The following is a 144,179-nucleotide window of genomic DNA, read 5'->3' on the forward strand; positions in this document are numbered from 1 at the left end:
ATCACACAATTACACAAGCATGCAATTAACATACCTACTCCGCATTAGTGTGTCCATTCTGGCACAACCCCTCAATGCGACTATGTATGCACGCACACACACACACACTAACCGCACACCTTGTAGAGAGAGGTGAAGAGAAGGAAGGCATAGCCCTCACACACCATGGCCAATGGTGTGGATAGAATAGATTAACTCAAAAAAGGGATTAAAAGATCTACCATCACACTAATACAATCTCACTCCACATAATCAAACAAAGAAGACTAATAAGAAAGAAAGTGTAATTGATTATTAGAAATCAAGAGCTACATGGGCATGGAAAGCCCATGAGCCTCATCACCATCCACTCTACAAAGAGGAACTCACCCAAGAATGACTTCTCATTAAGCATAGGGCTCTTTTATAGCTTTGGGTCTCAAACCCTTCAATGAGTGTAATTGATTATTAGAAATCAAGAGCTACATGGACATGGAAATCCCATGAGCCTCATGACCATCCACTCTACAAAGAGAAGAACTCACCCAAGAATGACTTCTCATTAAGCATAGGGCTCTTTTATAGCTTTGGGCCTCAAACCCTTCAACTATGGGATAAATTTGAGCTCTTTAGTCTAGACTTATACAACTTTGGAACTCCTAAATGATCTCAAGGCCCTATACAATGAAAAGGAAATACCTTGCACTATAGCACATCTACAGCTTGGTGCATAATTGGTGTAGCTTGTGTTAGCCGCTGCTAACAGAGGCAAATGCACAACAAGAAGAAAACTTGCCTCGAAAATCAAAGATCAAATCATGTATCAACAACATGGAAGATATAAATCACTCAAGGAAGGGGGGAGCATTATCAATGTCAAAGCACTTCCCAAGCTAACGACCAACCTTGAAGACAAAGCTGAAGACAACCCTATGACAAGATTGCACAAGTTCGTGTCAAGGGATGACACGATTTAGGAAGGGGAGAATGTTAGGAGACAGACCGAACGGATGCCCACCTAACCAGACACGTAGCCAGACACCACATTTGTACTCTATTAGTTTTCCGAGCTAGTGGGTTGATACTCTGTGTAAATCCTGATTCTAGAGTAGCAGGTCGATTGCCTAAGTTGTATTGTTGTAATGATATATGTAAAGGTCCATGTGAATCGGTCACTAGCCATTTAGAATTTCCTGGGTATAAAGGTCAATAACGTGAATGTGAAAAGAAGGCTTATCTTTAGAGAAGAGAGATCTCCGCTATACGTACGCTCAAAAGCTACGAAGCTGCTCCAATTTGTAATCAGCTTTTCTAACAATTGGGTAATCAGATTTCATTTTTTAACTTGCATTGTGTTCCTCTCTCTTTACTCTTTCATTTATGTGTAACCATTGTGAGTTTTGCTATGGTTAACAACTACGTATCTGTGAGCCTTAATTGCAAATTTGAGTGCTTACATCATTGTTTTTAGCCGTTTTGACCATAGGAGAGTGTTCCTAGATCATAGGGAGACCTTTCTGAATAGTTGTGCTGCAGTTTTCAAGACCTTTTTCATGATGGATCGTGATTTTGGTACCTTGTTGGATTGCGACCAAACTTGGTAGGATAGTGTCCCTAGGTGTCCTAAACCTCCTCCTAAAGTTTTGTTGCATTTCAAGTCCGTTCAAGTGTCGAAATGACAGGATGACCTAGAGCTCTGAGAAAGGACATAGGCAGATTTCCCTGATCATTGAGTGTCGATTTTCTTATTGAGTTGGTGTGTTTTCTTGTTAGGTTCATTTCTTGATATTGACAATCTCAAAGAGCCTCCATGCCCCATCCGAGTCACTTCCCTGAGTATTGACATTATGTTAGTACCAAAAAGCTATGCTGCAGACGTCCATTCACGGCGGCCCACTAACACTCTTTTTGACTCACTCTCTGGATTTAAGGTCGATGCAAAACATATGTTCAAATGAACCATCTTCTTTATTATTATGCAGAGTGCATGAAGTGTACAGACGTGAACTCTACTCAAAGGAATATCAAGCACTAGTCGAAAAGATTTATCTTGAAGAAGTCTGTTGAGAGCTCTAGACCACTGCACACTCTCAAGAGATTGTGCATCAGCCGCATGGACTTTCCACAACTGCACCGTCTGTTATGTTGTGCATGCACTTAAGAGTCTTTAGGTCACCCATCGTGAGCCATTCGACTACATAGTCACCAATCCTTCTAGTGAAAGCATGCCTCCGTTTCTTTGTTCACTGTTGATAGAAGGAATCTGGGTTTGACTAAAAACCCAATGGAGGATTTCAAAATCTTCCTTATCAATTTTTATTTAAAAATGGGAACGTAAAATCAAGAACTATACATGAAACATTTTTGTTATTATAAATTGAACTAAGTATACCTAGTGTCAGAATATTATTTTCGAACCTACAGTTAAAGTATCGTGGTCCTCTTTGGTTATTGATGGATCCAAATCTTTGTTGATGAGGGTAATGATGACTCTCTCCAACTTCTTGTTCTTCAAGACCTCGCACTCGTCAAATTTGAGAACCCCATTGCGCTCCTCTCTACTCATATCAAAGAAGTGAACTGCATAAGGCTTTGCAATGCTTCAAGATCAACAAAGAGACTGGTATGCTCATTATATTGTACCTCTCTATCCTCCTTGCCTAGGTATGTTGCTTCAATATGAAATGGTGACCCAACTTTCTTGACCTACCTCTTTATCCAGAGCCTCAATGCATCGTTTACTCGCCGACGTGCAATCTTTACATGTGATGGATTTGGCAGCAATGATCCTCTCTGTAATTTATTTTGAGACTTTTTAGCTAATGCTTTGAAGAGTACGCTATATTCCATCTGCGAGATGCCACTCTCATCAAGTATTGCTTGCACTTCCATTCGTTCCAACTGGTTCTCCTTCATGAAGAAGGTAAGGAGCCTCCCTTTCAATTTATGAAATTTTTTCTGAGTTATCATCTCTTCAACTGTTGGAATTAGGGTTGCAGAGAAACACACACAGCTTGGAGAAGACGAAGGAAGCTCAAGGCACACAATAGAGAGTGTATTACTTAGTGTGCAATGGAAAGATAGATAGCCCTAGAGTGATGGGCGTATATACAATTCATAGGGGAAAAAACCTCCTAAATAGAGAAAAAATGCCCCGACGGTCCTAATGTGTTCACACACATCACTACCACATGTATATGGTAACAAATCCCCCTTGGAGTGATGCGGTGAAGGAGAGCTAGAACATGAGTAAAGGGAAGTGCCATGCCCTGAGGACAGGATCAGTCCACAAAGGGGAGTAAACCCAAAGCTTTGCGGAAAGCTTCAAGCTTCTCACAAGACAATGCCTTTGTGAAAAGATCTGCAAGGTTGTCCTGTGTTGGCACATAAGCCAAGCTGATCTCTCCTGCTGAGAGCCTCTCCCTGACATAGTGGTAATGCACCTCAATGTGCTTTGTGCAAGCATGAAAAACTGGGTTCCTCGCAACTGCCAATGCGCTCTGACTGTCAGTGTAGATAGTGTTGGCAGTGTCCTGTCCAACACCCAAATCAGCCATAAGGCGTATGAGCCATACACACTCAACCGTAGCTATGAAGATTGCCCTGTACTCAGCCTCACAACTCAAAGTGGCCACAGTAGTTTGCTTCTTGCTCAACCATGATATACATGAACTGCCAAGCATGAAACAAAAACCACTTGTGGACACTCGCGTGTCAAAACAACCAACCCAATCTGAGTCCGAAAAAGCATGTAAGTCTGGAGGCAATGATCCCCCCTTGGGATAAAACAAGCCAAGATGTAAAGTGCCACTAAGATAGCAAAAATCCTCTTGACAGCCTGCCAATGCTTAGACCCTGAGCTATGCATAAATCTGCTGACCTGTGAGACTGCAAACTGAATATCCGGCCTCGTGTTGCATACATAAATGAGGCAGCCAACAGCACTTTGGTAAAGAGTGACATCAGCAGGATCACCAGCATCATGTAGACTCAACTTCAAACCTGTTTCCATAGGAGTGGCAATAGGTTTGCAATCCTCAAGTCCAAATTTACATAGCAATGTCTCTATGTAACTTTTTTGACACAAGGAAATACCACCATCACACTGCTTAAACTGTATGCCCAATAATGATGCAACAGCCCCAAATCTTTCATCTTCAAAGTAGCATTCAAATCAGCCTTAAATTCAGCAATATGTCTCTCATTTGGTCCAGTGATCAACAAATCGTCAACATAAAGAACCACAATGAGAATTACATCATCCTCACGCTTTACATAAAATGTGCTTTCTGTTGGACTATTACGAAAGCCTCGTTTAACCAAATGAGTGTCAGCTTTCTCATACCAAGCACGAGGAGATTGCTTCAACCCATACAAAGCCTTCTTACATCTGCACACTTTGTCCTCTTGTCCTTTTATGACAAAACCGCGAGGCTGCATTACATAAACTTCCTCAAATATGTCACCATTCAAGAAAGCAGTAACAATGTCTGATTGATGTACATCCCAGCCAAAATGATCTTCCAATGCACATAGAAAACGTACAGTAGTCATACGACAAGTGGGAGCAAAAGTCTCTTCATAATCTATGCCTTTTTGCTGTGCATAACCTTTTGCAACAAGTTGAGCCTTATGGCGATCGATCTCACCATCCGGCTTGCGTTTCAACTTGTAAACCCACTTCGTACCAATGGCCTCTTTGCCAGGAGGAAAATCACATAAAGTCCATGTGTCATTTTCTATAAGTGCATCATATTCTGATTGCATGGCAGCCATCCAATTTTTTGAATTCTGTGCTTCATCAAAAGACAGAGGCTCCTCAACATCATGTAAGCTAGACACAACCAAAGCATAACAATCTGATGCATAAGATGCATGGCAAGAGTCTGAACGAGTACGACTAGACAAAGGTGCATCCAATTTACTGTCATGCAAAGTGTGCACCAGCCATTTTGGCATACCTCTAGCCTGCTCATTTTCATCCCTTTCCTCATCAAGTACATCATGTACATCTGCATCAGTAATAGACTGATCTAAAACATTTTCAGAAACCCCCATAGTGTGTACATTTGCCTCATTGGAACTTACATTCGTATTTCCACCACTGAAAAGAGGCAACAAAGTGTCATAAATGTCCTGTGAGCTTACATTACTGTCTCTAGTACATGACAGCAAGGGCTGAACAGAATCTTCCACAAACACTACATCCAGAGAAACCAGAATACGTTTTTTTTGCGGATGATACAACCTGTAACCTTTGCTTTCAACACTATAACCAACAAAAATACATTTGACAGCCTTATCATCCAATTTTCTGCGCTGCACTTGTGGCACCAGAGCATATGCCAAACAGCCAAAAACACCCATGTGCTCAATAGAAGGCTTTATATCGTGTCATGCTTCATATGGAGTAATAGACTGCAAAGCTTTCGTAGGACACCTGTTAAGTACATAAGTGGCACACATGATGGCCTCAAGCCAAAAACAATGCGGCAAAGCTTGACTTTTGACCATACATCGTGCCATTTTTTACAGTGACCTGTTTTTCCTCTCAGCAACACCATTTTGCTGAGGTGTATAAGGCACTGTACATTGGTGTTTTATCCCACGACTAGCCAGAAATGCATTAAATTCATGAGACATATACTCCCCCCCTCGATCGGTACGGAGGGTGTCCATAGTACATTTCGAGACATTTTCAGCCATAGCCAGAAATTGTTTGAAGCACATAAAAACTTTGGACTTCGCTTTAAGCGAAAATACCCATGCATGCCTGGAGTAATCATCAATGAAAGTCACGAAGTACAGGTAATTGCCCAAGGACGGAGTTTGCATGGGCCCACAAACATCACTATGCACAAGCTGCAACCTGCATGTGGCCCTGATTGAACCATCCTTTGGAAATTTAGAACGCTGCATCTTACCCGCCTTCACAAACATGTTTGACAAGTGCTGCAAGAGGCGGCAAAGAAGCAACCATATCAGATTTTTGCAAACGCAGCAAACTAGTAAAATCCAGATGACCAAAACGTGCATGCCAAAGTTTTGCATCTGAAATAGCCCTTGAATCTGCAACAACATTTGCAAAATTTTGGCCACACTTGTCATACAAAGTGAGATTATACAGCCCACGGCACAAAAGGCCTGATGCAACAATTTCATCACCAAAACTGAGATCATGAATTGTACATCTGTCATCCACAAATTTGACTACAAGTCCAAGTCTAGCAAGTACGGATACAGATAAGAGATTCTTCTTGATCCCAAGTACATAAAGTGCATCAACAAGTGTGAAGGGACTGCCATTAGCAGCAGTGAGCACAATCTTTTCAACTCCCTGAACTGGATAAGAGGCGTTGTTGGCACAAGTGAATGAATTTCCATGAGGGACAGACTCGAAAGAGGTAAACAATTCACAATGTGAGATAATGTGCTTTGTAGCACCACTGTCGAAATACCACACATGTGAATCTGCAGCAACTGACAAGCATGCATCATGGACAGCAGGATTGTAAGTGCACTCTGCGCTAAAAGCCCATTCTGCATCAACATCAGCAACACAGTCTCCTTTCACAGAAGACTCAACAATGGCTGCATTTGTAGTGGAACTAGCATTTGCAGTGGAACCACCCTGTTTCTTCTTAGCCTCTTTGGCCTTAAACTTAGGACACGACTTGATCAAGTGATCATTGGCTTTACAATAATGGCAACGCATTTTCTTTTTGCCCTTATCACCAGAATTTCCAAACGAATTGCTGTCGGCAGAAGCATTAGGAACAGAATTTTTGCCACTCGCAACAGAACCATAAGAAGTGGTTGCATTGCTGTTACCACCCTTTCTTTGAGAAGCAATAAAAGCATGTTCAACTGCACGCTATCTAGTCCTGTTTTTTCTCGAAAGTGACTCTTGCAACAACAATGTGCATAATGCATCAAACTTAACAACTTCTTGATTTCCTTGGGTCATAAGTCTCCAAGTACTACCAAAAGTCTGGTAAGAATCTGGTAAGGCATCAAGAACACTCTGCACAAGGGAACTGTCTGAAATAACTTCACCTGCAGAAATAAGTTGCTCATTGATATCCTTGACACTAGCAAGGAAAGTGTCCATATCATCTTCCTCATGCATAATCTTTGGCTCCATCTCTTTACGCAGCAAAGCAATTTTAGCCTCATTGCGGCTTGCATAAAGACCTGCTAGAATATCCCAAGCCTCTTTTGCATATTTTGCTGAACGGATGTGAGGAACAATGGCGCGCTTCACAGACAACGCAATCAATGCATGAGCCTACGCATCCTTAACATCTTAACGAGCTTGTTCTGCCGAAGGCAAAAAAACTCTAACAGCTGCAATCCTTGCAGCAAGACCTGCAACATCCTCAACATCGCCTACATCCTCAGAATCAGGACGTACATCAATGCCCTGCATAATGTTCTAGACACCCTTTGACACAAGAACATGTTGCATCATAGAAGCCCACATAGGGTAGTTGTCCCCATCCAACCTGTCCTCAGCAGCAAACATCTTGAACACATCTGTGTTGTTGTTGCCAGCCATGGTAAATGCTGCACCTAATGTGAAAACTGCCCGAAAATAGGAGAAACGGAGCGGGAACAACCTGTTCTATATAGCACAAACCGTAGAAGACTATAAGGCACCTGTTATGCAGAAAACGGCACTGACAGAAATTCTGCACAAAATGACGAAATAGCGTGTGCAGTACTGCATGTAGTGGAAACAGATGCCGAAATGAGCCCAAATCAAAATTTTTGCGAACGCTTGCCAAAGCTCACTGAAATCGGGGAAAGTGAGCAGGCGTGCGCTGGAGCAGCTGGCGACTAAGCCCGGGAGGACGTGACCTGCTCTGATACCAATTGTTGGAATTAGGGTTGCAGAGAAACACACACAGCTTGGAGAAGAGGAAGGAAGCTCAAGGCACACAATAGAGAGTGTATTACTTAGTGTGCAATGGAAAGATAGATAGCCCTAGAGTGATGGGCGTATATACAATGCACGGGGGAAAAAACCTCCTAAAGAGGGAAAAAATGCCCCGGCGGTTTTAATGTGTTCACACACATCACTACCACATGTATATGGTAACATCAACTTCTTGTTTGTAAACTAGACATTTGTAATGTACTCCGGCATTGAAACCTACTCCGTTCAAGTTTAAATGTAGCAAAGACCTACAAATACATCACCGTGCATCATGATCAATAATAAGAAAGTGTAAAGCATATATAGGATACAAAAGCATAAACAAATTTTGAGTTACCTTAAAGCTCGTATTCATTTTTTCATATCGCCACTACCAATCTTCGTATTCTCTATGTTGCATAGATCTCGTTTTCTTTCCCGCCTCCCAAGCATGGTGTCTTTCTCACTCAAACTTGTGATCTTGTTCTCAAGGCTTTGAATTGTCTCTCTGTTCGGTAAAATCTTCTGAGTGAATGTCTTGTTAAGTTTCTTCATCTGCAAGTTTTCCATCGCTACAAAGTCTCTTTGCTTTTTTTGCATTCAATCCTCACATTTCCAAATGTTGAGTATAGCCACCCAATAGCACATCCTTGACATCGCCTATGAAATGTAACAGGTTAGTGATATTAGCAAAGGAAGGTAACGCATTTTTTGTAGGATCCTTTGGGTAAATAGACCCATCGATCCACAAATCCAAATGATGTTTCTTGTTTGTTCTTCTAACTTCTTTCTCTTGTTGAGATAAAAAAGACTCCCTCCTACGTTTTTGCAATGGTGCGTACTCTTGCAATACATCAACGTGAAGATGATGTGTGTTATTTCTTTGAGCAAGTGTTTAAGATGAAGGGTTGAAGATTGAAAGTTCAAATTGGTGTTTTCATCAAAAAAATAAGTGTTTCCCATTCCTAGAGTTGGTAGAGAAACATACAGACACTTGCCATTGACAGATTATCTCAAGTTTTGGGCGTTTGAAATCACTATAGTCCCAGGTTTAGAGTTGATAGAGTTCTTGTAGCTTAAATGTTTGAAGGGAACGATTGTAAATTGATGTTTCAAATTATTAGTCATACAGTTAATTGGATTTCTGCCCATAGAACCAAAATCATGTATTAGTTGTACCAAAAAGTGATGTCTAGGACAGCCCTTTGATAGTGCTTTACAAATCCCATTTTCAAGTTTCACATATGAAATAAACTATCGTCGTATATTAATGGATAGGTTTTATAAATAGAATTTAAAACCACAAGGTTTGCCAAGTTTTGAAAATTTCTATGAAGATTTTAGCGATATCCACTATAAAAGAAAACATAGGGGTTATAAAAGAAATTTTCAAAATTGGGTACACATGATCTTGCTATGCACTATGTCTACCACGACTTGAGTTAATTTTGACTTGCTTATATAGCTATGTTGAAAGACTTGTGGCCACTTTGCTCCACTTAATTGAGTGTGGGAGTTGAACTCGACTTAGTGATCTTGTTATGGCAATGTGTGTACTATTCTCATGATATAATTCTTCACAACATGATCTGTTACCATATACATGTGGTAGTGATGTGTGTGAACACACTAGGACCGCCGGGGCATTTTTTCCCTCTTTAGGAGCTTTTTTCCCCCGTGCATTGTATATACGCCCATCACTCTAGGGCTATCTATCTTTCCATTGCACACTAAGTAAAACACTCTCTATTGTGTGCCTTGAGCTTCCTTCGTCTTCTCCAAGCTGTGTGTGTTTCTCTGCAACCCTAATTCCAACAATTGGTATCAGAGTAGGTCACGTCCTCTCGGGCTTAGTCGCCAGCTGCTCTAGCACACGCCTGCTCACTTTCTCCGATTTCAGTGAGCTTTGGCAAGCGTTCGTAGGTTGAAAAATATTTTGGGATGACTCGTAGAGCTCGATCTGCTCAGAATTTTGATTTGGGCTCATTTCTGCTTCCGTTTCCACTACAGGCAGTATTGCACACTATTTCGTCATTTTGTCCAGAATTTTTGTCAGTGCCGTTTTCTGCATAACAGGTGCCTTATAGTCTTCTACGGTTTGTGCTATATAGCACAGGTTGTTTCCGCTCCGTTTCTCTTATTTTCGGGCAATTTTCACATTAGGTGCAGCATTTACCATGGCTGACAACAACAACACAGATGTGTTCAAGATATTTGTTGTTGAGGACAGGTCGGATGGGGACAACTACCTTATGTGGGCTTATATGATGCAACATGTTCTTGTGTCAAAGGGTGTCTGGAACATTGTGCAGGGCATTGATGTCCGTCCTGGTTCTGAGGATGTAGGCGATATTGAGGATGTTGCAAGTCTTGCTGCAAGGATTGCAGCTGTTAGAGTTGTTTTGCCTACGTCAGAACAAGCTCGTTGGGATGTTAAGGATGTGCAGGCTCATGCATTGATTGCGTTGTCTATGAAGCGCACCATTGTTCCTCACATCCGTTCAGCAAAATCTGCAAAACAGGCTTGGGATATTCTAGCAGGTCTTTATGCAAGCCGCAATGAGGCTAAAATTGCTTTGCTGCGTAAAGAGCTGGAGTCGAAGATTATGCATGAGGAAGATGATATGGACACTTTCCTTGCTAGTGTCAAGGATATCAATGAGCAACTTATTTTTGAAGGTGAAATTATTTCAGACAGTTCCCTTGTACAGACTGTTCCTCATGCCTTACCAGATTCTTACCAGACTTTTGCTAGTACTTGGAGACTTATGACCCAAGGAAATCCAGAAGTTGTCGAGTTTGATGCATTATGCACATTGTTGTTGCAAGAGTCACTTTCCAGAAAAAACAAGACTAGACAGCGTGCAGTTGAACAAGCTTTTATTGCTTCTCAAAGAAAGGGTGGTAACAGCAATGCAGCCACTTCTTATGGTTCTGCTGCGAGTGGCAAAAATTATGTTCATAATGCTTCTGCTGGCAGCAATTCTTCTGGAAATTCTGGTGATAAAGGCAAAAAGAAGATGCGTTGCCACTATTGTAAACCCAGTGATCACTTGATCAAGTCGTGTCCTAAGTTTAAGGCCAAAGAGGCTAAGAAGAAACAGGGTGGTTCCACTGCAAATGCTAGTTCCACTACAAATGCAGCCATTGTTGAGTCTTCTGTGAAAGGAGACTGTGTTGCTGATGTTGATGCAGAATGGGCTTAGCGCAGAGTACACTTACAATCCTACTGTCCATGATGCATGCTTTTGTCAGTTGTTGTAGATTCACATGTGTGGTATTTCGACAGTGGTGCTACAAAGCACATTACCTCACATTGTGAATTGTTTACCTCTTTCGAGTATGTCCCTCATGGAAATTCATTCACTTGTGCCAACAACGCCTCTTATCCAGTTCAGGGAGTTGGAAAGATTGTGCTCACTGTTGTTAATGGCAGCTCCTTCACACTTGTTGATGCACTTTATGTACCTGGGATCAAGAAGAATCTCTTGTCTGTATCCGCACTTGCTAGACTTGGACTTGTAGTCAAATTTGTAGATGACAGTACAGTTCATGATCTCAGTTTTGGTGATGAAATTGTTGCATGTGCACTTTTGTGCCGTGGGTTGTATAAGCTCACTTTGTATGCTAAGTGTGGACAACATTTTGCAAATGCTGTTGCAAATTCGAGGGCTATTTCAGATGCAAAACTTTGGCATGCACGTTTTGGTCATCTGAATTTTGCCAGTTTGCTGCGTTTACAGAAATCTGATATGGTTGCTTCTTTGATGTCTCTTGAAGCACCTGTCAAACATGTTTGTCAAGGCTGTATTTTGGGTAAGATGCAGCGTTCTAAATTTCCAAAGGATGGTCCAGTTCGGGCCACATGCAGGTTGCAGCTTGTGCATAGTGATGTTTGTGGGCCCATGCAAACTCCGTCCTTGGGCAATTGCCTGTACTTCGTGACTTTCATTGATGATTACTCCAGGCATGCATGGGTATTTCTGCTTAAAGCGAAGTCCGAAGTTTTTATGTGCTTCAAACAATTTCTAGCTATGGCTGAAAATGTCTCGAAATGTACTATGGGCACTCTCCGTTCCGATCGAGGGGGGGAGTATATGTCTCATAAATTTAATGCATTTCTGGCTAGTCGTGGGATAAAACACCAATGTACAGTGCCTTATACACCTCATCAAAATGGTGTTGCTGAGAGGAAAAACAGGTCACTGTCAAAAATGGCACGATGTATGGTCAAAAGTCAAGCTTTGCCGCATTGTTTTTGGCTTGAGGCCATCATGTGTGCCACTTATGTACTTAACAGGTGTCCTACGAAAGCTTTGCAGTCTATTACTCCACATGAAGCATGGCATGATAGAAAGCCTTCTATTGAGCACATACGTATTTTTGGCTGTTTGGCATATGCTTTGGTGCCACAAGTGTAGCGCAGAAAATTAGATGATAAGGCTGTCAAATGTATTTTTGTTGGTTATAGTGCTAAAAGCAAAGGTTACAGGTTGTATCATCCACAAACAAAACGTATTCTGGTTTCTTGGGATGTAGTGTTTGTGGAAGATTCTCTTCAGCCCTTGCTGTCATGTACTAGAGACAGTAATGTAAGCTCATAGGACATTTATGACACTTTGTTGCCTCTTTTCAGTGGTGGAAATACGAATGTAAGTTCCAATGAAGCAAATGTATAGCCTAGGGGGGTTACTAAAAATGTTTTAGATCAGCCTATTACTGATGCAGACGTAGATGATGTACTTGATGAGGAAAGGACTGAAAATGAGCAGGCTAGAGGTATGCCAAAATGGCTGGTGCACACTTTGCGTGACAGTAAATTGGATGCACCTTTGTCTAGTCGTACTCGTTCAGGCTCTCACCATGCATCTTATGCATCAGATTGTTATACTTTGGCTGTGTCTAGCTTACATGATGTTGAGGAGCCTTTGTCTTTTGATGAAGCACAGAATTCAAAAAATTGGATGGCTGCAAAAATGACACATGGAATTTATGTGGTTTGCCTTTTGGCAAAAAGGCCATTGGTACAAAGTGGGTTTACAAGTTGAAACGCAAGCCGGATGGTGAGATGGATCGCCATAAGGCTCGACTTGTTGCAAAGGGTTATGCACAGCAAAAAGCAATAGATTATGAAGAGACTTTTGCTCCCACTTGTCGTATGACTACTGTGCATTTTCTATGTGCATTGGCAGCACATTTTGGTTGGGATGTACATCAATCAGACATTGTCACTGCTTTCTTGAATGTTGACATATTTGAGGAAGTTTATGAAACGCAGCCTCGCGGTTTTGTCATAAAAGGACAAGAGAACAAAGTGTGCAAATGTAACAAGGCTTTGTATGGGTTGAAGCAATCTCCTCGCCCTTGGTATGAGAAAGCTGACACTCATTTGGTCAAACAAGGTTTTCGTAACAGTGCAACAGAAAGCACATTGTATGTAAAGCGTGAGGGTGATGTATTTCTCATTGTGGTTGTTTATGTTGATGATTTGCTGATCACTGAACCAAATGAGAGACATATTGTTGAATTTAAGGCTGATTTGAGTGCTACTTTCAAGATGAAAGATTTGGGGCTGTTGCATCATTACTTGGGTATATAGTTTAAGCAGTGTGATGGTGGTATTGCCTTGTGTCAGAAAAGTTACATAGAGACATTGCTATGTAAGTTTGGACGTGAGGATTGCAAACCTATTGCCACTCCCATGGAAACAGGTTTGAAGTTGAGTCTACATGATGCTGACGATCCTGCTAATGTCACTGTTTATCAAACTGCTGTTGGCTGCCTCATTTATGTATGCAACACGAGGCCGGATATTCAGTTTGGAGTCTCACAAGTCAGTAGATTTATGCATAGCCCAAGGTCTAAGCATTGGCAGGCTGTCAAGAGGATTTTTCGCTACCTTAGTGGTACTTTACATCTTGTCTTGTTTTATCCCAAGGGGGATCGTTGCCGCCAGACTTACATGCTTTTTCGGACTCAGATTGGGCTAGTTGTTTTGACACGAGAGTGTCCACAAGTGGTTTTTGTTTCCTGCTTGGCAGTTCATGTGTATCATGGTTGAGCAAGAAGCAACCTACTGTGGCCACTTCAAGTTGTGAGGTTGAGTACACGGCAATCTTCACAGCTACGGTTGAGTGTGTATGGCTCAAACGCCTTATGGCTGATTTGGGTGTTGGACAGGACACTGCCAACACTATCTACACTGACATTCAGAGCGCATTGGCAGTTGCGAGGAACCCAGTTTTTCATGCTCGCACAAAGCACATTGAGGTGCATTACCACTATGTCAAGGAGAGGCTCTCAGCAAGAGAGATCAGCTTGGCTTATGTGCCAACACAGGACAACCTTGCAGATCTTTTCACAAAGGCATTGTCTCGTGAGAAGCTTGAAGCTTTCCGCAAAGTTTTGGGCTTACTCCCCTTTGTGGACTGATCATGTCCTTAGGGCATGGCACTTCTCTTTACTCATGTGCCAGCTCTCGTTCACCGCATCACTCCAGGGGGGATTCATTACCATATACATGTGGTAGTGATGTGTGTGAACACACTAGGACCGCCGGGGCATTTTTTCCCTCTTTAGGAGGTTTTTTCCCCCGTGCATTGTATATACGCCCATCACTCTAGGGCTATCTATCTTTACATTGCACACTAAGTAAAACACTCTCTATTGTGTGCCTTGAGCTTCCTTCGTCTTCTCCAAGCTGTGTGTGTTTCTCTACAACCCTAATTCCAACATGATCATTTGTATTCACAATGTTACCAATAGTACATGTTTTTGGAAAATTCAAGTACATTCGATTGATAAGGTATCTTTGCACATCCTTTTTTTTTGGGGCAAAACTCACAATCGTGAGTGGATTATATTAACACAACCAAAAAAATTACAATTTTTTGCTATACTCATGATGAGCCATGACAACTATAACAAGACATAACTACATCGGCTGACAGGGGAGCCACCCCAAGGAAAGGAAGGAGTCCGCCTCTTCACCCAAGCATGTTAGTTAAAAAAATGTTGAAGGTCTTGTTGCATTCATCACATCTTGTTTTCTTCCCAAGGGCGATGATTACCCCTTGCTTTTCTGGATTATTTATGAGAATAATGGTGTTCTCAAAGATGAAACAATTCCTTGCCTTCCATATATGTTTAAAGTAGCAAAATCTCACTACTTGTGTTATGATAAGAAGCGCTTGACTTTTATATACTTTCCCTCCCCAGAAGAGAACATTCTTGTAGAAGCCAATTTTCCAAGTTTTTTGAACCCATTTGCAGTTTTTTTTGCCAGGCCACTAACTGTTGGTGGATGAGCGAGGTCTTCACTAGTGGATTTGCGTGGGTAGCAATCTGGACCAGTTATCCTAGGGAGAACCTTCACGCCAGTCGAGAAGGCTCCAACACAACCTTCTAAACAAAGACCTTCATCCTATGCGGCCAATGCAAGTGCCATATGTTCTTCAAAATTGTTTCCCATCTTGACTCTGACCATTGCTTGCCCCATAATTTGTTGAGTGTAGAGAATCGGTCCTTCGAATACATGAGTGAGACATACACTCCCTTGGTTTGTGACTTACAAAAGTGTGTTCTTCAACCACTTCCAAGCTTCACACTCAAATTTGGAATCACAATCTGGCATATACGACTTGTTTAGTTGTTCTAGAGCTTTGCTGATTAGCAAGCTTTCAGTCCCGTTGAGGTTAAACTGACTAGCTAGCTGGTCTGTTTTTTTTCCATCAAAAATTGTTGTAGTCCGAAAGTTGGCAGTACGTTTGATACCTTTGTTATTAATTTGTCTGGTAACTTCCCTCTAGAAAGGGGTCATAGAAATGCTTACAGCCTTGGAGAGACAAGGGGACCAATGAGTCATGGAGTTGTGGAAGTACCTTGCCAACTCTCCCCACTCCAAAGACGCCACTGTCTTATTGCATTTTTGAAAGAGCTCACATATCGATCCATCAAGTTTTAAAGGATGGCCCAATAAGGGAAAAAAAGCTTACCGTGTTTTCCACGAGCCACCTTTCGAGCATAATTTAGAGTTTTCCATCATAGCCCTTGCCATAATGGCCCAGACTTGGTCTTGCTTAGTTATTGTCACCACAAACCTAGCACATTGGGCCTCCACATGGATGCTAAGGTTGAGAATCCCTAAACCACCTTACTCCAATGCTCTCGCAACTATCTCCCAACTAGCCCACTACCAAGGTGTAGAGTCTTTAGTGTTGTTTTTCCATAGGACTCTCTTCACAAGTTTCAAGAACTCTTTCTAGTTGCACATCTTACTCGCTCCACTCTCCCTACTTTCTAAAAATGTAGAAGATACCCTCATGTGTAACCTTTTGGATTAATATGACTCAAATATTCTCATTCAATCCCCAAGGTCACTTTGTTTTCTGTCAACAAATTTATCTTGTTTGCCTGCAGTTTGGATTATGTGGAATTTCACAAGATTCCACCCACCAAAGCCCTTGGCTTTTGAACATCGAAGCCAAGCCGAGATCTCCATCTTCCTAGGTTTGAAACCCACACAAGTGCATGAGAAAGGCTCTTCAAACATTAGTGTCAAATTGTCACGCTGTCCTCAAAGCGTGCACAGTAGTTAAGAAGAAAAAAAACATACCACCCCCCTTTGCCCTTGTGCGTCGTTTCCCCTAAACATGGCTCTCTTCCTTGTGTTCGCATGATATCCCCCCCCCCCCCCCCCCAACACGTCCCCCTTTCTTCAAATGAATAGGCCTATGTGATCCAAATATTTATCTTGGTAGATATTTATTTTACTTATTTGTCAAAGTCTTGGGCAAAGCAATTTGTTTAGGGGGCTATCTAAGGCCCCATTGCAAATCATCAATTCATTGCCAAGTCTTTGATAGGGTAATTTCTTAGGGCGGTACCCAAGATCCCTCGGAGTGTTCACTGAGTAAAATTTTCTTTTATCATGTGCTTTCACCAAAATGGATTTTAATTGCCCACCCTACCATGCCCTTCCCTTAAATGGGGGATGAACTTCCCCCCAACTTTGAACAAGAATTTTACTTATTTGTCAAAGTCTTGGGCAAGGCAATTTGTTTAGGGGGCTACCTAAGGCCCCATTGCAAATCATCAATTCATTGCCAAGTCTTTGATAGGGTAATTTCTTAGGGCGGTACCCAAGATCCCTCGGAGTGTTCACTGAGTAAAATTTTCTTTTATCACGTGCTTTCACCAAAATGGATTTTAATTGCCCACCCTACCATGCCCTTCCCTTAAATGGGGGATGAACTTCCCAACTTTGAACAGAAATTTTGATATATTCTTGAAATCTTGCTTGTGTCCTCTTGTGATTTGTTGGAAAGTGTACTATTACTGGGGTTTGTCTCGTCTCTAAAAAAACCCTTGAAAACAAAAATTGTACTCTCATTTGAGCATAAGAAATAATAAGAAAAGATCAATCTTGGTATGATCTAATTGGTCCTTTTTCATGAGGAATATGATGTACTTTGCACATTTCAAACTTGGAAAGATATGCAAAAGCCCCCCACCTTTCTATAACACTGCATACTTTTCTATAAGACTTTATCACTTTCACATTGACTGAATCATTTTTCTTAAGCATAAGGTATGTGTCATATAATCAAATTTCTTTTTTGTATGGTACTAATCTTTTAGCAATTTGAAAATTCTCTTGAAATTGCATTTGCTTAAAAACTCGCTACACGGTCATATTTGCAGCATGAAGCAGACTTGAAATCGATGTAAACCCAACCTGCCTATTCATAAACCCAAACGTGTCACATTTCTAGTGACATTTTTTTCATGACAAAAAACACCTTGTGTCTGGGCATTTCATGGACCAGGGGTGCAACTTACATTCCCTCTTCCACAATCTTCCAAACTAGGAACCTGGTAATTTTATTTCCAACAAAGCATATGTAACAAAACTCTTAGCCATTGTTCATCCTAATGGCTAAAGCATGATAACTACTGTCCAAAGAATATACTTCCCAATTCAACATCAAGACTGCATCCACAAAATCAAGAAGCCTCCCACACTGAACTTGTTGGCAACATGCATTCCTGTTGCATGAAAGGGTGACAGCATACAGTTTTTCTTTTTTGGCCCAAAGCATTAGGTTAGATATGATAAGTTGCACATATTAAGTTTCATACGATACCTTGGACATAACCATAGTTACCAAGAATAAAGAATATGAACGCAGAACCAGGAACAGAAACGGGAATACATTGCCATTCGCTGTTATGGACACGTCTGAAACACGGAATGGAGATTGGGAACGGGAAGTTGAAATGGGGACGAGGAAGCCTGAAAATGGCCATTCCTTGTGGTACACAACGCTGCAAATGCTTTACAAAACACAATACAAAAGTGGACATGATGTCTATGCATTGTTGGTTCATAGGATAACCCAACAAGATTGCAAACACTGTTCAATCTCTCAATTCCCGGGGAATTCGAGTAGCGATCCTTGACCTACGCTCTCTTCTTGCAAACACTGTTTGATCTCTCAATTCCCGGGGAATTCGAGTAGCGATCCTTGACCTACGCATTAAAAGTTCTCTTCTTCTTCTTCTTCTTCTTCTTCCTCTCTCTCTCTCTCTCTCTCTCTCTCTCTCTCTCTCTCTCTCTCTCTCTCTCTCTCTCTCGTTCGTTTTGTTTTGTTTTAGGAGTCGGGTTTGGGCACTCTCGGCCACACCAAAAAAATGTACAAAAAGAGCGGCCCAGACTATGCACCCTAGCTCCTAGGGCAGATGCTTTTGTCACTAGTTTCCTCTAGACTACGTGAGGCTTTGCTTCCCTAAGGGGCCAGGATTATCTACACTCGGGATAGTTTCCTACGACGTTAAAATACTTCTCGGGGGTGTATGTGGGTGTGTGGGTGCTAAATAAAAAAGGAAATTGGTAATAACATTTCTATCACCCAAGTGTGGTAGATTGGTTATGTCATTTCCCTCTTGAATAACAGGTCTTCAGTTCAACTCTCCTCGGATAGATCTTTAAGGTCTCTTGGGATAGTTTCCTACAACGCTAAAATACTCTTCTTTTGCTGCTGCCCCCGAAGCAGGACAGCATCGCCGGTCTTCGAAATGAAGTCGAAAAGCTTCGCAAGAGAATGAGGAGCTGAAGCAAAGATTTGCTGCCATCGAGATGCGGCTTGCCGCAATGGAAAACTGCAAGAAAGAAGAGATGAAAGAGAGGAAGTCAACCTCAATAAAACAAAGACCGAAGTGGAGACCATACTCACAAAAGAGGTCAAAACTCAAGTGCACGAGGTAATCCTTCGCAAGGTAGAAGACCGTGTGGCATCCACGCTACGCAAGCAACAACGACAAGAGGACATCTCCCTCAACATTCGCATCAGCGGGCTCCCAAGTGACTGGAAAGGGGAGGGGGATCTCACTCACGAGTGCTTTGCCCGTATCCAAGAAATAACCCACTTGGTACAATGGGACCCAGCAACAATCACATCTCTTACACATGAGCATCGCACCAACCATGTAATCCTCAATTTCAAGACCAAAGCGGATCGAATCAAACTCCTTGAGCAATTAAGGCTTCTCAAGGATACTAAAATTTGGTTTGCAGAAGATCTCACCCGCCGAGCTTAAACAAAAAAAGGCAGAACTCCAGACGATGGGAGAAGCACGCACAGCACGGAAATGGGCAGTCTATCGAGGAGGGAAAGCCATTATCCAGGAGTTTCGAACTCCCAAGCCGGCTCCCTCCTCACCTTCCCCTTCTTAGTTTTGTTCATTTTAGCTCTTCCTTTTGACACCTCTTTGGCCCCTCGGTCCTTAACTGAAATGTATCGCATGATCCTCCCGTTTAGAAGAACACACTTGTAATGTTTTGATTTTGGTCCCATGGGTCATATCTGACCTCCGCGGACGATAATTCAATCCAACTCCCACTATTGGGGTGAAGCAGGGCTGCCCGCTCTCTCCTACTCTATTTGGCATGTATGTGGATGAGGTTTCTGACTACATTGAGAGAGATGGTGATAGAGGTGCACAGCTGGCAGGGACATGGATTCCATTATTGTTATATGCTGATGATATTGTGTTGATCTCCGACTCTCCGGAGGGCATGCAACGTCACTTGGATGCTTTGAATAGGTTTGCTCAGGAAAGTGCTTTGTCAGTCAACCTTGGTAAAACCAAGGTCATGGTATTTAATACCACCCCACAGTGGATCAGGAGGTCAGCACCAGCATTCACATACAGCCAGGAGACTGTGGAGTATACAGATGCGTACACTTACCTCGGAGTGGTTTTTAGTGGGCCAGCATTTTCATTGAGGAGGGCAGCAGAGACTAGACTGACCAGAGCCCATGCAGCATTGGGTAGATTGGAAAGGATGTGTTCACAGGTTCAGTTTCAGGAGCCTAGGACGAAGCTCTGGCTCTTTGACACTCTGGTGGCTTCTGCATTGCTTTATGGAGCTGAGATCTGGGGACCTTCATTAGATCATCACGGGAGGACAGGCCGCAGTGATGGATGGGGGGACATGGAGAAGCCTCTGGTCTCTATGATCTCGCGGCTCATTAGAGCCAAGGCCTCAGTACCACGTGCTATTGTTCGAGCAGAGCTAGATGCCCCCCCACTAGTGGTTGAGGCGCTTACCAGATCGGTCTCCTTCATACACCGCATGTAGGAACTTCCCAGAGACAGATATGCCCGCCTTGCACTTGAGTCCTCTCAACAGTTAGCCATTCAGGGAAATGCAGCATGCTGGTATGAGGAGATGACATCATGGTTTTAGGCGCATGGGTTCAGCATAGACAGATTGCCTCCCTTCCAGTACTCACTGGATGCACCCTCTCTGACTCTTACACAATCCGAGATCACCAGGCTCATCCGCCAGGACTTGACTCAGCTAGACACCAGGAGTACATGGATACAGCCAGCACAAGAGCTGAGCACGAAGATGGCTTTCTACAGAGAGCGTCTCCTCCAGCTTACAGTTGATGGCTTTGTCACAAGGTCGAGATACATGGACACCCACTTGTCTCGTGGGATACGATGTGCTATCAGCCAGATACGTACATCTTCACCCCAGCTGCGGACCGAGACTGGGAGATACAGCGGGGTACCAGCAGAGGCCAGGACATGCCCCCTGTGTGACATCGAGCCTGAGACAGAGTTGCACTACACATGCCACTGCCCCGTCTACTACGAGATACCAGGCCGCTTCCATTGCTTGTTCAGAGAGAGCTTTGGACCATTCTCCAGAGTCATGCAATACGAGGATCAGAGATGCTTGGGTTTGTTTTTGCTCAAGCTACGCAGACACAGAGAGAGCCTGATGAGAGGAGAGGCTAGCCAGTCCCAGAGACAGATCACAGATTTCTTTAGAGCTGCCACTGGACACCCGGAGGAGTTACTACCACAGCAGAGCTCATCGTCTCACACCAGAGGCACACTGATCAACCGAGCGACTGAGCTGGGAAGATCCAGACGCCCACGACTGCGGAAGACTACACAGCATCAGTGGAGGCTGCATCAGAGGATTCGGATCACTTTGGCTCGACATGCACGACGCCTGGTCAGACTACTGACCATGGAGGAGATTGATGAGATCCGCCAGCAACCGATGTTGGATCTCTTGTGATCTAGCTATCCCAACTAGCTGCTGTTCACACCTAGTAGTTTAGGATTCCATAGTAGTATTTTATTGTGACATTTGTCATTTCATTTTCATTTTTGTCATTGTTGTTATCTTGTTACTCTGACTCTGACTTTGTATCAGATCCACCACATTGTAACTTTCTGGTCTCATAGGTCACTTTGGCCTTTTGAAGACGTTAATATAACATTTCATCTCTCTCTCTCTCTCTCTCTCTCTCTCTCTCTCTCTCTCTCTCTCTCTCTCTCTCTCTCTCTCTCTCTCTCTCTCTCACACACACACACACACACACACACACACACACAAACATTGGAGGGCTAGCAGGAGCTCCTTACAGGGGTTGCAGGTCACAATCTCTTTTGAAAAGCAGTGCAATGCGTTGGTTTTCCGACGCACTGGTTCATTCAACAAGCACAATTCGCTATCAAATTTAGCCGGACAAGGCTACATACATACTAGCCCAATGGAGCCTCCCAGCATCCAGATGAAATCCACTTCGTGATAGCTGTGTTAAGTTTAACCTATTCCACTCTCTGAGGACGCTTATCATGGTCCTAAAGACACACTGAAGTGTCCAAGTGTGTCGATCCTCATGGTTTCATCAAATTTTATGGTCTTTTTAAGTGCCACTCACACATATATAAACATCTGGATAGTCATGTTCTCAAACGCCACATTTCTGCCATCTTAAACACTGGCAAACCCTGCAACAGGTTTCTTGCCCTTTTGCATAGTTTTCAGCCATCTGGATAGTCCATGTTCTGTATAGAATATTTACAGAATGATCATCTACAACTATAGAAACTGCGAGTACCTTCCACCCTGCGGTGCTTCATCCAAGGAACCTGGCAACGACCCAATGCGATCCGAATCACCTGTTGACTCCAAAGAAGAAAGTACGTTTGGTGCAGAACTACGGAAGGAAGAGGGAGGCGTGAAGTACGGAGACGCACGGAATGCCTCCATCGAATCCGGATCAGTCAAAGAGTTCAAGGACAAATGCCTGGATGGACGCGGAGCTCTTATGGGAGTCCCACTAGACCTCAAAGGTGGCCGGCTGAAGGAAAAACGGCAACCCTCTACGTGTTGCCTTGAAGTATTAGGAGACCTTGTGTCGATGGCAACCACACAAGCTTGCTGTGTAAATGGTGAACCCTCTTGTGGAGACGGAGTCACCGGCTGCTGCTGCTGCTGAGAATTGTTCAAGCCCAGTAGCAATGGTGTGCTTTCTGTTGATGATGGAGCATTCACAACATCCCGCTTGCAAATTGGACAGAACGACCGCCAATTTATTAGCCATGCATCGATACATGAGCAATGGAACCCTGCAAAGATAAAACTCCAAAGGTCAATTTACACATTAATGAAGAACAACTTCAATGACAGAAAGGGGCATCGATCCCGACTCATGGCCCAGGCATAGAAGCGGTGGATATGAGCCAACATGCACGTAGGTGCAGCACCCTAGAGGCATTCTAATTCTAATGTGGACAATGTTGAGTAGAGTCCCCACAGCACATATTTCAAGGGTCCCCTTGACAGCGAGAGTGCTACCCCCACACTATTTCATGAATATAAAACAACACTTTAAAGTATTACTCACTATGATTGCATGGAAGCATTCGTAGCACTGCACCATCAGTATAATCTTCCAAACAGACAGCGCATACGTCATATGATCCACCTCTCTCGCATCTCGAATCATAAACAATGGTTGGCAGGCACTTCACAGTTTGGTAGCTGATGCCCTGCGAGTCCTTTAACCTTCTGCTCTGCAGCTGACTCCTCCTCTGCTGCCGGATCAAGAAACATATTGCAAAAATAGCCGTGATGGCAATCAAAGAGATGAAAGATATAACCATCACCAGCCAGGCAATATTTTCGTATGATGGTAAGATCCAACATTCTGCAAATGAATCATTCGTATATTGTGTGAGCACGTCCCCTGCTACCTTTGAAATAAATACTGCTGGTATTGCAACGCCTCTTTTGTTACCTGCCACTGATATGACACAAATCATATAAAGTCAGTAACATGCTACAGTTCCAAGGCCCCACGCCATACATATATGCGGCAGCAAGACAACTTAGCCATTTGCACAATAGCTAACAAAGGATTGGCTACTAGATTTGCAAAAACGAGAAGAGAAACTCACTATGCATGCTAAATGTAAACCAGGAGGGTGAGAACTAAGAGGGTTCATTTTTCTCTGAAGAGAAAAAACGTAAGATTCCAAAACAAAAAGCTGAGAACGAAGCAAGATGACGAGCTCTGTGCAAGAGAGTGCAACACACGGCCATACAGGCAAATCCAGGAGGTGCTGTTCAGATTTGGTCATTACCAGGTAACCGTGCTTAGGCTGGGACCTTGTGGCTGTAGCACCACTTTGGCCCTGCATGTGCATTGCAAGGCTTCCTGGTCAAGCTGTTATGCCTACTATTATAGCCATTTGGCTCATCTTTATTGACTTCCACTTTAGTAGTTGTTAGGCCCAAAAACTAGATGGTTCCATGTATTTTCTTAGGTCACAATGTGTTTCAAGTCAGCTCTTCATGTAGCTCTGCCCCCCATTTTGTATCAAATGTCACAATTGTGACTATGTAAACAGCAATACATCGGATGGTCACACCCCTTCGCCCAAGAGACGTGCCTTTTCGCCAAAAGCCACACTCGTTCGACGACTGGTCACACCCCTTCGCTCTCGGGTGCGACTCTTTGCCCAATGGTTGCAGCTCTTCGCCAAAAGGATGTGTCTTTACGTCTAAAGTCATGTCTCTTCACCAAGAGACATGTCTTTTCATTTGTGTCTCTTCGTCTCCTATATAAGGAGCCCTTGTATCACACATTCAATCAATCAAACAGAGTCTTCTAAGTCTTGTTTCTGAGTTCAGTTCAAGTTTCTCAAGTCTTAATCATGAGTGTAAGTACTTAATTAAGGATTAGCACCTACAATCCTTACAGTGGTATCAGAGCAAATTTTTTTCCCTGGACCCTACGGTTGTGAGCCTCTCACCCTTGCTGCTACACTCTACCCCTCTCCCGGCGTTGTATGGAATCCGAAGAACAGTGGCCCACACACACATCTCGACATGAGGTAACTTAAGTTTACTTATGTTCTAGTATAATACATACTACATAACACCAGAGACACCAGCATGGCTGTGTACCCGTACCGGTCGTGCTCGTGGTGATGCATGTGTCAATGCGAAAGACTGTGCCTTTTCAAGCTCGAGTGTGTACCTCTTCAACTGAGTACCATTTCGTGTGAGCACCCTTTGGCGGAAATTCTGCAAACACGGGCTGAATTGCACCCTTTCGCTGGAATCCCTTCGCATCGCAACCTTCCCCAAACAGCACCTCTCCAAGCGGCAGCACACATCAGCAACGGTGAAACGCCTCTTCAAAAACCCCTTTGCTGGTCTTTAATTCCTACGCGCTGCCTGCTCTTTTATTCCACGTTGGACAGTTTTTTATGATTACAGCAAGCTCTTACGTTTTATTACTCAATGTAAAGTCTTCATTCAAATTACCCGTCCAAGTACTTGAGTTAAGTGGCCGCCCAAGAACCAAAATTTTTTAAGACTATGTGAACACCTTTAAAAATCCCAAACCATTAAAAAATTACCCCAAACACTCCAGCGATGGCCTATTTGCAACGTGGGTACTCTCCGCCAGCCAGTTCGAATACTCTTCTGCCAACTTCCAGCGCTGCAAATTCTGGCCGGCACCTGGTACACGCGCGGAACTTTTTGCCATCATGGTCGACGACGCCTTCGACAAAATAGACGAGATTCTCGACGAAATCTTGCCGAAACGACAAGTCATCATCATTTCCAATTCGCCGGAGCCAGAACCAGTCCCGGAGGGCGCTCCAGTTCCCCACAGGTGCTCCCGTCCCAGAAGCTGTACGGATCTCAAAACCTATTCCCGAACCAGAACTTACACCTGTTCGAGAGTTTCCTTTGAGGTGTAACCATGCCTAATTCTCAGGATGGAGGTGGTCAATTGGAGGGCGCTCCAGTTCCCCACAGGTGCTCCGGTCCCAGAAGCTGTACCGATCTCAGAACCTATTCCCGAACCAGAACTTACACCTGTTCGAGAGTTCCCTTTGAGGCGTAACCATGCCGAATTCTCAGGATGGAGGTGGTCAATCTGAAGATGCCCTTACTCTCATCAAGGAGCAGATGATCACACTTTCCATAAGTCTCGCATCACTTCACACTCGCTTGGATGAGATGCAGACTCAAAACACTTCTCGAAGTCGTCCTGCTGTTTCTCGGACTACTAATGCGGCCTCTTCAACACCTTCTTCCGAAGCTTCAGTGGACTAACCAAACACCAGATCCAACTGAAGAGGTAGACAATCGCGAACTTCAATTACTTTACAAAATTTTTAATGTTGCACATAAGAAGAAGCTTGATGTTAAACTGCCCGAACCATACACTGGTCGCTGCGACAAGCGCGCGCTCGACCAATGGCTATTCAAAATGGAGGTCTACTTGTCTAACACGGACTTGGTCGAGAGTAAAAAAGTTACACTTGCTAGTTCTCTACTGAAGGATACAGCATCTCTTTGGTGGCAACGACGGGTTGCTGATGGTAAACACACGTTCTCGGGATAAATTCTGACGTGCTATTCGCAAGGCGTTCGAACCTGCCAATGCGGATTTTCATGCCCAATCCTCTCTTCGCCGCCTGAGCCAGACAGGTTCCTTGGCCGCGTACATCACAGAGTTCCGAAGGCTAACTCTGGAGATAGAGACCCTTAGTCCCTCTGATAAACTTCAGAGTTTTATCAACAGACTCGAACCCAAACTGAAGGACGATGTGCACAAATACAACCCTACCACCTGATGCTGCAATTGCCTATGTAGAGTGTCTTGGCGATAATCGACGCCCTACACGGAATTTTCTCCCTGATGACAGATCTTCAAATAGCGCTCGCTTTTCACAGCGCGATCGCAGAAACAGCTATAGCCAAAGTCAACAACAACAGTCTCAATTCAAACAGCAAGCAACGCAACCTTATTCAACTTCAAGGTTCTATTCTCAAGATCGACAATCTCAAAGCAGGTCTTCTTCACATGTTCCTCCACTTAATCGTGGTAAAGGACGTGATTTTTCTCAAGATTGGCATTCCAATACTCATTGAGATTGGCATTCCAATAATTAGCAAGGCTCTTCGTCAAATGCTTCTTCCACTTCAAAGAAGGAAGGATTATGTACAATTTGTGGTGGTGACCATAGATGGTATCATTGTCCAAAGAAACCAAATCCGTCTAATTTGAAAAGAAATTCAAACGCAGAAACATCATCGAATTCTGAACAACCAGATTCTAATAAGGATAAAGGAAAATCTGTGATCAATACGATTCGTGTCTCAAGAGGATACGACTATTCTTATGAAGCATGCTCAGTGCAATTCTTCAGTTTTGGAGCTTCTCTCAAAGCAAGTTATGAGCCTTCTTGGAACTATCAATGGTCGCTCCATCAATATTTTGGTGGACAGCTTATGCTCGAATAATGTCGTCAACACTCAGATAGTTCAACAACTTGGTTTTCCAACTCAGAAGACATCTCACTTATATGATGTGGAATTAGCAGATGGATCAATTTTAACTTGTGATCAGACAGTTCGACAGTTGCAATTCGAGATTCAAACTTATGCAGATCAATTGGATTTTGAAGTCATGCCTTTATCTTATTACAACATGATTTTTGGTCAGCATTGGTTATTTCAGTACGATCCCGCAATTAGCTTTCGAGGACATACTATCAATTTGTTCAAAGATGGACATGAATTGACTTTACACGAGCTTTATCATGCGGAAAGAGTGATTCAAGCCTCACGTGTACTAGTCAAACGACATGATACAGTGGATTATGAAGAGAATATGATTTCCGATGCAGATGCAGATATTGATATTATTATTGATGAATTTTTGAATTCATTAACTTCTCTTGAATCAATTGATGAAGACAAAGATGATTTCAAGCAAGAAGTTTTTCCAAGTGATACTTCGTTACCAGACAAAGATAAGGACATAGTTGTAGATTTCGAGTCTGAAGACGACTATGCTTTCTTTGATTCTTTGATGGATGACGATATACCAATTGCAAGTCACGAAGTGACAGTTCCTGAAGATGATTCTGAAAAATTTTGGGATTCATTATTGGAAGATGATTATAGTGTCAAGTCAAAACCCTCTCCAGTGATTCATAAAGTTGAAGTTATCCCATCTGAAGAGTACCTTGAGAAGATTTCCTCTTCCCCAAATATTTCATAGTTATTGGAAGATTTTGAACCAGAAGTCATGAAGAACCTCTTGTTGTAGTTAACCTGATTATGCCAGATTCCTCTAAAAAGTCTTTGAATAATGCAATGACATGGGATTTAGCAGTAAAAGCAAAAAGGTTTCGCAAGAAGCAAAAGTTCAAGACGAAGGTTTCCGATAACTCAAAGATTGAAGATTTTCGAAGATTCAATGCTTTTCCAGAGTTCTATCAACATCAGAAGTCATTTCTTTGGCACGGGCTCTCATTTTAAATGGGAGGGAATGTCACGATTGTGACTATGTTAACAGCAATACATCTACTCCTAGTTGTAGATACACGAAGTGCCATGCCAAGGAGGACCCCTGCGCTTGGATGGTCACACCCCTTCGCCCAAGAGCCGTGCCTCTTCGCCAAAAGCCACACCCCTTCGACGACTGGTCACACCCTTTCGCTCTACGGGTACGACTCTTCGCCCAATGGTTGCAGCTCTTCGCCGAAAGGATATGTCTTTACGTCTAAAGTCGTGTCTCTTCACCAAGAGATGTGTCTTTCCATTTGTCTCTCTTCGTCTCCTGTATAAGGAGTCCTTGTATCACACATTCAATCAATCAATACAGAGTCTTCTAAGTCTTGTTTATGAGTTCAGTTCAAGTTTCTTAAGTCTTAATCATGAGTTTAAGTACTTAATTAAGGATTAGCACCTAGAATCCTTACATCAAATGTTATCATAGCAAATCTCATCTAGTGGGAGTAGACAATCCCAGCTTACAGATTTCTTTCATCAACCGACTCTAGCACCGCTTGCTACGACTACATAGAGTGGGGTCACTGTCTAGTAGGCTGATGTGATCCGAGCCAGGAGACGACCCAGAGCAAAGGGACATCGTGCTCGACGAGCACACCAGAGGGAGATCTACCAGATTCGGACACAGCATGAGCAGGCCAGACACAGAGAGATACAGCGAGTCTTCTCCAACCCAACTTTCATACTACAAGGGCTCTTCATACCCTACCCTCCTATGCATGATATCTTACACCCTCGGTTTTCTACCGGATGGAGCTAGATTGCATCTCAACATTGTACCCCCTGAGCATATAGTTTCACATCTACTAGAGATAGAGCTCCAGCCCTCAATATACTGGCACATGTATTACCCCACCTCTTATCGGATTACTATAGCACTGTACCACCTCACCTCTAGTCTTATCATTTTAGTTCAATTCTTTTTCAGCACTTTTATCCTTTTTTGAATACCCAAAGGATACACACATGGACCGGATTTCCCGTAGAAGAGAAACCAATTGCGCTCTGATACCACTGTAACAAACTTAGACACCCCAAGTTAAGATTCTACCACGACACAACAGATATTCACTTAAAACTGTTCATAAAGACGACACCACCTGACGCAGTTCCGTGCCCAGAGGTATTGGCCCCAAAGACTGGCACCCTTTCAATATTTCTTTTTATATTAATTTGTGTTCGAAGTTCAAGAGAGTCGGTAAGCTCTCACTCTCAGACTCTGCGTCCAAATGCTCTAAGTAATGAGGCCCGACCCACTTATTTATTGGTACAAGGGATGCCCAAAAGCTGAGCCCCAAAAAACTCAAAAGCTTTATGCCCAATAGAAATTCCTTAAAAGTCTTCCATCCAAAAGCTGCTAAAACTGCCAGCGTAATTTTTGGCAATCCATACGGAACGCCACGTCAACATGTCAATGCGTTTTGCAACGGATTTTTTGATGGCTGCCACGTCAACCTGCCGGCGCATTTCAGGGGTCCGTATAGGGCCTGCCACGTCACCAAATTGTGACAGTAAGTCGGGCATTAAACCCCTGCACAACGCCCTCAAGAGAGGACAAGCAAATGTTCGTCTGAACGTTCGTGTTTGCCAGAGCAAATATACGTTGGTCGAGGCTCTGGAAAGTGCTTATGATTCATCTATATAGAGCATGCGTGAACGGAATTTGAATGTTACCTGGTGCGTCGTCACGCTGCGCATTGGAGTTGAAGGAATACAAGGCGAAGTCCGTGAAAAACTAAAAAATCCACAAGAAAACATGCCTTTTCTGCACTTTTCGATCGCAAAAAGTTGAACTTTGAGGAGCTCTACGCGTCGACGTGAGCATCCGGAAGCGAGCAGGTGATGGCAAGAGCACGTAAGTGCGAGCGGATGAGAGAGAGCAAGCTCGGGAGAGGAGCAGGAGAGCAAAAATTGAGTTCTCTGTAAGTTTCTACACGTCTCTTTAAATGAGTTTTTAATAAACTCAGGTTTCATACCATAGTAACAAGGAATGGCCATTTTTAGGTCTCCGTTCCCCGTTCCCATCCCACTTTTCCGTTCCGGATTGAAGATTCCCGTTCCATGTTTCAGACGCGAGTATTCGAAACAGGGAATGGCATTTCATGCATGTTGCCGTTCCCCGTTCATGTTTCGATTTCCCGTTCCGGGTAACTATGTTTCATACTCACCTTATTCCACGTGGGAGACTTCTACAATCGCCCTTTCCCTCCTCCCACCCTGCAACAAGTGTTTCTCTCCTCACTGAATATCTTTTCTCAGCGCTACAGCAACACCGGTCTTTCTTCGCTCCACACTGGAGATGGCAAAGGTGGCAGCAAGGGGAAGGCTCGTAGAGAGGTCAATGCTCTCTCTCTCTACACTTCGCACAGAGAGAATACAGAGGGAGATTTTAAAGTACTGGAGGCTAAATTTAATCATGAATCAGAAAATTAATGAGGGATTCACTAATTTTTATCGAAAATTAGCAAAATTAATAAAGAACTTTCAATTTTCAGCTTTTTTGCCTGTTAGTTTGTTGATTAGCAACAGAGCAGTGCTTTTCACTTGCTTAAGAGAAGAATAACAAGTAATTTCAGCAATTAATCGCTAAAAATTACGTGGAATTGAGGTTATCATCCAATCCATAGGTGTGCACCTGGTCCTTCCTGCAGCCACAAGCCGGCTCTGATACCGTGAAACAAACCCACGGAGGGGATCTCCCACCTACACAGACCGCCTACAGACACGTCAAACGAACCACCCGACCATAACCACCATCCGGTAGCACCCCCGTGTTGGGGCTAGCGTAGGCGTGTACTTGTAAGACCGAGCGTCCCAAACCACCCGACCTCACCTCCTCAAGGTGACCTCATGCACTCCGAGCCTCATGGGCTAACCACTAGCACTCTGCCAGTGGGGGTCGATAACTACAAATGAGACCTTGGCCTCCCTTTTATAATAATAGCTGGCCACACTAGCCGTGTTCACATTGTCCGCCCGAACAATGGACGCGCAATCGAACGGCATTTAGGCTAGATTCCCTCTTTGCAAGTGGGACATAATAGAGTGAGTGTGGTGGGCCAAATAAATGCATTGATCCGCGTCCATGAGCTCTACGCAAAATCCTTAACGGTAAAATTCATTACATATCGCCTTCTAAAATCAAAGCAATCATCCTCGATTGCAGAATACAATAAAATGTTCTTACTTCTAACGTTCATGCAACTTTGAAATCTCACAATGGGTAAGTCATGCATTCTTATGTCATGGTGGTCATGCACATAAGAGAGATAGCTGCAGACACCTGTGGTGTGCTTGAAAATCTGTCTTGTGGTTAGTATTTAGTCAATGCCTATAAAAGGTCATTGGATCTTTCTTGGATGTTGATCACACATCCAAAGATCATAATCTAGCCAATGCCTGTAAAAGGTCATTAGCTCTTGCTTGAATGTGGTTCACACACCTAAGATCATAAGCTTAATCTTAATCATAATCTTAATTATTATTCATCATAAATTTATAGAAATTTCAAAATTTATAATTCTTTCCTTCAATTTGAGATTCTTAGCTTGGTGTCATTGCTTGAGTAGCTGGAATACTGAAGTCCAACAATAACTCTCTCTTCGAGCCAAGGCATACCCAACAAAACATCACATCCTCCCAAATCCATAATGTAGAAGTCAACTAGAACTACAAATGTCTAAACTTGAAGTCGAAGTGATCCAATTGCTGGTGTCAATGATGTGTAAGTCCCATTAGCTATTTGTGCTTCAATCTAAGCTCCCTTGCCATATTCCTCAATACCTAATCTTGCAACTAATTCATGGGAGAGAAAATTTTGCATAAAACTTGAATCAAAGAGAATAAGGGCATCTTAATCTTTTACTTTTCCGATAGCTTTCCTTGGTTGATTGGATGCTTCGATGGTAAAAGCACCTATCAATCTGAAATCAATCGAACGAAAAGTTGGGTTTTCTTGTTTTTGGTGAGTTCAGATGGAAGTAGTTGTCGCATATTTTCCTATACACTAATCCCGCAATAGAAAAGGTAAGCCCATAGTGTACTTCTCAATCTTCTCTACAAAAGTAATGCCTCGAAAAGTGAAAACTTGAAGATATCTTTGGTTGTAAATTGGAAGGGTGTCACATGCAACGGAAGTGTTTCTTTGGAAGCCTCTCAGGCCACTTTGGGCTAACTTGAAAAATCGCCGAAAATGCCTCGGACCACCTTGGGCGGGGCGGGGCCGGGCCGAAAACTTCTGACAACCGTCGCTTGCGAACGAGGAGCACCTCCAGCACGCATCCGTGAATGTGTCGAGGCCTCTGCGTGGAGTACCTAAACATCAAATTCGAACAAGCGGTCCATGTGTAGCGCCTTGCCGATGCTCGCCAATGAGAACTGCCAAAGCCCGGCCGATGGCCTTGTGGAGCCCCACATGCGAGCCGGGTGCCCCGTTTCACCTGCGTCGGAGTCCCCGTGTGGCGGACTCGTTTTACCTTCGCATTGAAGAATGGAGGGGGACACTCTCATTACCAGGTCCTCTCAAACTCAATCATGCGTGCGTAGTACCTAGAAGGTGAGTTGAGGAGAAATATTAGGTCAAGACTAAGCCCAATCGTTCGTCGTCCCTACTGGGTTCATCCTACGCCTCACGAAACCTACGCCGCAGTTTGCCCAGATCGGGCAAACTGCGATGCAGTTCGCATTGAAGAATGGAGGGGGACACTCTCATTACCAGTTCCTCTCAAACTCAATCATGCGTGCGTAGTACCTAGAAGGTGAGTTGAGGAGAAATATTAGGTCAGGACTATGCCCAATCGTCCGTCGTCCCTACCGGGTTCATCCTATGCCTCACGAAACCTGCGTCGTAGTTTGCCCAGATCGAGCGTTCACTGTCACCCGGGAGTTCAGACTCAACCGAGGCCTAACATATAACATCTCGGTGACCTTCCAATCTTGAACTTACTTGTCTAAGTTTTGCAAGAACCAGCCGAGAGGCCTAAACCCTAGGAAAAGAAGAAACATGTCACGTGCACATCTAACCCTATGTGCATGTCGACAAGCTATTCCTACTCCTAGGGTTTAGGTATCCTAGGAAGCCTTATGGCAACCTTGTGAGCATGTATGCGGGCCGTGCATGTCCAGGCACTTAGACAAGCTGCATACCCTCTGATTTCACAACCCATGATCACTAGCATCAGTACCCAGTACCCAACATGAGCATTTTCCAGTACATGGACTTTTCTCTTCGTAAGTGCATGTGAACCACCTCTTGCACTTAATTATCAATAAGTGACTTTTATTCCGAATCGTGGGAGACTGTGGGAAGCATGGCTCGACCCAGATTGAAACACCTATATATGTAGCCCATGGGGTGCCATGAAGAAGCAGAGAGCACAGAGTAAGTAGATTAAGGGAGCACAGGCAAGCAGTGCACCACAAGACCCCAGCACCTCTGGCGTTTTTCTCAGCAAGATCTAGCGTTTTGCCTAGTAAGATGAAAGGGCGGTGGTAAAGCGTGTGATCGTCTCCACCCAACCGTGCTATCTTATAGCCTCCCCCTAGCGTACACATTGCCCGGCCATGCCGGTGGCCTTGTCCGTAGGACCCATGTCCTTACATTACCCCCCCCCCCGAGAATCATTCTCGAGTTTTCGAACGTAGGAAAACGTTTCTCAAGTGCGGAGACATTCTCCCATGTAGAACCTTCTTCAAGTCTATCTAGCCATTTTACCAACACCTGTCGTCTGACATGATGTCTGGTGCGAAGCTCATGAGAATCCAAAACCTTTTCAGGCTCATAAGGGATGCTTGGCGGTTCGATAAGGTCAACTAACACACCTGTGTCAATGACATTATCATTTTTTTTTTCGACACACCAAAGGGCCCACAGGGGGAGGTGCTTATCCCTTCCAAATATTAGCCATGTTACATGGTCGGGCAAGGGCCGCGTACCATCGGGCAAGAGCCACGCGTAGGCATCACCATGGCCACCTAATTGATGCACCACATGCTGGGAACGACGGAGAGAACTCGTAGCAACCAGCTAGGAACCTAATTGATGCACCACATGCTGGGAACGACGGAGAGAACTCGTAGCAACCAGCTAGGAACCTCCTCCTTGGGTGACCCACCCCAGGAGGAGGATGCACTCGAGTGTCCAAGGGCAAGAGCCCTAGCAACGTGAACACCAGGTGAGCACAAGGTGTCCCTCTAGAGTGTGACCCAACAGGGGATTTGAACCCACAACCCGTAGGTTAAGAGGCCAAAGCCTTACCGTTAGACCAACTCTTTGGGGACATGACATTATCATTTTGTCCTAGCTGTTTTCGTAAACCGCTAACATGAAAAACAGGATGAACTCGTGAGTGCTCTGGAAGAGCTAGCTTATAAGCCACTTGACCTATACGTTTGAGAATGGTAAACGGTCCACAGTAGCGTGGTGAAAGTTTAGCAACTTTTCCCGTCTTCAGACTTTCTGAATGCTCCGGAACTTTGAGGAAAACCTTGTCTCCTTCGAAAGTAGCAAGACGACGATGCTCATCTGCGTACTTCTTATATCGATCTTGAGCTTGCTTAACATTTTGTTGAGAAACTCGAAGCATGTCAAAATGGTCTTGGAGAAAATCCTTCGCTTACTATATCTTCTCCTTAGCCAACCCCACTCGTTACAACCCCACCGTAACGGGTGATCTAGGTTAAAATCCATACAAAAGCATAAATGGACTAACCCTGTAGTCACATGCTTTGAATTTTTATAAGCAAATTCCAATATAAGTAAGTAGTCGGTTTGCTTCTTGCTAACGTACGCTCATAGCATATCCTCTAGCACTTGATCAACTCTTTATGTTTGACCATCCGTTTCTGGATGATCAGCCGTACTTAGATTAAGTTTAGTTTCCAACTTTTGGAACACAGCTCTCCAGAAGTGATTATCGAACTTTCTATCCCTGTCACTAATGATACTAGCTGGTAGACTGTAGAGTTTATATATATGCTCTACAAATAGCCGTGCTAATTCCGGTGTCTTAACCGTAGTCTTAGTGAGAATGAATCAACCCATCTTTGTGAGACAGTCTACAATTACCCAAATGGCATCATGGCCACGATTTATAGTAGGTAGTCCCACTACAAAATCCATAGGAATACTCTCCCATTTACCTTGTGGAATCTCTAAAGGATGTAAAAGGCCACCTACCTTGAGGCGTTCTGCCTTATTAACTTGGCATTGTTGGCAGTTTTGTACGTACTCTTGAACATCATGATGTAAGCCTGGCCAATAAAATTGCCGTCGAATTAAGGCATATGTCTTACGAATACCTAGATGACTAGCACTTGGACTATCGTGACACTCAAATAAGATTTGGCGCCTAGTGTCTGAGTCTTTTGGCACACATACTCTACCTTTGTGGAGTAAGTAGCCATCATCAATGGAAAAATTCTTCCATCGCTTAAGCTCTTCTTGAGTAGGGATGGAGCTCTGTGTGTTGGAGTTTTTATTTGCGCGTGCAGAGACATGTTGATCTAGCTGTACAGAGACATGTGAGTGTGAGGAATCCCTTTTTAAAACTGCACTCCACACTTTAGCATATGATTGATCTTGTGCGCTCTTGACACGTAATGACTCTAAAAATCCACTCTTTATTTCCGTGAAAGCAAGTGAATCAATCTGAGGCATCTGACTTAGTGCATCCGCTACTACATTATATTGCCCCTTGCGATATCGTAGCTTACAATCATAATCTTGAAGGATTTCGGCCCATCTAGCTTTACGACCCTTCAAGTCCATTTGAGTAGTAAACCACTTGATACTCTCATGGTCAAAAACTACTTCAAACTCTGCACCATATAAATAGTGTCGCCACTTTCGTAAAGCGTGAATTATGGCATAGAGCTCTCTCTCATAGAGAGAATAATTCTGTTGAGCTCTATCTAACTTTTTACTTTCAAAGGCTATAGGTCTTCCCTCTTGGAGAAGTACCACACCAATTGCTTTTTCACTAGCATCAGTCTCTACCACAAACGGCTTAAGTGGGTCGACAGTTGCTAGGATGGATCATGGGAGCAGTGGCTATAGCTACCTTGAGCTGTTCGAAACTGGGTTTTTGGGCTTCTTCCCAAGAAAAGGTCTTACCTTTTCCTTTGAGTTGATCCATTGTCACAAAGTGATGACGTGGCGGACAGCAGAAACCCTAATTTCCGAAAATCACGGAGGCTGAAATTTAAAAAAATATATATATATATATATTGGAAAATGATGAGCGACGCAAATTTCGCTTTTTCTCTACTTAAATGAGAAAGAGAGAGAGAATGCTTTTGCTTTCATGTTTTGACTCTCTGTGAGAGAGAGAGAGCAATTTCTTTTGATTTGAAGCTTTTGGGGCTCTGCTTTTGGGCATCCCTTGTAACCTTTAAATTAGTGGTGAGGGCCTCACTTCTCAGAGCATCTGGACGCAGAGTCTGAGAGTGAAACCCTAACCGCTCTCTTGTACTTTGATGATTGATTAATATAAAAAGAAATACCGAAAGGGATGCCAGTCTTTGGGGCCAGTATCTCTAGGCACGGAACTCCGCCGAGCCAGTGCAAATCTATTGTGATCTGTGAATTGTTTTGAAGTGGTTATTTGGTGCTGTCGCGGTTGATTCTTGACTGGAGTGTCCAAGTCTGTTACAGTGGTATCAGAGCACGACCGATTTCTCTTCTACAGGAAATCCGATCCCCGAATTTTTTTCCGCGGCACCTATGGCTTCAGGCAATGATCAGTCGACTCCCTCTGCATCTGGAGATGCGGGCTGGGATCACAACGAAGATTCAGGCAGAGTATGGCCCGCCTTGGCCTACTTAGGCGGAGCGGCGAGAGATAGAGCGTCGCCAGTTGATCAGCGATGCAACAAAGATGATGCTCAATTTTGCCAAGGACCCGAAGATGGCAAAATATATGAACCAGACCTCTTTGGAAGAGGTACAGACGGAGTGGCAGAGAACCACAACACCACTCCCGAAACCCGCTCTCAAGAAACCTTCTGCCTCCAAGAAATATACCGAGAAGGAACTGGAGAACGTGGTTGATGCACGGATTGCTCAGCTTTTTGACACGCAAAAGAAAGCCAAAAAGCACAACAAAAAGCAGAAGAAAGGCACTGACTTCCCAGGATATTTGGGTCGTCGGTCGACATTTGACAAGGCAAAGAAATTGAAGAAGCGCGTCAAGTTTGAAGACCTACCCAGTTCTTCTTCTTCTTCTTCTGACAGTTCTTCTAGATCCTCGGATTCGAGTGAAGAAGACTGGAAAAGGTAAAAAGCGAAGCAAGAAGCAACGCTTTGGAAAGGGCAAGAGAAAGGCAAAGAAGGCTAAATCTCGCCCAGAGACTGACAGTTCTACTGAGGACTCGTCTACAGATAGCTCATATTCCGATGACGGAAAGTTTTATGCGAACAAGAAGAATTTTTACAAAGCCAACCAATATGACTTTCTCGAAGATAAAAGCAAGAAAGTCCGACAGTTTAAGGAAGGTGGCCACTCGATCAAGTTTGATACTTTTCAGGATACTCAGATGCTTCGAAGGCTTTGTCTTTTATACAGCAGTTTGACATCGCTTTCGCGGGAGGACGCTATTCAGAGCACTCCAAGATTCGGAGAGCTGCCTCTTACTTTAAGGGGAATGCTCGTACTTGGTGGTCCACGCTTCTATTAAGCAAGACTGTGTCAGTTACATGGCTGAAATTCAAGAGGCTTTTTATTTCTTCTTGGTTGACTCAAGAGTTTGAGCGAGATATACGAGCTGCTTGGAACCATCTCCGGATGACCAAGAGCGATACAGTGAATTCTTATTGTGAAAGATTCTGGAGCTCTTTTCTACCCGCCTCTTCATTCAAGAAGATCTCGTTAAGAGAACAGATTGAGCAGTTTACCTTGGGTCTACCTTCAGAAATCCGAAATCACTGCTTGGAACAGAAGTCAGCTTCTGTTCAGGAGTTGATGAGTCATGCGAAGCGGGGCTTTGCCATTCACTCTGGCAGTCTGACCTACCCCACAGATGAGGCCATGACACAACGAGCAGAACAGACTTCTGGGAATGAAAGTAGAATGAAAAAGAGCAACCCAGAGAAAAAAAAAGGATGCACGACCCAAGCTTACTCCTGAGGAGAGAGCTCGCTTCATCAGAGAGGGGAAGTGCTTTGGATGCGGGGAACATGGACATATTTCCGCAAAGTGCCCTGATAAGGCACAGAAAGAACAGAATGATAAAGACGACGACAGATCTGAGAGTTCGAGAGCAGCTGAGGAATGTGGCAGAAAAGGCAGATAGAAAAGCAAAACTGGTACCACATGGCATGGGACCTGCACCGAATCTAATGAATGAAAGTACAAACTTTGCCGCTTTCGGGGCAAAGTGAAGGATCAGGAAGCTCTTTTGAAGGAGCCAAGGCCAACTTCTTTTCACTTGGAATTGGCGGCTCGATTTGGAACTACGCCCGACAGACTGACGCCACAGGCAGAGGTAGTTCGACTGGCACCCGGATGGGATGTTGCCATTACACCGAGCATTGGCAAACTTCGTTTGCAATGACAGGGGTGTTCAGGGCACGCGAGTGACGTTCTACTCGGGATCCCTTGGTACCACAAGAACTACGCCGTGGTTGACTACCGGGCCGAGAAAGCGACTTTGATAAATGAAGGGCTTAGAGATTGTACTTGATGAACTTCAGTTTTCTTACTCATTCTTTTGGGAGAACTGAACGATGGATAAAAGTTGAATATGTTTTGACCTGAAGAAAGAACGCCAAGATTTTTTTCTCCACGCTCATGTCGATTGCTTTTGAGAGGGCCTGAAGATCATACCATTGATCTGATATCTAGAAGCACGCCACCGAATCGGCCACCTTATCGTGTGAGCCGAGTACAGAACGAAAAGATTATGAACTCAGTGAAAGACCTCTTGGAAAAGGATATTGTCCAGCCTAGTACTTCACCGTATTGCTCTCCAGTGTTGTTGGTTTTGAAGAAAGACGGATCTTGGAGAATGTGCATCGATTATAGCACTCTCAACGAAATCACCATCAAGAACAGATTTCCGATCCCTAGGATCAATGATATACTCGACAGGTTACAGGGATCCTCGTGCTTTAGCAGGATTGACTTGAAGAGTGGATATCATCAGATCAGGATAGCGCCAAGAGATGTCTACAAGACAGCTTTTCGCACGACTTTTGGGTTATTTGAGTTTTTGGTGATGCCTTTTGGCTTAACCAATGCTCGTGCGACATTTAACCGGATGATGGATAGAATTTTTCGAGAGTACAAGCTATTTGTTGGCACTTTCTTTGACGACATCATTGTTTTCTCCAAGAATGAGGCAGAACACAGAGATCATCTGCTTCAAGTCTTTCAGGCATTACGAGATCACACATTAGTGATTAATGCTACGAAAAGTGAATTTTTCCTACCAGAGATACATTTTTTGGGACACATTGTGTCAACAGCAGGAGTGCAAATGAACCCGGCCAAGATAGAGACTATCCGTGATTGGCCCGATTTGAGGAATGTCCATGAAGTTAGAAGCTTCTTGGGACTGTGTTCGTACTACAGGCGGTTCATACGAAAGTTTGCAGAGGTTGCTTCCCCTTTGCATACCTTGACACAGAAAGGAGTACCTTTTTCGTGGGGACCCACAGAGGTGACTGCCTTTCAGACATTGAAAGAGAAATTCACTACAGGACCAGATTTGACTTTGCCGGACTTGCAGAAGTCCTTTGAAGTATTTTGTGATGCTTGTGGTCGTAGTCTGGGTACGGTCTTGATGCAAGAAGGCCATGTCATAGCTTACGAGAGCCGTTTGTTCTCTAGGCCGGAGATGAGAGCACAGATCTATGGGAAAGAGCTTTTGGCGGTTATCCACGCTCTTACTCAGTGGCGGCATTACCTACTCGGAGCGGATTTTACTGTCTTTACAGACCATCAGAGTTTGCGCTACTTCTTGTCACAGAAGCAGCTTTCGGAAAAGCAGATGCGGTGGGTGAACATCTTGTCACAGTTCCACTTCCAAATTGTCCATGTGCAGGGACAGAAGAATGTGGTGGCAGATGCTTTGTCTCGAAAACCGTTGGTTCTGGCTATTTCCGCGATACATCATAGGAGCTTCGAGGATATAATCGATCAGTGTGCCACAGATACAGATTTTGCAGATATTTTCACACGGATACGGGATGGGGAGACAGTAGCTGGATACTCCCTTCGGGAAGGCTACTTGATGAAAAAGACTATGTTGTGCGTTACACAGCCGTTGAGGGAAAAGGTTATGACTGATTGCCACTGTCCACCTTTTACGGGTCACCGCGGCATTGCTACCACCATGAAAGGGGTAGAGAGAGATTTCTTTTGGCGGAGACTGAAGAAGGATGTGGAAGAGTTTGTGCGCAGTTGTTTGGTATGCCAGAAGGTCAAGTTTGACAGGCATAAAGCACAGGGATTGTTACAGCCTTTACCCATACCCACCCGCCCCTGGGAAAATATTGAAATGGATTTCAGTTTTTTTTATCTCCCGAGAATACAGAATGATCACGATGATTTTCCGATTACATGGCACGCCTGAGACGATTGTCTCCGACAGAGACCCCAAATTTATGAGTTTGTTTTGGAAGGCAATTTGGGAGAACATTGGCACGCGGTTGCAATTCTCGTCATCGTTCCACTTGCAGACAAGATGTTCCAGGTGAGATTGTTGAAACTGCTGCGAAGGTTCCATCCTTCCTGAGCACGAAAGATTAGAAATTTGAAGGATGCGTCTTCTTTTTGCTGCACAGCGGAGGCGTCGCTGTTTGTGGAACGTGGGAGAGAAGCAGCGCGTCGCACGCACATGCAACCCACTTTTCACCTCCTCCCAAAAATAGCTCTGATACCAGTGAAAGGGAGGTGATAAAGCCTGTGCTAGTCTCCACCTAACCGTGCTATCTTATAGCCTCCCCCTAGCGTACGGCCGTCCGGTGGCCTTGCCCATAGGACCCATGTCCTTACCAAGGTTTCTAGTTTCAGCCTTTAGCCTTATGCATCAGCAAACCGTCCCTTAGCTTCGCAATACCATACCAATCCCGTATCAGATCCTCACTGGAATCTACCATCGCCATCAGATTCAGCCAGTATTTTCAGATTTCGGCCACCAACCTTTTGCATCGCCTCTTCCTTATCGTCGTCGTCGTCTTCGTCACCGTTGTCGTCGCCAACATAATTGCAGAATCCAGCCCTAGGTCAACACTCAGTTTTCAGCCTAGCATTTTTCATTTTCAGCCCTCAGTCTTCGTCGTCAAGTACGAGTATCTAGAAGCATTGTACCAAACCTTGTGCAATCTAAAGCAAATACCTATCTAGCAATAGAGAGGGGGTCCCCCCTTGGGGTTTGGGACCCCATCTGGTGTCATCTCTCTCTCTCTCTCTCTCTCTCTCTCTCTCTCTCTCTCTCTCTCTCTCTCTCTCTCTCTCTCTCTCTCTGTGTGTGGTTTGGGACCCCATCTGGTGCCATCTTGAGGCCTTGGACGAATTCAGCACACACAGGGGGTTGACTGTGAACCTTGGCAAAACCAAGGTTATGATCTTTCACACATCCAGTGCAGTGAGGAGCGCCGCCACCTTCACAGCAGCAGGAGGACAGGTTGATGTAGTCACCTCCTATGTCTACCTTGGCATCACATTCACCAGCCTACCAGGACCCTTCACTATGAGGCAGGCTGCTGTTGACAGGCTCACCCGAGGATATGCAGCTCTGGCCATGCTAGAGCGGAGGTGCCACCAGGCACACTTTCAGGAGCCCCGCACGAAGGGGTGGCTTTTCGACACCTTAGTCACCCCGGCCTTGATGTACTCGGCGGCAGTATGGGCACCAGGATTGACAGCTGACCAGTGGACACAACTTGAGAGACCACAGGTATATATGATCTCACGCTTGCTCCGCAGCAAGAAGACAGTGCCACACGACATTATTAGAGCCGAGCTCGCCACACCACCTATGGTTGTAGAGGCACTATTCCAGACAGTTTGCTTCATCCAGAGGATGAGAGAGCTACCTCCTGACAGACTTACCCGTAGAGCATTTGAGGCAGCTATACAGCTATCAGAGAGTGGACATGAGAGAGCATGGTACTCACAGGTCAGAGCATGGTTTGAGGGACACGGTCTTGACATGGAGAGCCTACCACCATTCCAGTACGACCCCCACTCACCATATGTTCACCTCTCTCGCAGTGAGAGGAACTTGGTATTGAGACAGGATCTGTGGCAGCTATACACTAGGAGAGTCTGGGCGGCACCTAGCTTGGGGACGAGGATGTCAGATTACAGAGACCAGTTTCTCACCATATTGTCTGGGGGGTTCATACAGAGACCACGCTACATGGACACATATATGCCACATAGCTCACGGGTGGCGATTGGTCAGCTGAGAGTGGCTTCACACAGGTTAGAGATTGAGATCGGGAGACATACTGGTGTTCCGAGGGGGAGCGAATCTGCAGAGCCTGCACAGAGGAGGTGGAGAGTGAGGAGCACTTTGTATGTAGATGCAGAGCATACACTGAGATCAGAGGCAGGTATGAGGCCCTATTTAGAGGACAGCCCACTCTCCGAGAGATCATGGAATCTCGAGATCAGAGACAGCTCGGACGTTTCTTACTAGAGATACAGAGCCATCGGGACACACTACTACAGCCACACACAGCTACACAGACAGAGGGGAGACAGTCGCAGCTCACAGACTTCTTTCAGAGGATTTCCGCCCCCCCCTCACCAGACACTCAGAGGGGAGTGACACTCCCACAGGCGGAGGTGAACCGAGCTAGACGACGACCACGAGTCACAGGCTACAGGGGCGCGAGCTCCCACCACCGACAGATCGAGGAGATCCGAGCCCGGGAGCGCCGTGCCACTGAGGAGCGAGTGGCTCAGATGAGGGCTGACCCGACAGCTTTCATCCGGGTAGCCTTGGCACCAGACCCACCCATGTACCACATCTTACACCCCCCCATTAGTACAGGATGGAGCTAGATAGCTTGATGCATTCTCATGATTGTACTACCTTGAGCATACAGACATGCATATACCCCTAGAGATAGAGCTCCATCCCTCCTCAGATACTCCACTACCTACTTTCAGCTCAGTTTTGTATCAATTTTGTTTCATTTGTCTTTCCGATAGACGGATGACATACACACAATGTACATTTGATTTGTCTCATAGGCCGATTTCGGCCTGACATAGACGTTAAAAATCTTTCTTTCTTTCTTTCTTTCTTTCTCTCTCTCTCTCTCTCTCTCTCTCTCTCTCTCTCTCTCTCTCTCTCTCTCTCTCTCTCTCTCTCTCTCTCTCTCTCTCTCTCTCTCTCTCTCTCTCTCTCTCTCTCTCTCTCTCTCTCTCTCTCTCTCTCTCTCTCTCTCTCTCTCTCTCTCTCTCTCTCTCTCTCTCTCTCTCTCTCTCTGGAAAAATCAGGGCAGTATATTACTGAGTACAATATAATCCCCAACGGATGCCAAAATAGCCTATCACGTGAGGTGTACAAGCTGAATGTAAGGGTGATAGCCACTATAGTGACAACTCGACTAGAACAATCTCATGGTGGTCGGTGTGATGAGTGTAGGAGAAACCACCGAGGGGGGGCATAATGCCATGTAATCTGACCACCTGTAAGTGTGAAGAAGAGTGGAGATCGGGCCCAACGCCGAAGGAAGGCAAATCGACGAGCCTCGGCTGCTCTAGATGTACCTGATGAAGAATCCCACTGCCAAATCAGGGTGTGAATGATGTCCAGCCAAATGGCAGTGAGGGTATCCGGAAGGAGCTGTGGAGCCGCACTAAGAATGTGAAGACAACGAGCTCTCCAAACATTCCATAGTGTAATGCTAGTGATGACTGAAAAGATTTCATCACGTGTCTGAGGATCCCCCTGCCAAGCAATCTGTGGTATCATAGCCAAAGTCCCTCGCTGATAACCAGTCGAGGTAAGCATAAGAGCTTGATCTGTGTCTGAGCCCTCGTAGAAAAGATGCGGTCCGGGCATCGGCATCAACCATGAGACAGATCCCCAAGTGAGAAATCCATGCTAAACACCGGCTCTGCTAAGTAAAAAGCAAACTGCTAGCCACACTACATGTGAAGACGAGCATGACCAAAGACAGTGTGCAGATGACTCAGGAGGTCGCAAAGGACAACGAGTACATAACGGATCATGACCCATAGTAGCTAGCCAAGTCCCAACTGGAAGTCCTGCATGTGCAATCATCCACATGAGAAAAGAAATACGACGAGCCGCATGTAAACCCCATATGGCTGACCAAAACTGTTGTAGATAGGCATGGGAGAGACCTGAATGTAACCAGAAACGCACACGAGTGGGCTGCTCTGGGTGCTGTCTCATCAATGCTAATCTTCCAATTCTGACAGTGTACTCAAAGAATGATACAGGTGCACGTGTGGGGTTAGAGTGAGGCCAATGCCACTCTCCTGGGTCCCAATCTCTCATAGTATATATCTTTGTTTTGTATTGTTGTTATTTTGTTACTCTGACTTTGTATCAGATCCACCACCTTGTAACTTTCTGGTCTCATAGGTCACTTTGGCCTTTTGAAGACGTTAATATAACATTTCATTTCATTTCATCTCTCTCTCTCTCTCTCTCTCTCTCTCTCTCTCTCTCTCTCTCTCTCTCTCTCTAGCACTTTGCACTCACAGTTTCCACTCTCTTTGTTTTGGTCATTGGACATTCTCTCTCTACGCAAGGAAGGCTCTCCTTCCTCTAATGTAAAAGAAATCTTGAGCACTCACTGTTCACTCATCCTGAGCTTACACTATCATAGTACAATGAAACGCTCCCCAGACACTCGATCTGCGTCGTTCCAAGGTTTTCGAGCATACAAGAAAACGCTCCCCAGACACCCGGTCTACGTTGTTCCGAGGTTCAAACATTATCAAAACATTTCTCATTACTCCACCCGGGAGTAAATCACAAACCATTGAAACCAATATTAAAACCAGAGTTTAACAATTTTCAAATCAACACCAAGACAGGTTTAAAAACAGATACCATCCATTTCAAACAAATTCCAAGCACCATGACCAAATAATTTCTCGAACAGATTCTCAAACAAAATTCAAAAAGTGTCTTAACCAAAATCAAAAAGCATTCTCGATATCAATCGAGCTAAGAAAACGATTGGCTTTTCATCTTGAGACCTGTATCAAAATTAGGATTATGTTCCTTCCAGATGGTTGTAGCCAATTGCAGTATGGCTTGAATGGTCGAAATTGGCATAGTGGTAATGGCAGTCCAATGACATAGCAATCACACTCGGCCTCAAAGGTTATCACCTCCAGGAGAGACACCTGAGGATAGATGTGTGGGAATTTGTACTCTGTTAGGGTTTCCGTGGCAAGCATTTTAGGTGTTGAGGGCATACACCCTCAACAAGGAAAACTCAAAGACGACTCTCAAAACAGCATATGTAACGATGATCACTTCATCCTTGTCAAGCGTCATCTTCTTGAAACCGCTTCAGAAATACACCTTCTAATGTCCATGCTTTTTGTTTGCATGTTGATGTAATTTTCCTCCTTGATGTCAACTATAGTGTGCTTGAAATACCAATTCAGATTCTCGGTTCCCAGCAAATAAGATCAAAGACTGCAACAAGGTTGATGTTGTTCGCTTGCACCATGTCTTCCAAATTCTTTTCCTTCATGAAATCTGCAGGTACAAATTTGGGCTTCTTGGCTGAAAGCTTGCTCTTCAAATAGGCTAAGTGATGCAGAGAAAACTATGGAGAACGAGATCAAAGATAACGCTCCAGAAAGGGAAATTAGAGAAAAGAAATTGAAATAAAAATCAGAAACTGGGATTCTGCAAGAGAGAATGAAGGAAACTTTGCTTGCAAATAGTGGAGATGACTGCTACAAAGAACAGGCGGAGGAAGAATCAAATGATGCAAGTGCAACTGATTCAGCAAGATCTCACCAAAGATTTATGTGTGTGTGTGTGTGTGTGTGTGTGTGTGTGTCATTGACCCGCATCTCGGCAGTACAAGAAATTGTGGGGCTTCATAACTAAACACCGTGAATGCCAATGTGTTGAGGGCATACACCCTCAAGGGAAAATTCAGAGACGACTCTCAAAACAGCATACGTAACAATTGAGAGAGAGCAAGAAGAGAGAGAGAGAGAGAGAGACTCGTAACTGCTTTTCATTCCTTTGCTCGTATCAAACATTACAATTTATAGCCTTAACTTACCTCCTAACTAAATCCGACTAAGCCTAAAAGAATTTGACTAACCAACATCCGATTTCAGAGAAATATCCAACTTAGCAACTTCGGAGTGAGCAATACCCCACCTAGTCAACATTAGGATACCCCACTCTGTAGAAGCTCGAGGAGAGACACCTGAGGATAGATGTCTAGGAGTCTGTACTCTATTAGGGTTTCTAAGGCGAGCATTTCAGAATACCCCTCTGCCAGAGGTTGCACTGTGAAGGAAGACGTCAAATAGCATGTAACTTCGGGCAAAAATTTTCTTGAAAGCTTGCCAAGTCCTTGAAGTGTGCGGCTTGGTAGCTATAGACATACACCACGGCATGGCATTGCCACTGAGAAAAAGCGATGGCTCAAAATATCTTTGATTCTTTTGAGTAACTCTCCATGGCATAGATGGTGTAAAATTGTTGCAAAAACTGTAAATCGTTCCTTGGTTCTTCCTCCCTCAAAAAGCAAGAAAATTTTCTTGAGAAGTTTGAAAGCGTCACGAGGACGTGGCAACTGTTAACTATGTCACGAGGGCGTGGTAACTGCTAACCTTAGTTGTTGGTTTCTTTCCAATGATTTTTGTTTTATTTTTGGAACCCCCTTTTTGAGGTTGCAAATGGTCGGACATTGTATGGCCAATGTGAACAGTAGTTTCACCCGCAGACGGGAAGTGGGTCGGCACTGGAATTCGTATAGTAAGAGGATGTCTAGGCTCAGTGCAAGATCATGTAGGACCCCCCATCGCACTTAGCAAGTTGGTGGATACTAGGAAGTGAACTCAATAAAGGCATAAAGTCAAGGTGGGATCCCCAACAGAAAGTATCCGACAGTTGGCCCAATGAGGATAGATGGTCAAATGACCAGTGGGAGCCCAACGAAAGCATCTCCTAAAAATTAGGGAACTCCTATTTTGGGCCGTGAAATGTGTTCGTGTCATTACCTTCGGAATGACAAGGGGAACATTTTACAACTCTGTCGCAAAGTCAACTGGGCAACCAATCGGGAGATTTTTAGGCGGCAACCCCGAAACGGGAAAATGCTTGTAATCATGCCAAGTGGCGCAATGCACTTTCCTCATGCATAAAATGGTAGCGCTGAATTTATAGCTGGGAGGTTCATTTTGTAGTTTCCTGTCACAGGTTAAGAGCTATGGAGTGCTTTCTTTCCTCTCTATGTACGGTGTGGTGCTAGGAGTGATGACCTGCACACTACACACTGCTCTCTCTCTCTCCCCTACGTGCAGTTATGTGATGCCCCACAAGACGGCTCTTCATTTGACTGATGTACAACAGTGTGGTTTCATGCTTTTGTGCTGAGGTAAGAGCCTCCTTGAACAGGAACAGGAGTAGCTAACTCCTACTCCAAACGCAGACACCAATGAAGGTGATAACCTCACCATACAGCTGCAATTTCACGCAGAAACTCCTATGGTCTTCGAGATTGGCGAGAGCTCACGGCCACATCAGATTGTACCTCCTATTGATGTGAATGTCCCTCCAGTAGTACAGGGCTTTATGACTGGGCAACTTGAGGATGATGTGTTCAAGACTCGATTAGTTGCCGCGGTGAATGTCTTTTCGCAACAGGTGTAAAATCCAAGGTTTATGGAGTTATTGCAAGCGCCACCAGTGCAACAACAAAATAGGCAACCTACACCGCGAACGGAGCTTGTTGAGACTCAAGGCCAAGTACTTGATGCGACTCAACAGGATAGGGAACACTCGCATGTTGCAGAGTCAGGGGCTCCAAAACAGGTTCCTCTCATCCTTGAACAGGTGGTTAGGACGCCTATTCCACAGGTTATGCCAGTTCAGCCCGCCACCTTTCAGAGCCCGCATGTTGTCTTAAATGGGCAGGGAACTGGTTACCAAGCAATGCACCCAGTTTTTCCACCACCCACAGTACATCCTGGGTATTTCGGGGGTGGATCTGTGTTCCAAAGTATGGTTGGTTATGCGCCTGGAAGTCAACCGTACCTACATGCCAGAAACAGTGTTTGGGGGTATCCAAGGCATGATGCCAAACCCCATGTATGGTAGCATCGGCATGCAGCAAGGTTTTCAGTGTAACCAAGGCCAGTTTGGGGTGCCACAGGGTCATTTTGGCATGGCTGGTTTTTCTGGACAGCAGCCAGATATGGCACCTCTGACGCAAATGTTAATGGCCAAGATGTGCCGATGATGCCTACTACAGTGCCCACATTGCAGACCATTCCTTACGACAACTTGGGGGCATTGGAAAAGCCGAAAGCTTACAAAGAAGGTGGTGCAGCTGTAAAGTTCAACACTTTCACTAGCTTCGAGGATAAGGCAAAAGCTCTTACTTTCCTCCAGCAGTTTGATAGCTTATGCAGGAGGGAATTTTACAGAGGCCTCCAAGGTCAGGAAAGCTGCCACCTTCTTAAAGGACAATGCGCTTACATGGTGGACGACATTGTTAATGCAAGAACACGTACCCGCCACTTGGGTTTACTTAAAGTGAATGTTTGCATCTGCTTGGCTGTCAAATGAATTTGAAGCCGACGTCATGACAGATTGGCACCAGCTTACTTCGGCTACATGCAAGAGCTTGCTGGAGTACAATCGGAGGTTTTGTAAAGCGTTACTCTCAATGACCTCCTACAGATTTGTGCCATTGATAGAGCAGATAGAGAAGTATTGTTGTGGGCTGTCTAAAGGGCTTCGGGACTATTGTACCAAGAACAGAGTGGCTTCCCTCACCCAGCTCATGGAAGTTGCTAACACTGGTCTTGCCTTGTTGACAGGAGAGGACAGTGGGTTTCCGAGCAACGAGAAAGGAGGGCGGCAAAAGAAAAATTCAGCAAAGAAGCTCTTTGTGAAAAACGGCTCTTGAAGCGTCACAGGGAGAGAAAAGGCCACCAAAGATAAGGATTCAGCCGGGACTTCTAGAGCCCAAGCAAAGAAACAGAAAAGGAAGCCTTTTGTGCGTAAGTCGCTCGAGGAAAAGAAGGTCCTGGTCACTTTGCTACCAATTGTCCACAAAGGAAAAGACCAACTAACTCAGATGATAAAGAGGACCAGAAAGGCAAGAAGCCTAAACCCACGCCAGGTTTGGTGCCAGATATGGTGGGTGATAGGCCCAGTATAGATGCCAGTGAGTTGTGCAAGGCATGGGGTAAAAGTTAGGGATCAGACAACACTCATCTTCTTTGCTCCAGGTGCCAAAGCAAACTTTATCTCACCAAAGTTAGCTATAAAGCTGGCAGAGATAAAGAAATGGGGTACACAGCAGAGGCACGGTTGGCATGTCCTGGTCACTCAGAGTGTGTTACTCCCATTATTGGAAAGTTGCGTCTGCATATTCAGTCGTACGTGGACACAGAAGAGTTCTATATCATGCCATTGGAAGGGTGCGATACGCTACTTGGAATTCCGTGGATGTTCAGAGTGCATGGCGTGCTGGATGCCTTCGGCAAGACGATCACCCTTCACCATAGGGGCAACACTCATGTTTTGGATGTAAAGCTCAAAGGGGAGTCTGTCCCTATTGTATCTTCTTCTTCTATAACTTCTATAATAAAGAATCATCTTTCTATGTACTTGATTTTTGCACGTGATGTCCCAAACAACTGTCAGTCAAATTTATCTGTGTTAGATAAAGAAAGGTCGGCATTCTTGCAAGAGTTTAGTGACTGTTTCTCTGATTCATTACCGTCGCAATTGCCGCCAGAGAGACCTAAGGACCATCGGATAGATTTGGTGCCAGGGTGTAGCCCACCACATAGACCTCCCTACAAGGTTACCGGGGCGGAGCAGAAAGAGCTTATGGGCCAGGTTGAGGAGTTATTAGAGAAGGGGCTAATTCAGCCTAGTTCTTCACCCTTTTGCTCCCCAGTGCTCCTAGTGCAGAAAAAGGATGGCTCGCGGCGCATGTGTATTGATTACCGTGCATTAAATAAAAATACCATCAAGAAAAGGTTTCCTATTCCTAGGATTGATGAAATTCTCGATCGTTTAGAGGGTGCTGCAATTTTCAGCAGGATAGACCTTAAGAGTGGGTACCATCAGATTCGTATAAGGCTAGAGGATGTGCACAAGACTGCGTTTAGAACTACATTTGGTCTCTATGAGTTTCTAGTGGTGCCGTTTGGTCTAACAAATGCTCCTGCCACGTTCAACAGAATGATGGACCGGATTTTCCGCTTGCATCAACAGTTTGTTGGGACGTTCTTCGATGACATGATAGTCTATTCGAAGAATGAAGAAGAGCATAGGCGTCACTTGACCATTGTGTTCGAAGAGCTGCACAGTCACAGGTTACTTGTCAATCCTAAGAAAATTGAATTCTTCCCGAAAGAGATCCACTTTCTTGGTCACATAGTCTCAAGGGATGGTGTTAGAATGGATCCCACAAAAGTCGAAGCTCTCAAAACATGGCCAGACTTGAAGACTGTGCACGATGTCAGAAGCTTCTTGGGATTGTGTTCCTACTATAGAAGGTTTATCAGGAATTTTACAGAGATAGCATCACCTCTTCACGCTTTGCAAAAGAAAGAGGTCACTTTCAGATGGACCCAAAAAGAGATTTCAGCTTTTAGTCTCTTAAAGGAAAAGTTGACTTCAGATCCAGTAATTGTTTTGCCAAATCTCAGGAAGACGCGTGTGGCAGTAGCATCGGAGCAATGCTAATGCAAGATGGGCGGGTAGTAGCTTATGAAAGCCGAATTTTGCAAGCGCCAGAGAAGACTATGCAAGTCTATGAGAAAGAGCTCTTGGCCGTGATTAATGCGCTTTCTAGCTAGAAGCACTATCTCTTAGATGCTGATTTTGTTGTTCAGACAGACCATCAGACCTTGCGATACTTCTTGACACAGTCAAAGTTATCCGGAAAGCATATGCGATGGGCAAACATTCTTTCTATGTTCCACTTCCAGATTATGCATGTGGAAGGCAAGAAGAATGTTGTGGCTGATGCGTTATCAAGAAAGCCACAAATTTCAGCTGTGTCAATTCCTTATCATCATGAGCTAGATGACATGAAGGAACAGTATGCTACTAATGAAGATTTTGCAAGGATCTTTGAACAATTGTAAGAGGGGCAACATCATGAGCCCTCCTAAGAGATGGTTTTATGATGATGCATGGCAGACTTTGTGTCACTAGGCCATTGCGACATAAGGTCGTGGAAGAGAGTCATGTCCCACTGTATGCAGGGTATCGTGGTATTGATGCGACAGTTAAAGCGGTAGACATTCTTCTATTGGCCTACCTTGACGAGAGATGTGGATGCCTTTGTGCGGGCATGCCTGATTTGCCAAAAGGTCAAGTTTGACAGGCAAAAGGCACCAGGGGTGTGACAACCAAGGCCAATTCCGGATAAGCCATGGGAAAGCATTGCTACGAACTTTATCTTTGATCTTCTGAGAACGCCAACAGGGGATGATGGTATATGGACCATTATCTGCAGGTTTAGCAAGCAGGCCCATTTTATCCCTGTCAGGAAGAAGATAAAATTTAATCAGATGGCACGCTTGCTCATGTACAATGTGTACCATGGTATGCCACAATCGATTGTCAGTGATCGTGATCCTCGCATCACTAGTTTTTTCGGGAGAGGATTGTTTGAGAACATGGGCACTGCGCTCAAGTTCTTGTCTTCGTTTCATCCACAAACTGATGGACAGTCAGAAGAGGCTAATTCTACTGCCTTAGATCTATTAAAATGCTATGTATCAGATAATAAGGGCAAGTGGGAACAGTATTTGCCTATGCTTGAATACGCGTACAATAATATGGTGCATTCGTCCACTGGCAAAGCACCTTTTGAGATTGTTGAAGGCAGGAAAAAGGTTCCACCCATTTTGCATACAAAGGACAAGATCTTTGAGGCAGATTGATATGTTGAGAATATGGAAGAAATGTATAAGAAAATTAAAGTTGTCTTAGAGAAAACTTAGGAAAAACAGAAAAAGGTTGTTGATCATCACCGTCATGAATTGTTGTTATCACCTGGTGATTGGGTTCTGCTAAGGTTCGAAAAGGCAAGGTTAAAGAAGATGAAGGGTAAGGAACGGTTGTTTCCTAAGCTCAGTATGCATTACTATGGACCTTTTCAAGTGCTTGACAAGATCAGCGATGTGGCTTACAAGCTGAAATTGCCTAATGCGTTTCACGTGAGTCTTCTAAGATTCTTTGTGGGTGATGTGCTTGAAGATATGCCAGATGAGGATCAGCCAGAAGTTGAGAAACTTGATGAGATCTTGGTACCTAAGCAAGTTTTGGCACATAAGGACAAAAAAGTTAAAGGACAGGTTGCAAGACGCTACTTGGTGAAGTTCAAGAACCATCCGTCTATGGATGCAAAGTGGATGGAAGAGCATCAACTGTCAGAGTCACCAAATGTATTGCAGCTTTACCTTGAAGCCTTTGGGTTACAGCCTACTTATGCCCCAACCCAACGTGTGCAAAGGAGGGGTAATGATACAGCTAGCACATCAAATGTACATATGAATTCAGTGTAATAGATGGAAATGACAAAAGTATGAAGGTCTCATTAAGTCATTTGTATCTATGTGTAACGACCTTTCTTGCGGATACATGCGATGATAAAAGAGTACTAACAACAGAAGATCATCAATGGCGTGTATTTATGGTGTGCAATCGAGGACGTTTGCAATTTCAAGAGGGGGGTATGTCATGAGGACAAACTGTTAACTATGTCACGAGGACGTGGCAACTGCTAACCTTAGTTGTTGGTTTCTTTCCAATGATTTTTGTTTTATTTTTGGGACCCCCTTTTTGAAGTTGCAAATGGTCGGACATTGTATGGCCAATGTGAATGGTAATTTCACCTGTAGACGAGAAGTGGGTCGACACTGGAATTTGTATAGTAAGAGGATGTCTAGGCTCAGTGCAAGATCATGTAGGTCCCCCCCGTCGCACTTAGTGGATACTAGGAAGTGAACTCAATAAAGGCATAAAGTCAAGGTGAGATCACCAACAGAAAGTATCCGACAGTTGGGCCACATTGCACTTTTGGATGCGGTCCCAATGAGGATAGATGGTCAGATGACCAGTGGGAGCCCAACGGAAGCATCTTCTAAAAATAAAAAAACTGCTATTTTGGGCCGTGAAATGTGTTCGCGCCATTACCTTCAGAATGACAAGGGGAACATTTTACAACTCTGTCGCAAAGTCAACTGGGTAACCAGTCGGGAGATTTTTAGGCAACAATCCCGAAACCGGAAAATGCTTGTAATCGTGCCAAGTGGCGCATTTTAAGGCACTTTCCTCATGCATGAAGAGGTAGCGTTGAATCTATAGCTGGGAGGCTCATTTTGTAGTTTCCCGTCATAGGTTAAGAGCTATGGAGTGCTTCCTTTCCACTCTATGTACAGTGTGGTGCTAGGAGTGATGACCTACACACTACACACTGCTCTCTCTCCCCCCTACGTGCAGTTATGTGATGCCCCACAAGAGGGCTCTTCATTTGACTAATGTACAGCTATGTGGTTTCATGCTTTTGTGCTGAGGCAAGAGCCTCCTTGAGCAGGAACAGGAGTAGCTAACTGCTACTCCAAAAGCAAGCACCGGTGAGGGTGATAACCTCACCATACAGGTGCAATTTCAGCGCTGGTTATGTGTGTATTTTGACTGTTTTTCAGCCATACGGACGCTAGAACCATTGGGAACAGTGCCCCACTGACAGAGGACAGTTCGGGGACTGTTTAGGGCTGAAAACAGGGCAAAAACCAGTAAATACAGCGAGCTTAATTTACTGTTTTTGGGCAAAAATCAGAGGGTTTATGCCAATGGAAGTGAGTTCCAGTAGGGGAATAGGTTTCGCACAAGTTTTGGGGCTGTTATGCTAATTTGGCCAAAACAGGTGGTATCTAGCTGGATACAAGTAAAGAATTCCCACGACTACTTTGTAATTTACCCTCTCAAAGTATAAGGAAATACCGAAAGCAATGCCAATTTTAGGGCCTACAGGTTGTCGACGTTTGCTCGGAGCATTCTAGCTTCCAAGTCGTGTGTGTGCTTAAGTGTTAGTTCCCGTCGTAGGTTTCCTTTGTACGTTCTCTCTCTGTGTGACTAAAGTAAAGAATTTCGGGTGAAAGCCAAAGTCTACCGCCCTACGGGCGGGTTTCAGGAAGCGTCGTCTTGTTTTGTCTACTCTTTGGAAAAATCGGTATGCTTACAGAAAAGCACATGACTGAAGCTCGATACCACTGGAATGGGAGAAATGGAAGGGCACCATGTGTCAACGGAAAAGAACAGACTGAACACGCTTTAGACGCTTCAAAACAATTGACCTGAAAAGAGATGCACGACACGCAAAACATAGTGGCGGAATTCCACCCCAAGAGAGCATTGGCCCCAAACCCTAACGTCTCTTTCGGTATTTCTTTATATTGCTTCAACTCAGTACCACGCCGGTACTCCCTCGTCTACATCTTCACCCGGAAGCATGCCAGAGAATGAGCCCTTGGTTCTTATTTGAAGGCCCTTGGCCATGAAAAGCAATTACATGCAAAGCTTTAAAATTAAAAACAACTGTTCTTCAAGAGCTGGTAGCGTAAAATCAAGAGATTCCATCCACTTCCATGTCAACAGCATGTAGCGCAAAACGGACATCTGTACAACAAGTCATCAATCCTATCAAACGCAAATTGCGGAGAGTCCGTATAGCAATTGCCACATCAGTAGTCTTTACGCTAATGTTGTGTGTGGCTGTGTCCTGCTATATTTATTATTTTAGGCCCCATCGGACATTGTCAAAGCTTCTTTTAGTAAGTTGCCCCAATTGGTGAGGATCTGTAAGTTGGTGAGCACTTTTGTTGCTTCTATTGTTTCTAGGGTTTAGGCCCCGTAGCCAAGATCTATAGGTTGGCTCGGATCTTCAATGGCTTGACACGTCAACAATTTGTGACATGTTTTCAAGTACTAAGAATGTTACTAAGTGTGTTGATTGCAATTATCTCTGAGTTTCCATCCGATCCCTCGCCGAAATGATTACATATATCCTAAAAAAGGAAGCATGAAGACTGGATCTATCAGCAAGACATGAAAAAAGGTGTGTAAATCCGAAAATTGCAAAAGCCATGCAACTGCCCCCCACGTCACGAACCTATCATGTATGCCCACTCTAATCAACAAACAACAAACTGCCATCCACATTGGCTGTGCATATAGACAAACCCAGAAACAATGCCTCAAGGACTCGGGCTCTATAGTGCATCTCTAACAAGTCAGATCATGACCACTCACTGCAGCCCAAGTGCCAACATGCAATCCTACGAGCGCTATCATGCACATGAAATAACATATCTTGCAGCTATCCTCAAGGTCGAGATTCAGGATCAAAACTGTTGTTGGAAAGCAAGGAGGATGCCCTCCTCCTGCCATACCTCTGTATGGCATGAGCGGTGAGGTGGGTGTCGGATCCGCCATAGAAGCCTCCTCCCAAGGGATACAATGCACTAATTGAAGGAAAGAGAGGCTCCATCATTGTGCAAGAAGGCCACTACCACTCACCAAGATCCCAGTCCAACTAAACATGGGGTAGTGAAGCACTCAAATTGTGAATGGGAAAGCACCATGTCATTGTGACCTTCAACAAAATGTTGAACACCCCAAAAGACCTATCATTACCTCAATTATCTTCTTTTGTTAATACTCACAATCGTGAGTGGAGATGTTATATTAATTCAGCAAAGAATGTACAATGAACCTCAAGCACGACTTGTGCCTTGAGTAGGACAATATTTGTAAAACTTGGCCGGTCATTTCCTGTTGAGCAACTGGGAGAGGATCCCAGTCCACCAACGAGCAACTGAACAAGTAACTACCATTTCCTGCGAGTAAACTCCCCGTAGACCCACAATCAGATTTCTCCATGATAGAACCTGTATCATACATACATACCAACTAAGCTGCTGCCCAATGTGGTATTCTATGGATGTCTATGCCTCTACACACACATTCATACGTGCCTGAGTGTGAGCATGTGTGTGGGCGTGTTTTTTTTTTCAGCTTCACTTACATGTCTTATTTCAGGGGGGCCCATCAATTTACTTGAGCATGAGCACAAAAACACACACACACACACATGGTCAATAACCATCAAAATAATGTGATTAAGAACAGGCTTGTAAACTAACTTGTGACAAGTTCTGTATTCTCCAAATTATCAGAAACAAGAACAGCTTGAAAGCCTGCATCTTGTGCATGACGAACTTTTATGTCAAAAGAGCAACCACCACGGGAAAACAAGACAAATTCGGAGCAAGAGACGCTCTCAGTAGCAGTGAAAACGTTGTTGAGGGGAGCGCATCCACTCAGCGGATTCCCAACAAACAGGGTCCCACAGATGCCACTCGTGGGAGGCTTTGGAGCTGCGTGCACAAAAAAAAAGGGGTCAGATAATAAGCAAATATACTATATAGCACCATCACCTTAGTCCTTCACTAAGCCCATTAATGAGATACACTATGGTGAGGTAGCCATTACATTGACCATACAGTAAAATCGCCAGCATAAATTTTACCTCAAAGACATGAGATTCCTTTTGATATAGAACAGAATATAATGCATGATCCTTTGGTGCAAACAAGAAGTTAACAGCAAATAAATGACTCCCATTTCTCCTATACCTCCATCCTACTTATACTTAACATAAGGAGCAACCCCAAACAGACAAGCCCCGTTACTCCATACCTCCATCCAATGTTAACCAGAAACTTATGGAACACAAACAGGAAATTAAGAAATAATCATATTTCAAATAAACATTCAGGCAATGACTATACCCAAGTATCCTAAAGTCAAACATATAATAACTTGCATCCCTTTGTGTAAGTAGAGCGCTTTTTCAATCCTTCCACAATGCATTTCGTGTGAGCGTATTGAGACCTTTCAAAGGTGAAGTGCCGACCAGCAGTAAAACATATAATAACTTGCATCCCTTTGTGTAAGTAGAGCGCTTTTTCAATCCTTCCACAATGCATTTCATGTGAGCGTATTGAGACCTTTCAAAGGTGAAATGCCAACCAGCAGCCATAGGAGCAACCAAAGGAAGAAGAAACCAAAAAGATTCCTACACCTGAGCAGGTGCTAGCACACAAGGGAAGTGAAGGGAAAGATGGTTTGCAGATATTTGATCAAGTTCATGAATTATCTAGCTCTTGGTGCAAACTCAATGCAGGAGGACCTGGCAGATACTCCTCATATACTAAAGCTTTATTTTGAGGCTTTTGGTTTAACTCCGACTATTCCGGAAGTGCATGCTGAATCACAGGTTAAATCTGGATGGGTGCGTTGCTGCACAAAGGAGGAGCCACTTCACATTTTGCCACAGATTGCCTAGAAGAGAATAGAGTCAATCAGTTTCTCTTTGAGATTTTGGGGGTGCTAAGAGGCTCACAGTTCTTTGTTGAGTGACTTTATAATATGTACTTAAAAGTTGACATGATTTTTGAAAATGTGGCATGAAGACACTCGTAAGAGACCACTGCAGTTTGGATGCGATGGCTAAACAAGTCATAATGATCATGGTTCATGTCTATGATCTCGACGTGTGATTCTGATTGTTCAGTGACGTGTGCCTTGTGCAAGTGCATGGTTTGAGTCGTCAAATCTCTGTAAGCATATAATCAATGTCTGCTGAACTATTTTGTTGTCCACTGACTGTTTTACAAGTGTAATCGAGATTTTTTGTCTTTTTTTTTCTTTTTTTTTGTTTTTTTTTTTTTTTTGGGGGGGGGGGGGGGGGGGGGGGGGGGGGGAGTTGGCGGGTTTTAGGGTAGATGCATCGGTCCAATGTGTTCGTTTGGCCTGTCCCAAATTCACTCTCCCTAGGAAGGTGGTCCATGCCAATCTCTTAGTCAAAGCAAAAGCCGGAATTCTCTGTGAAGTATTTGCATCTAAAGTCATCATCTAAATGATGCTAGGGCAACAATGTGACCTTCGGGTCCCGAGCTAACTTGATTGTACTTGGTAGATCCCAGTCGAGAGGCCTAAAATCTAGAAGAAGAAGAAGACGCAAAAGTTTTAACCAGCTTATAGGATGTGACAGACTTGGACACTCCAAGTCAAGAATCAATCACGATAGCACCAAATAACCACTTCAAAACAATTCACAGTTTTGTTTTGTTTTGTTTTCGGAGTTGGGTAGGGCACGCCCGGCCGCTCCCCTCATACACCAAAAAAGTATACAAGAAGAACGACCATGACTATGCACCCAGGAAACCGAAGGCAGACGCTTTTGTCACTAGTTTCCTTTGGACTACGAGAGTTCAGAATTATCTACACTCTTAGGGCCATGACTAATCCCTTGAGAGACCCACTTCGCCACTTGGATTAGGGCGTGACAGCGACCAAGTACCTCTGTTCAGAGGCCCAAGTACTGCGGGACTTGGTTCGGTCAGCCGGGGACCCGATTTCGACTCGGATGGACCGTGCACCTTTCCATACAACGAAGTCAGGGACCCATAAGCGGTGGACCAAGCCCCTTCAGCCATGCCGGGGATCCAACTCGATTTGGGTGGACCGCGCACTTCTTCTTCGAAGCCCGATGACCCAGAAGTGGTGGACCGAGCACCACAGTGAAGCTGGAAGCCTGCGAGCGGGCAGGCCATGCATCTTTTTCCTTAGCACGCAGATCCGGGGATAGCCCCCCACAAAGACGGCTCAACGCAACAACCACATGAGGAAGGCCCCCTCACAAGAAGGCCGGAGGTTCAGTGATGCCTCCCGCAGTGACGGTCTACGAGATAGCACTGCTCATATTCCTAAGCCAACATCAGCCCAATCAGAGTGGGCACATCTTCAGTAGCAGAAGGCAATCAAGGCTATGTCCACTTAGCGGTGACATAGACCCAACAAGAAAATCCACCTACATCCGGGCCCAGACAGGAGCCCCTCCAAGGTAAAACCAGCAAATATACCTACATCCGGCTCACAAGGAGCCCATACAGGTACCACGAAGCGTACACCTAAACTCGGCTCAGACAGGAGCCCCTACAGGTACACATGCAGTCAAGCCCAACATTCGGCTCAAGATGGAGCCTCACAAGCACACAAGAAAAGGTATGTGGTGAGACCACATCGGGCTCAAGAGGATGAGCCCCACCATCAACCCTCTTTCTTCAACCGCACTTTCAACCCTTCATCCAGATCGCAGCGGATCTAAGCAAGGGAAAACAAGAAGACCCAAGATGAGTGATTCTCAGGTTTGTTTTCGTCGGCCAACGAAGGCAGATCTGTTAAGAACAAGTCAAAGTTCTTCCAAATCCACACAGATACATGTGAGCATTCAGGCTCAATTCAAGCGACAAGCTTCAAGCAGACAGCAAGGAACAGAAGCGGATCGGCCAATCTTCTTCTCTACGAGTTACCTACTTCAAGTCTTGCCCTCAAGTTTGCAAGACTCACATCAGAACATTCAGGTTCAACCAAGTCCTGAAGTATGCCAAAGCTTCAAGGTATCAATGGGATTGACTCTCCAACAATCTCAGGAAAACCTTGGTTTGTATGCCAAGGAAGGAATCAGATAAGCTTCATCTTTTTGGTCAAGGGACGGACCGGTGCTCAATAAGCCTAAAAGGTACCCTTCTGCAACGTACCTTACTTCAACGAGCAGGTAAGCTCATATCAAGACTTCCAGGTCTACGTGAGCACTCTGTAAGTGCTTCAAGAAGGACAATCCAAAGGCCAAATCTTCAAGAGGGCTCAACACCTCGGGAATCAAGCCTAAGGATCCAATTCGGCAGAGTAACTTACTCTCCATGGAACGCGAAGCGAGCAAATCTTTTCGGTGCACAAGATGCAATCTATGCACCATGCAATCAACTCAACTAAACGCAAAGTGGACCTTCGTCGCCATTCAGGAAGGAATCGGCACGAAGTCAGTCAAATCAGCTTCCAAGCAGCAATGGGAATCAACGCGACTTGGTTCTCACCCTCAAGACGAGAGCTGCATCGTCACTGCAGCATCAGGTATTATATCCGGAACAGACAGGTTCCTCGGCATGGATCAACGCAGCAACGTGGTCTATGCCACTCAATGTATATATTTCCTATCAGTTAAGCCCCAGCAAAAGTGCCAAGCGGACTTGGTACCCACAGCTTTTATGCCTTACAGCAAGCACGGCTGTTTGAGATAGACACTGCCTTCTCGGTAAGACCGCTCATGCAGCCCATTTTGGATTTCGTAGACGCACTAAGTTCTACACCCTCCAAAGCATTAACCAGGGAGTTTCCTGCCCTAACTATGCTACTCTCGAGTCGAGAGTATTTTAAGGGGGGGGTGTATGTTAGACTCCGGTTGATTCGGGGGTCTCCAGGGTAACGGTGGAACGTTTCCACCCAATCTTGGCAAACCACGGCTCGGTGCTGCGGGGACGCGCAATGGACCCGGTCGGGGACAACGGACGATGGGACATAGTCCTGACCTTGATTTTCTCCTCACCTCACCGTTCTAGGTACTACGGACGCGTGCGCGGGTTTGAGAGTGCCCGGTAATCGGGGGAGTCCGCCACGCACGGGGACTCCATGACCCAGTTTCGGGGCCGTCGGCTCGTAGGCGGCGGGTCTCATCGGCGAGCGTCGGCAAGGCGTTACACGCGGACGGGTTGTCCGTTTTGGACGTTCAAGTACTCCACGCGGAGGTCTTGACTTCCTCTTCAAGCTCAGCCATGTACATTCACGAACGCGCGCCCGAGGCGCTCCTCGTTTGCAGACGAAGGCTGTCAGCAGATTCATAGTCGGTTTATTTCGGCGAGCGTCGGCTCGACGCTACACGCAGACGGCTTGTCTGTTTTGGACGTTTAGGTACTCCACGCGGAGACCTTGGCTTCCTCTTCGAGTTCAGCCATGCACATTCATGAACGCGCGCCCATGGCGCTCCTCGTTCGCAACCGACGGGCTGCTGGCAGGTTCAGCCCACCCCGATCCGAGGCGGTCCGGAGACTTTTGGGCATTTTTCCAAGTTATCCCAAAGCGGCCTGAGAGAGTTCCAAGGGGACCTCTTAGATATGCGCTCAAGGTTCGAATAGCCTTGTTCACTCAACCTTGATCCTAAAGATGCTTCCGCACTCAACTAAACTTCATTTCTGCGCAGAGCCCGGAAGGCTCCCGCGCGCGTCAAGCTAGATGTGACCTCGGGCTGTTTTCTGCACGAGCCCATCAACGAGCCCCCAAAGGGACTCAAGTCGGTGGACGCGAGCCTCCGAGCACGCTAGCTCCAAGTTGCGGGCCCTTGGCCTCTAGGTGAAGGTGTTCATCTTGAGTGTCCCGGGCAGCCCCATAACACTTGGTATCACCCATTCACTTCCCTTGTCAAGGCTCGTTTGTAGGCTTTCAAGAGAATGAGCAAGTAGAACCAGGTCAACAGCAAAAAGGAGTCCTTTTATTCTCTTGAGGAGGTTAGTACTTCCAGGCCCCATGTTTCCCCATCTGCATCTAAAATATCGTTAATGTATATATTGAATAGACAGGGCGATCCCGGGCATCCTTGGCGGACTCCTCGCTGCACCGGAATCGAATCCGACAGTTGTTCCATATGTCGGACTTTAATAGAGGTGGACCTGTAGAGCGCTTGGAAGAATCTAAGTGCTCGACCTTGCAGGCCAGCCGCAACGAGCTTTAAAAACAACGCCTTGTGCGGTACTGTGTCATATGCCTTCTTGAAATCAATGTAGGCCGCATAAGTTGGTTTCCCATCCTTGTGACGGAGTTTCACGATCTCTTTCAGACATGCGACTTGCCCTATGCATTCCTCATTAGTACGGAAGCCTGCTTGGCCGGGCTTGAAGAAATTCCTCTTTTCAAGTATCTTAGTGATCCACCTAATCACGACCGTAGTGAGGACTTTTATGGCAACAGAGATTAACGCGATCCCGGGATAGTTATCAGTGTTGGTCAAATCGCCCTTCTTGGGGATTGACACAATCACTGCGTTGCTAGCGCCGGCCGGAATGTCTCCAGTATCATAAATGCCCTCAATCATGTGCAAGTAAACCTCGCCCCTCTCCGATTGTGGCTTACGCCGATCCAACCTAAGCCCCTTATCTTTCAAAAGCAGCTTAAAGAATTCGGGTGGTAACCCATCGCCACCCGCTGCCTTGTGTCTCTTCAACCGCCGACGGGCCTCCCGTACTTCGTACCAGTTCAACGGGTCACAAACTTCAGGCATACCAGGCCAGATACGCACGTGTTTGTTATACCAAGCAACAGGATCCTTGTTGGTACCGTCCGTATCAACGAACACCTTGGAGTAGTGACCCTCCAATACTTGTAATTGCCTCTCTGGTTCCATTACTAGCTCCCCACTTTGCATTCAAAGGTTGATTGGCAATAGTTCCTTGCCCCTTTCCAACTATTTTCTTGAGCTGGGTAAAAAATTTCTTCATTTGACCCTCCCTCAGGAGCTCATTCCCTTTTTCCACAAAGCGCTCGAAGGATCTTTGGTTACTGTCACGGACAGCGGCCTTCGCACGAAGTGCTATTGCCTTGTACTCCCTAACCGCTTGCCGGCCATCACAGTTCGCAATAGATTTGCACTGGCCCAGCAGAGTTCCGTGCCTAGAGATATTGGCCCCAGAGACTAGCGCCCCTTTCGGTATTTCTTTATGTATTAAATCAATGTACAAGAGAGCGGTTAGGGTTTCACTCTCAGACTCTGCGTCCAGATGCTCTGTAGAGTGAGCCTTAAACCAGTTATTTAAAGATTACAAGGGATGTCCAAAAGCAGAGCCCCAAAAGCTTCAGTTCCAAAAGCAAACTCTCTTTTTTTATGTTTCTCTCACAAACTCACTTTAGTTTTTTATAAAATAAAGCAATCAATTCTCTCTCTCTCTCTCTCTCTCTCTCTCTCTCTCTCTCTCTCTCTCTCTCTCTCTCTCTCTCTCTCTCTCTCTCTCTCTCTCTCTCTCTCTATGCGTAGAGAAAAAGCAACAAGTTGCCGTCACTGGAAGGCTGAAAAAGCACCGAAAAATCCGGATATCCGTATTGCTTGCCACGTGGCATTTTTGCCGCTAGTTTTAGGGTTTTACCCAGCAATTAGGATTAGGGTTTCCAAAAATTAGGGTTTTTGCAGATTAGGGTTTTTGGCAGAAATTAGGAACTGCAGGTTTTAGGATTTCTGGCAGAAATTAGAGTTTCTGCTCTCGGTAGCCACGTCATCACTTTGTGATATACCCCTCTGTTGAAAGCATTGTAACCGCCCTCAATTACGCCTGCAAAACAGACAGAAGCCATAAACCGTCTTAGCAGACACTGACTGTTAGTACATACGTACTAGGAACACACATCTAGCACATGTACCAATCCGCTGTCACATCACACGACATCACAGGACATCACATGACATTCAATCATTCATTCGGATCTTAGACCATGATTTATCGGCAATGTAGCTAGCAATCGCATCTAGATCCAATCGGGACCTCATCGATGTCCGATTGACTAACCCCTATTGCAACCATGTCTATTCGAGATCAATCAAACCAAAATGTTGCAATCATTTCATCTATCAGTTCCTGCACTTAAGAGAAGTCAAGAACAAATCAGTATCATAATCAGGAATTCCATTTCATAAAGTCATACAACAGAATACTGTCAGCTTTCAGTATCCCTGAAGCTCAAAGAGACATCAATGACTCTGTTATCTAAATCAAGGCATCTGTTGACAAAGGAGCGGAGTGACTCCCCTCTTGTGCATCCCACTGCACCACATCTCCGGCCAAGCTGAATTCAGGGTTCCATTTGGAGTAGACTATGCTAAACCAAAAGCATCGAGGTAAAGTTTCACAATCTGAGGAGTATCTGCTAGGTCCCCCTCCTCCATCCACTTTGCATCCAATAAAAGACAGTTCTTGAACTTCATCAAGAATCGCCTTCGGACTTTACCTTTATTCTTCGTATCCGTATGTGCCAAAATATGTTCAGGAACAAGGATCTCCTTGTTTTCTTCCACTTCGGATTGCTCATCAAGCTCCCCATCATCAAACACATCACCCTTAAAAGGTTTCAAGAGACTCACATGAAATGCATTGTGAATCCTCCAAGTATCTGGCAGTTTCAGTCGGAAGGAGATATCATTTATCTTTTCAGTGATCTGGAAAGGTCCGTAATATCGCATACTAAGCTTTGGAAAAAGCCTCTTCTTACCTTTTTCTTTTTCAGGCGTGCCTTCTCAAAACGATGGCGATCCACTGCCTTTTTCTGTTGTTCTTGAGACTTCTACAAAGTCTCGCGAACCTTGGCAAAAGCCGTATCCAAGTCTCGCGTATATTCATCCACTTAAAAAATCTTATCTTTCGTGCTTAGGAAGGGTGGAACCTTCGCAGCACCTTCAACAATCTCAAATGGTGCCTTCCCCGTCCAAGAGTGTATCGTGTTATTGTAGGCAAATTCCACCAAAGGTAGGTACTTTTCCCATTGAGTCTTTTGATTTGAGATATAAGACTTCGATAAATCTAGAACCACTGAATTTGCAATCTCAGATTGCCCATCAGTCTGTGGGTGAAACGATGACAAGAACTGCAACCGCGTGCCAATGTTCTCCCAAATTGCCTTCCAAAACAAACTCGTAAATCTGGGGTCTCTGTCGAAGACAATCGTCTCAAGCATGCCATGTAATCTGAAGATCTGGGCCACTAACAGTCTCGCTAAGTGATCCGGCTTGACTGTTTTCTTCACTGGAATGAAATGAGCATGTTTGCTAAATCTGTCAATAACAGTGTAGATACCATCGTGACCACTCTGTGTTCTCGGGAGATTAAAAATGAAATCCATTGCAATACTTTCCCAGCGGCGGGTGAGTATGGGTAAAGGCTATAACAATCCCTGTGCTTCTTGCTTGTCAAACTTGACCTTCTGGCATACTAAGCAACTGCGCACAAACTCTTCCACATCCTTTTTGAGTCTCGACCAAAAGAAGTATCTCTCTACCCCTTTCATGGTGGTAGCAATGCCGCGGTGACCCGTAAAAGGTGGACAGTGGCATTCAGTCATAACCTTTTCCCTCAACGGCTGTGTAACGCACAACATGGTTTTTCTCATCAAGTAGCCTTCCCGAATGGAGTATCCTGCTACTGTCTCCCCATCCCGTATCCGTGTGAAAATATCTACAAAATCTGTATCTGTAGCATACTGGACGACCATATCCTCGAAGCTCCTATGATGTATCGTGGAAATAGCAAGAACCAACAGCTTCCGAGACAAAGCATCTGCCACCATATTCTTATGCCCTGCACATGGACAATTTGGAAGTGAAACTGTGACAAGACGTTCGCCCACCGCACCTGCTTTTCTGAAAACTGCTTCTGTGACAAGTAGTGCAAACTCTGATGGTCTGTAAAGAGAGTAAAATCCGCTCCGAGTAGGTAATGCCGCCACCGAGTAAGAGCATGGATAACGGCCAAAAGCTCTTTCTCATAAATCTATGCTGTCATCTTCGGCCTCGAGAACAATCGGCTCTCGTAAGCAGTGACATGGCCTTCTTGCATTAAGTACGCACCCAGACTACAACCACAAGTATCAGAATATACTTCAAATGACTTCTGCAAGTCCGGCAAAGTCAAAATTGGTCACGTAGTCAATTTCTCTTTCAATGTCTAAAAGGCTGTCACCTCTATCGATCCCCACGAGAAAGGGACTCCTTTCTGTGTCAAGATATGCATAGGGGAAGCAACCTCTGCAAACTTTCGAATGAACCGCCTGTAGTACGAACACAGTCCCAAGAAGCTTCTAACTTCATGGACATTCTTCAAATGAGGCCAATCACGGATAGTCTCTATCTTGGCCGGATCCATTTGCACTCCTACTGCTGAGACTGTGTCCCAAAAAGTGTATCTCTGGTAGGAAAAATTCACTTTTCTTTGCATTAATCACTAACTTGTGATCTCGTAATGCCTGATCTCTGTTCTCCCTCATTCTTGGAGAAAACAATGATGTCGTCAAAGAAAGTGCCAACAGATAGCCTGTACTCTCAAAAAATCCTGTCCATCATCCGGTTAAATGTCGCAGGAGCATTGGTTAAGCCAAAAGGCATCACCAAAAACTCAAATAACCCAAAAAGTCGTCCGAAAAGCTGTCTTGTAGACGTCTCGCGACGCGATCCGGATCTGATGATATCCACTCTTCAAGTCCATCCTGCTAAAGCACGAGGATCCCTGTAACGTGTCGAGTATATCATCGATCCTAGGTTAACTTACTAGGAATCCTAGTAATTTTGTTGAGAGCTCTATAATCGATGCACATTCTCCAAGATCCGTCTTTCTTCAAAACCAACAACACTGGAGAGCAAAACAGTGAAGTACTAGGCTGGACAAGACCCTTTTCCAAGAGGTCTTTCACTTGGTTCATATTCTCTTCATTCTATGCTCGGCTCACACGGTAAGGTGGCCGGTTCGGTGGTGTGTTTCCAAGTATCAGATCAATGGTATGATCTTCAGGACGAGCAAGTGGTAACTCACCTGGTAGGCCTTCTGAGAAGCAATCGGCGTGAGAGTGGAGAAAATCTTGGCGTTCTTTATCAAGTTTAGACATATTTGTCCTATCCTTATCGCTCAATTCTTTCATAAAGATCGAGTAAACAAACAGACTGGATTTCATTAATTTAGAAATGGTTGAATCCGATACAATAGGGACAGACTCGCCCTTCGATTTAATATCAAGTACAATAGTTATGCCCTTCTCTGTAGTCAAAGTCGCTTTCCTCGCCCGATAATCGACCACGGCGTTCTTCTTGTGGTACAAGGGTATCCCTAAGAGAACATCACAACCCTCTAAAGGCATTATGAAAAAGTCCTCATGCCCCAAATACCCCTGACAATGCAACCGAAGTTTGCCAATGACAGGTGTAATGGCTACGTCCCTGCCGCGTGCCGCTAGAACTGCCTCCGCAAGTAGTCCCATCCGATCGGGAGTGATCTCGAGCCGCGCTGCCAATTCTGATGCAATGAAGTTGGCCTTGGCTCCTCCATCAAAGAAGATCAGGGCCTCTTAATCTTTCACTTTGCCCCAAGCTCGGCAAAGTTCTGTACTCTCGTCCATGGTGTTGGGATCGGAACCCACACAATCTAGAACCGGTCCTGTTTTCATCTTGCCTTTCCGTCCACGTTCCTCAGCTGCTCTCGAACTCTCAAGCCTGTCGTCGTGCTTATCATTCTGTTCTTTCGGTGCCTTTTTAGGGCACTTCGCGGAGATATGTTCGTGTTCCCTGCATCCAAAGCACTTCCCCTCCTTGATGAAGCGAGCTCGCTCCTAAGGAGTAAGCTTGGGTTGTGCATCCTTTTTCTCTGGGTTGCTCTTTCTCTTTCTACTTTCATTCCCAGAAGTCTATTCGGCTCGTTGTGTCAGGGCCTGTGTGGGGTAGGTCAGACTGCCAGAGTGAATGACAAAGTCCCGCTTCGCATGACTCATCAACTCCTGAATAGAAGCTGACTTCTGTTCCAAGCAGTGATCTCGGATCTCTGTAGGTACACCCAAGGTAAACCGCTCAATCTATTCTCTGAACAAGATCTTCTTGAATGAAGAGGCGGGTAGAAAAGAGCTCCAGCATCTCTCACAGTAAGCATTGATTGTATCTCTCTTGGTCATCCGAAGATGGTTCCAAACAGCTCGTATATCGCGTTCATACTCTTGCGTCAACCAAGAAGAAATAAAAAGCTTCTTAAATTTCAATCATTTAACTCGCGGTCTTGTTTAAAAAAAGCGTGGACCACCAAGTTCAAGCATTCCGCTTAAAGTAAGAGGCAGCTCTCCAAATCTTGGAGTGCTCTGAGTAGCGTCCTCCCACGAAAGCGATGTCAAACTGTTGTATAAAAGACACAGCCTTCGAAACATCTAAGTATCCTCAAAAAGTGTCAAATTTGATCAATTGTCCACCTTGCTTAAACTCTCGGACCTTCTTGTTGTTATCTTCCAGGAAGTCATACTGGTTGGCTTTATAAAAATTCTTCTTGTTCGCATAAAAGTTTCCGTCATCGGACTCTGAACTGTCTGTAGACGAGTCCTCAGTAGAACTGTCAGTCACTGGGCAAGATTTAGGCTTCTTTGCCTTTTTCTTGCCCTTTTCGAAGCGTTGTTTCTTGCTTCGCTTTTTGTCTTTTCTGTCTTCTTCGCTTGAATCTGAAGAGCTAGAAGAACTGTCAGAAGAAGAAGAAGAAGAAGAAGAATTGGGTACTCCTTCAAAGTGAACACGCTTCTTCTCTTTCTTTGCTCTGTCAAATGTCGACTGACGACCCAAATAACTCGGGAAGTCAGTGCCTTTCTTCTGCTTTTTGCCGTGCTTTTTGGCTTTCTTTTGCGTGTCAAAAAGCTGAGTAATTCGTGCATCAACCACCTCTTCTAATTCCTTCTCTGAATATTGCTTGTGATCAGAAGGTTTCTTGAGAGCGGGTTTCGGGGGTAGTGTAGTGGTTTTCTGCCACTGCGCATGCACTTCCAAAAAAGAAGTCTCGCTCATATATTTTGCCAATTTCGGATCCTTCGCAAAACTAAGCATCATCTTTGTTGCATCGCCGATCAATTGACGACGCTTCATCTCTCTTTGCTCCGTCTGAGTAGGCCGAGGTGGGCCATACTCTCTGCCGGAATCTTTGTTGTGATCCCTGCCCGCACCTCCAGATGCAGAGGGAGTCGATTGATCCTTGCTTTAAGCCATAGGTGCCACGGGAAAAAAAAAAAATTGGGAAATCAGATATCAGCCATGCTCTGATACCACTGTAATAGACTTGCACACTCCAAGTCAAGAATCAATCACGAGAGCACCAAATAACTACTTCAAAACAATTCACAGTTCACAATAGATTTGCACTGGCCCGAGAGAGTTCCGTGCTTAGAGGTATTGGCCCCAAAGACTAGCACCCCTTTCGGTATTTCTTTATGTATTAAATCAATGTCAAAGTACAAGAGAGCAGTTAGGGTTTCACTCTCAGACTCTGCGTCCAGATGCTCTGCAGAGTGAGCCCTAAACCAATTATTTAAAGATTACAAGGAATGCCCAAAAGCAGAACCCCAAAAGCTCAGTTCCAAAAGCAAACTCTCTTTTTTTCTGTTTCTCTCACAAACTCACTTGAGTTTGTTACAAAATAAAGCAATCAATTCTCTCTCTCTCTCTCTCTCTCTCTCTCTCTCTCTCTCTCTCTCTCTCTCTCTCTCTCTCTCTCTCTCTCTCTCTCTCTCTCTTTTGGAAAAAGCTAGGGCTGTATATTACTGAGTACAAAATAATCCCAGCGGATGCCAAAATAGTCTATCACGTGGGGTGTACAAGCTGAATGTAAGGAGGAGAGCCACTATAGTGACTACTCGACTAGAACAATCTCATCGTGGTCGGTGTGAGGAGTGGAGGAGACACCACTGAGGAGGGGCATAATGTTCTCTCTCTCTCTCTCTCTCTCTCTCTCTCTCTCTCTCTCTCTCTCTCTCTCTCTCTCTCTCTCTCTCTCTCTCTCTCTCTCTCTCTCTCTCTCTCTCATTGCCTATGCGTAGAGAAAAAGCAACAAACTCCGTCGTTGGAAAGCTGAAAAAGCACCGAAAAATCCGAAAATCCATACTGCTTGCTATGTGGCATTTCTGCCGCCGGTTTCAGGGTTTCAGTCAACAGTTAGGGATAGGGTTTCCAAAAATTAGGGTTTTTGTAGATTAGGGTTTTTGGCAAAATTTAGGGTTTGCAGGTTTTAGGGTTTCTGGCAAAAATTAGGGTTTCTGGCAAAAATTAGCCACGTCATCACTTTGTGACATACCCCCCTCTTGAAAGCATTGTAATCGCCCTCGATTACGCCTGCAAAACAGACAGAAGCCATAAACCGTCTCAACAGACACTGACTGTTAGTACATACGTACTAGGAACACACATCTAGCACATGTACCAATCGACTGTCACATCACACGACATCACATGACATTCAATCATTCATTCGGATCTTAGACCATGATTTATCGGCAATGTAGCTAGCAATCGCATCTAGATCCAATCGGGACCTCATCGATGTTCGATTGACTAATCCCTACTGCAACCATGTCTATTCGAGATCAATCAAACCAAAATGCTGTAATCATTTCGTCTATCAGTTCCTGCACTTGAGAGAAGTCAAGAACAAATCAGTATCATAATCAGGGATTCCATTTCATAAAGTCAACAGCAGAATACTGTCAGCTTTCAGTATCCCTGAAGCTCAAAGAGACATCAGTGACTCTAGTATCTAAATCAAGGCATTTGTTGACAAAGGAGCGGAGTGACTCCCCTCGTGCATCCCACTGCACCAGATCTAAAGCCAAGCTGAATTCTGGGTTCCATTTGGAGTAGACTATGCTAAACCAAAAGCATCGAGGTAAAGTTTCACAATCTGAGGAGTATCTGCTAGGTCCCCCTCCTCCATCCACTTCGCATCCAATGCAAGATAGTTCTTGAACTTCACCAAGAACCGCCTTCAGACTTTACCTTTATTCTTCGTATCCTTATGTGCCAAAATCTGTTCACGAACAAGGATCTCCTCGTTTTCTTCCACTTCGAGTTGCTCATCAGGCTCCCCATCATCAAGCACATTACCCTTAAAAGGTTTCAAGAGACTCACATGAAATGCATTGTGAATCCTCCAAGTATCTGGCAATTTCAGTCGGAAGGAGACATAATTTATCTTTTCAGTGATCTGTAGTATCGCAGACTAAGCTTTGGAGAAAGCCTCTCCTTTCCCTTTTTCTTTCTCAGGCGTGCCTTCTCAAAACGTAAGAGCACCCAATCATCCTCCTTCAATTTCAAGTCGCGACGATGGCGATCCGCTACCTTTTTCTGTCGTTCTTGAGACTTCTGCAAAGTCTCCCGAACCTTGGCAAAAGCATCCCCGTCGAAGAGTGTATCGTGTTATTGTAGACAAATTCCACCAAAGGTAGGGACTTTTCCCATTGAGTCTTCTAATCTGAGATATAAGACTTCAATAAATCTAGAACCACTGAATTTGCAATCTCAAATTGCCTATCAGTCTGCAGGTGGAACGATGACGAGAACTGCAACCGCGTGCCAATGTCCTCCCAAATTGCCTTCCAAAACAAACTCGTAAATTTGGGGTCTCTGTCGGAGACAATCGTCTCAGGAGGGCCATGTAATCTGAAGATCTGGGCCACAAACAGTCTCGCTAAGTGATCCGGCTTGACTGTTTTCTTCACTGGAATGAAATGAGCCTCTTTGCTAAATCTGTCAATAACAGTGTAGATACCATTGTGACCACTCTGTGTTCTCAGGAGATCAAAAATGAAATCCATTGCAATACATTCCCAGCGGCGGGTGGTGGTATGGGTAAAGGCTGTAACAATCCCTATGCTTTATGCCTGTCAAACTTGACCTTCTGGCATACTAAACAACTGCGCACAAACTCTTCCACATCCTTTTTGAGTCTCGGCCAAAAGAAGTATCTCTCTACCCCTTTCATGGTGGTAGCAATGCCGCGGTGACCCGTAAAAGGTGGACAGTGGCATTCAATCATAACCTTTTCCCTCAACGGCTGTGTAACGCACAACATGGTTTTTCTCGTCAAGTAGCCTTCCCGAATGGAGTATCCTGCTACTATCTCCCCATCTTGTATCCGTGTGAAAATATCTGCAAAATCTGTATCTGTGGCATACTGGTCGACCATATCCTTGAAGCTCCTATGATGTATCGTGAAAATAGCCAGAACCAACTGCTTCCGAGACAAAGCATCTGCCACCACATTCTTCTGTCCCTACACATGGACAATTTGGAAGTGAAACTGTGAAAGATGTTCGCCAACCGCATCTACTTTTTCGAAAACTGCTTCTGTGACAAGAAGTAGCGGAAACTCTGATGGTCTGTAAAGACAGTAAAATCCGCTCCGAGTAGGTAATGCCGCCACTCAGTAAGAGCATGGATAACCGCCAAAAGCTCTTTCTCATAAATCTGTGATGTCATCCCTGGCCTCGAAAACAATCGGCTCTCATAAGCAATGACATGGCCTTCTTGCGTTAAGACCGCACCCAGACTATGACCACAAGTATCACAATATACTTCAAATGACTTTTGCAAGTCCGGCAAAGTCAAAACTGGTCCCGTAGTCAATTTCTCTTTCATTGTCTGAAAGGCAGTCACCTCTGTGGATCCCCACGAGAAAGGGACTCCTTTCTGTGTCAAGATATGCAAAGGGGAAGCAACCTTTGCAAACTTTCGAATGAACCGCCTGTAGTACAAACACAGTCCCAAGAAGCTTCTAACTTCATGGACATTCTTCAAATCGGGCCAATCACGGATAGTCTCTATCTTAGGCGGATCCATTTGCACTCCTACTATTGAGACAATGTGTCCCAAAAAGTGTATCTCTGGTAGGAAAAATTCACTTTTCTTTGCATTAATCACTAACTTGTGATCTCGTAATGCCTGAAAGACCTGAAGCAGATGATCTCTGTGTTCTGCCTCATTCTTGGAGAAAACAATGATGTCGTCAAAGAAAGTGCTAACAAATAGCCTGTACTCTCGAAACATCCTGTCCATCATCCGGTTAAATGTCGCAGGAGCATTGGTTAAGCCAAAAGGCATCACCAAAAACTCAAATAACCCAAAAGTCATCCGGAACGCGGTCTTGTAGACGTCTCCTGGCGCGATCCTGATCTGATGATATCCACTCTTCAGGTCAATCTTGCTAAAGCACGAGGATCCCTGTAACGTGTCGAGTATATCATCGATCCTAGCAATTGGAAATCTGTTCTTGATGGTAATTTTGTTGAGAGCTCTATAATCCATGCACATTCTCCAAGATCCGTCTTTCTTCAAAACCAACAACACTAGAGAGCAATACGGTGAAGTACTAGGCTGAACAAGACCCTTTTCCAAGAGGTCTTTCACTTGGTTCATAATCTCTTCATTCTGTGCTCGGCTCACACGGTAAGGCGGCCAGTTCGGTGGTGTGCTTCCAGGTATCAGATCAATGGTATGATCTTCAGGACGAGCAAGTGGTAACTCGCCTGGTAGGCCTTCTAAGAAGCAATCGGCGTGAAAGTGGAGAAAATCTTGGCGTTCTTTATCAAGTTCAGACATATTTGTCCTATCCTTATCGCTCAATTCTTTCATAAAGATCGAGTAAACAAACAGATTGGATTTCATTAATTTAGAAATGGCCTTAGCCGATACAATAGGGACAGACTCGCCCTTCAGTTTAATATCAAGTACAATAGTTCTACCCTTCTCTGTAGTCAAAGTCGCTTTCCTCGCCCGATAATCGACCACGGCGTTGTTCTTGTGGTACCAGAGAATCCCTGAGAGAACATCACCACCCTCTAAAGGCATTATGAAAAAGTCCTCATGCCCCAAATACCCTTGATAATGCAACCAAAGTTTGCCAATAACAGGTATAATGGCTACGTCCCTGCCGGGTGCCGCTAGAACTGCCTCCGCAAGTGGTCCCATCCGATCGGGAGTGATCTCGAGCTGCGCCGCCAATCCCGATGAAATGAAGTTGGCCTTGGCTTCTCCATCAAAGAAGATCAGGGCCTCTTGATCTTTCACTTTGCCCCAAGCTCAACAAAGTTCTGTACTCTCGTCCATGGTGTTGGGATCAGTACCCAGACAATCTGGACCCAGTCCTGTTTTCATCTTGACTTTTCGTCCACGTTCCTCAGCTGCTCTCGAACTCTCAGGCCTGTCGTCGTCCTTATCATTCTGTTCTTTCAGAGCCTTTTTAGGGCACTTCGCGGAGACATATCCATGTTCCCCATCCAAAGCACTTCCCCTCCTTGATGAAGCGAGCTCGCTCTTGAGAAGTAAGCTTGGGTCGTGCATCCTTTTTCTCTGGGTTGCTCTTTCTCTTTCTACTTTCATTCCCAAAAGTCAGTTCGCCTCGTTGTGTCATGGCCTCATCTGTGGGGTAGGTCAGACTGCCAGAGTGAATGGCAAAGCCCCGCTTCGTATGACTCATCAACTCCTGAATAGAAGCTGATTTCTGTTCCAAGCAGTGATCTCGGATCTCTGCGATGAGCGCGCGGCGGTGTGTGCAAGTGAAAGAGCACGCGAGGAAGTGCAGTGTGTGTACAGAGAGGGGAGGCGAAGGCCAGCAGGAGAGGAAGCGCTAGCAGAAGAGAGAGGGATCACATTTTTGGGGAAAACTCAATAAGTGAGTTTTGGGTTTTCCCACTTTTATTATAAGTGACCTTTAAAAAATGTATCCAGGTTCATATTTCCCACTTTTATTATAAGTGACCTTTAAAAAATGTGTCCAAGTTCATATTGAACCTGGACAAAATATAAAAATGTACAAAGAGGTTATTTAGGCCTTTAACCCAACAACCTCCCACTTAAAGGCATAAATGGCGCCTTTAAGCTACATGGCTCCCACCATCTCTATGCATAGATGATGTTGTGCTTTGGGTAAGCACTTAGTGAGAGCATCGGCTGGATTTTGTGATGTATGGACCTTAACCAATGTAATAAGGCCATCCTCAAGCACTTCTCATATGAAGTGATACCACACATCAATGTGCTTTGTGCGTGCATGAAACATGGCGTTCTTTGCCAGACATATAGCACTCTGGCTATCACAACCAAGCATAGGTGCCTTGGCAGGCAAGCCAAACTCACTGCATAAGCGTGCTAACCAAATAGCTTCTTTGGAAGCCTCAGTGGCTGAAATATATTCAGCATCTGTAGTAGACAATGCAACAATCTTTTGCAATCTAGAACACCATGAAACAGCACCTCCCGCAAGAGTAAATACATAGCCACTTGTGGATTTCCGTGTATCCACATCACCAGCCATGTCAGAGTCACAAAATCCCTTCAACTCCATTGGTCCTTTACCATAGCAAAGGCATTTGTTTTTAGTCCCTTTCAAGTACCCCATAATGGACTTCACTGCATCCCAATGCAACCTGCCTGGATTAGCCATAAACCGGCTCACGACTCCCACTGCATGGGCTATGTCAGGCCTAGTAGCAACCATAGCATACATAAGTGAACCACAAGCTGAAGCATAAGGCACACTTTGCATGTCATTGGCTTCTTCCTTTGACTTGGGACAATCATCCTTGGAGATTTTAACATATGGCTGTAATGGCACACCAAGAGGCTTTGCTTCAGCCATGTTAAATCTGTCCAGCACCTTTTCAATGTACTTTTCTTGCGACAAATACAATAGACGCTTGTCTCTTTGCCGTGTCACACGCACTCCAAGTATATGTTCAGCTGCCCCAAGATCTTTCATTGAAAACGCAGATTTCAGCTGCCCTTTAAGAGCATCAACAGTGCTTCTTTTCTTTGCAGCTATCAACATATCATCGACATAGAGCACAAGAATGATAGGGCTGTCATCCACATCACGTTTAGTATACAAACAATGGTCTGCATGGCTTCTTTTGTAACCATGTTTAAGCATGAAGCGATCAAACTTCTTGTACCACTGTCTACATGATTGTTTCAGCCCATACAAGCTTCTATTGAGCATACATACCAAATGTTCCTTGCCAGGGATGACAAAACCCTCGGGTTGCTTCATGTAAAGCTCTTCTTCCACATCACCATGCAAGAAAGCGGTATGTACATCCATTTGGTCCATTTCCAAATCAAGAGCAACCACAATGGCAAACAATACACGCAAAGTGGTCATCTTCACAAGAGGAGAGAACACTTCCTGAAAGTCTATGCCCTTGGTTTGAACATATCCTTTTGCAACAAGCCTTGCCTTATACTTGGGTTTTGCATCAACAGTTTTGATTTTATACACCCATTTGTTAGGAATAGACTTCCTTCCTTTGAGCAATTCAACCAAATCCCAAGTATGATTAGCATGCAAAGCTTTAATCTCTTCCTGCATAGCAAGCTCCCACTTGTCGCTGTGCTCACATGTCTTTGCCTCTTTATACGTAAGAGGTTCTCCCTCATCTGTCAACATAATGTAATGCAAAGAGGGATCATATCGACTCACACGCCGTCTTTGACGAGTAGACCGCCTCACCCAATGATCCACATTATCCGGCAATGGGTTTACATCAGGTGGCACGACAAAATCATCAACAATGGGCTGCTGTACACCATTTTCAGCATTGTTTCTTGGCTGCAAATGCCCTTCAGGAGCCTCAATTTGCTGTCCAACATCATCTGGCTCAAACACCACTGGATCATCTACATTTTCAGCCATTTGTGGTGCATCCTGAGGGTCAAAAATAGGCCTAACACGTGGCTGGTCATGCTAAAATTTCACCCTTTTATGATCATGCTTTGAGGCACAATTGTTTTGAAGCAGCCTTGCCTCATTAAAAACAACATCCCGGCTGCGTACAACCCATTTGAGCTGAGGTAACCATATCCTGTAACCCATTTCACCTTCTTCACCATATCCCATTAAGAGGCCTTTAATGGACTTCGCATCTAGTTTACTCCTCAACTCAGGTCTAACATGCACAAAAGCTTCGCAACCAAAAATGGGTAAGTGATCATATGAAGCAGGCTTGCCAGACCAAACCTCTTCAGGGATGTCACCTTTCAAAGACATGTGAGGGGATCGATTGCATATATGCACTACAGTTTTCAAAGCTTCTCCCCAAAATCCATGAGAGAGATTAGTTGTGGACAACATGCATCTCACCCTCTCACAAAGTGTCCTATTGAATCTTTCAACCACACCATTAGAAGAGGGGCTGTATGGGACAGTAAGTTCCCTCTTAATGCCCAAATTTTCACAAAACTTGTTAATTCAGCACTTGTGTACTCCCCCCAATTGTCTGTACGCAAGCATTTTAGCTTTCTACCTGTCTGGGTGGTCACAAATGAAGGAAATCTGTTAAACGCAGCAAAGGCTTCATCCTTGGACTTAAGCAAATAAACCCAAATTTTCCTAGAATGATCATCAACAAAGGAGACAAAATAACATGCACCACCCATAGACTTAGTAGGCATGCTACATACATAGGAATGTACAAGATCAAGCACACAAGATTTACGAGAGACACCAGAGTAATAAGAACGCTTTACTTGCTTGCCATATTGACATTCATTACAAAAGTCAAGCTTTGTGCCTTTAGCATCAAGCTTGTTCAAAGTACAAAGCTTAGAAAGGCCCTTTTGGCTCATATGGCCAAGCCTCTTGTGCCACAACTCCATGTGAGAGTTAATTTCAGCCAATGCAATAAACTTGCCCAACACGGCCTTTCCATGCATGCAGTAAAGTGTCCCTTTCTTTGTGCCCTTTACAATCAGTCTTGAGCCTTTAGTCATTTTCCATGACCCTCTCTCAAACAAGATGCTGTAACCATGCATATCCATCTGACCAACAGAAAGCAGACTCTTATTCATTCCCGGCACATATCGAACATCATGCAAGACAAGCTCATTTGTGCCATCTATGGAGAGATGCACAGTGCCAATACCCTCAATGGAACATACATGATTGTTTCCAAGGTATACATGGTCACGCTTGCCCGCATCAAAAGTAGAGAAACACTCCTTGATAGGAGTCACATGAAATGAAGCACCGGAATCAACAATCCAAGTCTGGGACAATGCATCATTGACAGTCAATAAAGCATCAATAAGATCACTCTTGGTGATCTGCATGTCCAGTGAATGAACATTTAGAGAGGCATCAAAGTCATAAGCATCATCATCTGACAAAGTGGCACACAAGATGTCCTCTACATCTGACAGCTCCTCAATCACGACACTAGAAGCCACATTGGCCTTCTCTTTGTCCTTTGAGCTATCTTGTGCATCTGCCTTGACTTCCTTCTTCTCTTTCTTTTTGTCTCCGCCATTCTTTTTCCTTTCTAACTCAGCTTTATAGTACCTGCAATCGGGTTTCTTGTGACCTTTCCTGCCACATTGATAGCAAGTCACATCACCCTTGCCTTTGCTTGCATTTCCCCTTTCTTTACTCTTACTCTTACTCCTTTGTGCATAAACATTCTTCTTTTCTGTCCTGCCTCTAACCATGTTGGCAAAGCTGCCTCCCTCTCCACTTGCTTTCCTCCTGATTTCTTCATTCAAGATAAAACCCCTAACACCATCAAAGGTCAAATTGGGGTTATTGGACAACGAAACCATCAAAGTTTCCCATGACTCAAGTAAGGTCATAAGCAAGAAGATAGCTTTCAGCTTATCATCAAAAGGGGGCAAGCCAGAATCCTGTAACTGCGACAAAGTACCTGCGAACAATGACAAGTGCTCTGCCGCGCTCTTAGACTCATCTAGTTGCATGCCAACAAGTTTTTGCATCAAGTGCACCTAGTTGACAGGCATTGTATTTTCATACATTCCCTTCAACTTCTCCCACATATCAAAAGCAGTCGTGAGACTTTTCACATCAATGACGGTCTCATCTGTCATGGCCATTTCAATATATGTAACGGCTTTCCTGTTCATGCTAACCCATGCTTCATCCGTCATATTCTGTGGCTTCACCTGTTCAAGTGCCCCTTCGCAATCCTTAAGAAATAGGATTCCTTGAATCCTGTCTTTCCAAAGATCAAAACATGTACCATCGAACCTCCTAATCTCGAAGAGGTTCTTCACATCCGAAGAAGATGAGGCCATAGTTACACGAAATAAGAGGGATAATACGCTGAAATTTTTGGGCAAAATGTGCAAAAATCGGAGTATAGCCTCACAGAGATGTGCACTACAGCTCCAAATGGTCACAGGAGCAATTTGGGGCAAAATAGGTCGATTTGGGCACAAAATTCAATTTCTGAAATTTATGCGCAGGAAATTTCAGCGAGCGAATTTGTGCTCAAAAGCAACAAATTTAGTTGTTTTTAGCCTCAGAAGACATACATAAGGCTAATACACAGCCTTTAGAAGCATGTAAGAGCAAAAGCCCCAATTTGTAGCATCAAATTGTATGAAATTGAGCCACAAATGGTCATACATAGCCAAACTTTGTCAAACGTGCGTAGATTGCTTCAATTTGCACTTTCCCCAATGTAATCGCACCATAAAAACACTTGCAAAAACCTGCGCAAATCTGAAATTTACTTAAAACACCTCTTTTAGGGCTTGTTTTTCAACAATTTCAGTTGTTTTCGGGTAGTGGGGACTTAGCAAAAGTATTCCCACACCTTAATACATCATTTGCAAAACCTGTATTTTGCTGTCATAACCTGTAATTTCCTGCTTTTGACCTAATTTCAGCCTGTTTTAGGTCAATTTTGGTTGCCGGGAGCTCTCTAGTATCCGAGGACAAGTCCTTCGGCGACAAAATTGCAAAATCTCGCGTGAAAGTTGACCTTCTTAGCTGAAATTCAGTGTTTGCAGGTTTGGGGGAAACCCTAATCGGACTCTGATACCGGTTGATGAGCGCGCGGCGGTGTGTGCAAGTGAAAGAGTACGCGAGGAAGTGCAGTGTGTGTGCAGAGAGGGGAGGCGAAGGCCAGCAGGAGAGGAAGCGCTAGCAGAAGAGAGAGGGCTCACGTTTTTGGGGAAAACTCAATAAGTGAGTTTTGGGTTTTCCCACTTTTATTATAAGTGACCTTTAAAAAATGTGTCCAGGTTTAATATGAACCAATATTAAACCTGGACAAAGTATAAAAATGTACAAAAAGGGGTTATTTAGGCCTTTAACCCAACACTCTGTAGGTAGACCCAAGGTGAACCGCTCAATCTGTTCTTTGAACGAGATCTTCTTGAATGAAGAGGTGGGTAGAAAAGAGCTCCAGAATCTCTCACAGTAAGCATTGATTGTATCTCTCTTGGTCATCCGAAGATGGTTCCAAACAGCTCATATATCGCGTTCACTCTCTTGCGTCAACCAAGAAGAAATGAAAAGCTTCTTCAATTTCAATCATTTAACTCGCACAGTCTTGTTTAAAAGAAGTGTGGACCACCAAGTTCGAGCATTCCGCTTAAAGTAAGAGGCAGCTCTTCAAATCTTGGAGTGCTCTGAGTAGCGTCCTCCCGCGAAAGCGATGTCAAACTGCCGTATAAAAGACAGAGCCTTCGAAGCATCTGAGTATTCTGAAAAAATGTCAAATTTGATCGACTGTCCACCTTCCTTAAACTCTCGAACTTTCGAGCTTTTATCTTCCAGAAAGTCATATTGGTTGGCTTTATAAAAATTCTTCTTGTTCGCATTAAAGTTTCCGTCATCGGAGTCTCATTTGTCTATAGACGAGTCCTCATTAGAACTGTCAGTCATTGGGCGAGATTTAGGCTTCTTTACCTTTTTCTTGCCCTTTCCGAAGCGTTGTTTCTTGCTTCGCTTTTTGCATTTTCTGTCTTCTTCGCTCGAATCTGAAGAGCTAGAAGAACAATCAGAAGAAGACGAAGAAGAAGAATTGGGTACTCCTTCAAAGTGAACACGCTTCTTCTGTTTCTTTGCTTTGTCAAATGTCGACTGACGACCCAAATAACACGGAAATCGGTGCCTTTCTTCTGCTTTTTGCCGTGCTTTTTGGCTTTCTTTTGCGCGTCAAAAAGCTGAGCAATCCGTGCATCAACCACCTCTTCTAATTCCTTCTCTGAATATTGCTTGTGATCAGAAGGTTTCTTGAGAGCGCGTTTCGAGGGTAGTGTAGTGGTTTTCTGCCACTACGCATGCACTTCCTGAAAAGAAGTCTCGCTCATATATCGGATCCTTCGCAAAACTGAGCATCATCTTTGTTGCATCGCCGATCAATTGACGACGCTTCATCTCTCTTTGCTCCGCCTGAGTAGGCCGAGGCGGGCCATACTCTCTGCCGGAATCTTCGTTGTGATCCCTGTCCGCATCTCCAGATGCAGAGGGAGTCGATTTATCCTTGCGTGAAGCCATAGGTACCGCGGGAAAAAAAAAATTGGGGATCGGATTTCCCATAGAAGAGAAATCAGCCGTGCTCTGATACCACTGTAACAGACTTGGACACTCCAAGTCAAGAATCAATCACGACAGCACCAAATAACCACTTCAAAACAATTCACAGTTCACAATAGATTTGCACTGGCCTGGCAGAGTTCCGTGCCTAGAGATATTGGCCCCAAAGACAGGCGCCCCTTTCGGTATTTCTTTATGTATTAGATCAAAGTCAAAGTACAAGAGAGCGGTTAGGGTTTCACTCTCAGACTCTGCATCCAAATGCTCTGCATAGTGAGCCCTAAACCACTTATTTAAAGATTACAAGGGATGCCCAAAAGCAGAGCCCCAAAAGCTTCAGTTCCAGAAGCAAACTCTCTTTTTTTTTGTTTATCTGACAAACTCACTTGAGTTTTTTACAAACTAAAGCAATCAATTCTCTCTCTCTCTCTCTCTCTCTCTCTCTCTCTCTCTCTCTCTCTCTCTCTCTCTCTCTCTCTCTCTCTCTCTCTCTCTCTCTCTCTTTGCCCATGCGTGAAGAAAAAGCAACAAGCTGCCATCGCTGTAAGCCTGAAAAAGCGCCGAAAAATCCGAAAATCCGTACTGCTTGCCACATGGCATTTCTTTCGCCAGTTTTAGGGTTTCAGCCAACAGTTAGGGTGAGGGTTTCCAGAAATTAGGGTTTTTGCAGATTAGGGTTTGTCAGAAATTAGGGTTTGCAGGTTTTAGGGTTTCTGCTCTCGGTAGCCACGTCATCAATTTGTGACATAGGACCCCGTCTGATGGGGGCTATAATAGAACTAAGCAAGAAACTTTGCGTAAGCAACTGATAGCATGGTAGATACTATACACACTCCTTCACTTTTTGCGCTGACACGTAGCAGCTATATGGGCGTTAGCAAATTGCGCTGGCTGCTGACGTGGCACTGCTGTTCAGATTTTCGCTCTTTACGCTGGCTGATTTTAGCAATTGGAGCAGTTACTTTTAGGATCAATTGCTTTTAGGCTTCATGCTTTTGAGACTCTACTTTTAGCATCCCTTGTACTCTTTATAAGTGCCCTTAGGGACATTCTTTCAGGCATCTCGACGTAGAGTTGGAAGACATGGTCCCAACAAGCATTGTACTCTTGCAGATCAATAATAAAGAAGTACCGAAAGGGACAAACGCGTCTTCGCTTAGAACTATGACACAGTCTGTGGTATCCCTCTCAAATATCCAAGTGCTTTTAAAGTATTAAAGTAGCGCTTAGTGTGAAATTTGCAATTATCTCTCTGTTTCCGTCTAATCCCTCACCGGAAGAGATTCCAAGGGAGGGAGGCTTATATGTCATAAGTTATTGACATGTCAATCATCAACAGAGAGGAGAGCGAAATGATCATGAATGATGACGTGGCAATTGTGGCGAAAATTTGCTATTTTTGTTCTAGACGCTCTATCCTCCCAGCGCATTCAGGTGCCATACGAGCTATGCTTACCACACAAAATAGTCTCATGGTAAACCAATCAAAAATTCTCTCTAGGGTAGGGGGGGCGGGGGGGGGGGGGAGAGGGGGTATATCGAGGGGGTTTCTTCATGAATCTGCAAATCTGTCTTGAGTGATCCATTCACTTTCTCCAAAAAACATGTTGCATTCAATGTAGAATATTAACCTGTAGCAAAGCTTTTTGGCTCAAAAGTGTCCCACCCGAGTTACATTGCTGCCTTGTCAGCTACCCTACCACCTATCATGGATCAGCTTCCGGCCAACCTCGGATAATGTGCCTATATTTAGCAAGCCAAGGGCCTATATATGACATGGTTGGATGGTGAAGATGCTAGCATGCGTCAGTTCCCCATCTCTTACATCTACAAATATTCTATATATTTTCTATAATTGTATCATTTCTAATATATCTCTACGCTGTCTCATGCCACCCTTTGTGATGCCACCTCAAAACTCGACTTCGAGCCCAAATAACCAGGGAAATCCACCAATTTCCTCTTCTTCCGAGAGTGCTCCAAACCTTTTATTATGTGGTTCATCTTCTTCTTTCTACGAGTACAATTTCTGCTTTTTTGCACTCAGCATTTCTTTCAGCTTCCTTCCCGTCTTAAGAGGAGATTCTATGGCCTCACACCATCTCGAGTGAATCTCATCAATCGCGTAATTCTTTAGGTGTTGCGCAATTTCGGGTCTCTAAAGTACTTGATCGATCTTTTCACAACGTCAACCTGCACTTGACGTTTGTACTCCCCACTGGCAAACTTCTCTGCCAAAATTTTACCCAATTCTTCATTCTTTTCTTCAATTCCTTCGTCGAATTTCAACTTTTCTTCGCCTTCCCGCTGAAAGGTGTTAAATTTTCGGAAACTGTCATGCCAAGGAAGAGACATGGAATGTGACTTCCTTGAATGCCTACTTTTCAGCTTTTCATGAGAAATCCGCATACATCCGTGCTCGTTCATGAGTGAATCGTGCTCAGCATACAATATGGCATGCCTTTGGAAAGGGATCACATAAAGACGCTAACTAAAATACAGGAACGATCACGAATGAAACACTCGTACAATCCGTGCTAACTAATCATTCGAACACATAGTATTTCCTATGAGGGTTCTTTGGACATAGGCTCAAGAGCCAAGATCGGTTCTTCCTGAGGGGGTTCTTTGGACCTAGGCTCAAGAGCCAAGATCGGTTCTTCGTGATTGATCGAATCTGCAATGAGGTTCGCTTCACTAGAAACAGTATCAACTAACCCATCATTCTTGTGAACAATCACATCATGTTCATACAAATCATCATGCTCGTGAAAAATCACATCTTGATCATGCAAATCATCATGCTTGTCATTGTCATTCAAATCATCATGCTTATCATCATGCAAATCATGTGTGACATGCTTGGGAGAAGAAGAGACTGAGAGAGTCTCCTTTTCCGAATCTCTTGCATCTATGCCTGTACTTGAGAAAAGAGTCGCAACATCTCTTGCATTCTTGCTTTATTCTCGCGATCAAATTATGCTAGTCTTGCTTTGTTCTCGCAATCAAATTTTGCTTCTCTTGTTTTGGCTTCCAAGTGTGCTTGCTCATGCTCACGCTCTATGGCTGCCATTCTTTCTTCGTATTCACGATCTATGGCTGCTGTTCTTTCTGCAGATTCACGATGGATGGCTGCCATTCTTTCTGCTTTACTTGCTTAGCGTTCTAACTCCCTGTCCATCATCATCTTGTCGAAAACCTCCATAGGAGTTAGTGCAATCCTTATCGTAGATGGGGAAGGGGGAGGGTCGGAAAAACCTCTTGGTGGGGAACATTCTTCTTCGCCAACTCCATGCTCATCACCTTCATGCAAAGTATCCATTCCGCTTCAGGAGATGACCATCCACTGAAGTCTTAGGTTCTTAAGTTCACGAGGAACTTGGGATCTTGTGGGTCTTGGGTGTCACGGTTCTTGAGTTTCTTCTTTCGCTTGCAATCTTTGTTAAGAGAAGGATCTTCTCTTCACCCGAGTTCTGCTCTTTTCCACGGGCACACCCCTTTGCGGCCTTGTGCTCACACCAAGGTTGCTTTTTCCCACCTCACGTCGATTGGCCGGCCGCTAAGTGCACGGTCCGCTCTCAATGAGTGAAAAGAGGCACAAGGGAAGGCTGGACAAGCCCTTCTTTCTTGTGTTTCTTGTCACTCTTCAAAAACACGATTAGGAATCGACACGCCCAAGAGGTCTTGGGTTACGTGCGACCTTAACAAGTGAACAAAAAATTATGTGGTTCTTGTCATTCTTTCCTTGAGTGATACAGAACACTGCCAAAGCTCTGATACCAATGTTAGGTGCAACGGAAGTGAATGTTTAACTTTGCTCAAGATGAGTGCTCCAAACTGTGCTCAAGGTTCCTTTTACTTGGGGAAGGGAGAGCCTTCCGCCTTTTAATGAGAGAGTGCAAGTGATCACAACAAAGTGGATAAACACTGTGAATGAAGGTGCTGAGACTAAGAGATAGAGAGAGAAGAATACGACACCATAATGTTGTCAAACCCTCCTCCGAAGGCCCGACTCTCTATGGCAAGAGCGGTCTACTTATGATTGCACAAATCTCTACAATGCTCTGACTTGTCAACGATGTCGACGTCGATGAGGATGACGACGAGATGGGCTGAAATCTGCAAATCTTTATTTGCTGAATTCTGACTTTATGTCGATGACGATGTCGATGGCGACGACGACGTGCTGAAAATGTAGATGCTGAAATCTGCGTTTTCCGGGCTGAAACTGTAAACCTTGATGACTCTCACCGTGCGACGAGGATCTGTTGTGGGAAGGTGAGATCTGCGAGGTTCAGGACTTCTACTGCGGGTGCTAACTGCTGAAAACTGAAAACGCTGGTCTTCTTGTTGATTCCGTCGCGAAGATCTGCAAAAATGCTGAGGTTGATCTGCAAACCAAAAACGCTAGGGCTGATTTCTGTCTTCTGCTGCTGCCAGTTGTCTTGCAATGCAAAACGCTAGACTGATCTGTTGTGGTTCTGTCGCCAGGCTGTTGCCAATGCAAAATCGCTGGATGATCTGGTCCAAAAACGCTAGCCTTCTACTATGATGCAAAAACGCTAAGTATCTTGGGGTCCTGCTGAGAAGTTGCATGTGAACACACTGGTTCCTGTTGCCTCTTCTGCCGAAAAGTGCTAACTTTGGTTTGCTTTTATATTATCTTAGCAAAATTGCCCTACCTAGTTCCCAACAAAAGTCAATAAATAAGTGAAAAATGTCAAAAATAGGGAAAATAGGTTTAATGCACTGGAAAATTCCCCTGATGGATTCTGATGGGAATGCTGATGATCATGCTGTGTGCAACCGGAGGATATGCATCTAATCTAAGTGATTGGTCATGCTCGGTCTACGAACAGACTCACAAAAAATGCCAGAACACTTCCTATTCTAGACTGACTTGACTGAACTAAACCCTTGTCATGCTGTAGCTTGTCCACGGACACATAAGGTTGGATGTGTCTCGTGACAATTGGCACTTCTTTTGCGACAAGGAGTTGTTTTCACACTCTATCCGGGACCTCCACGCAGTATTTTCACATGCATCTAATCTAAGTGACTGGTCAAGCACGGTCTACGAACAGACTCACAAAAATGCCAGAACACTTCCTATTCTAGACTGACTTGACTGAACTGAACCCTGGTCATGCTGTAACTTGTCCACGGACTCATAAGGTTGGATGTGCCACGTGACCATTGGCACTTCTTTTGCGACAAGGAGTTGTTTTCACACTATCCGGGACCTTCACGCAATATTTTCACCTTGAATCGGCGAAGTACAACAGTTTGCTACACTGCTCGTGATGGCATCTTTCCACAGAGATTTATTGGTGGTCGGGACACCCCAGACTGTTGCTACACTCATGGAGTATCCTTTAGTGGACATTGCAACAGACATCTTCATCATTTGCCTCACATCTTTGGCTTCATACGGTTTATTCAGCATCGAGTGCTAAGAGGGGTGTTAGACTTACACCACTATGCTGCTTCACAAGTCTAGGGCATACTTGTATGGCTAGTATGTCTCCGGGCTGGCCACCCATAGTCTAGGTTGTACCTGGTCCGGCCGCCCGAGTTTGAGACCGGCCGCTCACTTTGTCCACGCACCCATATATATTTCCATATATCATTTTTCTGTTGGGTCGTGGAGATTTTTGTCAAGCCTTGCCTTACCTCCCCTTGGGTACCTATGTATAGGGCCAAGGAGGTACCCACTTCCATCATATTGATTGTACTGAGGGTCTTCTGCTCGTGGTAGTCATAAGGGGCTGATCGCCCACTCTGCCTACACACAGCGTTTGTGGCCTACTCTCTCTCTCTCTCTCTCTCTCTCTCTCTCTCAATGGGCATGGTTTGCTTGGTTGAAATGTGAAATGGAAGGATATAAATTTGATAGTAACAAGATTTAGTAGATCAAGACATCCGTGAAGAGATCAGCGTGGTCTTGATGTGATTGCTAAATGGTTACAATGATCAGGATTTGTATGAGACCCTCGATAGACATGTAATTGATCAGTAACAAAAATCTTTCTAGAAGTGCTAGATTGGTGGACTCTAGTGCATGAGTGCAGAGTCAGTGTCTACTAAAAAGTTTCTGTCCTTTGACTGTTTTTGCAAGTGTAATGGAGGGCGATTGCAATTCTTTCAAGAGGGGGGAATGTCACAAAGTGATGACGTGGCATGCCCAACTGGAAGAGAAATGGTTTGAGTAAACAAGAGAAACAAAATCCAAAGAAGGAAGGAAGTTCTGAACGGAGAGAGGACCGGCCGAGGGGCCTAAAACCATAAAAACCAAGAGCTTGAGCCTTGAGATCTGCAATTGATTTTCGTAAAATGCGCTCATGCTGACATGGCAGTTCAAATGGATGATGACGTGCTAGGATAGTACTGAATTTTTGCATTTTGCACTGTTGATACCACGTGGCAGGTTGTACGGATTTTTGCCAATTACGCTGGCTGTATTTGAGAGATCCTAGCGCTAGCTTTTGAGAGCAGATCCTTTTGGAAAGAAGTGCTTTTGAATTGGTTGCTTTTAGGACTCTGCTTTTAGGCAACCCTTGTAATGTTTATGAGCGCTCAGGGCCTCACCACACACACGAAGTTTAGTGATTTTTTAGATTATGTTCCTGTGTTGCCATTGATTTCTCTCTTGGACAAGCCTGTAACACCGCCCTTGCAAATGCATAACTGACCACGCATCACCGCCCTCGAACAGTCCCGTGCTGCGCTGCCCTTCTTCAGCGCCCCTTGACCCTGCGCCGCCATGCTGACGTCAGAGCTGACTTGATATTGTCGCCATGTGTACGTGCTCACCTCCCCCTGTGCAGCACTAACCAGCCCACACAAACCACTTATGCGTTGCCCAACAATGACGACATCCTACGCTTGCAACGTCTCAGCATCGTCTCAATCTTTGGGCTTCGATAGCTTCATAGCAGCGCGCATGCTCCACTCCATTCTCAGCACACTAAGGCGTGCTACTGGTGAGTGCTCGCATGATGGGCTGCACTCACACACAAGAGCATGTTGCCCTAATCTTGTAATGCACAGAAGTAATGCTATGCAAATGGTTGAAAACTTGACGAGCTCCTCTCTGACTTACCCGACACACATTATCACCTGTCAGTCATATTCATTAGTGAAGTTCCTCTCAACTCCATGTGCTCACAGAGGAGCTGCCATACCCTTGGAGTAGCAGATCTCAAGGGCACCCTCAAGCACCACGATTATGTGTTTCCAATAAAACGCACCCAGCAAGCGGAGACAATCACTAGCTTCAACCTCCACACATGAAAATCCTTGTATAAAAAAAACGAAAATTGTACCATAAACTCCCACCACCGGCTGGCATGTGCCTCCCTTGCTCTCTTCTCTTGCTAGTAGCGTCCTATACCACCCTATGCAAGAATATAGAGAGCCTGTCAGGCAAGACTATCGCGGTCCCATAAGCTCTAATGGTTCTATGCATGTTGCCATGTCATGCAAACCAGCAGGAAGAGGCTCTGATACCAAATTAGTCCCTTGTTGGATCCACCCTGCACACGACATGGCACAAGCCAAACTCACACCTAGACACACGTAGTGAGCGGACAGCAGGCTCATCTCCCAGCCATAGAGCCAATACGGGCTCACCTGCTAGCCTGGGAGCCTGCAGCTAAGCGGGCAAGCCCCAACCACAAGGGCCGGTGTCCCATACCACCAAGCCCACAGCAGTACGGGTGTGCGGGTAGAGCTACCAAAGGCCAAAAGTCCAAGTGTGGTGATCATTTATCCCATGGGAAATGATGTGCCATTGGTCAAATGCGCACATCATCACATCACCTTGAGATTGAGACTGGCAGATTTAGGAGAGTACCAACAAAGGCAAGGATTTGCCACTTGTGTTATACAGAGTCAAAGACAGAGTTACACATCATAAATGTCATTGTCTGGTATACTATGAGATACAAGACCACTATCACAATCTATTTAGAGGGGGCTTTTGACCACTGGCTAGAGTCGTGAGATAACAGGATCAAAGATGCCTCGAGTTGTTTCCGCTAGAGCTACGCAATCACAGAAAGTCTTTTGAGGAGATTAGACAATGAGAGACATTCACAGAGGGAAATCGATAACTTCTTTAGAGCAGAGACTCGGCGATTAGATGAGCCAGCTTCAAAGCAGACTTCAAAGTCCACCTATACATTGACTAACAAGGCCATTGAGCTTGGGAGAGCTAGATGCCCGCCCATGTCTACGAGGGCCATCGTGACAGATAGAGGCTCCATCAAAGGATCAAGACTATTCAAGCATGACATGGGAGACATCCAATATGACAATTTACAAAGGCGGGCATTGACGATGCTCTTCCACGACCGATGCATTGCATCCTCAAATTGTGCCCGCCATCCTCGAGACACTAATGTTCATTTTAGCTTTTATTTTACTTCATTTTATTTTGTACCCGTACATTGTATTACATCCACCACGATTGTATCATTTTGGTCTCTCTCTCTCTCTCTCTCTCTCTCTCTCTCTCTCTCTCTCTCTCTCTCTCTCTCTCTCTCTCTCAAAATGTTTGTATAGACCTTGCCATAGCATACAATTTAGTGTACGGTATGTTTTGGCATACAAACACTAACGGTTTGAAATCCGCTCTTTTCAATCGTGATTGCATGCACATCTTGTTTTGTTAAATTGAGACTTGAGTCGCCATTCAAATGAGACTATGACATATGGTCAATATTTATCCTTTAGGTTTCTTAAAATTGTGAGAATCGTGTGTACCTTTTAGTGTTTGTCGTGACTACCGGCAGGCTTGATAATAAACTACCTCGATACCTACCAAGATTCCGCGCTGCTTACCACTTATGAGATTGTTGTCATATCCTCATAAAAAGGAAGACGGGAGACGAAGGACTCGAACTCATCACCATCATGCAAACAGCTTTCTGATGGTATCACGTAACCAACCAAACAGCTATGTCGATCGGCAACTCATGTAATAAAAAAATCCTGCAAGCAGTCCTTTTTCTGCTCTGCTCACAACACTGAAATGCGCGTTCCATGCCATGCTCATCTCGCCTTGCTCGCACGCCCACCTATTTGACTGCCGCACAGCCATCTGGGTGCTCGTCGCGCATTTCCAAGCTGCTACGCCACTTGCGACCAGTATTTTCTGAGATTCTGCTTGTTAAGCCTTTTTCCAAAATGGGTACAACATACTGGCTAGATTCAGTAAAATTTAAGGATGACTAGTTGTCTGTCTAACGAGTGATTATTTATGTGCTTTAAAAGTTAAACCCTACAGTTGCTCTTTAGAATTCTACTTCGTGATGTCTCTAAGGGAAGCCGAAATGGAGAAGAAAGGGAAGCAAAGCTCAAAATGAAAGGGAAGCAGAGCTCAAACCGTAAACTGTGAACTTTCTCTATCCTGATCGACAATGTATCTTGCATCTCGGTTTGCCAATGATTGAACCCTGCTGTTAAAGAGGAGCTAATGTACTGTCATGCATGGCCCGTGTCCATTCTTGGCTTCCTAAGCAACAACCAATCACTGTTTTCCTATGGACGAATGTCCCTATATTAAACAATGCACTGAATGTGAAGATTCAGTAATCGTCCAACATAAACCTTTCCATCCACCTCAAGAAAACACAATTGACTGTCTACCTGCGACTGAGGAGCCAATTTTGAAGCCCACCCAATTCTGGACGTTCTAAACAATAATATCACCATATAGTCAGGACCGCTTAATGTGGTGTAAGAAGAGTCATATTGCCGATGCCCGGAAACAACCGGCCACTTTTAACTTATTTGAAATGCCTGTTGTATGGGAACACATCGAACGTTCTTAGCTTTTCTTCGTGTGGAAAAACTTTTTCTTCTATTTCACCGAATCTGATGATGTTTACCCCAAAAAACTTCCAGAATTACCCCCCTAAGAAGCAGAGTCTGCTAACTACTTAAAATGAATCAGAGACAGTTTGAAGCTCTGTATGATGTCAAGAAGAAAAGGACAAAAGAAAGCTAGAATATTCACCTCTATTGAATGTACTTTTGGCAACTAGAGCCCCCCCAAAAAAAAAGTTCACAGAAAAAAAATAAGGGTTAAAGCTCTGCTTACTGAAGCTAGCATCGGCCGATTCAAAAACCAAAGAATTGTTGTCTTTTGTGATGATAACCGCTGCCTCCAGTTGCACAAACACGTAGACCAAAGCGAGATACAGTGTACAATACAAGAAAAAATGTACAGCCTCCGCCATCAAAAAGAGGGAAAGTTGGCTGGCGGGCTTCCAACTCTGCAAGACAACTCCCAAGAGAAATAACTCTTCCTCTGTAGAATCCGGATTGAAACCCCGGAATGCAACACCTCAAACCATCAATAACAGAAAAGACTTCTGGTTTTTCCCCGCTGCAAAAACTGACGAGAAACCCCACCACAAACCGCAGGCGAGATGTGCAGGAAGCTGCGAAGAAGAATAACCCAAAAGAACTGCTATCCCGCCATAGCGAAACCAAAACCTACACGCCCATGTCACCCACTCTAGGAGCTTTACCGCCTGTTAGGAAAGCAAGGTTTGAGGGCCACGTGGGAGCAGCGAGAGTTCCTTGCCACTTGTCCTCGATCTGGATGTCTACGCCCAAATGCAGCAGATCTTACCGTGATCCACAAAGATTTCCACTATAGTGAAATTCAAGATTACGCCCTTGCTAAATCCGATTACCCAAAGTAAGTTTGCAACATGCTGCCAACTCTTTGTGTTAACGTGTTTCCAACTAAAAATCTGCAATATGTTGCCAACCAGTTGAAACTTGGCTCTATGCAACATTCACATGGGTGTAGGATGTAAATTTCCATTTCAAGTGCCTCGTTAGCTGCGTTCGCATCGAATTGAAATCCAGCAAAGTATTGAAAAACTATATTAGCCATTTCAACACTTCTCAAATGATTATTTTTTTTTAATTTGACGGTATTAAGTATGTCTGCGATATTTATTAACTGGAAGGAGACATTAAAATGAGAGTTTTTTCATCAAAGCGTGTTACATTGTTTTACATGAGAGTGTGTTTGGGATACTGTTTCAAAGGTGTACCTCGCAGAAATGAGATACCAGCAGTCGTATTTTAGAGGTGTACCTCCCAAAAAACCACAAGGAGGGCTAGAGTTTTGTCGAGCTCAATGTTCAAGATCATACAAAATGTCAATGTTATTAGTACATTCACAAGGTCTTGCAACATTTTAATATGCAAGGGGGGAAAGCATTGAGCACCTCAATGGCAACATATGAAAAACTTAACAAGCATGATTGTTTCAAATGGGATGCTGAAAAGACAGAGATGGAAAAGGTGTCGTATTCTTTGGCAGTTGGCAATCTTATGTTTTCCATGGTTAGCACACATCTAGACATTGCATATGCAGCGGGAGTTGTCAATAGATTTATGGAAAATCTAGGCAGAAAGCATTGGGAAGCAATGAAGCACATCTTGAGATACGTCAAGGGCTCATCTAGCAAGTGCTTACGCTTTGGGAACAATGATGCATCCATAGTTGGCTATATTGATTCATGTTATGAGGGTTGTGTGGACACTAGCGATCCACATCTAGATACGTTTTCTTGTTTGCTGGAGTGGTTATTTCTTGGAGATCATGTACCCAGAATTGCACTTCATCTTCCATCACTGAGGCAAAGTATGTTGTAGTTTCTAGTTTGAGTAAGGAAGCTGTGTGATTATCTTGTCTAGTGGGAGATACCAGACCCAATGCTAGATTGTGATAGTTAGGGTGCGATTGCGTTAACAAAGAACCATGTTTTTCACTCCAACACTCCAAGTCAAAAAACATAGAGGTCAGGTATCATGTGGCACGGGATATTTTGGCTAGCAAACGCATTGAGTTAGTCAAAGCTCACACAGATGAAAACCCAGTGAATGCTCTAACAAAGAGTCTAGCTTCAGAACAGTTTGCACATTACATAGATATGATGGGTGTAGGATGAAGCTACAATCATGCTTCACGGTTTTATACATTTGTACATAGTAGACCCTACATTGTTTAGTCACTTGGGCCACGTTGGCCTTCAAGTGGGAGATTGTTGGGTTTCAGGCACCCTTGGCCGGATTGTGGCCGAGCGCACGTCCTCTTACTTCATTCTTTGTTCATAAAGGAAATAAGGAGAGTGAGACTATGAGTCTCACAAGTTCCACCAGAACCTGAGTCTGCTCATCTTCCCCTTACCCTTCTCTCCATCCCTTCTCTTGCTCACCGCACAACTTTCATTGATCTAAAAATCAACAATAGAGGTTGTGGCTTGAGTTGAAACAAAAAGAACCTTTTATACACGCACATGATCATAAACGCATTATGTGAATAAATCAGTGTGTTAAACATGATGAAATAATCATGGGGCAACTTCATATGTACTCGGTTAATCCATACATGCACTCGTATAAGAAAAACAATCACCGAGAGGGTGACTACTCAGAAAAACGACATAGAGAGAGAGATTATAATAGCTATGGAGTTTAGAGCTTCTTAGCGAGCTTTATAATCGATTAGGGACTTTCAAAAGGCTTCTTGATTTGCTTCAAGAGAGCGGTGGTGAGAGCTACGTAGAGGTATCTGCCACAAAAACTTTCGGAGAGCATGTACACCGTGAAACGAGAGAGAAGATAGTAAGCAAGTAGAGAGAGAATATCCTTCTTCTTCTTCTTCTTCTTCTTCTTCTTCTTCTTCTTATTGTTCCTGAGAGAGAAGAGCTTATGGATATGGTAATGAAGAGCTTGCACCACTCCGTATAATAGGTATGTATAGCCTTGTGGTAGTAGACACAATAGACGGCACTGAAAATTGAGGTGTCTTTGCCAATTTATAGGTTTTCCAACTGCCAGGAGTGTGCCCCAAGCTACAGGTAGCGCTACCTCTCAACCAGGATTAGCTTCTTACTTTTGGGACAAAATCCTGTCTTTTCTAAAAACAAGGCAAAGCTTTTGGTGGCCAACTCTCCCACTCACCATTCAATTTTTACAGGAAAATTGGCCAATTAAACAGTATCCCAACCTATTAGAACATGGAAACGGCCTTGCTTTCTACTTTAGAACCTTCCATAATGATAATCAAGCATCTTAAATTAAAATTTGGTAAAATGGATATTGAAAGCTATTTTTTTATTTTTAAAAGAGACCCAAAAATTTGGGATCTTACATCCTCCCGCACTTGAAAAATTCGAGGTGTCCTCACCTTGACATGAACGAGATAATTTAGTCTCATTACATCATCACGTTTCCAAGTGGCATCTTCCTGAGGATATGTTGACCATTTAACAAGGTGATCGATAATAGTCCGATTACGTAGAGGCTTAGTTCTACTATGAAGTATCAATCCGGGATAGACTTCAAAGGTCCATCGATAGAGGTAGATAATAGACAATCATCAAGAATATATTGCGGATCAGGTACACGCTTCTTGAGTAAGCTGACATGAAAAACATCATGTATCTTTATGTGTGGTGGTAACAAGAGTCTGTACTCTTGATCATTAATCCTCTTTGTGATTACAAAAGGTCCGCAATATCTAGCACTCTTAGCTTCTTACACTTACCCATTGATAAAGAACTATGTTTGGGTTTCACTCTCACAAATACCATATCGCCCTCTTCAAAAAGTCTGGCAGATCGTTTAGGATTAGCATAACTCTTCTGTCTATCTTGAGCAGTCTTAATATCCTGCCGTATAAGATCTATCTGTAGTTGCATTTTAACCAACATTTCTTTAAATGCTTGAACTGATATGAGAGGGTCTGCTCATTTGAGTGGAGTAAGACACTCTTGTTCATACAATGCTTGAAAAGGAGACATTCCAATTGAGTGTTGGAATAAGGAATATATGCAAATTCAACCAAATGTAAATATTTACTCCATTTACTCTGCTTATGCATACAATAAGCTCTTAACACTAGGCTGGTAACCTAACAGGACATAAAAGTGTCCTTTCAGTGTTTTGAAAAAAACCTCCAAAACCATAGTAGATCCACTCATTTTGTAAAATCCTTTCATGAGGTTATAGTTCAAGGCCTACTACACATGGAAAAAATAAGAAACTTGTAAAATTTCTCATCTTTTGGTCACACCAAGCCTCCAAAGTTGATGGACCAATACATTTTCATCAAAACAGTCATTTCTTACGTTTTGTTGCATAAAAATAAGATTGGGGATTTTTGCAGGACTTGAGATAAATTTCCTAGTTAACTTCAATGGGTTGGTGATCTGAACATATGATTGCTTCTCACTCACTATTTTTTGTTGTGCCAAAAGAAATAGGTACAAAAAAGTTGAATTTTTACCATTCTGCAAACCTATCGTCAAAGTTTTTATAGCCACGCTCAATACAAATAATATATGTATGTTTTCTTAGTTCCCTATTGTCCTTTAGGTTCATAAGGAGCCATGGAGCATGTCAAAATAATAATACATCTCTTACCAAGGGGAATCCTAGGGACAAAGATGAAGTGCTAAATACAGCAAACATGAAAAAACTGGGTTCAACATTAAGAGTTGTAGAATCCCATACAAACTATTCAATATCTAGCCAAATTTGATCCTTATGACTAGATATGGTTACTACCTACAAAATGCATGTAGTTGTCACAAGAAACTAACAATATTGAAAAAGCTATACTTGATATACTAGAATGTTTCGTTTTCTTCTATAATTGAAAAAATCAACCATCGTTGTCTACTATGCAAAATAGGGTATTAGGTGCCCCAAAACTCAAGGAATATTAGCTTTATGTTACAATATGAGACATAGAAAATCAAAACTGCATTTGGATAACATGAAAGACACCAAAAAAATCATAGAAGAGCTAAAATTGGCTAAAAAATAGGATTTGACAATTTATGTGATTTGGTCATAACTTACAACTTTAACATTTATTTCTCCCTAGAAGCATCACCACATGTTGAGGACTACTAAAGATAGTTCTCTATCACTATAGACCTCACAAACATGAATTCTAGAGTGGTATAGTTGCAAAAAGTTGAAAAAAGCCAAAAACAGGACCCGTTTTTTCACACAGTTTAGGTTGTGAAATGTTGTGCAAGGACAAGGTTAAAGATGGAATTGATACTCCAAAAAAATGTCGAGTTTTTTTCAGCTCATGAGACAACTTTCTAGATAGATAGCACCTCAAAATCCATTTTGAAACTCTTGACATAATTCAAGGAAAATGGTCACTTAATAGGACATAAAAGTGTCCCATTACCAACCTAGTGTTAACATGTCTTCAATGATTTGATTTGTTCTTTCTGTTTGCCCATCAATCTGAGGATGATAAGCAGTATTAAAGTCTAATTGGGTTCCTATTGTTGAGAATAAGGCTTTCCAAAAATTTGAGGTGAACTTTGCATCACAATAGAAAATTATCCTGCGAGGTAAACCATGATACATGAAAACACCTTTCATGAAAACTTGAGCTATGTCCTTAGCTGTAAATGTTGCTTTGACTGGGAATAAATGGATCATTTTTGTAAGCATATCAACAACCACAAAAATAGAGTCATATCCCGTAGATGTAGGAAGTCCTATAATAAAATCCATGGATATGCATTTCCATTTCATTTGTGGGACATCAATAGGTTGAAGCTTATCGGGGTATCAAATTCGTTGAGCTTTAATACGATGATATGTTAATCATTTTGTAACATAGTTCAACGTATCACACTTTAGTCCTAGCCAAAAGAAACTCTTTCTTGTAGCAGAGTAAGTCTTAATGTATCTTGGATGTCCTGCTATAGGTATATCATGAGTTTCTTGTAATATCTAAAGTTTGACTCCACCTTGATTTGGAATACAAAGACGATTAATGAAGTAAAGTTCATCACCTTCAATGTGGAAGCCTTTGATTGGCCTTTCCTACTTCTCTGTGCGATTATTTAAGTTCATCAAATACTGGATTTTTATGTAATATGGGTCTTGAGTCATATTTTCTCGAATAAGGTCAATTAAAGAAGTAGTAGAGGTTGTGACAGCTTCTACGATACTTTTTTTGCTCAAGGCATCGGCCACAAAATTTTCCTTTCTAGGTTTATATTCAATCCCAAAATCATATTTGCATAACAACTCCATCCATCTTTGTTGCCGCATATTAAGGTCAGGCTGGGTGTAGATCCACTTCAGGCTTGTATGGTCAGTATGTAGTTTAAATCTCCTTCCAAGAAGATAATGTAGCCATAATTTAAGAGCATGTAAGTCATGTGTAGGATAATCTAACTCATGTATACGTAACTTACGAGATTCATAACCTACTTATTTTCCTTCTGATAGAATGCCACCGATTGCTTGTCCACTTGCATTAGTGAGCATAATAAATGTCTTTGAGAAGTCTGGAAGCTGTAGTATTGGAGCATTTAGCAAAGCTTCTTTGAGTTTCTCAAAACTAGCTTGAGCACGCTCATTCCAAGTAAACACTTTAGCCTTCTTAAGCATATTAGTCAATGGAGATGCAATCTTAGCGTAGCATTGAATAAATGTACAATACCATCCTGTTAAACCAAGAAATCCACGTACTTCTCGTAGTGATTTTGGGGTAGGCCAAGCTATAACAACTTTGATTTTACTTGGGTGAGTAGAAACACCATCTTTGGATACAATAAATCCAAAATATTCCACCTTGTTAGTGAAGAAGGTGCATTTGATACGTTTGGCATAAAGTTGATTTTGATGGAGAAGTTCAAGTATTCGCCGCACATGTTGTTTCTATTCTTCTCTGTTTCTTGAGTAAATCAGGATATCATCAAAGAAGACAAGAAAAAAATCATCAAGATGCTCTCAAAACACATCAGTCATAAGACGATTAAAAGTTGCAAGAGCATTGGTAAGTCCAAAAGGCATAACTGTAAATTCATAATGTCCAAAATGAGTATTAAATCTTGTCTTTCGTATGTCCTCCTCCTTGATTTGAATTTGGTAATACCTTGACTTAAGATCAATCTTTGTGAAGATAGAAGCTCCTGGTAGTCGGTCAAGTAGTTCATCAATCCTTGGTATTGCATACTTATTCTTGAATGTTACTTGGTTCAATCCACGATAATCAATACAAAGACATAGAGTACCATCCTTCTTTCGATTAAAGAGAATAGGAGTACTCCATGGAGAAAAGATGGGCCGAATGAAGCCTTGTTCAAGGAGTTGAGTTAATTGTTTCTTGAGTTTCGCAGATTCAGGTAATGACATTTTGTAAGGTCTACGGGCAACTGGTTGAGCTCCTACAGTAGACTCTATTGCATGATCAACATCAAGCTTGGTGGTAATTGTGAAAATTCTTTGGGAAATACATCATCAAATTCTGTTATCCATTTGGGTTCAGGTGAATCTATTTTCTTCTCCTTAGGGTTTACCTTTACTGTGTAAATCCTTTCATTCTTCCTATGACTCTTCATAAGTCTGGTAAAGTTCACTAGTCTAAGCTTAGGCTTTCCACGTTTCCCAGTAACTGTAACTATAGGGTTTTGGTCATTTTTGAAAGTCAAAGAAGCGTCTTTACAATGTATGTGAGTGTCATTGGCTTTAAGTCAATCCATTTCGGGGATTCCATCGTAGATTACTATGGGTTCAATTGCAGTATGAACAGACGCATTTGCTTGATTCCCTTCACCTCTAGTCCCTTGAGCTCTGTTAACTTGAGGCCTTCCTTGAGATCTTTGATTTCCCCCTCCTCTTTGACGAGGTTGACGGTTAACATTCCCATTGTTGTAATTGTTGACAGGTGGTCCATTCCGAACAAAAGGTGGATTGCCTGGTCTAAAATTCCCTTGGTTTTGAGGTTGTGTCTCGTTTTGGCTAAAGTTTTGCTAATTGAAGTTTCTTTGAATTGCCGATAGTGTGGGTCTAAAAATTTTCAAAGTTCCAATTCAGATTGCAGATTCTATGTTCATAATTGTCCACCAATCTTGTGAAGCTTGAATTGGTAAATGGACAATCCCTCTCTTCTTTGATGTAGGTTTCCAGACCTTTGTTCCTCCTCGGAACGAGGCCTTTTGATTTCACAAACAGGAACAGGTTTTGGTTTCCTCTTTTTGATAGTAGATAATTCTATTTCAATCGGTTTGCCCACATTGAGGACATCTGCAAAATTGGTAATATGAAAGACTCTGGAGTCTGGTCTTCATAGGATTATGTAATCCTGACATGAATCGAGCTACTCTACAAGGGCTAAGAAATTTTGATAGTATGATTCCAGATCTCTAGTTCCTTGAGTACAGTCAAGAAACTCATTCATACAGTGTGAATGATAAACTTTGTTTTGATAGTTCTTCTGGAGGTGAGTTTTAAGTTAATTCCAAGTTGCAGCATTAGGATCAACATTGTTTTCCGTGCAATGGTCTCTCCACCAACTCTTGGATATTTTCTCTAGTTTGAACTTAGGGATGATAGCTTTTTTCACTATGACAAATGAGCCAAATCAAAGTAGTCATCCATGCTCTCAATCCAATCTTTAGGAACTTTGCCTACATATTTGCCTTCCCCAATAAAATTTCTAGGTTGAGACTTGCAAAGCATAGCATCAATGTCTCTATCAATGATGGTGTGTTGAGGAACAATATGCGCATTTGTGTTAGCAATAGTCACATTTTCTCTAAGAGGCATGGTAACTTACTGCACCATATCAGTCAAGGTCACACTTAGTAAAATACTCTTATCCTCTTGAAGTCCTTAAATCAAATAGAATAGACTGTTGAAGATAAGATGAGAGAGAAATAGGAGAAAGAATAACGAATAAATTAATCCAATTTCTATATCACAAAACTTTGGGTTTCCGAAAAGTCTACAAAGTGTCTTATAAATAATGGCTTTGACATAATGCACTCGGTAATATCCATTGTGATATTCCTACACCAATGGAGCATATCTATCCCATTCCTTGAGTATGTCAGACGAGTGATCCCAATAATCCTTTTTTATCTTTGGTTGAAACATTTTTTCGTTGGCGTGTGAGTCATACCATTCTTGAGTAAAAGATTTGTTTGTTATAGGTACCCCCATTTCGGTATGAACAATTTTCTTCTTGTACCTGAAGTAGTCATCGAAGTAGGCAGATTATTTCGGAAACACATTCAGTGTGTCCCATCCAGTTGAGCTATGTATGTTTGCACAATCTGCAAGGCGCAGAGGTCTATTGTAGGCATTGTATAAAAAATTTATATGGAGAGGGTTATAGATTAGTTTCAAAATAAGTCAAAGAACAACTTCCAAGGTATCGGGCGAAAGGAATGTCAGTCATTGTTTTCCCACTAACGACCCCATACATTAAACATAACAATGTTGAAGCATCTCGTAGCCATTACTAAAGGAAGTATGTTTGTGGCCATCCGTGTTTCTTTTTTCAATCATAAGTCAAGTTCATAAGCATTTATGTACAAAATTTGATTAATGACAACAATCTCCTTTCCCAACTTAGATTGTATCCACTCAATAATCTCAACAAGCAAGGGTTTATGCTCAGGTGGTCTAAACTCGGGGTTTCTTGGAGCATAATGATACCAAGATCTAAAAGTATAAGGTACAGTAAAATCCATAGACATCAATCTTTTCTTCTCTTCCCCAATATGCGTGGTAGTGACAAGCCTTTGCACTTCCACTCCAATTTGTAAATGCTCCTCCACCATAAGATGGGAGAGTATATCCATCCATATCCCTTGAGGTAAGAGGTTAGTCATCTACACACAAACCCATCACTCATGTTAGTTAGAATGATAAACCCAAAAATTCAAACTCAAATATTATATCCTCAAAACAATATGTGTTATATCAAAATCAATTTTTTTATAAGCGCAAAAAACCAAAAAAATACATACTATTACTAGGGAGATACATAAATACAAAAGGGTCCTATGAACCAATTCTTGGTTCGTACAACAAAGGTTCTCTCCTATAGTTTTCACATATCGAGTATCCAAGTTTAGCAATTCAACTTGTGAATTGAAATTCACGTCTTCCTTTTTGTTCCATTCCTCCCCTTTTGATACATCCATGGGTGGTAATCCATTAAAGCAATTTACATGAGCATGCCGTTTATTTACATCCCCTCTATAGAAATATCTACTCGAATTCATTGCCATTGGTGTGCTTGGGAAAATTCCCTATTGCACCTGGGTTTCTCGTAGTCATCAAAGGTAATGGTGACATTGTGAGGATTGTATTTGAGAATAGGTCCATAGACTTTATTGAACCAATCCTGTGGTACATAATAGAGTTGGTTGGCGATATTTGACTTCTTCCATACTCTGATTATGACCTTCTCACAAAAGCCGTATCTTTGGTTTAGCATAAGGGACTTCTTACTAAGTATCTCGGGGGGTTCACTATGTGTAAAACTACCATATCACGTGCGTTCAAGACATGTTTGTAAAACCCTTTATCTGTGAATTTTGTTAAGAATATAATGTACCCTTTTCTTTTAAAATATGTAATTTTTTTTCAAATTTGAAAAAAAAAAGTCCTTCTGTATATATATTTCTGTAACTTTCAAGAACTTTAAATACCCTTCTGTTGAACTCATGTGATAGGTTACATTTTTATTAGGTGACCTCCCCGGGCTAAGTATGAGTTCTTGACTCGGCATGTCCAAAAGAGAACATAGGTTAAGGTAAAGGAAATATCCTTGCACTTTAACGTCGCCTTCTTGGATCTTTTCCTTAACCCAAAGTTGTGGGTTGGTCATAAACCTATCAGGCACTTGTATTCAATGTTCAGATTGAGCTTCAACATATAACTCCCATGCTACATAAGTGTTGGGTACAAGGTAATCTCTAGTCCCCTTTGAAACTCAAACCACTTCAATTCCCCAATGAAGACTCAATCCAACCACATTATTGAAAAAGACTCTTTGTGCAAAATCACATGGGAGTTCATCTAGACAATTAAGAAGATCCATCTAAAAACAAGAAAAGGAAAGAGAAAACTTAGTACATATTTGAAGAAAAACTCAGTCTATGCTGTGTCATGTGGAAATCACGCACGAGCTAAGAGATATGGTCAAAAAATAGCTTGCTGTCCACTAAACCAATTTTTTTGACTCCAGGCTCCTTGGAGAACCACTATATAGATTCACCGGATGGGCAAACCCACTTAACCAATTGAAAATATTGATGATACATGAATTTAGGTTTTCGTTATCACCTTGGGAATGCGAGTTTTTAATCGTTCTATAACCGGTTTTACCTACATGTGTAGGGGTGCTACTAAGGGGGGTTACCATATGACGTCGTGAGTTAACCGAGCCGTTTATGTATGATTTATGGTTTGTTCTGATGAGTTGATTTCAACTATTAGATGGACATAAAATTAGGTGAAGGTATATGGTTAGGCATCCCAAACCGTATAGGCAGATATGATTAAAGTGGCTTTCTTTTTTAGTTACCATTTGTTGTGTAAGTACCATATGGGTAAAGTGATGTGATAGAGTGGTAGTCTATATTATGTGATAGAGTGCTAGTCTATATTATGGAATGGAGCTTGACACATTGTTTTGAGTTCAAATACTTTCATTTGCATGTTTTGCATACTCCCGAATCTGCCAAAAAGTTGTTTTTTGCATATGTGCGAAGTTATGGTTTATGGTTGACCTAAAGGTCATAGCTATTTTGCATCATGTTTATGGTGATGGAATGTGATCATATGATGTATGGAAACTCATGGATTGATGTGGATGCCTCATATGCATGGTTATGATTGCTTTTCACCTTTCTAGGTCAAAACTAGCTCTATGTGCTAGAGAGGTGAATTGCATATGTGATACATCAACTTTGCATGGTTGTCATCAAAATTGGATTTTTATATCATGATTAGTTGATGGTCAGACTCTTTTTATGCATGAAATAATCGTGTCTTAAGAGTCATATGTGTATGAACTCCAATTGACTGCAGGGGATATGGAGTGGATTCATTGTGATTCTGATTTATGGTTAAGGGCTGAGATTCCCTCATGGATTATGGTTATGATTTTTATGGTGGAAGCTGGTGTGGCTCATGGTTTTTCTTCAGGATATTGTTATGCTGCCAAAGTTTTTGCAGCCATGTTATGTTCTAAAGTGGTTATGCAGGATTGGTTATGTCTCACCTGAGCTGGGTACAATGCTCACCCATGTGATGTGATTGGATAATGTTTTATGGTTTTAAGAATACATCATGAAGTGATTTGGATGGTTTATGGTAGACATGTAAGGGTAGAGACCTTGTTCAGCCTAACTGCTCGGAAAAGATTGTTTGTGCATATGGAAAGTGCTATTGTGATTAGACTCATATGTTATGTTTCTCATGACAGGGTCTCTACAAGACTAAGATCACTAAATCGCTTATCCTTACACTAAAGGGTCGTTGACCTGGGGCTTTGCTGGATCGGGGATGTTGCCTGGGTCTTCTTCTGTTTGTTAGGCTCATCTACATGATTAGTGTGTCAGGGGTTGAATGACCTACAAGGCTAACGCATCAGGGATTTTTCCATGGCTTTGCCTAAACACCCAATCTTGGGCATCGAAGAGATGTGGCGCCTAAATTGGTATGGTTGGTGTTGATACCCTACCACCTATTGGTATTGGGGATCCTTTTAGAGCTCAGGTTCATGGAGGGAGGCAAAGTGGTCTCAGCTTATACCTCGCTCAGGTAGGTTGGAGGTGTTCGGCGAAGTGTCTCTGTCTTTAGTAGAGTGGCTATGGATGGGTGGACCGGTCGATCCCTACAGAGGGTCCGGTGCTCTGCTACTTATTTTGTCATAAACTTTTTGATGTTATGGTTTCCAGTTTCATTTAGACTCTTACTGTCATTCTCTCACATATCTGTGCACTCTATTTCACCCTCCACTATATTCTCTCTCTCTCTCTCTCTTCCCACAACGTGGTGTACACATATATTCACCCTCCATAATGTTATATTTTCCTTGAGTATGATTTCATTCATAACACCCATTCAAGGGTAGCACTAGTCACAAGGTACCTCTGGATGCAGTCTCATGGCTCAAACTCCATGCTTCGTTGGGCACTTAGAAATCCTCCCCTATGCAAATGCTTCCACAACTCTGATGTATATTGAAAATTGTATAAAGGTGGGAACTATATAGTTTGTGCATAAATCCCGGGAAGGGGTATCTCTCACATGGTATCAGAGCCAATGCTTAAGGTTATGGGGATAGCCTAGAATCCTGCTACTACTCGGGTTAGTTATGCATCATGCAGGCATCCATGCATGGTGTTTGAGAAAGGATATTGCATTCATGATGCATCTATAAGTGACATTGGTTGGTGGTACTTGTTTGACTTGTCTTCTTGAGTGGAAGTGTTTGGTTTGAATTGTGGTGAAGTGGTTGAAGTGTTCAACAATGGCATTGTAATTTCTTTAAATGTTTGTTTTGTAGTAACAAATGGCTCCCAGAGTGACATCTGAATGCTTTAGCCCGGGGAATGAGGTTTTGGCCATAGTGTTCAACGATATGGCAACACGGTTGTCTAGAGATGGAACAAGAACTCTTTTACTTAGAAATCAGGACCAAAGTCTTTGGTATGCTAGGAAGCACAACTAGTTGGAAGAGTATTGACCGTAGTTACTTTACCCATCACCAAGAACCCTTTCGTCAATTCTTCAACTATATTGATGACAGTCCAAGAGATTGGTTTGTGAACCTTAGGCTACTTCAACTCATAATATGGTTAGGCCTATAAGTCTACATGTTCTACTACTTGGTGATGCGCTCCCAAATGTTAAGGATTGCCTAGTTTGCTAAGAAGTTTGAAGCTCTTTCAATTGTCATAGGAAAAAAAAAGCTAGAAGATAACTACAGACCACCTTGTTGCGTGGGAGATCTGAGAGAATACCCTGCCATGAGTGTTAACAGAACATTTAGAGAATTAGCTCCGAGAAACCCATAATATTGTAAAGAGGTCATAAAAATCAAATATTGATGAATAAAAGAAGCATAGACTGAGTTTTGGTTCATATATGTACTAAGTTTTCTCTCTCCTTGTCTTGTTTTTAGATGGATCTTCTTAATTGTCTAGATGAACTCCCGAGTGATTTCAAAGAGTCTTTTTCAATTATGCGGTTGGATTCAATCTTCATTTGGGAATTGAAGTGGTTCGAGTTTTAAAGAGGACTAGAGATTATCTTGTACCCAACACTTACGTAGCATGGGAGTCACATATTAAACCTCAACCTGAACATTGAACACAAGTGACTGATAGGTTTATGACCAACCCACAACTTTGGGTCAAGGAAAAGATCCAAGAAGGTGATGTTAAACTACAAGGATAGGTTCTTTACCTTAACCTATGTTCTCTTTTGGACATATCGAGTCGAGAACTTATACTTAGTAAGAAGTCCCTTATGCTAAACAAAAGATATGGCTTTTTTGAGAAGGTCACAATCAGAGTATGGATGAAGTCAAATAACGGCAACCGGTTCTATTTTGTACCCTAGGATTGGTTTAATACAGTGTATGGACCTATTCTCAAATACAATCCTCACAATGTCACCATTACCTTTGATGACTACGAGAAACCCAGGTGCATTAGTGACTTTGCCCAAGCATAACCAATGGGAGCAAAATTGAGTAGATATTTCTACAGAGGTGATGTAAATGAAGGCATTCTCATGTAAACTAATTTAATGCATTACCACCCACGGATGTATCACAAGGGGAGGAATGGACAAAAAGGAAGACGTGAATTTCAATGCACAAGTTAAAGTGCTCAACTTCGATACTCGAGATGTGAACAAGTATAGGGGTAGAACCTCTATTGTAGGAACCAAGAATTGGTTCATAGGACCCTTTTGTATTTATGTATCTCCCTAGAAACACTATGTATCTTTTTGGTTTTCTGCGGTTATAAAAAAATGATTTTGATATAACACATACTATTTTGAGGATATAATGTTTGAGTGTGAATTTTGGTTTTATCATTCTAACTAACATGAGTGATGGGGTGCGTGTGTCGATGACTCACCTTCTACCTCGAGGGATGTGGGCAAATATACTCACCCGCCTTATGGTGGAGGAGCATTTCCAAACTGGAGTGGAAGGCAAAGGTTTGTCACTACCACGCATAATGGGGAAGAGAATAAAAGATTGATGTCTATGGATTTTACTGTACCTTATACTTTTAGATTTTGGTATCATTATGCTCCAGGAAACCCCGAGTTTAGACCACCTGAGCATAAACCCTTGCTTGTTGAGATTATTGAGTGGATACAATCTAAGTTGGGAAAGGAGATTGTTGTCATTAATCAAATTTTGTACATAAATGCTTATGAACTTGCCTTATGATTGAAAAAAGAAACACGGATGGCCAGAAACATACTTCCTTTAGTAATGGCTACGAGATGCTTCAACATTTTTATGTTTAATGTATGGGGTCGTTAGTGGGAAAACAATGACAGACATTCCTTTAGCCCGGTACCTTGGAAGTTGTTCTTTGACTTATTTGAAAAGTCACTAATCCACAACCCTGTTATTCTTTCTACTATCTCTCTCTCATCTTATCTTCAACAATCTATTTTATTTGATTTAAGGACTTTGACCATAGAGTATTTTACTAAGTGTGACTTTGGTTGATATGGTGCAGTAAGTTACCTTGCCTCTTATAGGAAATGTGACTATTGCTAACGCAAATGTGCCTATTTTTCCTCAACACACCATCATTGATAGAGACATTGATGCTATGCTTTGCAACTCTCAACCTTGAAATTTTAGCGGGGAAGGCAAAGATGTAGGCAAAGTTCTCGAAGATTGGTTTGAGCGCATGGATGACTACTGTGATTTGGCTCATTCATCAGCAGAGCTATCATCACTAAGTTCAAACTAGAGAAAACAGCCAAGCATTGGTGGAGAGACCATTACACAAAAAACAATGCTGATTCTAATGCTACAACTTGGAATTAACTTAAAACCTACCTCAAGAAGAACTATCAAAACAAAGTTTATCATTCAGACCATATGAATGAGTTTCTTGACTACATACTCAAGGAACTAGAGCTCTAAAATCATACTATCAACATTTCTTAATCCTTGTCAAGTATGCTCCAATAGGGATGACTCAAGAGGTCAAAGTGGCTCGATTCATGTCAGGGTTCCATAATCCTATGAACACCAGACTCTAGAGTCTTCGTCTTACTAATTTTGCAGATGTCCTTGATGCAGGCAAACCCATTAAAATAGAGTTATCTATCACCAAAAAGAGAAAATCAAAACATGCTCCTGTTTGTGATATCAAAAGGCCTCATCTCGAGGAGGAACAAAGGTCTGGAAACCCACGACAAAGAAGAGAGAACTTATTATGTATGAAAGCCAGACATGATCATTTATGCTACACTTGTCTTGATCCTGGTCATCAATCCAGCGACTGTCCATTTAACAATTCAAGATTCACAAGATTGGTGGACAATTATGAACATAGAAACTTTAATCCAAATCAAAACTTTGGAAATTTTAGATCCACACTATCGGCAATTCAGAGAAACTTCAATCAACAAAACTCTAACCAAAACCAGAGACAACCTCAAAACCAAGGGAATTTTAGACTAGGCAATCCACCTTTTGTTTAGAATGGACCACCTGTCAACAATTCCAACAATTGGAATGTTAACAGTGAACCTCGTCCAAGAGGAGTAGCGAGTCAAAGACCTCAAGTTAGCAAAGGTCAAGGGACTAGATGTGGCGGGAATCAAGCAAATGTGTATGTTCATGCTGTAATTGAACATCAGGGAGTGAACGAACATTTTTTAGTAATTCAAACCCCAGTGGAGTATCAAGGCATTTAATTTATCTTATTGATTGATTTGGGGAGTACACATTCTTTCTTATCTCTTAAGTGCATCGGGAACCTAACTTTGCCTGAACAGCCTGATACAGACCTTATAGTAGAATTAGCTACGGGTAGGAAAGTTTGATCTTCTACTTCAGTGTGTAACTTGAATTTTTTTCTGGATGGTCATAATACTTCTGTAAACTTTAGACGCTTCATTGACTTTTGGAAATGAACGAAAACCTAGAGTTACAATTACATTGGAAACGGGGAAAGCCTAAGCTCAGACTAGTGAACTTTACCAAACTTATGAAGAGTCATGGGAAGAATGAAAGGATTTGCGTAGTAAAGCTTAACCCTCAGAATATGGTTAGGCCTAGAAGACATGTTCTACTACTTGGCGATGCGCTCCCAAATTTGTAGTTCCACTGCCTAGTTTTTTGTTGTTCTAAATGGGCCTCAAAATATTGCCACATGGTTCTTGTCAAGGAGATCCATAGAAAAGGTCTTCTTGGCCTCTCTAATAGACTCTTCTTCCAGCTAACACTCTGGAAAGTCAAGAAGTCTTTGCTTTTGAGTCTTCTTTTTTGGGATGGATGGCTGGTTCTACATTGATCCTAGAGAGTAGGGACACCATACATAGGCATCAGGTGCATTTTAGAGTGTAAAATCACTTGCTAAGCCAAATTGAGAGTTTGCATATGAAAGTTACAACCAAATCCAGCTAAGTACTACATTGATCCATAAAAACAAAGTGTAAGCATCAAAAAGTTGATCTGGAAAAAAATTTGCATATGAGATAATGAGCGTGCTTATTATCTAAAGCTTGATTTTGGCATCAACATTGGATTTTGGCTATGCATAGGTGTTGTAGGACTAAAGATAGATAGGATTTGAAGTTTGGTTGGATTTTGTTGCATGAATACCTGGTTGGGATCACTTTTTGCCTCGAAGGCTTAGAAAACGACTAAGCATTGATGCAAAATTTTGAAGTGTCCAAATTGTCACAAAATTGATATGCAGGCTTGTGAGACCATGATAAATCTAATGGGAACAAAATTCTGCAAGTTTGGACTCATTTGGAATCAGTAGATAATAAGCGTGCTTATTATCTACTCTGTTATTTTTTCAAAATTTTTGCTTTTTTTTTTGGCATGGGCAGATTGTACATGTTTTTCCCTTGCTTTGAATGTGTTTTTGCACTTTTTAGGTGTCAAAGTGGTTCCATAGTGCTAAAGTTTGGATTTTGGAAGCTCTGACCAGTGCGTTTTTTAATGATGTGAGTGATTTTTCACATGTGAGGGGATTCAAGGCCTTGATGCATCATGAGGATAGAGTGTATGAGGTGAAAATGCCAAATTGTCCCATTTTGGGGTTCAATAGATAGTAAGCACGCTTATTGTCTAGCCTTGTAAATTTTTAGCTTTTTCAATTTCAAATGCTATACACTTGTCCTACATGCTTGGTGAGTAGACTTTAGCTCTAGTTTGAAGTAATTTTGGTCCCCTTGAGTGGTTTATTCCCTTGGTCCTTTGACTTTGGCGGTTTGTGGTGGTTTCCCACATGCCTTGAGGAGTGTTTCCATCAGGTTTGGTCCAATTTGGGGCGGTTTGAGCTCCTAGCTCAAAAATGATGCTTTGTGGTAGTTCGAGCTGATTTCTTGTGTTCAGGGCTTAAAATGAGCTTTCCATTTGGTTCCACCTAGGTACACTGGTTATGACACCCGTGGTTCTAACTTTGGATCTTAGTCTTTCAATGCTCTGATGGTTGAGTGGTCGCCCTCTTATAGGTTGAATAGTTTACCGCATTGAGGCAAGCACCTGTGTCTACGAGTGCTTTGACTTTGAATCCACCTTTCAATGTTTATGTTATCCTCTTATCCAATCCATCTAGCCTTTCATCATTGGTTTCCACTTTATCTTCTTCCAAGGAATAATTAAAATGTTGATGATAAATCTAAAGTATATTGATTCGCAAAACTTCAAGGATTGGTCGCATTGCATCTTTTCATTTCAAGATTTGAATGTGTCCTTCCTCTTGAGCTTCCTCAATCACCTGTTGTCATTTGAGCTTACGTTCCGTAGCTACGTGCATTCTTTTCAAGAGATCATTAGTCAATGGCAAATGGTACATTCTTAAACAACATCCTTTAAAGGTAGCTGGTTTATCGGTCCCACTGAGTGAGACACTCTCAATTACAAAAGGACTATGCCCCTTTTTCTTGAATTTAGGGGTGTGTTACTTTGGCGAGTAAACCAACACAAAACTCCTTGCTTAAAGACTTTCATTAGCAAATGTGAATCAAAGAATTGTTTTTGTTTTCATTTTTGAGCATATATATGTGCTATAGCTACTAGTTTTTGCTCATCTAATTGTTCCAAATCCTCAAGTCATTCTGACAACTTAGGACTTGTCTTCTCTAACTCATGTGCAACTCTGAACATTGGCATCAAAACTCCATGGAAATGTAGCATCAAGTTCGTACACCAAGTTTAATGGAGTGGCGTTTAAAACCGTTTTGAATGACATTCTATAAGTCCATAAAGCTAAATGAAGATTCAACCCCAGTCAGTTCTTCGAGAGCTTACAATTTTAGTAAGCACCGAGCTTTAAATATTGTTTGTATGTTTTGCTTGGCCATTTGCATAAGGATGATAGGGTGTGGATTTGTTATGGATCACATAAACTCTTCAAGAAGTTGTCTATCACCTCATTGAAAAAGTGCATTTCTTGATTACTCACAAGCTCAATAGGAAGTCTATATTGTGTAAATATGCACTCATACAAGAATGCAGTAGTGGCTCAAGCATCGTCTTCCTAGTGGCTCAAGGTTCTACCCAATTGATTAAATAATCTGTGGCCGCAATAATATATTGTGCATGAGTCTTGTAGGCAAGTTATTGTATGGAACTAACAAAGTCAATACCCCACTTAGTGAATGCTCTTGCTCCCATCATAGGTCGCAATGGTATGCTCTTGATTATAGTCGACAATACATTTTGATCTTTGACAAGAGTCACATCATCTAACAAATTCTTTTACATCAACAAACAAATTTGGCCACTAGATGCAAGCCATCAATATAGCTATAGTCATGGTTTCATGGGAGAAATGACCTCCTGCTAGCCCGGCATGTGCTTGTTCCAAGATAGAAAGGTATTCATCCTCATTGGCACATAGTCTAAGCTATTTCTCTTCTCCTCATCTATAGAGTTTCTTAACGATAATTGTATAGCTGGCTATTTCAATCTCTATCACTCTTTGTATTTGTTTACTTATGTCTTCTAGGAACTTTCGATTCATCAAATATTCTACCAGATATCAGCTCCACCTCGGTGTAACAATATCTGAAATAACATGGCAAGAAAAATGATTTCTCTTTCTTTGCAATGGGAACAATTGTTTACGTAGGCATGAAAATCCCTTTTCATGGTAGGTCAGTAAACTCCTAACCAGATTAATCATTGCAAAGTTTGGTCTTCTACAAAATGCATTCCCACTACCATGGTATGAGCTTGATTCAAGTAGTTTGATTGTTCCTCAAGGCTTATGCATAGGAGTAGAATCCCATCTTTATTTTTTTGATGCAATCTTTTGGCCAATAATTGATACAAAGATGATTTCTCTATCAGCCATGGTGTGATAGGAAGTGGGATTTGTGAATATCCTTGAGCTATGGTGATCAAAGAGACAAGATCTTTTGACCATGTAGGAATCATTTCCACTGAGAACAAATAAGCATCTAGAAAATCATCATCCATTGCTTTTGGTGGTTCCCCTGAAGTGATCCTTGAAATGTGATCTACTCATTGGTGTGTGGTGTCCTTCTTGAATACCATTGTAAAATCAAACTCCAATAGGATGATAAATTATCGTGCAATCCTCCCAATATTGCTCTATCGACAGTGATCTGATATGAAGTGGGATTTTTGAATCTCCTTGAGCTATGGTCATCAAAGAGACAATATATTCTAACCATCGAAGAATCATTTCCACTGAGAACAAATAAGCATCTAGCAAATCATCATCCACTCTTTTTGATGGTTCAATTGAAGTGATCCTTGAAAGGTAATCTGCTGCTTGGTGCGTGGTGCCCTTCTTGACTACTACCACTATGAAATTAAACTCCAATAGGATGATGAATTATCATACAATCCTCCCAATATTTCATGGCTTGTTGACTAGATAGAGTAAGGCTTGGTGGTCCATGAAAAAGACAAGCTTATTAGCCAATAGCTAGTGTCGTAATGTTTTCAATGCATACACCATTTTAAGTCCTTTTCTTTTAGCCATGGTGTAGTTCTTTTTTGCTATGTTTAGCTACTGCTAGCATATGAAATAGGGAAATCCATTGTCGCCTCTTCAAGTTGGGCCAATATGAAACCAACATAAAAATTTGAAGCATCTATATGCACATGGAAAAATTTGTTCCAATCTTGGATCTTCAATATGAGTGTTGATAACAAGACTTGTTTAAGCTTTTGAAAAGACTCTTTTCACTCTTCAATCCATTCAAAGTATGTAATAAGTCCATAAATGGGTTTTGCAATGGATGCATATATGTAGATAAACCTACATTAATAGCCACAACATCCCATGAATGCCTAAACCTCCTTGACATGTGTTGGGATAGGTATCTCACAATTGCTACCACTTTTTCCATATTAGTAGTAGCAAGACCATTTTTCAAGACAATATATCCAAGAATCCTACCCTATCTAACCATGAATACATAGTTCTTAGGATTTAAACAAATCCTATATAGATGATAGTTGTCAAAGACACACATGAGGTGTTCAAAATGTTCTTTTTATTTTGTTGAATGGACACAAAGATCATCCATGTAAAATTCTAGGAAATTTTGTACATACTCTTTGAAGGCATGGCTCATTAGTCTTTGTAATGTTGCTGGTCAACTGAAAAGGCATGACTCTATGCACAAAAATTCCCCATTCCATGGAAAAATCCAATTTATGTTTATCTTTTGGATCTAAAGCCAACTGGTTGTAGCCAAATTTTTTTTTTCCGAGAAGACATAAGCTAGCTACTTGCTCTAAAACATGATCCATGATAAGAAGAGGATAGTTATCTCGTATGGTAGTAGGGTTCACTTTCTTGAGGTTAACACACACTTTGAGTTTTTTGTTTGTTTTTAATATTACCTTAATTGGAAATACCCAATTAATATGCTCAATTTGTAGATGAACTCGGCCTCCTTGAGTTTTTCTATCTCTTCCTTGATCTTCTTAGAGGTGTCTCATTATAGGTATACGGCCTTTTTCTACTCAGTTTAGCATCATCTCTCAGAAGGAAGGTGTGCTGATAGATTTCATGATTTACTCCTTTGATATCTTTGTAAGACTAAGCAAAGACGTCCCTGTACTCTTTCAAAGTTTTAATGAGTTTTCTTCCTCCTATTGAGTAAAATCCATAGCTATGTATGCTAGATTTGAGTCTTCTCCCGACTCTCCTAGGTCATTCTTCTTAGCATTTTCAAGACCCTCATAGGATTTTCTAGATTCCTTGGGTTGTCTCATTGGTTGCTCCACCATGATCCTTTGATCTTGTAGAGTATACTTCTTATAATGTGATGGAACACTAATTGCCCTTGGTTGATTGTTGTGTGACTCCATTTAGTGGTCCAAACCTCCTGTAAGGTTCTTTCAACTCCTTATACTTAGCTTTTTGGTCCATTTTTATCATTAAAGGTTCTTCTTATTTGGTTTTTATCATGTTTGCTTATTTTTGGCTTGGTTTTGTTTTGTTGATGCATGTTTTTTCCTTTTTTTAAGATAGAATATATGCCATTAATCTTGTACTTGATGCAATCTTCCGCATCGATCATCATTAGGAATTGAGTTTTGTCCATTATTTTTGGCACTGGTTGATTTCTTCTTAGTTTTTGTTCTTACTTTCTATGGTATATCTATTGACATCTGCTATGCTGATTCAAAAACTCAAAAACAAACCCCCATCCCCTAATCAGTAGCTTGGTCCTAATGTGCTCCTTTTCAAATTAGATTCCTCAGTCATGAGTGTGTCCTCCTCCAAATCAATAATGATGTCATAGAAGTGATAAACTAAAACACGTTGTTCCTCGATCAATTCTATAGATACCATCTGAATAGAAATTATTTTCTATCTCTCCTCATCACAAAATTGTGTAGGCGTGAATTTGTTGATTCATACATCCATAGTGGCCAAAATTTGACTCCACTCAAATGGTTTGAACAAGTGTTTTGAAAAGGGTTGTGGCATATATGCAACATCATTTACCTCTCAGTCTAAGATACAGTCTTCTCATCATAAACTACCACTATCAGGCGGATAATGAATTTGTGAGCTTTTATTATAGAGCTTTTTTTCAAACATTTAGAGCTTTTTCCGTTGCATGCTCAAATAAGCTTATTGTCTATGAGTAGGAGGGGAAGCAAATTGAGTACTACCTATGAACCATTTGAGGAGATTGATAGCCAATGGAGCTTGCACATTATTAAAAATATATTTATATATTTACACATATATATATATATATACATGTGTGTATATATATAGATAGATAGAGATAGACAGATACATAGATAGATGGATAGATAGATAGATAGATAGAGAGAGAGAGAGAGAGAGAGAGAGAGAGAGAGAGAGAGAGAGAGAGAGAGAGAGAGAGAGAGAGAGAGAGAGAGAGAGAGAGAGAGAGAGAGAGAGAGAGAGAGAGAGAGAGAGAGAGAGAGAGTCAAGGAACTTCAAAACACTGGTTTCCTCCCAAATTTGTCTTTCACAATATTGAAATGAATCATAAGCACAAAGTATAGATTGAAAACAAGAAAAAGATTGCAAACATCCAATAAAAAAATAAATAACATGGCAAATCCATGACATAAACATACATGTACTCTCACACACAATGGTTCACACTATTCACAAAATTTTAATTATGGTAACAAACCAAAACTCTATTGGAGTCAATAAAAAGGTTTTGTAACTTCAAATGCAATTTCAAGAACATCCTTGCTGGGAAAGGGAAAATTAATTTCCAGAACTTGTAAAAGAAAATATTTGTCTATTGTTTGTGAATGCTACATCCTAGCTTGCTTTGAATGTATCCAATTTTACTAGCCACTTTTAGATGCTAGCTACTATAGATACTACTTATTTAGACACATGATGTAGTGAATTAGTACTACTACACATCACACACTCAAAGGAAAAAGCAATTTCTCCATAATTCACCAAGTTCAACCAAGATAGAGGATTATATGGAAATCAGATCATTGTAGTTACTCCCATAGATCTATCAAGAAGCCAAGAAGATCAATCATGTAAGATAATTCATTTCTTTTATCTACTAGACCCAAGTAAATACTTCTTATATATCTTGATATATGCTAAGAGGAAAGGTTGCAACTCAGTGTGGAGCCAGCCTGTCACTCCTACCACCACATCCTCAGTGTCAAGGTGTCCATGCTACCTCCTCCATGCCACTTTGGGCCACACCAATATGAACCTCCACCTTCATTTGAAGGATCAACCTACCAACATCTTCTCTTTCTCTTAAGTTTCATCCATAGGTGCAATTCCTCCATCCACCCACACATCAAGGAGCCAGATCCTTGATTTGTGGGCAAAAGATCACTCCTCTTGGCCACCTCTTCTATGTGACCATTGGTAGTCATGGCCACCTATCTCTTTGGTAGTTTTACTGGATTAATAATAATGTATTTTAAGTGAGACTATAATGAAAATTTCAGCAAATAATGTTATTCATATAATCATGTTATCTTTTTCTCTTGTTCAAATTTTTAACCTTATTTTGGCATATCCAATGCCTTAGTTTGGTCTTCGGCTATGCAATGTGTGGAAAGTAGTGTTAACTCCACTTTTGATGGCCTTGTAGGTGCTCCAGTCACTCTTGTAGTTTTTTCTTATCCAATGCCGCAGTGTGGGCTTGGGTTGTGCGGTGTATGTAGAGCAATGTCAACTCCACTTTTGATGGCCTTGTGGGTGTTGCAGTCACTCTTGCAGGTCCATATGATGCCTCTATCTGGGCATGTGAGGGGTTTCCTCACCTTTATAGTGTGCTATTGTTATCACTGTGGGAGCCCTCAATGGGTTTTGCCTTGTCTAGGCTTACACTTGTGCTAAGCTATAATCTCTTTGGGTTCCATGCTTGCATGCCATGGTTTTTTTGGTTGTTCACTTTTTGATTTGTTGCAAGACTATGGGCTTTTTAGGGTTTTTAGCACGCTTTTTGGGCAATAATTAATTTGTTCCTTTGGAGCTATTCTATAAAGGCCATCTTTGTGCCTCATTTTGTATTCAATGTTGTTCAGTCGATTGTCCATGGAGCAGGCAATCTGGGGTAATTCAGCCAAGTTGGCCGCTTCTTTAGTAGTGCCTCATGTGCTATCCAAGTCCTTACTCTTGATATAGGACAAAAGGTAGAATCCTTTTGCAGGGCTGTATGTGATCTTGTGAACATAATCAAGTACCTTGGATTCTTGTTCAACCAGCTCAACCTCCACTCTGGGTGGTCTTGATCTGCACCCTCGACTTTCATGTCAGTGTGAAGCCTTTCTTTTACTTGCAACAACTCTACTTTAATCAGAGGATAGGGTAGGCATTGTTGGTGCCATTGCGCATTTATTTGATTGGGAGTGAGTTGTGTGACATTGACAGAATAAAGTACTCTCATCTCCCAATCCATTGTTGCCTTCCACTGCTCATCTAACTTTTGAGTAATTTTTTCTTTCAGTGCATCTTCTTCAACCTTTGAGAGCTGGACCATGAGCATTGTGTCTGTTTCAGTCACTGGTACTTGAAACTCCTCCTCGCCACACAGCTCTACTACTGGCTGTGTCTCCATGTTAGTGAATGAGACTGAGGGGATTTCTATTTGAGGTTTCTCTGAAGTGCCTGCCTCTTCTTGCGTTTCCGCCCTCCCCTCTCTCAATAGCTGATTAACTCTTTTGAGTTTAACTATCTCCTTCAGTAGCTCGTCTTCTCTTTGAACCCGCCTCAAGGCCATGTCTCTGTGCTCAGAATGCTCTAATTTCAGCTCCAGTTTGAGGTCTTTATTTTTCTTTTCTAACGCCTTGTAGACCTCATCTGTTCCCTTGATCGAGGAGACGGCTAGATTTTCTCGTATTTGCCTCAAGAATATTGCCTGATCATTGATCCTTTTTTCTGAGTACTGTAGGGAAGCATTGACCACATCTAACCGCAGCTGGATCTTTTGAGCTGATAGGGTTGTAGTTAGAAGTTCATTTGTAACTTTAGTCAACTGATCATCCCTTGCTTTGCATGCATCTGACAGTTCTGTGAGCAACTCACCCAGCTCCTCCATTTCTTTTTGTTGCTTATCTCTTGCGAGTTGATGTTTTTCAGCTTCCGCTCTCAACTGCTGCACTTGCCTCTATAGATCGGTGATGACATTGAGTCTGTTGTCCAGCTCCCCTTGGAGTGTTTCAATCACCATCTCTAACTCTTTAGCCCTTGTGCTACGGCCAAGTGTTGCTGAGAAAAGTCGTTCTGTCATCTCCTACATTTGCTTAGCATACTCATTTACTTGCAGGATGACTCATCATTCGATTGCCAATCTTCACTTTGTGTTAGTTGTCTTGATGTTTTTGCAAATTCTTTTACCTGTGGCTGCATCATGGCTGTTGGTTGCTGTTGTTGCCCTTGTGGATGCTGATCTTTTTCCATTGAGGTAGAGGGTGGTTCCTTGGCCTCTTGTTCTCTTGTACTCAAACTTTGCAGTGTCCTATTCTGGTGCAAGACTGGCTGTCTTTTCTATCTTTGGCTCTTTATCTATTTGCTGCTCTTGAGTAGATACAACTGCTTGTTGTGCTGATTCCGCTGCTTCTTGCTTTTCAGGTTCTTGTGTAGATTCAACTGCTTTTTCCTGTTCAGGTTCTTCTTCTTTTATTCGCTCAGTTGTTGTGGTTCTAACTGCCACTGATGGTGGTGGGCTCAGCATTGGGTGATCCCGGTGTTCAAAAATAGGAGAAGAGATGTGGGGAGACACATCACCTTGAGCATCTTGTGCTTCTCCTTGTGCAATGGCTTCCTCTACCTTCTTTTGCTGTTCTGCTGCCTCTGTCTCTTTAATTGCTGCTTCTTGTGCTTCTCTCAGAAGTTAAAGCTTCTGCCTCTTGATACATCAGTTACAATACTTCCATGGGTTCTTCAACCTGCTTTCTGGTGTGATGATTGGTTCGTGGTCCCTTAAGCCCACTAGGCACCCACTTTTCTGGTCCTTTCCTTCTGCTTGGCGACTGCATTGGTATGAGTGTTTCTCTCTTTCAAATCAGGCATGCTTTTGCACAGGCTCCTCCTAGTGTGCAGCCACGGCTTTTCTCTTCATTTCCTCCCTTCGTGCTCTTTTTTCTTCTTATCTTAGCTCACTGCTATGCCATTCTGGCGAGCTCTCAGTCGACTCTTCATCAGACTTGTAGGATCTCTTGGTAGATCTTGTAGCTCAAGGATATGGTTGATGAGCTGACACTATCCAAGTGTTTTGATCTAGGCAATTCCTGTCAAAACTTTTGGTGCACCCAGGTATGTGATTTTTTCTTCCTTCTTTGTCCCTTTCAATGTGGACAAAACATATTGTGCATGGTCAATTGGCTGCCCAATTGTTGACTTGAGGACTTTCCTAAAGGTGGTGGAAACTGCATGATTGGGCGTGGTATACCTTGGCGGCCTCTTAGCAAGGAAATGGAAATGCTGATGGTATAACCTTGCCATCTCCTCCACCTGTTTGTGAATAAGGTCTACAAAGGTGGCTGCAGCGGTTTCTTTAGTAAAAGTTCTAGCCATTTTCCTGTCTCTTGCTCTCATTGTCATTCCTTTTGTGGGCAGTCTGTGTGCTTCTGCCACTATCTCCTTGGCAATTACCACTTCAACTTTATTACCCGGGGGTTTCAAAATCTAAGCAGTTCCATCTTCTTTGATTGTGGAAAAAAGCTCGTAGGATTTCTGGAAGTCCACTCCGCACAGCTCTTGTTCATAAAAATCTCTGAACCCTAGCCTTCTTTTGACTTCTTTGGTCTCGGGCTTTGCAGCGACATCATACACTTCTTTTGGTAGAAGATGCAACTCTACATGATGTCCTTCCTTGCTCTTGAATCTGCCAGTGAACACTATGGTGTTGTGCTCCTCAAGCTGCTCCTTTGAGAGATAGGTCGCTTTTGCATTCTTGACTAAATCAGGGTCTAGTTGATATGACGGGTAGCTCTTGCAACTTTTCTTTTTGGTTAAGCTTCTTCTTGGCCCTCTTTGCTGCTTGCATGGCTCCTGTTCAGTGAATAGAGTGTCAAAGTTAGCAGATTTGACAGATTTTTCTCTGAAGTGTCCTTTAGTCTGAAATGCTGACAATTTTGGTCCAATTTGCTTCAATTCAATTTTTGAACAAGCATAGATGCATAAAAACATGTAAGGGAAAAAAGTGTAAAGTCAAAACAAAAAATTACAACAAAAGTAAATAATAGCGATTATTTACAGCTGAGTATTTTTTTCAACTTTTTGTAAATTTGGCATTGAAGGCTTGACGTATATACCAAATACATACTTTCAGTGAAATATGGGCTCATTTGGATGCATAGAATGAAAATGGTACTAGATTTTGGCTTTAGGTCTTTGAAACAGTAGATATAAAGGAGATTTGAGATTTTGAGCTCTAAATTGGTTCAAACTTGGCTAGTGGGATTAGCACATCATGTACTTTGGATGTATGATGGCAAAATAGAAAAATTCTCCCATTTTGACATGAAAGTAAATAATCGTGATTATTAACTTTTCTACCAAAATGAACATTTTTTTGGTACAACTTGGTTCTACGCATTGTATAGACCCTGTGTATGTGATATGAGGTGATTTGGATCAAAAAAAGTGGTCCATAACTCAAAATTTGGCTTGCAAAGGCTTCCTTGCATTTTTTGGCAATTTTCCAAGTTATATGTGATCATTTTGGCTCATACTTGATTTTTGGCATGGAATAGGTGTGTACAAATGATAGGTGAGGTGATGATACAATATCCAAGCAAAAATAGTGCAAAAGTAAATAATCACGATTATTTACAGCAGTCACTTTTTTTTGCAAAACTTAAAAATTTGACCTTAAACACATTATATACACCTAAAACAAGTCCTAAATTGAATTTGGTAAAGTTTGGTCTTGCCGGCACCACTTTGTGCTTTGTCGACTCTAAAATCTTTGATTTCTATGATTACACTACCTGTTGAGTTGGTTTGTCTCTTGTGAGGCTTTGGACTTGTCGGCAACATAGTTGTGAAGCAACTCATCAATTTTGGCTCATTTGGAGTCAGTTTGGCATCGTGTGTCAAATTTGACACTTTGTAGCCTTCGAGCCATTTTCTTCTTGTTGAGGGCTTTGCTTGATTGATTTCACAAAACCAATCATATACATTGTATATAAACCTCGTAGGCAAGCTGTATATGGAGTTAGAACCAAATTTTGGCCACTGCCAAAAACCTAGCTTTTCTACTGGGGACCCCCTCGACCCCTGCCAAATTGTCAACTAATGATATAGAAAAGTTCGATTATGTTCGGGCATGTTACAGTTCAAATCTCATCCGATTTGGTCGAGCTAACTGGCCGTTATGGTCAGTGTTTGGTCGTAGGTCTTTGTGCACTGTTCGGATTCAAGGGTTTTTTCTAGGGGTTTAGACTAGCTACCGGCTGTACAAAATGAATCATTGATGAGTAAAGAACTTACCCTTCATATCTCGTGTGAGATGGCGCTGAAAACGGGCAACTGTAGACTCCGGAAAGTACGCAAGAAAGAGGTCGAAAAGCTCTCTTTGCAAAGGTAACAAGTGAAAATGAGGTGGTGTTAGCTTACCTAGGATATCTATACCCGGACTTCCCGAACCATTTTTCCTCGGATTCCCCCGCTAGTCCTACTAGGCCGTGAAATCTATGCTAGACTCAAAAATTTCCTCGATAGGATTCCTGTAGCTCATTCTGCAAGAATTTTGCAAAAGTAGGTCTGGTCGGCTAATTTAGGCTTCCCGCTTCCATCTTTTGATTTTATTGAAAATTTTGTGCTTGTCCGCCTTGTCTTTCTCATCACCACCATGTCTTCCATTTTTCCATCTGAGATTCTTTGCTATTTATTATTGATTTTTGACCTATTTATTAAAAAAATAAAAGAAAATAACAAAATGCACTAAAAAAGAAAAGTAAAAATCCAATAATCAAGAAAATCCATTGAAAAACACAACTTTATTGTTTTTTTGTTGGATTTTTCCATTTTTAAATCTCATTATCGAGAAAAATAACCAAAAAGAAATATTTTTTGATGATTTTCTGATAGTATATATACTATTTACACTCATTGAGAAGATATTATCAATGAATTTTTCCTTGATGATAAATTATAAGGGCATTATTAGGTAATTTTGTAAAAAATCACACGAATATCAAACTTTTTCCTCCCTCTTCAAACATTGCCCTTAATTACTTAGTGCCCTTCCACCCCTCCTAGATGACATACTCCTGGACAACTGTGTGCATGGGTTGAACAATCGTTTTTTATGCATAGCAGTGGTTGGCTCTACCATGGTTTAAAGATTAATACAGTTCAAACTAATATGCTGTGCAAGAGCTGGGTCTTGAGTAATGAACTCAAGGGTTTCTAATGTCGAGGCTTTCTGATGCTATCTTCCAAAGAGTAAATCTTGTAGCTTTTGTGCCCTTTTTTTAATGTACCATCAGGATGCTTCACCACGCTGATTGTTTGAGATGTTGGTGGCACTTTTGACTATTGTCGAGCTTTTTCTCGCCATTGGTAGGTTGGTGTGCTTGGTGTGGAATAGTGTGGTGGAGTCTACTGAGACTTAACTCTCCATTGCTTGATTGGTTTTACGGTTTGTGGAGAAGTTAAGTGCTCCTTTTTTTGCCAAATCTATTTCAAGTTAGGTTCCTTGCTCGGAGATGCTCGTCTATGTGTTTTGACCCTTGGAACCTTCTTTGGTTTTGTCGGTGATGTTTTGGGCACCAAGATTTGAATCGGCTTATCCATAAGTTGTGCTTTTGGTACCCAAATTTGCATGACTCCTTGCATGCTACCTGTAGCATTTGATTGTTGATAGGATGGAGAAGATTGATTACTTTGTGGTTTGGTCTGCTGATTGCTTCCTTTCCATTTCTCCTTGCTTGGTGCAATTGGAACAATGTGTGCGCGCCTTTAGGTGATAGCTTGAGCTAATTGGTCTCCCAATCTGGTACTACTTTATATGTCTACATCGAGGGAATTCCAAGAATCATCACCTCATTCATGTGTTCATCTGGTAAGCATACAAACTAATGAGGACATGAACATCCATGTACTATCACGTTCAAGTTGAGTACTCCCAATATTGGTGTTGGGTTCTTGTTGCATCCTTTTATTGTCGCTATTCCTACTGTCAATGCTTGACTTGTTGCTTTCTCGTACGTGGAATAAGTGATTGCATTTACTCTAGATCCTGTGTTGACCAAATCATTTGTGCTATGATTGTTGAGTTGTACTTTGATGTGCAGGTCCATTCCGTCTAACCATTCATCATCTGTTGACATTGCATCTTTAGGCAATTCCCATTGTCGGTCATCTATTTCTAGAGTGTTGATGGGAATCGGTATCTATTGATTCTTGAGAGCAGGTTTCCATTCGAGTACCCGAAGCAAAGCTTCTTGTTGGGCTTCATCAATAACCTATTATCGTTTAATCCACCTTTGCTTGGCTGCATGCATTCTTTCTAGCAATTCATTGGTTAGCGGAAAATTTTATTTCTTTAAACGACATCCACTAATCCAATTAGCCATTGGTTCACCATCTAGGGTGGATAGCTTAACTGCTCCACTTGGAGATACATCTTCAATGATAAACAATTTGTTTCCCTTTTTCTTAAACTTGGGAATGTGTTGCTTAAGGGAATAGACTAAAACTAAGTCCCCTTTCTTGAAGATTTTTGTGATGAGATGGGAATCAAAAAATTGTTTTTGTTTCTGCTTTTGTGTATAGATGTGAGCTAAGGCAGTTAGCATTTTCTCATCTAGCTTTTCTAAATCTTCAAGTCTTTTAGACAATTCATGTCCAGTCCACTCAAGATTTTTAGCTACCCTTAATGTCGGAAATAGAGATTCTATTGGCAGTATGGAATCAAGACCATGAACAAGGTTAAAGGGTGTAGCATTTAAAGCTATTTTGAATGAGACTCGATAAGCCCATAGAGCTACATGGAGATTCATTTTTGAGTCTGTCCTGCCTGAACTAACCACTTTAGTCAATATCGAGCTAAGAATTTTGTTCGTATGCTCAGCTTGTCCGTTTGCTTGGGGGTGATAGGGAGCTGATTTGTTATGCATGACCATAAACTCATTAAGAAAATACTTGATTACCTCCTTTAGGAAATGAGTTCCCCAATCATTGAAAATTTCTATTGGCAGTCCATATCTCGTGAATACATACTCATATAAGAATGCGGTTGTGGTTCTAGCATCATTCTTTTGAGTTGCTTTAGCCTTGGCCCACTTGGTCAAATAGTCCGTAGCTACAATGATATATTGATCTTGGGTTCTATAAGCAGGTGGTTGTATGGGCCCAATAAAATCTATATCTCACTTTGCAAAAGTCCTAGCCCCCATCATTGGTCCTAAGGGCATGCTATCTACACGTGTTGGCATTTTTGCTCGTTGACAAGAATCACATCTTCGAACATATTCTTTGGCATCTGCAAAAAGTGTTGGCCACCATATGCCTACCATTAAGATTTCTCTTGCGGTGGTCTCACTAGAAAATTGACCTCCAGCTAATCCAGAATGTGCTTGTTCTATAGTCCGAATATACTCGTCTTCATTTGCACAAAGATGCAAATATTGATCCTTACCTCTTCGATACAATTGGTTTCCAATAAGAGAATAGTCTCTTGCTTCAATTTCAATTCCTCTTTGACGACATTTACTCATATCCTTAGGAAATGTTCGGCTTGATAAGTAAGTAACGAGATAGTTACTCCACTTAGGAACAAGCGACATTTGGAACAAAGTTACATGAGGTAGGGGTGTCTATTTTTGACATTGAGGACAATCCTTTACAAAAGAGAGAACATCACTCCTCATAGTCGGCCAAAATACTCCACGTCTCAAGATTCTTTGCATAGTTTGATCTTCAGCAAAGTGAAATCCTACTATGGTAATATGTGCTTGAATTAGGTACTAGTTTTTCTCTTCAGGATTAATGCATAAGAGAAATATTCCATCTCAATTTATTTTGTATAGCCTACCAGCTAGTAATTGTAAAGAATGAGGATGCAAGAGAGCTACACAAGACAAGCACAAAGCACACAGAGATGGAAAGCTTCTTCTTCTTCTTCACAGAAAAGAGAGTACAAAATGACTAAGTGCTAAAGCTGAAAAGTAGCACATATGTACATGCGGTCACTAAGTGTGAACTCGCTAGAAGCATACTAGGCTGGCACTATAAGTGTAGTGCAGCTGTAGAATCACTGGCAGAGATCCTCTGTGTCGGTCACCTAACACGCCAGTGAGTAAATGTCGTAAGCGGACAAGACCCGTAGTGGATGCCAGCTCAAGATGTAGAGCTTGACATCTCAACACTCCCCCTCGAGCTTTGCATGTCGCAGAGTCCAAGCATAGTCCGGAAACGTCGAAGCTTCTCAGCTCCAAGGGCCTTGGTAAAGATATCCGCTATCTGCTCCTCTGTGCTGACGTAGACCAAGTCGATGTCGCCCGCCAACACTCGCTCTCAAACGTAGTGGTAATGGACCTCTATGTGTTTGGTCCTGGCATGGAACACTGGGTTCCTAGCCAACTACATGCTACTGAGGTTGTCACAATGAATGACAATTTGCTGGTCCACCTGCACTCCCAAGTCCTCAAGTAATGTGCGTAGCCAAGCTACCTCGCACGCCGCAACTGCTGCACCTCTGCACTCGGCCTTTGTGCTCGATAAAGCAACCGTAGGCTGCTTTTTGCTGCTCCAAGTAACAGTAGCACTCCCAAAAGAGAACATGAAGCCACTCGTAGATCTCCTATCAACAATGCTACCTGCCCAATCTGCATCTGTATACCCATACAATACTAATGGTGCATCTGCTGCATAGAACAATGCGTAGTCAAGAGTACCTTGCACATACCTAAGTGTGCGTCGTACTCCATCCAAATGTGGCTTCCTCGGAAGCTGCATGAACTGACTCTCCAAGCCTACTGTGTAGCTCAAGTTTGGCCTCGTGATAGTCAAGTAGATTAGACTACCCACAATCTTCCTGTACATGTTGACATCCTCAACAACATCACCCTTCTCTGCACTCAGCTTTGCATTCACATCCAAGGGAATAGAAATTGGCTTACAATCAGCCATACCATACTTTGACAACATGTCCAAATCATACTGGCTCTGTGATAGCCATACACCCTCTGGAGTCCTGATCACCTCAATGCCAAGAAAATAGCGCAACTCGCCTAAATCTTTCATTTCAAACTCCTGTTTGAGAAGACCCTTCACATGGTCAATCTCCATAGCATTGTCACCAACAATAATAAGGTCATCTACATATATGGTAATGACCACAATCCCCACATCACTCTCACGTACATAGAGTGAATGATCAGCATGAGCTCTCCTAAAACCAATACTGACAAGATACTTGGCAATCCTGTCATACCATGCTCTAGAGCCCTGCTTCAAACCATACAAAGCTTTGAGAAGTCTGCATACATAATCTGGGTAACCTGGATCGACATAACCAGGTGGCTGATCCATATACACTTCCTCTTGCAACTCACCATTCAAGGAGGAATTCTTTACATCCATTTGATGCATAATCCATCCTCTAGATACAGCCACTGCTATGACAGCTCTCACAGTCGTCATCTTTGCCACTGGAGCAAAGGTCTCCTCATAGTCTATGCCATACGTTTGTGCATAACCCTTTGCGACCAGCCTTGCCTTGTGACGCTCAATGTTACCATCAACCTTATGCTTGGTTTTATACACCCATTTACAGCCAATAGCTTTCTTGCCACTTGGCAATGGCACCAACTCCCATGTGTCGTTTGCTTCCAATGCAGCCATCTCTTCACTCATTGCATCATCCCAATGCACATTTCCAACTGCATCCTCAAAACATGTGGGCTCCACATCCTGTATCACCTTAGCCATGTAGGCTTGGTGATGCGCTAGATACCCATCATAAGTCAATTTCTGAACTGGATTTCTGACTCTATTAGATCTGCGCAGTCCTGGGTCACTCCTTTGCCCTCTAGCATCTTCTTGTACTTTCCTTACACCAGGTGTCCTGACAGCCGGAATTACAAATTCCTCATCAAGACTTTGTTCAGAACCATCTGAATCCATGTCTACATGTGAAAAACCTGATGATGCATCAACCATAATGGGAGGTTCATCAACCTTTTCCTTTCCTTTTCGTGATACATTCCCTGTACCTTTTGGTGGAGTAACCTGCGTACGTAGTCTACCATTCCATGGTTTCTCAACAGAGCCACGAGAAGAGGACTCTTGTGGTCCACTCAAAACCTGTGACTGTGGCCTCACATTTTGTACAACCACATCATCTTTTACATCAGCCCCAATAGTGCCATGTGCATTACTGTACCAGCTGCTCATCTCATCAAAGACTACATCTCTACTCACTCGTAATTCTCGTGTAGTAGGATTGTAGCACCTGTACCCCTTTTGTTCAAGGGACTATCCCACAAGAATACATTTCTCTGCTTTAGGATCCAATTTCCTACGCAACTCATCTGGTACATGCACGTAAGCTATGCAGCCAAACACTTTCAAATGTGCCAAATCAGGCTTTGTACCTGTAAACTTTTCCTCAGGTGTTACATCATGCACCGCAGCTGTAGGTGTCTTGTTCATAATGTACACAGCTGTATTTACGGCTTCAGCCCAGAAATGATGAGGCATGTTCTTCTCATTCATCAATGCATGTGCAACCTCTGCAATGTGCCTGTTTTTCCTTTCTGCGACCCCATTCTGTTCTGGAGTATATCTGCATGTAAACTGCCTGCGTATACCATGCATTCGCAGAAAATCTGAAAAATCATTGGAGAAGTACTCTCCCCCTCCATCTGACCCCAATAATCATTGGAGAAGTACTCTCCCCCTCCATCTGTTTTTCCTTTCTGCGACCCCAAAAATCTGTGTGCACCACCTCAGTGGCTTTTTACATACATTGCGCTCATGTGGAAATGAGCCCTTTGACTGTTTTCCAAACTGGCATGCTGCACACACTTTATGCATACCATCCACCTTGAATTTGGGCAAACCTTTTACAATCTGTTTTGATTGCATGCTGCGCAATCTCTGCTCATTGACATGGCCAATGCGTATGTGCCAAATGTCAACATCAGCCACGACACCTGTGCCCTGTTCAAATAATGCAGCTTTTACCTCAGGCATGTCTACATTCAGCGTAAACATTCTGCCCACACATTTGCCCTCTGTGATCAGCTTACAGCCATTCTAGAAATCTTCTACATAATAGCCATTCGGATTGAAGCGAACCTGCAAACCCTGCTCAACCATTTGTCCAACAGAAACAATGTTCTTTGTAATGTTTGGGACATGAAGTACATCTGCTAAGTACTTTGATTTCCCACTCTTTGTATTTAGAGGTATGTCTCCTACATGAGCAATGGGGTGAGCTGTGTCATCTCCTATCTGCACATAGCCTAACACATCTAGTTGTGCATATCTCTAAACCACTCTCCACGAGACGTCATGTGATTAGAGGCACCTAAATCCACATACCAAACATCATCTTGGGTGGAATTCTCTGCAGTCATTGTATTCATTACATGCTGCATAACAAACATGCGCTCGTTTTTGCTGTCATCTGCATCTCTGCTAGTAGATGCATAGTTGCCCTGTTCTCTCTTTCCACTTGCTTTTCCCTTTGGACAGTCACGTGACATGTGACCTCTTTCACCACAAGTCCAACATTCTCTGCTATCTGGAGTATGTTGCTGCCTGCTTGATCCTGCACCACGACCTCTTTGACTCCCCCTGCCTTCAGACTGGTTTCCCCTGCCACCTGTATTGTTTTGATTTGATTGACCTTTCAGAAATTTGCCCCTGCAACCCCTTGGGCCTCGACCACGACCTCTACCTCTACCTCTGTTGGAGTAAGAATAGAAGGCCTGTTCAGAATTATTTCTGCCATGAGAAGAAGATGTGTCAAGGTTCTTTTCCTCAAGAATAAGCATAGAAATCAAATCTTGGAACATGGGGATGTCGTCTCTTGTATTCATGGAAGACCTAAAATGTACATACTCATCTCCTAGACCATCCAAGCATGCACGGACAATGTCATCGTCTTCCACTGAGACTTTAATAGATCCAAGAGCCTCAATGATACTCTTGATCTTCAAGGCATAATCATTGATTGAGAGGTTATTCCACCTGATTTAGCTCCGACTTTAGTTGAAGCTTCCTGGCCTTCACCTCGAACACTCTGCCTAAGTTTCTCCATGCAATGGCGGGGGTTTCAGCATCCTGTAGATAGCCCATCATGCCATCTGTGATGCTCATAGAAAGCCAATACATCACTTTGCTCTGGCCTTGTTGCCAGTCCCTCAAAGCTTTCCTTTGTTCTGCTGTAGCATTTGCCTCGGGAATCTCTGGTTCCTTTTCATTGTCTCCTTCTACATAGTCCCAATAACCTTTTCCTTTTAGGAAATTTGTTATTCTGAACTTCCATGCAGGGTAGTTATTTTTATCAAGCTTCTCAGTAATAATCTGACTGAAACCGTCAGACATCTTGAAGCACTAAGACAAAATAGCTGCAATCTGCAAAAACCTGCAAATCTGCTGAACCTGCTATCGTGGTACCTGTAACGCTTTCTACACTCAACGAGTGTCCACAATCAAGCGTACATACAACCACTGTACTTGTACAGTAAATCTCTGTATATTGCACTTTGGAGACCACTGTACTTGTACACTAAATCTCTGTATATTGCGAACGAAGGGATTGTGATGCTCTTTCTCTCTTGCCTGCACCAGGCTCTGATACCATGTAAAGAATGAGGATGCAAGAGAGCTACACAAGACAAGCACAAAGCACACAGAGATGGAAAGCTTCTTCTTCTTCTTCACAGAAAAGAGAGTACAAAATGACTAAGTGCTAAAGCTGAAAAGTAGCACATATGTACATGCGGTGACTAAGTGTGAACTCGCTAGAAGCGTACTAGGCTGGCACTATAAGTGTAGTCCATCTGTAGAATCACTGGCAGAGATCCTCTGTGTCGGTCACCTAACGCGCCAGTGAGTAAATTTCGTAAGCAGCCAAGACCCGTAGTGGAATATGCCAGCTCAAGGTGTAGAGCTCGACATCTCAACAGTAATTGATACATAGCCAATTGCTCAAGTAATCCAATTGTAATAGGAAGTGGTATTTGTGAATCCACTTGAGCTATGGTCATCAATGATACCATGTTTTTCGAACATCGAGGTATCACCTCCACGGAGAACAAATAGGCATCTGGTAGATCATCATCTACCCCTTTAGGTGATTCTCCTGAAAAAATCCTTGACAAATTGTTGGCTCTTTGATGAGTAGTGTCCTTTTTTACAACCACAGTGAAATCAAATTCCAGAAGAATGATGAACCATCTCACTATTCTTCCTGTGTTTCATGGCTTGTTGACCAAATACAACAAAGCTTGGTGGTCTACAAAGAACACAAACTTGTTGGCTAATAGGTAATGTCTATACTTTTTTACGGCATAGATCATTCCTAATGCTTCCCTTTCTGTGGTAGTGTAATTCTTTTCTGCCATGTTCAATTGTCGGCTAGCATAAGAAATAGGAAATCCAATTTTTCTGTCTCTTGGTTGAGCTAGTATACAACCGATAGCAAAATTGGAAGCATCTACATGTATGTGGAATATCTTATTCCAATCTGGTGCTTTCAATATTGGAGCTGAGGTGAGAGCTTGCTTAAGCTTCATGAAGGATTCTTCACATGCCTTGGTCCATTCAAAGTGTGGAATCAAGGTATACATGGGTTTTGCAATTATAGTGTACATGTAAATGAACCGTCTGTAATATCCATAATGCCCCATGAAGGCTTGAACCCCCTTGACTATTGTTGGTCTAGGCAAATCAGCAATAACATGAATTTTATCCAAGTTAGTCGCTATTCCATTTTTAGACACTATACGTCCAAGAATTTTTCCTTGTCTACCCATGAATGTGCACTTTTCAGGATTTAGGCAAATCCTATAAAGTCTACATTTTTCAAATACCTTTTTAAGGTGTTCAAAATGATCATCTTGGATTGATGAATGTACGCATAGATCATCCATGTATTCTTCCAAGAATTTCCTCAGATATTCTTTAAAAGCATGGCTCATCAATATTTGAAAGGTGGCTGGAGCATTAGTTAACCCAAAAGGCATAACCCGATAGGCAAAAATACCCCATTCCGTTGCAAAAGCAGTTTTATGCCGATCTTTTGGGTCAACTAAAAGTTGATTGTATCCAAAAAATCCATCCAAGAAACTGTAAGCTTCTTTTCCTGCAACTCGTCCTAACACATGCTCAGTGATTAGAAGAGGAAATTTGTCTCTAATGGTAGCTGCATTCACTTTTTTGAGATTGACACATACTCGTAATTTTCCATTCTTCTTGGGTACTACCACAATTGGAGACACCCAATTTGTATGTTCAATTTTATAAATGAGTTCGGCTTCCTTTAGTTTCTCAATATCTTCTTTGATTTTCCTGGTAAATGTTTCATTATATGTGTATGGCCTTTGTCTACTTGGTTTCGCATCATCTCTCATGGGTATGGTATGTTGACAAATTTCTGGATCAGCACCCTTGAGATTCTTGTAAGACGAAGCAAAGATATAGCTCTATTCTTTTAGAAAGCTTATAAAAATCTCTTCTTCATATTCTGTTAGGTCATTTGCAATGTATGCAGGCCTAGGTTATTTCCCTGGTTCAACCAACTCTTTCTTTTTCTCGTTCTCGGGCCCTTTGTAGGAATCACTTTGTTTTCGTAATTCTCTAATAGGTTGTTCGAGAATCATTTTTTGATCTTGGAGAGTATACTTTTTGTAATGGGATGGAACACTCATTACATCCTTACCATCCTCTTCTGTGGTTTCCATTTTGGTCGTATATATCTCCTTTAGAGCTTTTTTCAACTCTTGATAGTTCTTTTTCCGCTCAACTCGTGTCATGGTTGGCTCCTTGTCCTGTTTGTTTGCCTTTTCTTGAGTATACTTCCTTGTTTCTCTCGATGTTTTCAACATTTCTTGATTTTTGTTTGAAGGATATTTTCCAGTAATTTTGTCCTTGACACAATCATGTGCATCTATATGCATCAGGAATTGTGTTCTGCTGGAGACTGATGGCATAGGTCTAGCTTTCACGTTTTTGGTGTCTCTTTTTTGTCTATACCATTTTTGTCTTCTCGATTTCTGGTTAAGAAAGTCAAAAAACTTTTCCTCCCCTCCGTTCAAGAGTAGCTTTGCTCTCACATGTTCTTTTTCTGACCCCGAATCTTGTGAGGGAGCTGAGTATTCATCTAACTCATCTGATGCATCGTAGTAGAGGTCTCAAAAAACTTGTTGAGATTTCATCAAGTCCTTGGATTCCTCAATTTCATCTTCAATGTTTAGGGTTGAGATCACTTGTATGGGAATTATATCATAGCCATCCTCATTGCAAAATTGAGTAGGCATCGACGTATTCACACATACATCCATTGTCGCTAAAATTTGAGTCCACTGAAAAGGATGAAGCAAATGTTTCGGAAAGGGTTCAGGTACATAGGCTTTGTCTGTGCAATCCCTTTCTAGGATACATTCTTCTCGTTTTAAGCTTCCGTTTTCTAAAGCTCCACACATCCAAGTAGAAGTGTCTTTGTTTAACCACGATGGAAGCTTAATTTCAGCCGACGTGACTGAATCAAACTCTTGTATGGGAGTCTTCATGACATCTCTATAAGTGTGATCTTTTAGATTAACCCTTGTTATAGATCCCGCTTGCTTCAAGTGCAGATAATTGTTGGACGGATACGCCGTGACGAACGTCAGCACAGCGAGAACTCACCTAACAAGATTTGTCAGCTAAGGACGAAGCTCAGCCCGCAGGCGCATGGAAGCAAGCATAGGGTGTCAACCTACACTCGACCGACTCCTAACTAATTCCTACAGAGGTCTCTACCCAATGTCTAAGTCACAGCCTTTAGGAGTGCATAAGAGGAAACTTCCTACAACACTTGAAGGAGACCCTACTAACACCAATAGGTCTCTTTCCCTAAGGTCTATGAACCAAAACCCCAATCCAAAACACCCGGTGCAAAATCACGTAGGATGTCTGGCAGAAATTTGCAGGTCTTCAATTCCAAAATCTAAAGTGCCTAATGTGTAGCTCTACTCAATGTGAACGTGTGGATATGCTGCAATGCAAAATCAGATAATGTATGCTCACCGAATCACCAGATGAAGCTAGTAGATGGAGCTCGCAAAACCCGATCGTACGCGCGCAATGTAAGTATCGGCGTGTAGCTCTTATCGGAGGCAACACGCTGCACTTCTCCGCACTCGATTCCGACCATCGGTGCACACGTAGCATCAAGATGAAGCTCACACTCTCTCTCGTACACAGTACGCTCACTCACAGACTTCAAAACTCTTTTTTAAAATGACAAAGGTTTTTCATTAAGGTCAAAAAGTGGTGATGCATGGTTTTTAGGACCCCTTCTGAAGATGCAATAAAGGCACAGTCAGTTGTTGGGGAGTTGCAAGGGATCTCGAAAGAGAAGAAAAATCTACTTCACAAGCACCAAAGAGTAAAAAGTGCCATAAATATTTTTTTACCTACAGTAAATATTTTTCACCTACATGGTAAATACAAATCACTTTTTACCTACAGTAACGTTTTTTACCCATGGTAAATATTTTTTACTGCACCATAAGTATCTGGTAGGTAACAGTTCACTGTTACTAGAAGCAGTGATTGGGCATCAACAATGCAGTTATAGGAGGAGAAAAGGGGAAAATCTTATGGTAAAGGTGAGTCAACAGGGATAAAGACTTTTGAGTTGAAAAGAGACATGCTGATTTTTGCAAAGAACACATGTCAAAAGAAGCCATGGTTGAGGATTTTTTGAGAATTTGATATTCACGAGGACCCAGCAGGTCCCCCCTGACATGTGCAGAACCTCCAGTTTCAACAGCCACCTTACCTGCTCTTAAATGCTGGTCAAGGCCTTATCCCCATGTGTCACAATCAGAAAAATCAGCATTTACCCTCCCCTCTCACATCACTCTAGAGAATATCTTGATGGTGACATATCAGGTGACCTCAATCTGTTGACCACCCTAAGCAAAAAGTAACCCCAATCAGCGGATTTAAGCATGTTTATCCCTAATCCTAAACCCTCTCAGAAACCTATATAAGGAGGCCTTCTCTCACTCAAAACCAACACTTCACCCCCTTCACCAAGCAATGAAGCTATGACGACATTGCTCACAACGAGGAGCTATGGATGGAGATCTACTCTCTCTCCCTCTCTCTCTCTCCCTCTAATATGCTACATTACTAGCCCTAAAACCTAAATAAGGAGTCTTCTCTCATGCTCCATGGCCACCATCCTCGCCATCATTCTCTAAGGTATTGATGTGTTGCTAGTAGGATCATACCTACTTGCTGGGTTGATTGTTTTTGACAAGGGATTATGCCATCCTTGGCTTGCTTCTCTATATCCTTGTTATGTATGATCAGATGCCGCTGTATTGTTAAGCTGATGTCTTGTGTATATATATGCTACATAAGGTCCCTAAGCTTCGTTTCTATGTTTTTGCCATATGTTTTGATGCCATCATAATGCCAGAAGTCTCACTTACCTATGTGCACTATGTGTGAGGTCCCTAAACCTCTTAATTTAGGGTGGTGCCCCCTTTGTTTTGTTCTTTGCTTGTTTGCATGAGGCGTGGTTTGTGGAGTGTGCACAAGTACAGAGGCCACCCGATTGCACTGCTCTTTTTCCCGCTATCATTTTGGTGCCCCCACTGAGGATCGAACTCAAGACCTTCAGTGTACAAGCAATGAAGATGTGCAATCTACAACATGGACGAATGGCGTGAGGAGTTTACCAATTGGAGAACAGAAGAGGAGGAGGCTTTAGAGGCCTTAAAAGCTTTCATCGAGGTCTTGTTACCAGGTTGCAGTGTCATTTAAATTCAAGAAGTAAGTTCTTCTACATGCCTTGTTCGTGATCGTCGCCAACGAAGGAGAGTGAGAAGAAGAGCTTGATATACCTCTCCTCTCAACCTATGAGTGCTCCAGAAACCTCCAACGCACACGAGCTTGAAATATTCTACATCAACATACACGAAGGTACTGTGACACACATTAAGGGAAGAGAAAGCATCACCAGACCTCTCTTTCCTAAGGAGCCGACTAAGAGGAGGAAGATCACCTCTACTCCTAAGTGGCTCAAGGCCGCAGCGCGTGCTCAAGCGTAAGGTAACATTTGGCTTAATCTCATTAATAAGGGATTACATGACCACTACAGGCAAGAAAAAGGCTAGTGAGCAACCAACTTCAACCTCCAACTTGCAACCACGACTCTCACCCCTAAATCCTCCTGAAGCAAAGAGGCGAAGGCTTGCCTACAAGATTGCCGCCCGTCTGCGAGTGCTCCCAGTGCACTTTGTGAATCCAGACACCACCAATCCCAAGCCAACCTCCTGTCCCCGTGAAGATCACTTTGGATATTGTCCAAAGTGCTTTGGAGACCGGGTGAAAAGCCTCCCTGCCCTACCTTTGCTGCTAATTTTCAAGAAGTTATCTCAATCTAAGGAAACTATCTTAGTTGATGATGTGCTGCACATTAATGGTGTCACTTTCATTCGTCATGCTGATTATGGTAATAGCATCCAATTGTTGCTTGCTAAAAGGCTCAGCATTGTACAAAGTGTTGCCATCACGCCTTACGTCTTCACAGATGCATCAGGAAGAGTCGAAGTGATCCGAGGTGTTGACCTTCTGTGGCTGATCAGGTTCATTGGCCCCAAGGTGGTGCAACTAAGCTAGGCTCTTGTATGTAAGTATGGATGCCAATAATGAGAATGATGATCCCCGCATGTTTCCTTTCCATTTTGTGCGTCATATCCGTGTGAATATTTGTATTGATAGAAAAATCTTTTATCAGCAAAGAATAGCCCTGTTGTTTGGAGCCGAGAGACTTGGGGAAATCTTGCGCTCTCCTCATCCTGTCATTCTACCCTTACTAGACTATTACCATTCCTTTGTTTTGTCGATCTTCATCCTATTTTGAGCTAAGTTGTGCTAAAGCTCCAAATTGTAATTACCATACTCTATTTTAAAATAAATTGGAGCTATTTGTGTAATTGTTTACTCTCTCACTTATGGCCTTCCCTAATTTTTATGGTAAGCCTGGGGAGGTTGCTCCAGACTTTTTGGATAATTTGGAAATGGCCTTTCTGGTATCGGGAAGGGATGACGAAGCTACTAAGTTAAGGGCCTTTACTTTGGTCTTGAGGGAAGGTGCAAAATTATGGTATCAAACTTTGGCACCTGAAGAAAGAAGAGACTGGGAGTCCTTAAAGATGGCCTTCATCGAATTTCGCCGCCATGAGCCTCCAGAGGAGATATGGAGACAGCTCTTAGAGCTACGCCAAACATCACCCAATGACTATAGAAGCTATGAAGGAAAGTTTTCCAACCTGTGGGAGAAATGGTGTGCATCACTAGGTGAAGGAGAAAGGGCGCCAGAATGCCTAAAGAAGGACTGTTTCCTGGCAGGGCTTTATCCCATCCTTCGAGAAAAGGTAAAAGGTAAATTCCCAGATACCTTTGATAAAGCTATGACTTATGCAAGGGAGAAGGATAGGAAGTTAAAATTCCAAGCTCAACTACAAGGGGGAATGGAGCCTCCACCGCTAGATCAACCTACGGCAAGGGTAGTAGCAGGGACAGGAGCAACAGACCAAGAGTCCTCTCAACAAGAATTACTTCAACAAATCACCAATCAACTAGAGAGCCTGTCCATCAATCTGGTTCAAGGTGTAAGGGATCCCCAGCCAGGAAATGAATGAAATAGACAAGAAGGACAAAGGCAAGCACGTGAGTACATTTGCTACAACTGTGGAGAGGTAGGTCATGGCATGTATTATTGTCCCCATCCATGACGCTATCAAGGAAATGGTAATCAAAGATGGACTCCTCGCCAGCAAGTCACTCCTCCTCGAGCTAGGCCACTAAATGGACAAAATACATATGTGGCTCCACCAATCCAAATATTGAGACCCCCTCCTCCACCACCACAAGCACCAGCAGAGATCCCTCCACTACCATCGGGAGGGGAGGACAGGGCTTTCTCTGTCATAAGTCTTGACAATGGTAAGGATAAAGGGAAAGAAAAAATGGAGGAAGCTGTTGCCATGCCAATAAAGAGAGTTAGGAGACAAAGAACTGATGAAATGGAAGCTTCAGAGCCGGATAAAGGGAATGAGGGTTCCTCCCAAGTGATAGGAGACAAAAAAAGGAAGAGCAGTTCAAGGAGGCACATAGGAGTAGGAGACAAAGAACTGATGAAATGGAAGCTTCAAAGCCGGATAAAGGGAATGAGGGTTCCTCCCAAGTGATAGGAGACAAGAAAAGGAAGACTAGGTCAAGGAGGCACATAGGAGTAGAAGACTTTCCACTTGGGGTAGGATCCATACCTTACGACCTGGTAGCAGATGTGAGTAAGCAAGGACCAAAGATTTCATGGCAGTAACTCCTCCACCTTTCCCCAAAGATGCGTAGAACCTGGTCTAAGATGGTCAGCACCAGGAGGGCTAAGGCAAAGTCAGTTGGGTCTATTAGTGCAAGAGGCATGAAGGATATTGTGCCAATCATTGATGGAGAGATTAAGAGTCAGCGAGTCTCCAATGTGTACGTAGATGGTGGAGCCGAGATTTGTGTTATGACAGAGAAATTAATGCACAGGTTGGGTTTGGAAGTAAACGAGCAAACTTCCTTACAAGCTAAGATGGCAAATAATGTAAGGGTTGCTTGTGTGGGAAAGGTTAATGGAGTGAAGGTTTCAGCTTTTGATGTTGCAATCTCAATTGATGCTTATGTGATCCCAACTAAGGGGGAGGGCTATCCGCTAATCCTTGGAAGACCTTGGCTTATGGCTATGAAAGCTAGGCAAGATTGGGAGACAGGTTCCCTTGAGTTGCGACCAAATCATAAGGTAGGTGGCAAGCAACAAAAAATTGTGTATGACATGAAGCAGGGTAGACAACAAGACCTAGAGATGGAGACTTCTATGGATGAATGGAGCATAAGCAGCTGCTCTTCATCTGAGGATGAGTCATCTGAGGAGGATGCTAGCTCTTTGGAAGTCATGGGTATAATACTGCGAAACCCAGAAGGAGAAGGTGGTCAAGACTCTCTAAACAAGGAAGAAGCCACAGGCTTAGAGGAGATGCTAGCTAAGGACCTACTAGAAGAAGAGAGAGAACCCTATTTGCAGGTACTAAAGAAGCATACTGGCCTCTTTATAACTGATTACGAGCACATTAAAGGAGTGACGGTAACCTAACACCATATCCAATTAAAGGAAGGTGCCAAACCAGTGGTGCAAAGGCTAAGGAGATTAGGGCTAGTGCAACAAGATGCACTCTTAAAAGAAGTAAAAAGATTACTCAAGGCAGGATTTATCTACCCAGTGGAAGATTCTGAGTGGGTGTCTCCAGTTGTGGTAGCACCAAAGAAAAATGGGAAGTGGAGGGTATGTGTGGATTACAAGCCTCTAAACGCAGCCACAAAAAGGGACCATTTTCCTTTGCCTTTTCAAGATGAAATACTAAATGAAGTGGCTGGTCATGAAAGGTACACAGTGTGTGATGGGTACTCAGGCTACTTCCAAATCAGAATTGCAGATGAAGACCAAAGAAAGACTACCTTCATAACACCTTGGGGGTGTTTTGCTTATAGAGTTATGCCTTTTGGTTTAACTAATGCCCCAGCTACTTTCCAGAGGTTTATGAACTTGGTGTTTCAACCTTACTTTGGTAAGTCCATACGAGTCTTCATTGATGATTTTTGCATTTACAGCTCTAGGGAAGTACATATGTCCAAGGTTGATGAAGGTTTCACCTGTCTGGCCCAATTGGGTGGGCAATTGAATAAAGACAAGTGCCACATAGGTGAGAGCAAGGTCACTCTACTAGGCCATGTTGTGTCTCAAGATGGTATTGAGGCTGACCCTGAAAAGGTAAAGACATTGTTAGCTTTACCTACTCCTTCAAACGTGAAGCAACTAGTCTCCTTCATTCAAAAGGTTCGCTACATGGGATGATTCATACATCTCCTTTCTCAGGCAATCTATCCTTTGCAGCAGCTCACTAAACACACTACATTGACATGGAGTGAGGAGGGTGAAAGGTGCTTTCAAGAAGTTAAAACCATTTTGAGCTCATTGCCTGTCGTCCTACAACCCACATGGGGTGAATTATTCTATGTAAATCCTAGTGTAGGTCCAGAAGCTCTAGGAGCTGTCTTGATGCAAAAAGACCCAAAGACATCTCTCATGAGACTAGTCTACTTCTCTAGTAGAGTGATGACAGCTGCTGAAAAGGGTTTCAGCGCAACTGAGCAATTGGTGCTAGCTCTTAAGTTTGCAGTGGAGAAGTTTCGGGCTTACTTACTTCCGAGACAATTTGTGGTGATCACAACTGAGGAGGTTTTTCCATATGCCCTACAACACATGGAATTGTCGCAAAGAATAGCAAAGTGGGTGGTGCAGCTTCAAGAGTTTGACTACACACTACAAGTAGAGGATTCCACCCGTGCTTGTTTGGCAAATGTCCTCACACAAAGGTGTTATGAGAAGGCCAAGAAAGAGGCACCTAGTAAGGTACCGCCTATCCCGGAGCCTGAAATTTTATTGGGAGCACACAGTCTGTATTTTGATGGGGCTTACAAGAGGACCAAAGACAAGGCATCAACAGGCATAGTAATATTAGGTCCAGAGAAGGAGAAGATCTTTGCAAAAGGGTTTCATCTAAAAGAGGTTCATTCTAACAATGAAGCAGAGTACCATGCCCTTGTTTTAGGGTTGCAATGTTGTCTTTCTCAGGTCATCACAAAGATAAATGTTTTTGGTGACTCCATGTTGATTGTTAAGCAAATGGTTGGTGTATGGGCCTGTAAAAATGACAAATTGTCTGTTAAGATGAGGGAAGCAAAGGCCTTGTTGAAGGGTTTTAAAGAAGTTCGAGTGCACTTTGTACCTAGAGATCAAAATCGAGAAGCAGATGCCTTAGCAGGTGAAGAACTACAAACTCTCATAGTAGGTGCTATCCTTGTGAAAAGTCCTTTATACCAGGGAAAGGAGGAGCTGCATGATTTACTTTACTTTCTTGAGCATTGTGAAGCCCCCTCTGGTATGAGTAAAAGTGAACGTAGGTGGTTGGCGAAAAAGGCTACTAGCTATAGCTTAGTGAATGAGGACTTGTATTGTAGAGGGAAAGATGCTGTCTTAAGGAGAGTTCCTGCATCCCAAGAGATAAAGGATATTTTGTTTAGTTGTCATGAAGGTGTGTGTGGTGGCCACTTTGCACAAGAGATTACTAGCAGAAAGATTTTACAAGCACGGTTCACGTGGCCAAGCCTCCATCGAGATGTACAACATTGGTGCCGCACATGTGAGGTTTGCCAAAAAGCTGGACCAAGGAGTCTTACCCATGAAAATCAGCATCAAATCAGCATCCAATCAAAACCTATGGGCCATTTGAAAAATGGGGGATAGATGCAATAGGGCCACTACCTTGCACTCAATCAGGGAAGGAATACATCATTATGGGGGTGGAGTACATGACCAGATGGGCAGAAGATCGTCCCACAAAGCGCATCACAGCCAAGGACGTGAGTGATTTCATTTTTGAATGCCTTTGTTTCCGTTTTGGCACACCTTTGGAGATTCTCTCGGATAGGGGACCGGGATTTCGAGCTGATTTAGTCGGGCAATTGATGAGCAAGTTAAAAATCAAGCGCAGGCACTCTACACCATACTACCCTCAGTGCAATGGTCTTGTGGAAAAGGTAAATGGTCTTATATGTAAAATCATCACTAAGCAAGTGCATTTACATCCTAAGGCATGGGACAAACACCTAGATGCAGCACTTTGGGCCTACAGAACATCCTTTAAAACATCCTTGGGGTATACACCTTTTCACTTGGTTTACGGACAAGAGGCACTATTGCCTATAGAAGTGGAGCTAGCGAGCCTCCGAGTTCTAAAAGCACATCAAGAGGATAGTCAAGAGAAGCAGGTGGAAGGAAGAATCATCGATTTGGAGAGGTTAGGGCTAGATCAAGAGTCAGCAGTGAAGTACTATGCAGCCCAGGTAAAGAAGAAACGAAAGAAGTTCAATCGCAACCTTGTCAAGAAAGGTATCAAGGAAGGTTCTTTAGTGCTCAGATACGACAATCGCTTTGATCGCAGGAAGGATGGTAAGTTCTTGCTTAAGTGGGAAGGCCCTTTTGTAGTGATACAGAGGTTCTCAAATGGTAGTTACCAACTAGGTGACCTAGATGGTAAGGTACATCAGACCTCGGTAAATGGTTGGCGATTGAAGGCCTACCAATGTTGTCTTTCATAGCCATATGCTGGTGAAATCAATGCTAAGGATGGTTCAGAGGAGAGCTCATCATATTCGAGCTCCAACTAAGGTAACAATCATGTACATAGTCGTTTCAAAAATAAAAAATAAAAAAATAAAAGAAGACAAAAAAAAGGAAAAAAAGAGAAGAAAAAAAGAGAATGCTACCAGTGAAAGCGGATATTGACAATGGATGGGGTATGGGTTTCAAGGGTCTAGGAGACCAATTGTTAGTCATGGATCGATACAATTATTCATCAGAAAGGACTAAACAGGGTGCATCAGCCAAGAAAGCAGTAACATGGCAAATTCAATTGGTACCAGGTGGGTAAGTATTCAAGAGAACCCTATTGTAGCACAACCTACAACTAGAGGCATCAAATACCTCTAGCTTAAGGGGGAGGGCTATATGATGCATGGTTTTTAGGACCCCTTCTGAAGATGCAATAAAGGCACAGTCAGTTGTTGGGGAGATGAGGATACTCTAGTCCAAGGGATCTCGAAAGATAAGAAAAATCTACTTCACAAGCACCAAAGAGTAAAAAGTGCCATGGACAGAAGATACGTGGGAACAAGCTCTTATGCATGCCTACAACCTATATCTTACAGAATAGCCCATTCTAGGTGTGAATTTCAGGTGAAATTTACACGAGGATGTTCGTGTTGACTAACAGCACAGCATACTCCGTTTTCACTTTTTTACCGACAGTAAATATGTTTTACCTACAGTAAATATTTTTCACCTACATGGTAAATACAAATCACTTTTTACCTACAGTAACGTTTTTTACCCATGGTAAATATTTTTTACTGCACCATAAGTATCTGGTAGGTAACAGTTCACTGTTACTAGAAGCAGTGATTGGGCATCAACAATGCAGTTATAGGAGGAGAAAAGGGGAAAATCTTATGGTAAAGGTGAGTCAACAGGGATAAAGACTTTTGAGTTGAAAAGAGACATGCTGATTTTTGCAAAGAACACATGTCAAAAGAAGCCATGGTTGAGGATTTTTTGAGAATTTGATATTTAGGAGGACCCAGCAGGTCCCCCCTGACATGTGCAGAACCTCCAGTTTCAACAGCCACCTTACCTGCTCTTAAATGCTGGTCAAGGCCTTATCCCCATGTGTCACAATCAGAAAAATCAGCATTTACCCTCCCCTCTCACATCACTCTAGAGAATATCTTGATGGTGACATATCAGGTGACCTCAATCTGTTGACCACCCTAAGCAAAAAGTAACCCCAATCAGCGGATTTAAGCATGTTTATCCCTAATCCTAAACCCTCTCAGAAACCTATATAAGGAGGCCTTCTCTCACTCAAAACCAACACTTCACCCCCTTCACCAAGCAATGAAGCTATGACGACATTGCTCACAACGAGGAGCTATGGATGGAGATCTACTCTCTCTCCCTCTCTCTCTCTCTCCCTCTAGTATGCTACATTACTAGCCCTAAAACCTAAATAAGGAGTCTTCTCTCATGCTCCATGGCCACCATCCTCGCCATCATTCTCTAAGGTATTGATGTGTTGCTAGTAGGATCATACCTACTTGCTGGGTTGATTGTTTTTGACAAGGGATTATGCCATCCTTGGCTTGCTTCTCTATATCCTTGTTATGTATGATCAGATGCCGCTGTATTGTTAAGTTGATGTCTTGTGTATATATATGCTACATAAGGTCCCTAAGCTTCGTTTCTATGTTTTTGCCATATGTTTTGATGCCATCATAATGCCAGAAGTCTCACTTGCCTATGTGCACTTTGTGTGAGGTCCCTAAACCTCTTAATTTAGGGTGGTGCCCCCTTTGTTTTGTTCTTTGCTTGTTTGCATGAGGCGTGGTTTGTGGAGTGTGCACGAGTACAGAGGCCACCCGATTGCACTGCTCTTTTTCCCGCTATCAAGTGGTATAAATACCTTACAATTCTCAAACCCTAAAATTCCAAATTAACCATCTACTCAATCTAAATGTCAAAACTGGGATACAATCTGGAAACTTTTGTAAGCCCCAATATTTAAAGGGTGAAATGTCGGGTTTTCTCAATGAATGAATAATTACAAAAAATGATAATCTGTCAGGAAGTCAATTTCTGTAGGGTGTGTCCAGCTTCTAACACTCCCCCCCTCCTTGCTCATGTCATCCCCGACATGGCTGTTGAGCTGCTTCTTCATCTTATGGTTTCGCGCTGTCGTGCTGTGACATGTACATAGTGGGAACACATGCTACAAGAGATATCTTGTAACTTTTTAGATACATAATTATATTTCCTATAATGTACATATGCATATGTAAGTATAAAAATAAGCTTTCTATCTCATCTTATTATTTATCTCAAGGGTAATGTATTCTTACTTTACCATCAAAAAATACTATGGGAAAAGTGTCAATAGCTCCGCCTCTTTAACTTGGGGCAAAAAGCATTGATTCTTTATTTCTACTATTTCATTATCATCTCACACCCTAGCTAGATCCTATATCTAGGGTAAACTCCAATATATATATATGTATTTTTTATACTTTTCTTATATTTCTTTTTAAATAGCTACTAGGAGAGAATCAAATCCTAGTGGGACACTAGGTGGCATGATTTCAAAGATACACTTATTTTAATGCATTATTGCAAGCATGGTTACAAAACTTTGTCAAGGAGAAATGTCATGCTTTCATATGGCATGAGGTGTCCTTGGGAATTAAATGAAAGTCAAGGCTAAGGAGACCACATGAAGACTTTTGCTGCCATAAATGGACCCTATTTTGATGAATTTTTTACACAAGGTTCCAATCCGAATTGGAAAATGATTTTAAAATGAAAATCGTAGCTAATGAGCTGAAGTTTTTGCCCATATTTTAATTTTTTTATTTGGAGCTACGGTTGAGGAGATATGATAAAAATACTGGACCCCAGTCTGCCCACATCATGCAGGGACAACTCATTTCCAACTTTTCCAATTCCTGTTCACACTGGCTCCTCTCTTCTTGTGTAAACCCTTGTGGGTTCCCTTCACCTATAAAAGGGGACCTCTTCTTCCTTGGAAGGAATTCAAGCATTCAAGCCATTGATGAGAGGAATTCTCGAGAGAGTGAGTAGTAATGCCTAATTGTACTTAGCCATTAACATAAGCCCAAGCCTACACTTTCTCTTAGAGGGAGACTAGCCATTCTTGCAACAAGCTAACCTTGGAAGATCAACTCTAATCAAAGAAGGTCTTACACTTGGTGTATCAATCAAAGTGGAATTCTCCACTCTTCTTCTCTCTCCCATCAATAATGGTGCCGAAGGGTTTCAAGTAAGATGTGTTCTACATTGATGTTTTCTTGATTTCTTGTCGTTTTCATTTTCATCTCTAATCCAACATATATATATATATATATCTAATCTCATCTCTTTAACCAAATCTATCTCTTTCACTCTTAGTAATTCATCCTCTCTACAAATTTTAGGTTCTCCTTGCTACAGGTACATCTCTCCCCGCAGTATCCTTATTGCCTACGGGCAAGAATAGGGCTTGGGAGGGAAACTTCTCATCTCTTCACTTCTCTCATATCTACATTTTTCTCATATCTACATTTCTCACATACTATCCTAGATGAATAACCCACATGATGATCATTTC

At 42.8% G+C, this 144,179-nt stretch overlaps 1 protein-coding gene across 2 annotated transcripts; it reads right to left on the bottom strand.

Moving 5' to 3' along the window:
- Positions 1-18,078: 18,078 nt before the first annotated feature.
- LOC147423451 (receptor homology region, transmembrane domain- and RING domain-containing protein 5-like) lies at positions 18,079-91,693 on the bottom strand. Of its 2 annotated transcripts, XM_086501577.1 has the most exons (6): positions 91,203-91,693; positions 56,474-56,707; positions 23,378-23,514; positions 23,116-23,302; positions 22,327-22,837; positions 18,079-18,428 (listed from the first exon to the last, which is right to left on the bottom strand). In XM_086501577.1, exons 1-6 carry the CDS (start codon positions 91,339-91,341, stop codon positions 18,317-18,319), a joined length of 1,320 nt encoding a protein of 439 aa, XP_086357703.1. In that variant the 5' UTR covers positions 91,342-91,693; the 3' UTR covers positions 18,079-18,316. The 2 variants fall into 2 exon arrangements, with proteins under 2 accessions (XP_086357703.1, XP_086357702.1); XM_086501576.1 differs by having other exon boundaries at positions 23,116-23,514; positions 91,203-91,692.
- Positions 91,694-144,179: the final 52,486 nt, after the last annotated feature.

This window comes from Adiantum capillus-veneris, chromosome 26 (genome assembly GCF_014529385.1).
Source record: "Adiantum capillus-veneris isolate H3 chromosome 26, ASM1452938v2, whole genome shotgun sequence".
NCBI lineage: Eukaryota > Viridiplantae > Streptophyta > Polypodiopsida > Polypodiales > Pteridaceae > Adiantum > Adiantum capillus-veneris.

What these genes read in the sequence shown, in the direction of transcription:
- LOC147423451 (XM_086501576.1), bottom strand. Translation starts at nt 91,341, where the DNA reads ATGGCGGAGGCTGTACATTTTTTCTTGTATTGTACACTGTATCTCGCT. An exon ending in GAATACAGAACTTGTCACAA is followed by an intron (nt 23,515 to 56,473) that starts GTTAGTTTACAA and finishes GTGTCATATCAG; the next exon opens with TGGCAGGTAACAAAAGAGGC. An exon ending in AATGCTTCCATGCAATCATA is followed by an intron (nt 22,838 to 23,115) that starts GTGAGTAATACT and finishes TTATCTTTGCAG; the next exon opens with GGTTCCATTGCTCATGTATC.